A 144,179-nucleotide genomic window follows, 5' to 3' on the forward strand; every position below is an offset into this window, starting at 1 on the left:
TGTAAATGACACTGAATTAACACTTCTGTTAGGAAGACACTAAAAAAATCAAATAATTCATTTGGTGCCATTCTCACTTCCAGCTCATATACTCATTTTGCTTATACTTCTAATAGAATTTCTGCAGTATTTTATTGGCACCTGAGTGCTCATTTTAGCTCAACAAAGGAAAATGTCTGGTGTAAGGACCCGTTCCACAAGGTTTCATGCCTATACCATATGCATAGTAAAAGGAATCTCCATCCCCAGTTTCATATGAGGAAGTGAAGTACTTGTGAAAGCCTTTTGGCTGAAGAAAACTGCACACCATGGCTTGCCAAAGGATGCTTATTGTCCATGAAACTTCAATTGGTTGCAGCTTTTTCTGTAGAATAAGGAATTTCTGTGAATGCATAGTATATTTTGGTTGTTGCTATTCTTGGCTTTCTTCATAAAAGAAGCAGCATAAGCTATTACTGCTATTTATAAAAGTACTTTGTGACCCCATGCCATAGTGTTGAATGGATTTCATGACAGTTTTTTAATCCAAAAATTTATCGTTGGAGCTTGATAAAAGCTGGTAATGGCAATTCTGTCTCTATTTTAAAAATACCTATTAAAGTTCATTGGTGTAGAACAAGTCTAAGAAAACAATTAGATTCCTCTCATAACTTCCAAAATGTTTGTGTTTTTTCTTAAATGGGCTTTTTTTAAAACCAACCAAACAAAAAAAAACCCCAAACCCAAAAAACACGTGTTCTGGAGATTGTATTTCTTTTGTTATAATTTAGAGTTTATTCAGAGCCTGCTAAGGCATTGGGAGTCCTGACTGAGACACTGCCAAACTAACTCATTTTCTTCCTTTAAATAGAATATGTGGTGGGAATTTTCTGGCTTCCTACAGAGATGAGTAAGATCCTTCAACTGTGCTCAACTGATGGGTTTATACTGGATCTTAAAATATTTCAGTCTTCAGAAGGAAATCCCCCATGAAATCTAAGATGATGTTCTTTACCCTTTGAGATGAACACTATTCAATAAGGGGCCTGTGTCAGCCACATCTAACTCCATGAACTGAAGAATTTATAATGGTTTCTATTTCATGGCATATCAGTTTGTTGCATATCTTAAATATTGCACCAACACCTTGAATTAAAAGGTGTGTGAATGATGGAAATAAACATGATGTTTTAATTTTACTACTTAGATGCTGTTAGCAAATGGAAGGAAACATTGAAGGCCAACTGTTTGCTTTCTTACTCAGACCCAAAAAAACACTTGTAACCCAAAATGTCTAACCTTGATTCCAGGAAACCTAAATTTATTCAGTGCCATGGAAGACTCATTCAGTCTCCTCACTTCTGCCACTTCCACACAGAGCAGCTGCTAAGGAAAATGGAAGAAATGTACTTCTGAAGACTGGCTTAGTCTGAGCAACACCATCCATTTGTTTGGAGTTCTTTGTTTCTTTTCTGTTCTGTCATCAGGGCCAAACATTCTACTGAACCCAAATGCAGGGTCTATGGCAGAATGTTTAATAAAATTAATAATTTCTGAGGATTTTTCCCCTGCAAAATATCAACTGCAGTCATGTGTATATGAAAAGGGCAAGCAATGGTTTGGCTTACTTTACTGTGATCTTATCCTGACAGAGAGAGCTGTTATCTACAATGAGAGACTTTACCAAAACCTACTTTGGTATTTTCTTTCTATCTTTCCTGTTATGCTAAAGCAAGTGCATTAAGATTTTCTTTTTAATGAGTTTATTAAATATATTATTTTTAATTTTGGTTCAAGATTAAAGATTCAAGTATCTGTTCTGTATTCCACAAGTATGCTTTCAGTTGGCATTAATAAGACATATGTGCACATTTATGGGCATAGTGCTTCAAATAATCTTTTATGAGTTAAGAGACACCACATGAAAGGCTATTATCTCTGACTCATCTGTGAGAATATTTTTAAAGCAGCATTTACCAAACTTTGATCCACAGATGTATATCTGTGTTTTGAAGACTTCTTGGTTTTGTCTGCTAAGTTACAAGATAAGAGTTTAAAATCTTTGGCTTGGCATAATTTCTTCGCTATTGTTGGGATAGGAAGCTGTACTATTACAAATGGGCATGTAGCTGGTTCCCAGTACTAACTATACAAAAAGATTTGCAACTCCCTGCTGTACAAAGTTCAATATGAAATGTCTTCCCTTGGTGACCAAAAGCCTGTGTTCAACGATATGAAGCTTGCTGTGGATGTAACTGGGATCAAAACTAGGTATGTCCTATAGGTCCTGCTAAATGATCTCATTGGGAAAGTACTCCCTTGCCAGAATTGCTGTCTAGAGACAGAGGGAACACAGGGAATCTATGAAGCTGTGATAAAAAGTCCTGGAATATTCAAGTGTGCTAAAAGAGATTGACAAAACAGAATTGTCTATGTGAGGTAGAATGTGGTAGATGAGAAGGAAAACGCAATGGAGAGGTCTGAATGGGAAAACAAAATTAGTATAGCAGTAGGCAAATAGCTGGTATTCATGCACACATCTTGAAAAGACTGAAGAAAATGAGGTGAGAACTGAAGTGAGGCACCAGTGTCCCAGTTTCCTCAGAAGACTGTGGGGAATATCTGTGTGAGTGTTAGATGAGAACAGCAGATGGTCATCTGGATGTGCAGGGTAAAATAAACACTGAAGGTGAGCCACCTCTCTGAGAGGAATCAATGGAAGGCATCAGAAATGAATCTTGACATCTATCCTCTAATTTCTTTGGAAGAGAAGGGAAGCTGGGTTTGCATCTTCCCTCCCCTTCCACGCAACAACAAACACTATAGCCTCTGGCTCTGAAATAATCTTAAAAGCCTGTAGATACATTCTCGTGCCATGTCATAATTCTAGTTCTGTTTGAAATCGTATGTGACTGGCCACAGCATCCCTGAAGTGAAAGCTGTGTAACTTCTGTGTGTCTTTCTGGCAAATCCAATTAGTCTGCCTCTTTCTCAAAGAAGAGCTCATAGCTTTGCCTTCTGCACAGCCCGCAGGGAGCAGTCCCTGTGTGTGCAATGTCATGAGAGGAAGGTCATTCAGACCCATTTCTCAAAGAAAAAGCTGTAACTGAGTCTGTTCATACTGCTTCTCCCATGATGATCCCATTTCCAAATCGCTGGGAAATGCAGCTGTGCTGCCCTGTAGGTGTGAGTGCCCCGTGGTTATGAGGGGAACAGACAGAGATGGAGTTGAATAACTTGTATGGAACACACACACAGCACATGCAGATTAATTGTGCTGTGTCAGTGGCCTTGAAATGCTGCTGGAGACGCTGTGGTGCCTGCAGGTTTTCCCAGCAGCTTCAGTCTCTGTCATGGAAAGATTAATGCTGTGAGACACGGGACATGAGGGTATAAACTGACCTCATATGCCCCATGATGACTTTTGGAATTGGTAGATAAGGTTGCTCTCCAGCTTTCTTGCTTTTAATGAGCTATTATCTTCTTGCAGGATCCTGCAAATAGTGCAATGACTTCTCAGTAATGCACAGGGGCTAAAATGGTGTCCTTTTATGGTAATCTCTTAGATGTGACACAGTTTTCAGTAAGGAGTTAATGCTGAAAGATTATTGCTACTGCTAGAGTGGATCACACAGGCAAATTTCCTTTTTTGTCTTTGGTTATAAAATCTAGAAGGAGCGGAAAAAAACCCCTTGAAGCAAAGTTTCTGATGACATTAACACCTACACGACCTACTGATGACAGGGAAAAGGGGGAGTCAGCCTATTCCCCCAGCCAGAAAGACATAAATACAGCAGCTGTAATGGATCCTTCTTACTTGTATTTTCAAAAAGCCTGATCTAGACCAAACCCTCTAGAGCCAAAGCTGTGCTTACAGTGACTCCTAAAAGTGAGGAAAGTTTAGTATGAGGGGACTGAATGTTGAAAAAGAGTTTTCATTTCTGAGCACACTTTTGTCTTGTTTAAATACATATCTTCTTGTGTTATTTGTTCTTTTGACTTCAGTTTGAAAAAAATTAGCCTGATATAGCAGGGCTTTTGCTTAGTTTTATGTGCGTTTTTATAGCCATCATATTCCTTTGGTGCAAAAATGCTTATCTCCCTATTAAAATTAGGATTTAAGAACAAATAAGGCTTTCTAAAATAAAAAAAACCCACACAAAATATTTTAAGGATATCCATTTAAAATGTCATGTGTTAGGATACCACTTGATTAGATTTTGCCTGCCTTTACGGATATAGTGTTGAAAGTTAAAACTAAATATTGTATTTGTGTGACTGGTGCTGTAAGTTCTTTTCCTGCTAACAAAAACTTATGAGAATTTGTCTGATATATAAAATATGTGTTTTAGTTGTGGAGACTTCAAAATGTTGAGGTTGGGGGAAAAATACGTGTAGCAGTGTCTCTGAAATCTGTAAAGATTTCCTTGCTTGCTGATGTCCTCTCCCAACTATCTTCTGCAAAGTGTGCAGACAGGTGTCTGCAGATAGGTTGTCTTAACACTGTTTGCCCTGGTAGTGAATAGATGTATAGAGAAGAATAGGAAAGATAGAATTCTTAGCAATCCAGCCTTTGATTTCCAGGTTTTCCAGGCTCAGCTGGTGTGGATCTTTCTAACATTGGAGGAAAAAAGTTAGAGGAGGTGGATAATGGCTGCTAGTTTAGTTCCCTATCCCATTTAATCTGTTGTGTCTATTGTTTCCTCACCTGTATGTAAGTCCTGTGTCCTTCCCTCGTTTTATAAAAGGATCTTACTAGTTGAGTGAACAAGCAGTGAAGCTGTGACTTGTCTGGTAGTAAGTAGAGCTTTACTTTGAAGTCACATGTTTTTTGAGTAATCATTTTATCCAGAGCCCTGCAGGAATATCTACTGTTTCTGCTTTGGCTCAAATGTACATTTTGCTCTAATACTTTTAAAATAGACTAGACTGGAAGCTTTCCTGTTTGACTGATGTCTTGACTTGGATGTCAGTGCATCCCCTCCTTAAATAAGAGGACCTTAACTGGTTTGAATCAAACCACATTAAACTTTTGAGGTGATGGTAAAATGGCTTCCTGGTGCTTTAAGCTTTTGCATCTTGCTTGCATTATTAGAGGGGTCAGGTTTAGCTTTGAATAGAATGATCTTGGTATAGTCTTATCTTTCTGAAGATGCTCTGTTTCTAGCTTATTCAGGATGTCAAAAATTCTGGGCAGAGGAGAGTTTTTGAATAATCCACCAGGAGAAAGCACTGATAAGATATGAGAATAACCATATGTGTAAACTGTTGGGTAGGTGACCATCAGAGCTGGCAGAGAAGGCATAGTGAAGAATTGGAAGATGGGAGTTAAAACTTCTAAAAGGCTTTCTGTGTGTGTGTGTATGTGTATATATACAAAATTATCTGCTGAATTGCAAGGGATATTTAAAATGTCAGGACACTTTTTTTTTTAGAAGCACTGACAATGAAGTTTTTGGGGACATATTCTGAGGCCCTATTTAGGCCAGGAGAGTTCTTACCACAGTTTCAGTTAGGAAATATTGACCCAGTCCTCCTGTTCAGCTCCACACTGGTAGATAAGCTTTGTCAGGGATTGAGAACCTCAATAAAACTGAGAGGCAAACCCACCCATGAGGTGACTTCATTGAAGTCAGTGAGCTACAACAGCCCACAGGAACATTCAGCACAAAATTAATTTCTATGTAACTAACTAGTTTTATTAAAGAGGTAGATTAATGTGACTTAGTTTTTAAATCTCATGGTCTATTATCTTCTTGTCTTCTCAGCTCTGTTTGCTTGAACAGGAGCTGCCATTCTGGTCAACAGTAAGTAGTATGTCTCTATGGCAACTTTCAACAAAAGAATTATTTATTTGTATACACACACACATTTTGTACCTCTTGTATACCTTCAGAGACATGATTGAATCACTGCAAAGAACAATTTATAGTTCTGTCTTTTAAATAAATCACACTCTACCCTGTTTCAGGCCCACCAAGGGACAATACTAAACAACTGAGACTTGTGCACAGAAGAAGAAACTATGTTGTGATGCAGGAATGTTAGATGTGGATGGGGTGATATACACTGATTCTTTACTGAACACATCTAAGTTCAAAGACATCAAGCTGTGTACATTCTTGTCCCTTTTATTCTTTGAAATTTGAATGAGCTTAACAAACTTATTATAGGCTAATACATTTGCAAATGTATGGAAAATATTAGAGTTTATCACCTTCAACTGTATGTGAGAGAAATGCAGTATTATCCAAGTAGAAGGCTGCAACTGAAATGAATCAAGAATAGCAGCTGTGTATAGTGTGTTAATCAGAAAAGCTAAGAAACTGTATTAAATTCACTGTTTTTTCGTTGGAGGTTTCATAGACTTTCTATGAACAAGCTGATTTCTGTGAAGGAACGAAATACCACAATATTTGCTTTATAGGGGAAGAATAAGACATGGCAGGATTACTTAAACCTATACCACGAGTCTAAATGTACTTTCAGGTAATATTTTTGACAGGGTGATGTTGATTAAACTGTGCATAATACTTGTTCCATGTAAAGAAAAGAAAAATCTTCATACTGTTAGGAATTTCAGAGTCTTATCTAACCCCAGATTTTGGTATGGGTGGGATATGCTAGAAAGAAGTGCTTCCTGAGGCTCAAAGTGCTTATTTTTTTTATTGCTCAACAGCTCTCCTCTGTCTCTAGATATTGTTGTCTAAATAGTTTTGTAATAAAGAGCCCCAGTAGGTCATGTCAGGCTTGTTTATTATCATTACTCCTAAAATTTTTTTGGTGTTATTTTTATGAAAGCCAGGCAGTGTCACTAAAAGCCCTATGGTGCTTAGAATCCCTGAAAATGAGTCAGCCTTAAATAATTTGTAACAGACAACCACTGCTCTATTTTCCAAATATGTGAAAACTATTAGCAGTTGCTGCACAAGTTAATTTGACTTTTAATTGCATGGTGTTTGTCTGTGAGCCAGAAAATATATAGAGCAGGCTTTGTTTATTGTCACATTATGCACCAAAAGCATGTGCCTGTCAGCTTACCTTGAGGATAAACACCAACTTCTCCAGCAATGATTCTTCTTTTGGGAATCCTACTCTGTGGTGGAGCTGCAACTTTTTTTAGAATTTTACTGCATCAGAAATGACATGTGGCCTGGCTTACATACAGGTAGCAAAACATGGAGAAAAGGATGTTTGAGTTGCAGTAAAATTGCCTCTTGTGTAATTTTTGCCATTTTGTGAATGTTTCCCAGGCACCTGTGGTGCTGTGTCTTAGGAGGCAAAGTCATGATGTTTGTGCACGTTGCACATCAACATAAAGCAATATATATGTGTTCTGAGACTGGTTTTAGTAGCAGTCCTGAAATTATTACTTCTCTTCCTTCTAGCCAGTTAGTCATGCCCCACAGGAGCTTGTGAGATGTCTGATTTCAAAGACAGGATTACTGCCAGGGCTCCTTTTTGGGGCAGTAAAATCATTCTGCAGCTCAATGTAGCCCTTGGTAGTTCACTTGTCTTCATGTCTGTGTACAAGTTTTATTTATACAGAAGACAGTGGTCATTTTGTTTTACAGGTTATTGTTGTTCTTGTGCTTCAGATTTTCTTGCCAGGTCAGAGGCTTGAAATTCTTTGCCCATGTATAGCAGGAGTGCATTTTCTTTCTGTGTTTCTAAACCCTTTAAACATTTTAATCTGTTGACTTGAGAACAATTAATAATGTCTTGGTAATAAATTTTGAGAGATATTTGACAAGTAAAGTGCTATTTATAGAAAATATATTGCATACTCCATAATAAACCTTATTTATAAATGGTTGGGGCTTTTTTCCTACAGAATGCAGTTTAATATTGCTAAGATGGGGGAAGGAAAGTTTCCTTTTAGAATTCTAATAATGCTGCCCCAAAAAAAAAAAAAAAAAAAGAAAAAAAAAAGAAAAGAACTCCACATAAAAATCACTCTAGCAACAACTAATGAAAAACTTTAATCTGCTCATTACCACAATTATATGTCAATAATCTGATGCTTGTATAGACCTGAAGACGTTTTTCTGGGGGTCTATATGTGCTTTTTCTTTGGTTCAAGTGAGATCATGAGAGGAGTCCCTTTGTTTTCTTGCAGTGTCATACTTCTTTCAGGAAAAGTAAGGTAGGTTAGGGGATTCCTTAAAAAATTTTGGAAAACATTTTCACATATTTTTGGTCAAGATCTGTACTGTAGTTGACAGAAGCATAAACTGGAGATGCTGTTCTACTGCCTCAACTCTCAGGCTAACAGTACAAGTTTGTTTACTATTTTAAGATAACACAGAATGCAAAATATAGCCAAATTCACTGTGAAATTACACCAGTAACTATGGTTTCAGATTAAAAGTTCAGAAAGTCATTTGCTGTGTTCTTGAATTGATGCCTTTTTCAAGTATTTGTGTAAAATAGAAATTTTATAATTCATAAGATTTAAACAAAACAACTAATCAGAACATTGTCTAAAGTTCTTCAGAGTTAATAGAAAAATCATCATAAATTGTTGGAAGCTCTACTCATGAGCTTCATTTATTAGGCTGTAAAACACAGCTGTCAAGCTATTAGTGGCTCACAAAACAACCTCTCCACCCCTCCTTTTGTTCCTGGTATGAAATTTCGGCCAAACAGATAAAACCCTTGAATCCAAATATTGTTTGAAGTCCTTCCTCATTAAGTTTTCCTGCAGATTTTTTTTTTTATTCTTTGAAATGCTTAATGTAAATGTATGTTTATTTATCTGTGTCACTCAGGAGTACTTGTGTTTCCAGAGTGTCCACATCAGAAGATAGGTCTGCAATTAGTGCTTGTCACCACATCCTGCTTTTTCAAGAGAGTTGATGTTGAAGAAAGTAAGATTTGGTTGGTCAGTTGGGGTGTTATTCCATATAAAATGTGAACTTATCATACTGTAACTGAGACTCATAATTAAAGGATCTAGTTGATGAAGAGCAAAGGCAAAGATTCCAGAAAGCAATTAAACCTATTCAAGTTCTGAATCTTTAGTGCTGTCTGGTGATGCCTTTTTCTACTGACTGCAGATAAAGTCCAAATGTGTTCACATTCATATTTAAATGCTGAGCAGGATCGTGCTTTCAGCACATCTCCTATTTGTGTCTCCTCATATGTTTGGGCAAGCATGGAGTGATCTTGGAGCAGTGTTCCATGCTCCTCTCCTGCAGAAGGTTGTGGTCACACTGTTTTCAGTAGTATATTAGATATTTGCTTTTTCTGTGACTTAAAATAATAATGTGACACAAACCCCACTGCAGGGAATGTTGTCTGTGCTTGTGAGTTCACTTTTACAAGGCTGTGCAATTGCACAGCTTCATGGTCCTAAATTATTCTGTAGTAGTTTAACACATGCTATTGATAGAGTAGAACTTTGCCCCTCAAGAGCTTCTTCCAGTCTTTGAGCCAAAAAAAAAAGAAAAACAGCTTTCATGTTTGCAGAGGCTTGTAAATTCAAAATTTCGTGTTGAATTCCAATGGATATTCATGCAAAATGTTTCCCTGCACTTCCTCTACCCTCATTTTATTTGGCTTTGGGACAACTTCAGAATGGCCAAGCCTGAGAATTTTCTGCAAATCTTCTGAATGCCTTTACTAGACAGATCTGGGTGTGCTCCCACAGCTGAACTGGGGTATATTTCTGGGTTGAGAGTATATGGAAGTATTATTTTTGTAGAAATTTTGGAAATAATGAAAGAGCCCTCCCTAGGGATTGTACTAACTAGGGTCAGTGGATTTGAGTTTATATTAATTATAGTCAGGTTTAATATAAGAATTTTGTCTTGGCATAAACATGTATCAGTCTAATTGCCACTGATTGGGCACAGAAAGTGCATAAACAAGAATTAATGAGGAATTTATAACTCCATATACTTGAATCACAATAGGGATGGGATTGGAATAAAGTGTTTCCTGAGAGCTGGAGATAGCTGGAACAACAGTTCAGATTTATTTACAAAGTCCCTTTTTTATGGAAGTCCTCTCACAAAGAAGCTTTCTATAAATCAGCACATTGCATTGCTTGACATCAGGCTACTCTTGTTTTTTTATGTTGTATGCATGTATATAGAAAAAACACTGCAGCAACTTCAGCATCAGAAATTACTTTTCTTTCTTGAATATTTATTAAATACCTTAACTTTGGTATGGTATTTAAGGTTTAATATTAAATCATGGGAAGGACTTGTACAAGGGTCAAAATACTGCAATTGCACATACTTTTTTCCTGCTGGAAGATGTTTGACATGTTTTTATACATCTTGAAAACATTCAAATAAGATCAGATACAAGTTTTTGAAAATGGTAGCTTTTAGATCAGGAACCAGACAGATTAATGTTTTGTGAATTCGATTAGAGTCCAAATTGTCTGAATGAGTTTGATACCAGACAGCTAACCAAAGTTCTTTTTTTCCTCTTGAATTGGATTAAACTGTTGTAGTCACAGCAATTATGCTGTGGTTTCTGGGCAGTTTACTGACTTTTATTATATAAATAAATTTTAAGGAATTTTGTGAGTTTGACCTTTTGTCACATCAGATAGCATCAGGTGTTTGGAATGAAATCAGCTGGCTAAAGAACTGTTGAAAAGCCAGATTTGCTCAAGCATATGATCATTATTGAAGATGGATTATACTAACACTGCAGAAGATCTTTGAAACCTCTTGAATAATTCTAAGGGATATTTTTCTAATTTTTAGTGTTTAGTTCACATCAGGGTTTTTTTTTCTGTGTTGGAAATGAAGCCTTGAAAATTAGGAAATATTGGGCGGTAATTACATTTCAAATACTTTGATGCCATCCTGATGCATTTGTTCTATTAGGTAATAACTACTTATTCTGCTTGCATACAAAAATTATTAAGTACCAGAAATATTTAGCTCATAAGCCATTTTTGTTATATTGAGGTCTTCAAATCTAATCTTATGGAGACTGAGGCTGTTAACTAAACAGTCAAAAAAGTCTGTTCTGGTGTAGCTATAGTACATGTAGCTGGGCTGAAATTATTCCTGGAAATTGAGCTGGAATTGCTGATAGGGGTAATGATAGCTAATGAAAAATCACAGTGATAACTCATTTGTCACAGACTGAAACAAAACTTTGGGGAACATGAAATATTTCTCTTTAAAATAGGAAACTGAAATATCTCAGAAGTCTTTGGGCCCGGTTCTATATAATACCTAAAAAGAACTTTCAAAGGGTATTACTTGGCCAAAACATCCAGAAGAGGTGGTAAGGTGTCTTTGAAGTTTGATCATACAAGGGACTCCTCTGTCTGGGAAAAAAAAAACACAAACCCAAACCAAAAATCCAATCCACAATATAAAGCCTGAACTGAACTCTTTCTGACCTGATCTTGCCTGTCACCTTCATTTGTATTGTGAGGGATGTCAGAGCTGATGTGTCTCCAACCGGGTTCTGCATGAAAAAGGTGAATGGAAGCAGAAACGGTTGATCATTATTCTCTTTTTTCTTTTTAGTTGCTTAATTGTATCTTAGCTTTGTATACAGTGACTTTTCTGTGTTACCTCTTTCTTGATGTCAACAGCCTCATGTACTTAAAGGGTAATGTCATTTGGGCTTCAGAAAGCATTGAAAAGTCAATGGAAAATGTGAACTACTGAACTGGCATATTGCAAGGACAAAAACATCAAATCAGATGAGTAGAAAACAGTTCATTTTGTTCTTGAATAACAAAGGATAGTCTATATGCCTAGGAGGGGGATTAATATTTCAGGTTTAATTTTTAACTAAAATAGATTTAAAAACAAAGAATAAAATAGTTTAAGGGAGTCAGGGTCAGTTCAGTAGGTGCATGTAACATGCTTAACAAAAGAGCAAAAATAGTGATTTAAGGATAGTTTGAAATTCCTGGGCTGCTTAAGTGTTCCAAATTAGAGCAAGGTTGATGTGGGCTTCTGTCCCTTCATAGAATCATAGAATATACTGAGTTGGAAGGGAGCCACAAGGATCACTGAGTCCAATTCCTAAGTGAATGGCCCATATAGGGATCAGAGCCATGACCTTGGTGTTATTAGGACCATCCTCTCACCAACTGAGCTGATCTCAGGGGCATCTAGGTGGTTACACTGACACTCAATCAGCACTTAGGCTTTGCTTGCCATTGTTTTGGATGAGACAACCAGAAATCAAAAAACAGTTTGTTCTTTTCCAAAAATGGGAAACCAGAGTTCTCACACAGTCAATTCTCAGTCTTATTTATTATCCCAGTAGGAATGGGGCAACTGAAGCCCAGAGAAACAGGAAGACAAATGTAGTATTTACATAAACAAATTAAATAAAATGATCTCTATCTAACATTCAAATGTCATAGTCTTCAAAAGCAGACCTTTATCTATGTTTTCTTAGATTATGGAATGTTCTATGAAAAACTCAATGCTTCCTTCTCTTTCAAAGGTATTGCAGGTTCCCTTTCTCTCATACTCTCTCTCTATTACTTGATCTAGACCAAACGAGCTACAGCTGGTTTAAATGCCAGAGCTGACTTGAATTGTTTTGAGTAAAGAGGATTAAGAAGCCCCTACCCGGGTTGCATAGCTGGCAAACCTGAGGTGTCTGAGGAGATGAAGCAATGACCTGGTGCAGTGCACCAGGGGACAGTGTTAGAGTCACCTGGCAGAGCTGAAGACAGCCAAGGTACGTCATGGCCTTACTTCATTAATACTGTGTGTTCATTTAGAGGGCTCTCATTTTGCTTTCTGAAACTCCTGGTGATCTGTGTGTCCCACCATGCAGCCCTACAATGCCTTTGTCTCCTTCAGATTTGTCATTACTGATGGTGCAAGCTTAGTGATGGCAGAACTAAAAATGAACTGCGAAGTTCAATCAGTTTACTCTTTGCAATCAGGTTTAATTAACTTCAAGGATTAAAAGTAGAAGCTTCAGGGAAGCTGTGAGTGACCTCTTAGCAGAACATGGAAGACGGAATGTTGTTGAACTCTCAGGACCAGAGTTCTAATGAAGACAGTAGGTGGCAGAAAAATCACTCAGTTCTAGGAACTAAACCAGGGACAAGATCCATTATCCTGCAGTCAGTGTCTGCTTCACCTCAGGCTCAGAATTCTGCGCTTTGGCTTCTTTAATGTGTGTTCTGGAAAGAAGTCAGAATATAGTTTAGACACACGTCTATTTGATTACAAGCAAATCACCCCCATTTACCTGAAGCCTTGGTTTAGGATAAGCTTGGTTTAGGAATTAGCCTTAGTTAAGTGTACTTTGTGGGGTGACTGAGAGGGGACCTCAGCAGTGTCTGTCACTCTGAAGGGAGGTGTCAGAGGATGGACCAGGCTCCTCTGGGGGATGCCAAGCAACAGGACGAGAGGCAACAAGCAGAAAGTGAGGCACAGGAATAAGACTGGATCCACCTGGATAAGACTGCATGACCCACTGTGGTCCCTTCCAGCCTGAACCATTCTGAGCCAGTACTATCAGAGAACTCTTATGCAGGGATAGAGAGACTAGAAACACCCTGTTTGTTTTGATAAGCTTTTCCTATCTGTGAATTTTTTTCCACTTTTCCCAGTTAAAGGAATGTGTGCGAATATGCAGTATTGATGGTGATACTTTCAATTTTGCAATTGAATAGCTGTAGCTGTGATAATTTCTGGTCATATTCAATGTGAAAATATCAAATTTATTGAAAGATTTGCTTTTGTGGACACCACAGAATGAAGCATCAAACATTTCTTTTTTGAGAGGTGATAGTATTTTTTTCTCTGACAGAAATTACAACTTTTTTGCCATTTCTAAGTTCTTTATTTCTGCTGTTTAGCTGTCTGGGAAGGTTTATGTAAAAAGTAATGAGTGAATAATCACATAGACCAAAATGGCAGTTTTGTACTCTGTTTGTAAACTCTCATGTTCACATTGGTTAATATTGTTGCAAATAGTTGCTTGCAGATATACATGTAGAAGCAATAACTACCATGTTGATATTTGTGGAAAGCAAGTGCTTTTTTTGGTGAAACTGAAAACCCAATTTCAAGATTAATCTCACAAATTTATCAGAAATGATAGAGTGCATCAATTAGTTAAGACTTGAACTTCAAATGTTTCCCGGGCCTGTCTATGGAAGATTTTTGATCAGATATTTAGGAAAACAGTATTGAACACCAATATTCCCTGCTTGATTGTTTTCTGGCTTCGGCAGAAAGAAAGGAAATTAAAAAATGGATTTTCATTTCAAAATGTTTCAGTGTTATGTAAGTATCTTAAATTATGTTGGGTTTTTTTCCTGAGTCTCAGTGACTAGAAGTAATAAAACTCCAACATTGGTGCCTTCTGCAAATGTGTGCAGTGTCATATATTGTGGCTAAAGTCAATTTCTGTCTGGGTAACTTGAGAACTAAATCTTTCCTGAAATTGGAATCAATGGCTTGACCAGACATTTTTGGCCTGAAATGACAGTAAACTTAACAATTTGGTTTTAACAGGACACTGAAGAAAGATAATTAATGGGTGGCTGAACTTTTAGTCTGCTTCTATGGATAAAAAATTCACAGACAGGGAAAATTAGGACCAGTAGATGCTGGTGTTTAGCTTTGCAGTTCAGTTTACATAATGTGAAACAACTGTCCCTTAAAATGTGTAAATGTTTCCACAGACACTGTGTAGACTAGGAAGGAAATTATTGCCTTATTTTGATTCTCTATTGCAAACCATGAGCAGTGAAGCTGTATGTATGGTTAGAGTTTGATTTAATTCTCTGTACTAGGAAAAAAGAGTTGTGAAGAGTAGATTCCACTCGTTCCACTAGAAAATCTGGCTCTTAGAGGATTGAAGTTGAACATTGAAGCATTGAGCTTTTCTGTACTCCAGTGGGTAATGCAGCTGTGTATCTGTAAAGTTCATCTAGCTCCAAAGATATTTAAAAAAATACTGTTTTATTAAGAATTCCAACTAGAACTTTGAATATTTTTCTTCCATAACAATAAAAAAGGGCAATGAAATAGTATAGTTTATTTTCAAAGAATTTCAAATATCACTGATATTTGTCAAAAAAAAAAGAAGAAAAAGCAGGAATTCGTGAAGGCTTAAGAGGTTTATAATTTGCCTTTTAATTTTCCTTTGGCCAATAATTTTCCTGCTACTGGCTAGCTCATTTTTGAATGTCAAGTGGTCTTTGGATGTATTTGGCTGAATTTCTGCCCAAGTCAGTGTGAGTTGACACTGTGTGAGATGTAACGATCTGAAAAAGATCAGCCAGTATTATGAAAATCTAAACATGTACAGTAAGGATAATACCTTGAAATAAAATCATCCACTGATTTTTAAAAACTTTACAAGAGACCAACTCCCTTAATGTGATTAGCCATTGTGTTGAAACATGAATTGATAGAGCATATGGCAACAAAAAAAATATTTTGCTACTTGTGACTCCTTGTGTTATTCTTTGTTCTTTGAATGTTTGAAAACACACTCAATGTTTCTTTAATTTGCCAGATACATCAAGCTTCTGAATTGCTGAAATACTTGATAAGGAGCTGTCCTTCCTTAGCCACAAATGTTTTTGCTTCTGAAAAATTCAGGGTTTCAGGATAGTTTAGGAGCTGTTAGGTATAAAGTCCTGCTGTTTGAAAATTGTAGCAACTTGTAGTTATTTCAGTTCTGCAAGAAACTTTAGGATGTCTCTATATGTTCTGAAATATCTCAGTTGTTACCTGTTGTTCTGATTTCATAAGGAGCTGTGCCTTTCGAGTGTTTCACTCCCCAAAGTTAGGTGAGGGCAGAGCAGGATTTGTCTTCAGCCTTGTAAGAGCTGAAAGAGGGGTTTCCAAAGGGGTCAACACCTGCAGATTGATCTAAAATTGTTTGGTGGTTAAACTTGAAACCTGGTTTATTTTTGCCTTTGATTTGTTTTTAATCTGATTGAATAAAAGGAAAAACCTTTTAATTCTTAAAGGGTGAATATTTTGGGTTTTTTACCTCTGCTTGTGGTGCAAGGTAACTAAGCTGGAAATTCTATTTGTTTATTTTATTGTGTATTTATTTTTTGTTTTGAAAGAAAAAAAGGTGTTAAATTTTGCTACGGAAATGTCTGGGTTTACCTTCCATTTTTTACTTTGTCTTCAGCTGTATGAATACACAAATCTGTCCCCCCAGGATGGAACACTTTCATATATTAAACCTCAGCTTTTCTTTCCTTCTGTGTTTCAAGTCTTTGGAATGGCAATGCCATGAGAATATGAGAATACGAGAATTTCTCTGTATTTTAAAGACATGTAAAACTTAGTGTTTAAGTCAGAAGAAAATGAATTCTCTAACAAGATTGCCCTGCAAAAATAATTCTGAATATAATTTAGCACAGTAATTTATTTGTTATGACACCTGCTTTGTACATTTCTGTAACATTTCATCACATTCTGTTTGTACATCTGCCCACAGCTGATGCTTTTCAGTCTGAAGGAAAAGGAGCTGTGCAGATTATGCTTGGATTAGGCATAAGGTTTCTTTGGTAAATATCAACTTTATGCAGCTCTAGACTGTGTCAATTTATTTTAAATGTGTACGTGGAAGATACAATGCCTGTTCCCTTCAGCAATTTACTGGTGTTTGTTCATGTAAATGATATTACTCCTTTACCTGGATCCATGCTGGCTCCAGGTTTCTGTTTTTGGCTGAGGTGGATGGTTAAATCTTATGAGCTTCTTAGAAGATCAGAAGATTGGTTCTTTGACCTCTAACTTTGAAATCTGAGAACTGTGCTAAACATACTCTGCTATTGAGGATAATGTGGTGGAAAATTCTGAGTATTTGGATGTATGTGTTGGCTGGGCCTATAAACGTATGATATGCTGATATTCCTGTATATTCTGAAGGAGCATAGTGGGCACTGACTGTTCTGCCATGCCAAGGAATTATTAATCTTGTAGCAAGGGTATGAAGATGATTTTATGGGAAATGGTTAGACTTGTGATAGCATAGGGAAAGATTATATTGATGTAAGGAGAAAATTGAAATGGTCAGTGTCTTTTTTAAATTCAGCTTCATCTTTTATAGTCATTGCACTTTACAAAGGTGGATACCTGATCCAATTTTTCATGTCTCAGCTTGCATCTAGAAGCATAGTGAGAAATAACAGAATATAACTTGACAGCTGCAGTGGTGCATTGGCTGAAGGGCTGTGACTGCCCTTTCTCTTCTCAGTCTGTATTACACAGTGGTTTTCCAGGTGTGTCACCAAAACCACTTCGGCCAAATTTGAGGGCAGGACCTGTGAGGGGGCTTGGCTTGGCTTTCCAAGGCAAGGTTCTTCAGTTCTTGACTCTCAGACTGGAATCCACAGTATTGAGTTAGGCAGCAACCTTCCTGAAAATGTTTGTGTGTGTGTAGAACCTTCTTGGAGAGGAAAACATCTGAGAGGACTTGTGGGATTTTGGGCCAAGGCATCTCCAAAATATATCTTATGGATCTGGACCTTTGTCTGCCTGGCACTTCTGTAAATGCCACTAATAACACACCTCTAGGAGGATGTTGGGAAGATAAAGGCACTTGGTTGCTTTCAGGAGGGTACTAAAACCCCCACAAAATTCATAGGTGGCCTTGAAAATAGTACTGAAGAAAATAGGAGTGAGAGAAGTGAGGAGGGCTGCAGTGGGAGATGTGGAAGCAGGCAGCAGCAGAGAGTTTTGGCAGAAAAGATTGCTCAGGTTACTCTCAGAACCATGTAAAATACAAACCCTTTCAAAGACCAAGTGCTTCTGCCACTTGAATGACTTGAAGTCCTTAACTGAAAATAAGTCTTCAGTGCAGAAGTCAAACAAAATTAAGGCAAATTTCTTTCCAAAATATAGGAGAGGGTACAGCATTCTGGGGGGTTTTTTGTTTGTTTTTTTTTCTTGTGGGGGTTGGTTTTTTGCTTTAAAAAGTTTTAACAACTCTAGGAGTATTCTAATACTTGGCTTGTGTAATGCCATTGCTCTGGTCTGTCCAAGGTCTTTCAAAACTTTATGGAGATAAAGTTTTATTTTCACTGTTTTTACAGCTGAGGAAGCAGAGGGCCTTTCTGTTCTCTAGGAATTGCTTTTGATTTATTGCTGGAATTACACATTGGTGGATTATGCAAGTAGGCATTTCTGGATCTCTTTCAATTATAACAGTGCACTGTTTTAAAAAGGCTAAACTGGTTTCTCTGAACTTCTTAAAAAAGTGTTTGTTACTTTAGTTGGTACTTTCAAACACATCATTTAATTTCTCTCTTTGTTCTCTTTGCATTTAGAAGAGCATTATATTTAAACTTTTTGGCAGTATTGTTGATTTCTTTTATAATAAAAAACAATCAGATATGTTTTGACTTTTCCTAGCCTTCAATTTTCTTTTCAAAGATAATTTTTTGTTGTGCTTCTGCATTTTAAACTAACGTAGGTTATAAATATTAGCTTAGGTAAGACAGTACACTGAAATTTCCTGTTTACTTGTATGAATCTGAGATGCTGAAGAATCAGGGATGCTGACACTTGCTGGTACCACTAACAGCACCCAGTGCCTAATCTACCTCTTCTGTTTTGGGTGTTGAAATAGGTTGTTACTTACATTCCTGCTTTTAGGGTAAATTAGGGGAATATAAGACGAGATGATGTAGGTATCCAAAAACAGACAGGAAACTTGGTTTCTCCTCGTTCCAGGAGGACAAAACTTTTCCATTATTTTAAGTAATCCCTGCCTAGTTTTACTTCTATAATAATGTCCTAATGCTGAGTCTCAAAGACTTGCCAGTTGACTGAAGCTTGGTGAAAATGGTTGATAGGAGAATGTCGTGGTAAAATTTTGTAAACAGATTTTTGCTGAACAGCAAATTGATTAAATGTTTCACAGAAGTTTCTTTTAAAGCATTTTGAAATGAATTAACTTTTAATTTTTTTAATACTAATTTGTGGGTTCAGGTTTTTGACATTATTAAAAACTGACATCCGAAAATTTTGTTATTCAATTTTAGATGTATTAAAATAATTTAAACAGTGTTTTTCCTTGCTTGAGGAATATAAACAATAGATGGCTGTGCCTTAATAATATTGAGATCTGCTTTAAAAAAAAGCACTGAGGAAAGTTCAATTAGCTTCTGTACATGCCAAGGATCAAATGTCTATGTAGATAAGAGAGATTGCCTAACAAAATGCACCTCTGGAAATAGGGCTTCTCATAATTTTGTGATGTTCCATGTGGAAATATAAGAAGATGGTATAAGTTATAGTGTAAAAATATAAAATAATCATTGTTACCTCTTCTTCATTCATGTTGGATGAGAGCCTTTTCCTGGCTGGTCCATCAATTAAGAATGATGTGCTGATGACTACTACTACTTAGAGCAAAATTAATGAGGCAAAAGGCATTGCTTGTGAAAAGGAAAACAATGTAGCCTTGGGCTATACATTTTGATTTGTGCTCCTTGCAGGTCTTGATTATTTCCTTTCAATCTGTGGTTCCCGTTGCATTACTGCATTTACACTCCTGAGGGTAGTTCAGATGTAGAAATTCATCTGCCCACTGCGTCCACTGACACCAAGAGATGTCAACGGGCTCCTGAGGGTTGAGCTACATGGGTTTCCTCCCTTTTGGGATTTTGCTTTTAGCTCTCTGCCCGGGTTTAGAGTCAGCTCAAGACTGGCTCCTAGAGGCCCCTCTCCCTGCTGCTCTCAGATCCTGCTCCAGAGGTGCCTGTCCCTGGGAGTCAAGCATTCCAACTCTGGGGAGAGATCAATGCTGAGCCAAGGATCAGCAGCCCCTGTGAAGCTTTAGCTGAGAATAGGATTGACAACAAGCAAAACTTTCATTTCGCCTTTTAATTGACTGTCATGAGTAAATTTTTGGTACATAAGACTTTTCTTGATACTCTTTCTATGTGCATATTTGTCAGATTTTATTTAAATAATTTTATACACAATATTGGGATAATCTGTTACATTAATGCACAGCTTAAAACAGTTCTTATTTACACTGATCACAGAAAGACAGAGGTATGAGGACAAATACTTTACATTCACCATCTTTATCAGCATTTTAAGTATAGTTAACCAACACACATCACACACATCCATATCCATATTTATAAGAAATGTACTTGTTTCTAATTACACACGTGGGCATGTAGGTGTCCCACTTTGGGGGGGAAAAAAAAAGAGAGGAAAAAAAATTGTGGAATGCCATTTCCCCAGATAACCAAAGACTTAAAAAAAATAAAAAAAGGCAAAAAAAAAAAAAGTAAAGGTAAATGGACCGGCAGATTCAGATTGCACAATTCATGGAATCAGGCATGGACACATCATGTCTGTTTGGACACCTTTGGTCACTGGGGCACTTTGGAGAGTATTTATACTACTGGTAAATTTTGAGCTCCTATGGAAACTTATTCCTGAAAACTGCGATGTGTTCTCTTGCTTTGGAAGTAGATCTACTGGACACTAACACATTTGGTTTGATGTTAAGTCATCTAACAACACAAAACTGCAGCCAAAGGATGCTCTGGATTTTTTGGTGGTTTTTTTTTTTTTTGGAATAGAAATTAAAAACACATGACTTCATTTTATGAGATTAAGGCAGCAATGGAGAATATTGTGCTACAATGTGCATTAGCTGTAGGTAATATTCTATTCTCCTTTATCACATTTTTACATTTATGATCAAAGGCCAACATATTATTGAACTAGACTGGCTGACTACAAAATCTTATAATGGAGAGATAGGTCTTGTGTGATACCCTTGTTACATCAAAGCTGAATTTCTCGCCTTACAATATACACATATTCTATGAAAATTAAAAAAACCTGGTAAAAATATTAAAATAGTTCCTATACAGAGGAACCCTTATCTAAGGTAAATTCTAGTCACTGCTATAAAAAGGCATTAAAAATTAAGTAAAACACTGGTGTAAACCAAGTAAATGCTCACTATAAAGCTTTTATTTGTAAGGCAAATCTTTATCACACCTATTAGAATTTATTTTCAAAATGTACTATTCGGAGGTTCTCCCTTTTTAACTGATATTGCCCATCACAAATGAGAGTTAAGTCTTGCAGACAGGTTCACAGAATGCAAGGTAAATTACAGATGCAGCTCACCTGCAAGTTTGAGGCCTCTTGGCAGTGACCAAGAAACAACATGACACCTTTAAAAGAGAGCCAGCTTAAGGCTTAGTAATTCTCTTAGTTCACTGCATTTGTTCTATTTCCTTGTTAAAGAAATTAAGCAACTTATGTTTAGTATGGCAGCTAAAGAAACACCGAAAGAAAGGAGGAAAGCAAAGCACTGGTGGCTCAATCTTGCTGTCAGTGCTTGGGCAGAAAAGGCCCACAGTTCTTCTGGAAACTAATTCAGTGTTAATGGATATGAATGCTGAGCTGCTGGACTGAGACTTAAACTTCTCAGTTTCTCCCCTTCTCTGCCAAACCACTCGGATCTGGACACTCACATGTCCTTCTGAGCAGGACATTTTCACTGACCACAGCCGTGATATCTGTCACTTGTATTCTTCTGGTGGTCTTCTGTTTCTCTGCTTGCTTCTGCTCCATCAGTCATACAGTGATTGCAGTTTGTCTAAGCAAATTTTCTTTTAAGTGCTGAAGGAAAACCCATCAGATGCTGTACTTAAAAGCAACTCTAATTACCCTGTTATGTTTTCCTAATGGTTGAAATGTTTTATTGGCCTCCTAGTTCTCTATAGTACTCTGATGCATGTAGATGCATCTGAATTCAGTCTTGGGTAGTGAAGAGTACCACTGTGCAAATTAATCACCAGCTGAGGATCCTGGTCCTACATTGAATTAATTTTTATTAGAAACAATGTGCAAAAAATCTGGAATTTTTTGGTCTAGGAAAAGTTTCTCTGTGCATGGCATGGCTTACAAGTCCTGTCATTCCCCAGTTAAACTTAATCAGGCAGAACAAATAAGGAACACGTGTTCCTGCTTGGTCAGTCTGAGTGCTCTAGGATGGTTGTCAGCAAAAACTGTTCTTTGAGAATATGGATTAGAGAGGGGCAAGTGCTTGGTGAAATGTTCCAACTGAGGTCTGAGTTAAAACAGACTGAAATGGCTGAACAAAAAACTATTTTCCACGGCACAGAAACACTCAGACATGGATGTTTGACATAGAACAATTCCCTGCATATGATCACTTCTGAAACTCAGTGATGCAAGGTCACTGGTGTAACAGATCTTAACTGTGTGTTTAATTTCTGTAAATTAAGTTCTAAAATTTTTTTTCAGACTGTTTTGCGGTGTCAGGTACTTGTGTACCTTTCTTCAAAAGGAAGCCAGAACATGACTGGCCTTCTCATGTACAAGAGTATTATTAGTGTAGTAAATGAAGATGTGTAATAACTCAGGTGTCCAAGCAGCTCACAGATTCAGTCCTTTATGGTGATTTCTGGCCAGCTTTGCTTAAAATAGTCCATATGCTCCTTTCTGCTTGTATATAGATATGAACCTGGTATGGTCACTCCAAGGTCTTGTTTCTCACTTCAGTAAACAGTTTAGCATCATCCTTTAACAGCTTGACTTGCCTCTGGTTAGTGGGGTGAGCCCACAGGTGAGTGGGGTGAGCAGGAACATTGTGTGAGTCAGAGGAAGGTAGACTGGAAAAGTCTCCCAGGTGATTCAAGGGTCTAATTTCAAACATCATCTTTGCCTTTACATTAAGAAAATTGAGTTCTTACACATGAGATGATATGTGGACCATAAATGTTTTTGGTACTGAGAAAATAAAGTGTGTTAGAACAAAATTATCCTATTTTACTGCTCTGAGAGGCTCAGAGTTCACACATAACTTTTGCAGGTAGGCTGTACACTGCCATGTGTTGAACTGTGATAACTTGCTAATATCTGAGTCCTTCAGATTCATTTTAAAATGTTTTACAGGACACTGCAAATAAAACATCTTTAGGTCTCATCTCTTTTGAAATTGCTGATCTATGGTTTTAATTTGGTTCTTCGGAAAGAAATTCTTAAGCATTTGCCAATGCCTCATGGAACTTAATGAAGCAGCCTAGGATATGAATGAAAGCTATCTACTCCCCTAAAAACAAGTATCTGCTATTTAATGCTGTATGAATTGGAAGAACTGCAAAAGAGACATTAACAGCAAAAGAACTTTTGATGTGGCCTTCTACAACCTAATGGCACAAAATAAACTTAATTCATGTCAAAACAATAGCATAAAAAGTTGGATGTATATACAAAATGTTTGGGTTTGACCTTTTTAAATAATAACACTCAAATGGTCTTTTGCTGAGAAGAAATGACCAAGTATAGGAAATTTCCTCTGGGAAAATGACATACGACACACATTGCACGTGCAGTCAGGGAACACACACAATAGTAACACCCAAGTACTTCTACATTCTATATTTAAAATATCGCGTTTGATCCTGGATATCCTGCATTATCCCTCACCATGGTAAGATGTCTTTCAAGTGTTGCCAGGGTGTGTCTCTCAGGACGTGATGGAACAACGAGAAGGACTGACAAAAAAGATGTGTCCAGCAGAGGCCAGACACTAAATAGCACTAGTGCTTTTTGAACTATTGTACATGAAAGACTCGCTGTTTCTTCCAGAAATCTAAAACTGTGGAGCTTTAGTAATGTAGCTTTGGAACAGTACCAAGGATGAGAAGAATTGTCTTGCTGAATGAGAGCAGGGAGGGGTACAAAGAAACAATGGAGGATCTCTTTCCTTGGTCCTAACTAAGTTTCTGTGGGTTGGTGGAACACTGTGGATCACAGGCAGGTCTTTTTCACTGGTCGAAAGAAAGGTCAGAAGAGAGATGCTAATGTATGACAGCTGCTTCCTTTATCAGATTAAGAAAAGGCTTTTAAGGAAATATTTTCTAGAACTGCCAAATGAGCTATTTAATTGCTTCACTGAATTTTTCCCACTGGCTTGTTACCAAAACAACAAACACAATTAACAAGCAGATGATGTTGTGTCTTGAATAAGTTTGTACCAAACATTTTCTTCTTCTGGAAGCAGGCTGCATACTCAACCAGCACTCACTTGCCATCCCACAGGGATATCTGGGAGAGCACCATTCCCCAGAGTGGGTCTGTCCCTGTCATAAGTACAGCTGAGGGAGAAAGAGTGAGCTGCTGGGCCGAAAATTCAAGACACAGTTACAGGAAGACTTGTAGTTAAACCACATGGATGATAAGAACCTGACTGGGTGGTGTGTTTTTTGGTTTTGTTTTTTTTTTTTTTTAAACTACAGACATGTGAACTGAAGGGAGATGAATAACTTTAGTGGCATTTGATATTTTCCTATTGACAATGTATTTGGGAGCTCAAAGCAGGTCCCTAAGAGGAGGTGGGGGCCAGTGCTATGGCTTCTTTTTGGACTGTCTGTACCATATCATTGAGTGGAGTAAAGGAAATACTTCACAAAAGTATTTGTCATTTGAATGGATGATAGTCTGTGTCTATTGGCATCATTTATCATCCAAGAGGCATGAGGTAGTTCATCATCTTATTCAGTGGAGAGCTGAAGACATTGTTCTTTTTTCTCTGGGATAAAAGTTGCATTATTTTGGGGGAGACTTTCCTTGGGCAACATCCTGAACTTAAAGTCTAAGTATGCAGTCATGCCCTGTGTATTGTCTTTTTCATTCAGGCTAATTGTGGCAGTAAGATTCCTGCTTTGTCTGATATGACTTCTGTGTTCTGTATAGATTGCAAGTTCTTTATCAACAAAACTTCAGAACAAGGTGGCAATAGTGCAATGGAGTCCTGAGCTATAAATACTACACTAAACCTAAGAAGTTACACAGTAACAGAAATAAAAATAATGTAGTAGCTAATTGCCTTGGGAGTTGGTATTAAAAATACAATCAAACCCGAACATGCTGGGTAAGGCTGACTTCCCTCCCATGCTAGGAGAGCTTTGCTCCTATTTCAGAGCAGAGTGGTGATGAAATGTACCTTTTCCTACGTGGGTTTTGCTGGATGGATGGGGGTGATTGGGTGTGTCACAAGTGAACGTTAATGCAGGTTTTCAGCATTTCCAATCACGAACGAAGCAAGCAATGTGTGATGTGACAGACTATTAAAGCTCCAGGTTAAGCAGCCCTCAAGAGTTCCAAAACTTAGAAATCACATCTCTGCTAAGAAGCTTTTGAGCCATGCCAAGCCAGTGACTGAAGCAGCTGTATTGTTGAAAAGTAAATTTATAACAATGAAAAGATTCTCATGTAGTTCAGCAAACAATAAAAATGGGATTAACTGTGAAATTGGTGGGATGACTTTTTTTGAAGCCCTCAACATATTTTCACTGTTTAGCCTGCTGTGTACTTACAGCCCTAGAACCGTAACATTTGGAATTCCTTAATTATTGAAATATATTTAATAACAGGGTTTAAGTAGCCTTTGGCCAGCAGCTGGGCCAGCAAATATGACTTTCTTTATAATTAGAAGAAAATATTCTTTGAATTTAAAACCCTGTTTAAATAAAATTACTATTTGTCATGGAGACTCTTTAAGAAAAGGACAGCATTTGATATGTTCTGAGTATTGAACATGTTGGAGGAAAAGGATGAATAAGGAGAGAAATTTCCCTTTCATTATTTGAACAGAAATCAATATTAGACAGAAAAAGCCAAAATCACTTGGGACTTTTAAACTGATCTATTTTAAAAAAGAAAAAACTCAATAAAAATGTTTTATAAATAAAAAAAGGCCCATCCTTTTAAAATATCTCTTTAAAAAGAGGAAGCACTACATACATTTCAAAGACAAGCTGAATTGAATGTACAGAGACAAAAAAATTCAGAGGTAATGTCCAGAGGTAAATGCTGGGTTGGATCCAGCTGAGAAGCTACGGCCTCTGAAAATTACTGTAGATCTAGTGGTAAATAATTACAAGAAATAACTCAGAGCTACCGAATGCAGTGATCACTGGAAAGGTACAACAGTGACAAGTGACCACAGAATAAGAACAGCACCCAAATGCAGAGTTTGTTCTGTATCTTCTACTTTGCATAATACTACTAGAAAGAAGAGCTGGAATAGGATTAGAGAGCTGAGTGTGCCTAAAATATCCTTTTAAATTATTCAACGCCATCTTACTATTATTTGGTAGGTGAATTCAGGTTAAATTATAATAATAGCATGTTCACAGCAGGAGAATAAAGCCAGAGTCTGGTATTTTTGTGCCACTGGGTAATTATATAGTTCTAAAAATTATTATCTCTATATATTTTACATTCTTTATTTGGATCAAAATATATAAAAAGATGAAAGTCTGTCTATTTAGATGTAACTTTCATACTTAGCTGGAAAAGTCTGCGGAGTATGGATCATATGGTAAAGCCATTTCATATGATAGAAAGGAATATATTTTTCATGAAGTACAGTGTGGTATTAAGCTGTGTTCTGTACTAGTAGCTGTAACAGCAATTCTGTTCCTGCTACTCTTCAGCTTGTGGAATTAAACTGGGCAGAAAATGGCATGGACATACACAGCAAGGACGAGGTTCTTCACCGAGAGTAGAAACTAATAACAAACCACTGAAAATGAAGCACTGAGTCTTCACTTCAGTAGGATGCAAACTCCTATCCCAAAGGATAGTATGGCAAGAAAGCTAATGATAGGAGTACATAAAGTTCCTTTTCCTCATAATTGAGATGTACTCTTTCCTTAGGCCTAAGAATGTTCAGGTGGTGTTTGTTTACAATAGGTTGTGGCATGAGTATCTGAAGTAATTATTACTGTCAGAAAAGTTTAATTCACTTCTTCACAATAAAAAAAGCATTTAACTTATGCTGATTGCTTTTTTTTTTTTTTTCCTCTGCTCCCCCCCCTCCACTTCTGCCAATAGCAAAACTCACAAGTTTTGGTCATGTAGGGATTTCATGGCACCAAAGGATGCAAGAAAAATTAAATGGAGTCTTTAAAGATCATTTGAAGCCAAGTAATAGAAGGGAGGCATTGACAACAGAGAGCAGATGTCTTCCCTCAAAGAGTCAGTAGATAAGCTCTGAGCCAGCCTGGGCCAAGCATAATCGAGGGAGCTTTGAACTTGACTTTTCTGTATTTTCAGTTTAGCTTAACACGTGGGCTTTTTCCTTGACCTGTTGGTTGTCATATTGTTAGCCAGTGTTGGAGCTGTAAAGAAACAGAAATAGTGGTTAAATAACTTTCTTGACTCAGATGATGATAGTGAGAGATGCATTGGTTGACAAATCTAGAGTTACAAAGAGGTTTCAAAATAAAGGATAGGGTATCCATTATGTAACTACATTTCTGTGCATTCCGCTTTGCAGTGAAAAATATGCTGAATATAAAAGCTGCTTAGTCAGCTCTCAGCTCAGTTTTAGAATTTGGAACTGCTGAACATGTATGGGAATAAAATGTTTGTTTCAGTTATGGTAGGCAATGTTTTGTTTACAAACTTAAACATTGTGAACAAAACATTAGCTATGCTTTAGCACTAGCAAACCCATTCTTAGCCGTTAATTGAAGATGGCACCAAATTAAAATGCCCTTGTGTTTGGCATGGTTTGAGGTATAATTAGGAGTTTACTTCTGAGGGCAACCTTTTCAAATTTATGTGAAATTGATTTGCTTCCTCTTTGCCATTATAGATTTGGGTTCAGATGACCAGTGCTGTGTAGGAAAGGCTGTTTATAGCCCTTTGACACAGGAACATCTACCTCTGGAAAAAATGAGTTACGTACAGCTGGAACTGTAAATCATCTGGCAGAAACAGGAGAAGGAGAAGGCAGGAAGAGGTGCTGTGCTATTACATATTCTTGGCCACATCAAATAAATTGTGGTCATGGAACAGGAAGCCTTTTCTTCCTGCTTTCATTCTGCATCCCATAAATCCACACTTGGATTATTTCCTTTAAAATTATACTTCAAACAGTATTTTTCAGAATAAGCAAAAGGCAGATTTATTTTTTCAATATCAACATACAAACCACCACTATAAAATCTGGGTCACGTTTTGCAGAGGTGTGCATAATTCTAGTTGCTTTCAACTTTGAAGACAGAAAGTGGTCCAGCATGAATGCTGATAAGTGTAACAAGCTTCATATTTGCATCCTTTTCATCTTCTACAAAAAAGAGTTTATTTCAATAAGCTCATTTTATTTGCTAAAAGGAAAGCAGTATTTGGAAACCTATAGCGTATTTTTCACGGTTTAAGAAGTCCCCAGCAGTGTTTTCAGTCAGCTGTGGGCCTGTGGGGAAAGCCTGTTCCACATAACCTAGCACATTTTTTCATCATGGTCATTACATGTAAGCTCTGACACTGGATACTTGTTTCTGTGTTTACCACGTGCTGTGGGATGTAACTGCAGTTTTGGAAACATGACTTCAGATTGCTGTGCAGTAACTGAGTGAGAGGCCATGACCTGTTCAAATGCATATGATAGTCTGGAAATATGTTTGTCTCTTTGAGAGATCTCTGTGTATTCAAATACAACCCAAAATGATGCGTGTGATACTGAGCATCAGTACTACAGACTAGTAGACTGTAAGAATACAGACCTGCAAAGGCAGTCACTATGAGGACATTGGTGCAAACCTGCAGTTGTTGCTAAAGACAGGAAAGGGTTGGTATGGGGAGAGGAGGCATGTGAAAGGAGTACAAACCTTAAATTGCCTGACATTTCCTTGGGCCACGAGTTGGTGCTCATTTTCAGGTGTGATGCAGTAAGCTAGTCTCTAAAGGAAGAAAAGGAAAAAGTCAGCCATATGAAGTGGGATTATGTATGTAATCCTCAATCTATAGTGGTGAAGTAGCATGAACTTTATTTAAAATGGTAACTTAAATCTTTAATATCACTGCATCCTGTGCCTTTACCTTAGTCACTGAGAGAGTGAGCTTATTATAAGCCCTTGGGTGTTAGCCTTTAATATAAGAAACAACAGTAGAAAGTTTATGCAAATACTAAGTCCAAATATTTAGCAAGTGCATATGGAAAAGAACATCAGGAACAAGTTGGTATCACAGGTCTTACATCTCCTAAATTCACGCTTTCCTGTTGGTGCTGTAACAGGGTTGACCAGTCCCAGAGTGGGAGAGGAAGGAGGTACTGGCTTTTTCCCAGCTCACTCCCTTGTCTACCCCATGCTGTGCCCTTTGAGATCATATGTAGTACTTGGTTTATCAGGAACTTTCAAACAACTCAGGGAGTTCCCACTAGAATAAGAGCATACCTTTCCCCATACTTTTAAGTGCCACAATTTAGGGCATCATATCTTTTGATAGTTACTTGGCTATGATATACTAGACTTTTGCTGCAATTCTTATGGGAAAACTGGAGATTGCTGTTTACAGTAATAGACAAACCCAAACAACACAAAATGAATGACAGAATGGTTTTGGCCAAAGCCTTCTGCATCCCCATACCAGTAAACTTGAGCAATCAGGGAAAAACCTGATGGGTCAGTACAAATCTTTCTTTGAGACTTAGATGCTTCTAGAAAATGAGTTAGTAAACCCCCCAGAATGGAACAAAACAAAGGGCTTATAGAATTGCTGGAAATGAGATCCAGAAATTGTGTGCAGCATTGAGATGGTAGAGGTGATGAAAACAGGGCAGCTGAAAAAGGGTTCCCACTTTGGGCTGCCTTTCTGAGGGTGAACATTCAATAAGGTGACTGTAATGTTTCAGAAATAAGACCTTTGATCCTTTGGGTCTGCCAGGTCAATGTGAGGGGGTTGTGACCTATCTATGTAAAGGCTGAGATCCTATTTTATGCTTAATTATCTGTATGGTGATGGTTCAGTGATTTGCCTGAGTGTCAGTATCTTGCTACACCGCTGTGTAACTCCAGCTGTTGGAAAGGAAAGCAATGCAATTAGGTGTAAATCAGGGAGTCTAGATTAGGTTATAAAATTATGACGTGATGGGGAAAAAAATTGAGTGAGGAGTCTTCTGAGCACCATTTAAGACTGTAGGTAATTTACTATCACAGTGATGTAAAATAATTATGATGGTAAAAATGTGCCTTTTGAACAGATGAAGAAAAGTACAGGGGAGTGAACTGTAAGGAAATATGGATGCATTTTTCCTATAGAAAGAGGTTCTTTTCAATAGAATTAATACATTAATATTACACATAAGCATATAAATGAAATTAAAAGGACACTATTTAGGTTTTCTATGTTAATCCTCTTGCTGCTAGGCAAATCAATAGAATAAGATGGTCACAAATTTTTTCCCCTCTATTTCTGCTTTATTCAGTACACAGAGTAGGCACATTATGCTTGAAGTGGGTTTATGTAGTGCAAGATGCTTGTGTCTGGTACCCTGGCTCTTCTACTGAAGTAGTTAAGAAGTAACAGGCTGGATGAGAACATAAGTGGTGCTATATCAGAATTTTCTTGATTTCCAGATCTATTTCAGCACCTTGGTCTATACTGAATATTAAGTTTCTTCAAGTTTTCTGATATCCACAATGTTGAAATAATTCCAGTAAAACAGATGATAAGGATAAATATTTGCCAAAGAGAGTAAAACACAACGTGGTTGCTGTTAAAGAGAGAATACTGGGCTAAATGGATCTGTTGCTGCAACCCAGTAAGGCATTTCTTCTGGTTGTGCTGGATGCTCATTAACTGAAAAATGGCCAACCTGAACACAGAGCTACCTCCCGGGCACATCCCACCCTCCCAGCCTGTGGATATATGCTTAGAGATTCTTACAGTGCTAAAATAGGAGAAGTCTAAATTAACTTTGTACATATAACAGTTTACATTCCAGTACAGAGTGATAAAGCACACCTTGGACTGAACTCTGTTCAGGTAGAACTGTGTGAGGACCATACCTCAGAGCTGAATATGATGATAGCATAATTTGTACATTTTTTGCTAATAAGCAAAATTTAATCTCATCAACTGGATTAATTACAGGCATCAAAAATAGTTTTTCAAACTTATAACGGTGCTGTCTGGAAAGCCAATTTCTATCTAGAAGCTCAGCCAGCACGCAGTAATCCTACCCCAAAACTCTGATCTGTCTGATGGACAGATTCAAAAGGTCACTCATAAGTAATAAGTTTCGGGAGTAAGAGAAATAAACTGCCAACTCAGATCCAGCCATTTCATTTCACAGCAACGTTTCATGACATTTGATTAGTGCTCCACTTACTTCTTTAAAGGTCCCACGCACATTCATAAATTTATAGATGATATAGGCAGGCACAAGTACCATGGAAGATAATGCTATTCCCCAGCCAATGCGGTTGGCCCAGAGAGGGAAGGTGTAGTCGTCGTAGGTCAGAGGTTTGAAATTTATTATGCTGACTATCACGACAAACTGGGGGAGAAACAATAACACAGGCCATAGTTTTAAGATGAAGAAAGTTACTGGAAAACTGATTCCATGTGTTCTATTAGGCAGTCACACTAAGGTATGTTTCAAACCAGCCCTACTATTTACCTTCAGCCTATTTACTTCGTGCCTCTTACTGCTTAAGTTCTTGATGCATTTACTAGTGTTAAAAGCTCACTTCAGTTACTCTAGACACAGATTATTTGAAGTTTTGATGGGGAGATCAGCTGATTGTCTGCTACTGCCTCATTTAAACTAGTGTTACAGACATAAAACGGGGATTCTGTGGTCAAGAAAATTCTCTGCAGGATGTACTGTTTTCCCCTTCTTTGTTTCCCAGGGACATTGGGCTTCATTTAGAAGCTTTGTACCTATTTTTCAATGAGAGGCATAATGTAAATTCCAGGGTGATACATTTACTGAGGAAAGGCCAAGCAGCCTCAAGGCCTGGAAAACAAAGTTGTTTTTTAATTCCTGTGCTATCCTGTCCAGTGCTAGGTGCAAGAAGGAAAGAGTGGGGTGCCATCCTACTTCCCTCCTGCTAAATCCATATGTAACATGCAGAGTACCTTGATTTGGTTCTCTGGGTCTATACATTCTGCTCCATATATGCAATTTCAAATTAGAGTACTTTGAGCCTAGGGTTTCAAAGACTGCACAAGGAGACCAATGGTGTGGGTTAAAGGGAGCTGATAGTGTGAAATCTGGTTAGAAAAATACTAATTCCTTTTAGAAATTTTTCTTGGGCTTATGTACATAGCTGCAGACAGTATGGGGAAAGAGCTTTGAGCACTTACAGGTGGAGAAAAACAAGTGTACCTTGTGATGGCTGAAAGATGCATTATCTACTGCAGATAATGCAGTACCTTTATAGGCTTGGCTAGGAAGGTATTTAGGCCATTTCACCAAGAAGTCTTAAGCTACCTGAAGGTTAGGCTGACAGACATTCCAGCATTCTCTAGATAAATTGCTTCACCTCTCTCTTTATAAAATTCAAATTTTTAAGTGTATCCTTGTGTGCAAAACCCAAGGATGCTTGCTGCAGCATTTTTCCTTTCTGCTTGAGTCAGCCTTCTTGAAGTGCTGCAGGATATAGTTCCATACAAGTTTCTTTGTACAGCTGTCTTTAAAAGGATAATTAATACATGCTGGGTAGGTGCTTACGGATGAATTGGGGTCATAAGCTTTAATATTTTAAAAAAGGTGGACCTGGCATAAAAACCTACCCAGTGTATGTTTTCAGTACCAGTACTGCTTTAAGAATACACAGCTTTAATGCAATTAATAGTTTCCCAAAATCATATTGAGGTCAAATTTCCATGTTATTATCCTGACCGTTTATTTAAAAATATACATAGGAAAAGATTCCAATATAAAACTGTAGTTTAGTGTTGAATCTAACCTTTACACAAAGCAAACAAATTGACACTTTAGGATTTTTTTTTTTTCCCAAATGAAATGAAGAATTTGTGATTCACAACAGATAGCTCACAAGGTATATTTAATATGTCTCTTCAGTGTTTCACAGAGCTAATTACTGGGTGCAGTCACATATTAGTTTTTCTAAGGAGTCATTCCACAATTTGGGGATCTTAGGATTCTCCAATGAAAAATACATTCTTACTAACACAATCTCTTATCCCTGGCTAGTTTATTTACCCAGTAGAATGGTTTGTGTTTAATATGTGTAGGTACTGGGGGGGACAGGGTGGTGTCTGCATAAGTGTTCTGTGTTACCTAAGAAAAGCTACTTCCTTAAAATCACATTAAAATGAAGGCGCAGAAGAAGACCATAGCCACAATTAGCTTCTCTTTCATAACTGAAATGTATTATACAAAATATAACCAATGCAACTGAAGAGAGAAAAGAATTAAATTGGAGTGTCTTCTGTTTCTCCCGACAACATCTGGCACAGCAATGGGTATCCTGCTCTTGGTATCTGTTGTATATTCTGGGAAGCAAAACACTAGTATTCTTTCCATGATGAAATATTTCTCAACACTTACCAATAAAAAAGCAGGGCTAACAAATTTCCAGCACAATCTCCAGTAGAGGCCTGGTTTGAAGCCCATCATTTGTTGGATATCTTCACTGAATCTGTCCACACCTAGAATGGATGTGAACATGGGACTGACGTAAATCTAAACTGATGAGATGCTGGCGTACCCAAAACATATTCTTTTTCAGTAAGCAGACACGAATGACTTCCAAATTAGAAGATATATGAAATTGATCTCCTTTCAGTGACTAGATGAGTCTCTGACATCACTGTGTCCAAGACTTAAATGCCTTTAAAGGCACTTCAGGCCTGTTGCAGACAGCATTACCATTGAAAAGAGGCATTTGACAAATATCTAGAATTTAAGTTGCAAATGGGACAAATTTTTTTAAATAGTTGTGGGCTATTGTAATCTAATTACTCCATGCTATTATGAGTACACTGAAGGAAAATCTAGACCCTCACTCACACAAACTGCTTACTGATAATGAAGTAAATCCATATGATTCTTAATTTATCAAAGGAGATGTTCCACTTAATGGCATACTGACCTTTTGGTGTTTCACTGAATATCACAGAATTTTCATTATATCTATTACAAATAGAGTTTCATATTTTATCACTTTTCCAAGGAACTAGGGCAACATTTCTTCTGTTCAGTGTAATTATATACAAAATGATATCATTTTAGAACGGGATGATTATCACTGATATAAAATGGGGAATAAAGTATCCTTCTCTGTTTTCTTTAAGAACAAAACAATCTCTGACTTTACACCTCAGAGATGCTGGCTCACAGAGACCTCTCTAGTGCATTCTGTCATGTCAGACTACTTGTTTATAATTTATTATACTTTATGTGTTCAAGAAGTTTACTTTCACTCCTGAACCCCATTAGGTAAACAGTAGAAATGCAGCTTTTTGCCATGAGTATTTGTTTATTAGAGAGATGTATAATTTTCCATAATGATTGTTTCTCTTCATATGGATTAGTTCAGTACAATTTATTTAATGTAAATAACTGGGACAGCTTGAGTTAATCCTTTACATGCAACAAGGATGCAAAATATTTACAGGGTCTGGACATCTGAGGGTAAATGTCTCTTTGATTTTCCAGCCCAAATATTACGTACAGGTGAAGAGAAGTAGCCAAGAAGATCTGCAAATGCTCTTTAAATTTAATCTGATTCTATTTGCAGTGCCTTTTTGTGAACTTTAAAGTGACTGAATTTCAACTGCTATGAATACTGACTGAAATTTATCATTGTGTAGAAGGTCAAAGACAAGGACTAGATATCTCAAAAAAATTTATTCATGTGTTTCCAGATAGATGCAGGTAGAGCTCAAACAGTGCTTGGTGTTTGATTTCTGCTGAAAATGGGGGACAGGGAGGTCATGCTCTCAGACTGCACTGTCCAACACCAGGGTTTTTCAGTACTACAGGTCTTCAAATAACTGTTCTAAGAATCAGTAAAGCAGAGCATAGTTATAGCTATAGATGATGGTACCTGTAGGGCTTGGTTTTTTACACTTCTTGGAAGCATTTACTCAGGTTATTTTGTGATAAACAAAAACTGTGGGTGATGTTTAGTTACAGGAAGAAACTGGCATGACCACAAATAAAAGTCCAGATTACTTGCTGGAGACATGGTGGGGAATATGGAAATAATCTCCTTGCTTTTCCAGGGAAAACTAAGTAAAAGATACTTGAAATTTATTGGGAGGTCCTGGTTAAACACACTGAACCCAAAGAGACTTTCAGTGTAATTTCTGAACTAATAAACACTGCAGCTGCCTGAGAATTGTCACCATTCTGTTATGTCATGGTCTATTAAATGGCACAGAAAATTTGTACATAATATTGTGTTATCAAGGGAATTAAATCAACATACAAAAACCCAACAGATTAGGAAGAGAATGAAAAGTGGACTTCTATGGCTATAAAAGCAAGTTACCCTCCTCACACTGGAACAATCTTTTACCTGATGCAGAGATCAGAGTTCAGATAGAATGAAAGCCTACATGTTACCATTAAGTCCTGCACCTGCTGCCAGCTAGAACTGGGTAAGTTATTCTGCTGTACAGGCTCAGCCAGTGGCTTCAGAACCACTCACTTGCACAGAAGCCTTTGAGTAGGTCCTGGCCATGAGGTGAAACTGCTTCGTGGCTGTAGCTGAAATAATTTGTGGGCATGTTTCCAAGAATTAGGGTGTAGCTCCAACAATTGTTTGGATCTCTGCAAGCAATCTTTGTAGGGGTTGTTTTCCCCTCCTGTCTTGTTTAGCTATGTCATATATAGTATTCTCTTATGTGTTTGGAATGATTTTTATTTTTTTTTTTTAATTTGGAAAGTAAAAATTAGTAATACTGCCTTTAATGCTATACATATGATTTACCTGGTCTGGTGGCAGGAAGGAAGTGAGCCATAGCAGTGCCATTCCCAAAGAATGTGCTAGCGTAAAAGCAAACCTTGCTGATGCAAAAGCAAGCAGAACTGTAGCGAACAATATCCCCCCATGGCAGCACAGTAAGCTTTCTAAGTTGGTTTACCCCATCTGTATTTTCATTCTGTGGAAATGAGCACATTGATACTCTCTCATGCCAGCCACACATCCACACCAATAAATCTGTGAGCAAAGGTGAGTATCAGCAGCCAGTGCTTGGTTAAGTTCTTTCCTTTCTGCAAAATCAAACAGCTGACCTTTGGCTGGGGTGGTTGGTTTGTTTGTTGGTTGGGTTTTTTCTGGGTTTTGGTGTTATGATTTTTTTTAAAAAAATAAATTCACCTTTTGGTTTGAAAATTCAGTCTGAGGAGTTTTTTTTCTTTTAAATCATTTAAGTAATTGAAAACAATGAGATTGCAGATAAGGATGAATATCATTGAGAGCTCATACTGAGCTTGTTCTTGTTGTTCAGGGTGGTGTGGGTGTTCACAGTAATGTCTGATTGAGTAGAGATTTTCCTGCAACTGAAACCAAAGAGCATTTTTGTGCCAGTGGGAGAGGTGTCTGGCTCTTTTTTTTTTTTTCTTTTTTGTTAGGATATTCATCAGAGAAATAGTATCAGGGTTGCACATGAGGAAAATTAGTTATGTCTGCGAGCTTGTTACCAAAGTACATTTGCATAGTAGAACAAGTTAGTTCTTCCTTCTCTTACATTTTCAGTTGGCCTTTGCAAGGAGAAACTTGATAGTAAGTGGTCAGAGGTAAAATTTTAACTAAATTTCCATGTTTTTAGTCTGTGCCAAAATGTCAATGCTTGCCTTCAGGCTGGCTTAATATTCAGCTGGGTCATTAAGGCAACTGGGGTCTATCAGAAAGAAGAGGTGGACAAGATCATGCCAGATTTAATCAGTTTAAATAGCACTTGGGGCTGTAATAAGTTCTTTATAAAGCAACAGGTCATGCTGTGTCAGTAAAAACATCTGTCAGTGCCTAAGAAAAATGAATAGATATTTTCCTCATCACAGGGAGGCAAGAGGAAGAAAGGAAAGAATGATAAAGGACAGAGGGTGTAAAATAAAATTTGACTAACCTTGGCTTAGTTTGTGAACCACATACAAAGCTTAGCTATTGCAAAGTGCAGTAAATCCTGTTTTAACAGTAGCAGAAAATAATTTGCCCTTCCTAACAGAAGAAGCCTCTGCTTCCAAGCTAAGCTATGAACACCCCTCTGCATTCAGCTCTTTTATGGGGATTAAAGACAGTTGTCTGTGAAATACAGTGCCTCTACTATTCTGAGAGACAACAGCACATGTGCTGCTAGCTCCATGCTGATGTTGGATGACACAATTAGTACATTAAAGCTAGAAACTCTTTCTTTAGTAGATAGAACAGTTTTATACATTAATGCCATTCTTTCACCTAATTCACTCTTCAACAATTTTTAGCTGCAAGATAAAGCTTGTTTGATTAGAAGAACATGGTGAGGCAAAATGGATGGATAAATAAGTGACTGAGGGAGGCAAGTGGCAGTGAGAATCATGATGTCTAAGAACCTTCTGAATCATACATTAATTATAAACACTATGTCTGAATAGAAATGAAGATGACTTTCAGGGGAAGAACAATCTTGCTGGGAATGAGGGCAGCAAGTTCCATACAGACTTCAAGGTAAGAAGAAAAGGGGGAACAGCTGATTCTGTCTTTGGGTTAATCTACTTGCTTGGAAAGTACCAGGAATAAACCTGCTACTGCAAGTCATCAGCAATATCAAGAGTTGTTAAATACTGTCAGAAGTAGTAACTTCTCCATCCCATCACAATCTTTTTCACAGGACAATTTTCTTTGGCTCTGTGCAGAGTTTCAAAGCTTGTCCCACTCATTGTCTGCATTCTTCTCACTATTCATGAATCAGGTGACAATCACTCCATGAAACCTGACTTGTCTTGGTTTCAAGTGTACAAGGCTATGCTGTTTTCCCTTAAAACAATGTGTAAGTCTGTCATGAGCACTTGGGATTTTAGAAAAGGTTTATTTAGCACATGCAAAATGAAGTGCTTACCATAAAACCAGGAAACTCCGATTGCCTCCATAAGAACAGCGAACAATATTGAAGTCCCAGCTGCAAATGTGTCCAGAAGTGTGAGAACATAAATTCCACCCTGGCATTGGGGAGTTCAGAGATGCAACAAAATCAAGTTACAGATAGAATAATCCTGGTAGTTTAGTATCAACTTAACAGAAATCTGCTTTACTCGAAACATTATCTTAACCCAAGTATTTTAATATGGATCTCTTGCTGCAGACACGAGTTCATATTTGCATGCAAAATAGTGGAATCAGACTTGCAACTCTCCTAAAGAGGCTTCTTTTCATCCATGTCCTCACTTAACTGGGAAACAGAAGCCTCAGCTTAGCCTGATTCATGAGTTCTCTTGGTACCGCTGTTCAGTGGGAGCTGAAGGCACTGGCTGTTTGGGGAAATATTCAGTAGCTTGTTGGGCAGGGCTCATCTAGAGCAGTTAATGTAGAACTTCCTAAATTTATGGCAGGAATGGACCTCCACAAGTTTCCACAAGCCATTATCAGTCAGTTTGTTCCTGGCCATTTGTTCTGTAGTCCAGCGAATCTGCAGTCTTAGACCACTTTTTGCCTTGTTTTACAATGTGCTGTGTATTTGTGTCATTTGATGTATTTTGCTCATTTTACTGAGTTTGGGCTAACAAGGAATGGAAGACCATGCTATGTTTACTTGTTTCGAAATGAACCTGGGTAAAGTGCTTCAGGACGTTCTTTGTCACTTGGAAACAACTGAAGTGTTTGTAGTTGCAGTAAATTTTTGTTAAAATCTTCTTTTATAACCAAACTTAATCTGACTATGTCTGTTTAGAAGGGGAGGAACAAAGGAATCATTTTACGTGTTTTTACCCTAATGGTATAATTAACACTTGCACTATTTAGATCTGTAGGTGATTTTAATCTTTGTAATCACTTTCCTTTTTTTTTTTCTTATAAAAAGATGTTTTTCTGAAACAGCTGTGCATATTTACAAAAATAGAGAGCCCAGTATTTAGGCCTTGTCTAGGTTTTTAATTCTGTGGGGACTTGTCCGGAAACTGAATGAACTTTGGTTGTTGCGTTAGAAAGAAAATGTTGCTTGTTGAATGACATTTGAGTTTGACCTCTTGTTTTTGCTCTACACCTGCTCCAAACGAATGTCTTTGCTATCAAACTTGGTAAAGTGAATGACAAATATGATTTTGTAAGAAGCATATTTGTTTCAGAAACAGCTGCTTTTGAATATACAGCCTTAACGTTTCAGAGGGCAAAATGAAACATGAATTTCGTGTGATGGTCTCATACGGGTTATTCTTGTTATTTTGTACACATTAGAAATGTTGTTCCTCAGTTACGTGTACTAATACATTTGGACAAGTCTGGACAGTTTTGTGAATTCCAGCTAGAGGGGTGAACTTAAATCTTAACAGCTTAAAAGCTGGAGCTAGGTTGTTACCTTGAACTACTTTAGTTCACTTGAAGGCAGAGGAATTGCACCCACTGGGACCTGGTCAGGCTCTTAACACTGAATTTCTTCTCATCTCGTACTTCAGGAAATTTTAATTCAATTGAAACTTAGATAAAGAAGGAGCATGATCAGTTTTTAGGTATTAATAGAGGTAGCTTGGTATTAAAAGGATAGGTATTTTGCATATCTACTTTTAGTGTCTTAAATGTTTTTCAGTCTGAGGAAACTAGAGTAAAAATATTGGAGTATTCTTTTAGTGTGAGAAGAACTTTGTTATTTATGAACTTATGCCATTTGAGTAGTCTTAGTAATAGATTTGGAAACCATTTCTAGGGATGGAGAGAGGTTCAGCACATCTGCTTTCACAGAGGGTACCTCAAGTTTTAGTTGTTTTCTAACACTTTTGGCATCTTTGCTTACAGGTCTCTTTTGCCTTTTTTTTGCTCAAATAAAGGAAAGTTCTCCCCAACCTAGAACACTGTGATTCTCATTCCTTAATTAGTTGTCAAAAGCCAGATGAGGCAAATCATTCAGGGTGATGGTAGTGATAAATGCAGTTACTAGATGTTCAGGATAAGTTATCTGTGTGCTTTTTTTATGGTGTTAAGAGTAGGAGATAAGATCTAGGTACATGAAGGAACATTAAGAAACATGTGGGTGAGAGGAGATCATTATTCTACACTCCTTTAACACGAAGTGAGTGCTTCTTACTTGCTTCAAGACAACAGCAGCCAGATGATGAAGGGTCTGGTCACTTGAAATTCTTAGTTCAAAGCAACACCAAACCAAACAAAAAACCCCCAAACAAACACAAAACAAAACACCCAGAATCAAACAAAACCAATCGTAGCACAGTCAGCTCTTTGGAATAAGGACTTGGTTTGGTTGATAGCTAGTGACCTTGTGCCAAAAACCAGAGAAGCTTCATATATATATATATATATATATATATATATATATATACGAGATTAAAAGTGCTGTTCTGACCATAAGTTAAAGAACTAACATTTATAACAAAAATAGTCACCTGAACCTATCCATAATTCTATCTCATAGGGTTAATTGCATTTTTAAGGTAGGATGTTGATGGAAACTTTTGTTGTACTTACATTGGTGATGCAAAAAAGAGCAAGTAGGAAAGTGCCAAAAGAAACACCAAAGGTGAAGAGCTTCCTGTGCTGCTTCAGAATGTGGAAATCATCTGCCAAGCCAGTGATGACAGCTTCCATTCCCCCCATCTGAGGGAGGGAAGGCAAGAGCTCTGGTTAAACCCTACTGACTGTTGTAAACACAGACAAAGAATGTAAAGCAGCTTGTATCGTTAATACCCAACCGCTCTATGCTTTCTGACAGTTCAGCTGCAAATCACTGGTGTTATGAGGCCTAATTTTCTAACTCTCCTCTTCACTCAGGAGAGTGTCAGGGGACTCAAGTGTGATGGTTGTTGCCTCCACAGCCATATCCTGTGCAGACTCTGCTGACTCAGGACAATAAGTACTTTGGGAAAAATAATACACATTTCAATATACATTGGAGAAAGAGCTGGTAGATTCAGTAACTAAACTCCTTAAGATATTTCTTATAAAGACAGGCACGAGAAACATCTAGAGGAAATGTGCTGAAGAAAGATTCACTTTAGCCACTTAACCAATTCCAGTTTGATGAAAATCTTTACACACTTGGTGGAATTACTACACAGGAAACTTGATGTAATGTCTTTCTGTTGACAACATGAAAGAATTTCACTTTGTTTTCTAGAAGTCAATGGTGAACATTAGCACTTGTTTTGCAATATAAGAAAGGTACTTTCCAAATTTTCACTGAAATTGCTGGGTTATGTATGTGGTTATGAATTTTAATTTCTTTCCATTAATGAAAACATTCTGCCCCCACTCACCAAGAAGCTATGAAAATTAATTTCAGTCTTTTGTCATAATAAATAAATTCATTTAATAATTTGGAGAGGCTGGATTCCATTACTTTTGTGATACTGGAAGACCATGGCAAGACCTGGAGTGCTTGGTGCAATACAATGGCTGGTTAGTAGGTGCTGACATAGCCTGTCCTTTTCCTGATGAAACCAGCAGCTCTGGTTGAAATCAGCAGCAGAGAATTGTCTGTTTAGAATTGGAATAATTCCGACCTAGAGCCATGGAGCTGGGGGCAGTGGACCCAATTTTTCTTTAAAGGTAACTAACGTTTACAAGTAAAATGTCCCAAAACACTGTGTAAGTTTGTATTTCCTGGTGTCTCAGGGGGCATCAGTGGGTGCCCTGGAGTTAAGATGGGTTAATATTTGATCTCTTCAGAAGTTGCTGCTGTGTTGGCACTTAACTGGTCTTGGAGAAGTTGAAAATGGAAAGAGACAGCTTGGACTATTTTGGCAAAGGACCATTTCTTAATGTATCATGATTTACTCTCCTTGTTAATTCCCTATAACAAGCTAGATGCCTACTTCAAAAAATGTTTGCAAATATTTGTTCTGCTTTCTGCCCTTTTCACTGTTGCTTGCTTAAATTCGCATGGTCAGATTTCTTTCTTTTACATTGTGACAGTTCCATTTTTGTACAGATCATTCAATTTTTTGTATTTCTGTGCCAGTGGAGGCTTATGTGCATGAATACAAGTAGTCATGTATAATTATTCTTCTCTAGCTTTGGGGTTATTTGATTTTTAGCTTTAAAAATTTTAATTTTCCCTTCAGGGACTTGATCAGTCAGATGCGGGGGGAGAGTTGAGAAGATCACCATAAATAGTACTGCATGACCTGAGTTTTCCTTGGGAAATGATGACAAATCCTTCCTCTTTCAGAAAGAAAGAGATAAACTTGGCCACAGTTCATTAGTTCACAGTATTTAATTAGCTCCACAAGAAAGACCTTTCTCCACTTGTAGGAAAAGTGTGTTCTGCAATTTCAAGCTGTGTCTTTGCCATTCAAATGTTTTTTTACATTGTCTTAAATTTACTGCTGTTGCAATGTTAACAGTTTTGGATCTAAACACTTTTGAGCGTTTATTTTCTCCTTAATTCTGTCCTTTTCCTACTGGTCATTTTTGCTCTTTCACCGTGCTAAACTCTTCATTTCCATTCTCCATCTTTGCTTATAGTGGAAAAATGGCCAAGCTACGAACCCAGATATGATCTTCCATCTAACTTTTGTATAAGGATTCAGATCTTAGTTATAAAGTTCAAACTTCATTGAACCTGAGCTGAAATCCAAAAATCCAAACATTTCAGAAACATTTAGACTTGAATCTGACCTTTAGAGCTCAGCCCTCACTCCACAAGATCTCATTCAGCTATTTGGTAATGAATATCAAAACTTCCTGTTCCAACCTCATTTTTCTTAGTTTTGATCTTCTCCTTGTCAACTGATTCTTTCGTTTTCTTGTCCTTGAAAATGAATTAATTTTCCTGATGTTGCAAGCAATGGAAACACTCTGTTTTGCCATTTCTAGCAAGAAATTCCTAGATCAACTCTGTACATTCAGAACTACAAAAGAGACTTCTATGCTTTGGAATAGTAAGAAACCCCTACCCTGCTAAAGAGGATGAATGTTTATTCATGGTTCATTATTCCTTAAAGACCCTATTCAGTATTCCCAGAAATTATTCAACCTTTAAGCTAAATATATCAGGATATCTTGATGCCTCTTTAGCAAGAACAAAGCAGCACAAAAGTTGTTGAGGGACTTGGAATGTTTTGTGGGATGAAGTCTTTATGATCCTGAATATCATGGTGTAGTAAAATTTACCACATTATAGAAAGAGCAAATACACTTGTTTGACTGGACATTTTACAGCAAGACTGTAGTAAAATGAAACCACTATGAAATATTCTGGTGTGATTTTTAAACTGTGACTAAATTTACAGGAAATTCCGTATCATTGCTTGTAGAAAAAAATGGGACTCCCTTCAGACATTGTGTGTCTTGAGCAGATGGATGGACTTTAGCACATATAAAAATCCCTTCTAGAAACTACTTTACTCAATGTCTTACTGTGTTTTGCAAGCAGGGTTCCAAAACCTTATTGCAGGTTCACAGCAGTAATAGTTCATAGTAGTGTTGTTGGGTTATACCTTTAAACAGTAATAATTGTTGATGAACAGCCCCACTGTAAAAAAAGTAGCAGTGAGTAAATATTTTCTGGCTTGTAAAAGATTTGATATTTTCCTAAATCTCTTAATGATTGTGAGTCTTTAAATATAATACTGGTAGTAATACTATTGCTATGTTGGCTGTGACTGTGAAAACAGATTCAGGGAATGTACAGAATGTTTATTTGAAATGTAATGCCCTGCTTAAGGTTGATACCTCTCCACTTAAGGAATATAACAGTTAAAGGAAAATGTTAAGGCTAGAAGGAAAAATTACTCACAGAACTGTCGATGCCAAGAGTAAGGAGCATGATGAAGAACACCACAGCCCAAAACGTAGATCCTGAAAGAGTTGAAATTGCCTCTGGGTAGAGGATGAAAACTAAACCAGCTCCTGGAATAGAAAACAGAAAAAAAAAAAGTATTATTAAATGATGTTTCTTATTGTCACAAAAGTGCTCATTTTAATAAGGTAAATTACGAGTAAGTTGACTTTTACTTCACTTCCCATTATACTCTGAGTAACTGTTAAAACAAAATTTGCATTTTACCAAAAATATATCCAAAATACTTTAATTATTTACTCATGACAGTTTGGTAATAATAAAAAAAAATATATGCCATTCTTTCCACTTTGAATAACCTTGTATGGGATTGGCAAGGCTATTTTTCAGCAATGCGGGGGAGAAGGAACCACGTGGTGTGGACTCCACTGTTTGGCAGGAGAACTGTTGGGTGTGATGAGTTACCAGTGAAAGGACAAGAGAGCTGAGCTCACCAGAACCATCAAAAACAGTCAAAGGCCTGTTTGTTGCACAGGCAACACTCGTGGAGGGGGCAAGATGTTGGGGAACCTCAGTTCAGTAGAGGGGAGATGAATCAAATCATTTAGAGTTCACATTTCAACAAGGCATTTAAAGGCAGAGTTCTAGTTCCAAGCAAGTTAATTTGAACTAATATTAATATATACACATTTGCAAAAAAAGGGGTAAAATTAGTATTAACTTCCTACCTTCAGTAGCTACATCCTCAATTTTAACTTTGTGCTCATGAGCCATGTATCCCAGTATGGAGAAAATTGCGAATCCCGAGATGAAGCTTGTGACACAGTTAATGGTACTAGTCAGCAAAGCATCCCTAATTGTGGAAAGAGGAACAGCCCAGTGAGGAAAAAAAAATCAAAACCACTTTAAGGACTAGATAGGGATTGTCTTTAACTTTTCTTTTTCCTTTCCATCCTTCAGTTCACAATGTATTTATAATATGTGTACTTCTTGAATTTATATTTCACGGGAAAATTTTAAGTGATGCTTGTTTTCATTCCAAAATGGAATGTTAGCAAAATGTCTAAATGTTGGAATTTCTCAGAAGGTGCAGAGCAGTTCTGTTTGAATTTCCATGGCGGTGATTCAGCAAGGCACTTAGCAACTGTCTTGATTTAAAGTGCATTCCTAAATTGGAACTCAACATGAAATATCAGAAATATAATCCCGAAGCACAAAAACACTTCTGGAAACTGGAATCTTTCTGCTATTAGTTCCTGGACCAATGAGATTTCACCCTGTGCTCACTGTTGCGCTTAATGGTACTTTTGAAAGGCAAACACCAGCACAGTTTACACAGCTGTCTAAAGTCCAGACCTAATCCCATTCTGTTTTTGCAGTGCAGCAGATATCTTGGCAGGTCCCTGTTACTAAAATTTCAGTAAGGAAGACAGTGTTACAAGATTTGGGTTGGTTGCTATGTCTATGCAAAACTCACTGTCATTAACAAACGACTGAAGATAAAGATAGCTCAGTACTTATTCCAGCTGCAGTCAGAATAAAACAGTATAATTTTGCAATAGTAATGAAAGAATAGGCTCTTACCTGTAACAGTTGTTGTCAAACTTATTGTAACTGGCAAATGCAATTAAAACACCAAACCCAGCTCCTAAGGAGTAAAATATCTGAGTAGCTGCATCAATCCACACCTGCATAATGACACCAACATGGTCAGTGTCAGTTCAGTCCACAGGGATACATCAGGAGAAAAGCAAGAGAGTACAAAGAAACTGGCTTTTCGAAAACAATTGGCATTCATGCTTGTGGGAGTGTAAGAGCCTCCAGCCCCAGTGAGGTGTCACATGGAGCATGGTCATGGTCTGGAATGGGGTAACTTCTGGCACATTCTTGCTCTGTGCACCCTGTTACCTGTGGGGTGGGCAGTTGTACCTCTGAGATTTCACCAACTACTGAAATGATTACAGGATTTTTCTCCTGAGTGACAGAAATATACTTCTAATAGTCCTTGTTCCAAGTTAGTTTGGAATGTACAATCAGAAAACTAAAAATAGTTAATGGGTCAAGAGTTACAGGACATCTTCTTTCCCATAATGGAGCTTTCTTTGTGTGACTGTTAGTAAACTTCATATGATGCTTTCTTGAATCAGACACTGAAGCACAGTTGATGTGCTGTGAACAGAACCAGGCAGGTTATCTGTCAGCTTTCTCACTTAACTGGAGGAGTTCCAGAAGAAATTGCAGTTCATACAGGATTTCTAGGTATCATGGATTTCTTTCAATAATAGCAAGACAATCCTGTAACACCAATTCCTTGCTCATTCTTTTTATATACCAGTTACATCTTAATATTCTATTTTCACATGAAGGTTGATATCTAATAGGGTTGTGGTCTCTTAAAAGCGTTTCTGTGGATAAGAATGCAGAAGGAGGGGTGCAAAACCTTTTATATTTTTTTCTTGTTTTTTTAAAAACTTCAGATAACCCCTGTTAACAAAATTCCTGAACATGTGTAGCATCAGTTTTGTTTAAACCATAACTAGGTCTGCATGGTGCCACCATAAAGCACTTGTTTCTGTGGTTCTCTAGCTCTTCTGTGTCTTGCCAGTGCAATTGCATTCACTGTGCTTCCCCTTTCTTATTATTCAAGCACCCTTAAGCAGGTGCTTAAGTCCTATTCATTGAAGTAAGACATTAGCACTTGCTGCCTCCCAAAGAACTTATGCACCGTGTCTATTAAGTAAGAGTCTTGGCTCTTAGTAGCTGATTAGGAAACAAATTGAGAAGATCAAGGTGAAGGTTACAAAGAGCAGAAACCAGAAATTCCTTTACAACTAAGATTAAATGCAAGACATTCCTTTTGTTCTACCGAAGCAGGATGTGAAGCAGACAGTGGGACTGGTTCTGCTGTTGATGCTCATGTTCTCTTTCACTTCAGCTGACTGACTGATGAATAGTCTAATATATTTTATGGTAGGATATTGGTTTTATATGCATGAAAAATGAAAAAAATAGAAGCATTTTACAGGAGGCAGCCATCAGTCTTTCCAGCTTTCTTCACTGTTTGGCATTTAACTTTTGTGCCTATTCTTTCTTGTGTATGTGGATTTAACAAGTTATTGTACTGTGAGGAGAGGAAACATTGTGTGCAGCACCAGGTGTTATATAATCTTCAGGATATTTGCTAAAGTGAATGAAAGAGTGAGTGTCGCCTCCACGTCTGATTTAAGTCCCTAATTAACACTGATCCCTTTAGCAGAACACAGGTTCTGTTTTACACAGATGTTTAACATATCCATTTGTGCAGTGGAGATGAGCATTGTGACTTTGTAGCTCTTAGGCTTTCAGCAAGGAATTGGTCATTGGTCTAGTTAAAAGATCCTCAGCTGAATATCTTTTTCTCCTTTTTATAGAGACAGGATTGTGGACTCAATATCCCTGAGAACTGAGGTGTCTTGGGGCTTGGTCAGTGCTGTGCAGGATGTGGCTCCCTAAAATGAGGCATATCTGGACATTGATCTGGGTGCTCTGAGGTCTTCTAGAAGAGCATTGGCAGAGGCCTCCGTGTCATTACTCTTTGTGACTTACAATGTTTCTTTGTTTTCATTTGGAAGAAAAAAAAAATCATAAATCATATCCAGGGATGCACTGACATAGAGCTGAAGTGGGATTCTATTCTTTGGAGCCTGAGAACTAAGATTAAACAAACAGGACTATTGCAGCAGCAGGTATCCCAGTCTCCAAGAGGGGAAAGGCTGACATGGCAAAGCAATTAGTGAAACTTGTCTGTATAACTGCTCTTTAGTCTTTTATTATTCTAGAGCAACTTTTTGTTGTTGTTGTTGTCTGAAAAATTTCGTCTTTGCAACAAGTAACTTTAGGGTCACTTAAATAGCAGCTGCAGAAATAATAAGCTATGAAAGAGCAGTGCACAGAATATCCTTCCAGAAGCAGAGGGTAGCTATGGTCATGGGGGCCTAGATCCTGAGCTGGTGCAAGCAGGTACAGCCCCATAGACATCTACTTGAATTTATGATGCTTTTCTCCAAACAGTACTTAAAATACATAAGAAAAGTTTAATCACCTTCTTTGTTCATCCTTGCATCTTTGTATTTAAATGTATGGACTACTGGGGTGGCTACTGCCTTGTGATGAAAGTACCATATTTGAAGTTTGGTTTTACTATTCCAAAACAGAGTGAGATGTGGTCTGGGTTCTGGTGAAAACTTCTGTTATTGAAGAAATGCAAGTTTTCAAATTTAGTATTAAAAAGCCAGGGAAGTATTGTTCTGCTAAAAGTATATAAAATAGCTCTGTATTCTTAACCCTCAAGGTCTTTTTTAATTATTCTGGAAAAATCAAGATAGGATTTACAGGAAAGGTACAGTGCAACTATGGACAGACTGCAGACCCTTCTGCAGATTTTCAAGAAGATGCATTTACTTTTAGGAGAATGATGTCATTGCTTTTCAGTTTTATACCATTTGAGTGGTCTTGTGACCCATCCATCGAGATATCACTGTCTTATAAAAGATTTATGATCTTTTTAGAATAGTACGGGTAAAATATCTCTGTAATCATCAGATCTTCATTTTTTGTAGGTCTGAAATGCCAGTAAATTCATGAGTTAGTGACGATACTTGTAGATCTTGCTTTAAAATGTACGAAATAAGTCTTAGTTCCAAGTCACTCCACAAAGTAAATTGGTATGGATATATATTTAATGTTGTTAAGTGACAGAGTGAAATGTAGATTACTTTCAATAGCAAGATAAGAACACCATGCTATTGCAGATCTCCTTTGTATGAAGGACCATGGTTTGAACAGGTGAGTTAGTCATGACTTTATATGTTTAGCAAGATTTGCATGGGCCAGAATTTTTGTTTATCAGGTTAATATTAAGCTAGTGATTAAAATAGCAAGATTTTCTTCTTGAGGGAATTCTTAGCCTTTTGAGAACTAAATTTTTGCATGACTTCATTTTCTTGTATAAAGAATACTGTAATTCGCTGGGTGCACAGTCAAAACATGGACTCTTTAAAGGGTTTGCCAGACCTGTAACTGCCTTCAGACAAGTGTTTTGTGACCTGAACTGTTTGGGTTTGGTGTGAAATAGTGCTGTTATGGAGAGTGGTAAAGTTAGACTGTCAGAGACAGTGGACTAGTGCTTATGCAGAAGCAGAAGTGTGGCTATACAAGTTCAGAAGTTAGCTGTAATATTTTCAGTTTTAATAACAAGGCAGCAGGTTTAATAATAAGGGAATGAGAGCAGAAAAGTACACTTACTGTGGCTTCTTTTAATCTTCTGAAATCTATGTGCAGGTATGCATTTATTCCATTGTATGCACCAGGGAGGGTTATTCCGTGTATTAGTAAGACAAATAATACAACATAAGGCAAAGTGGCTGTTATCCAAACAACCTGCAGACAACAGAAATCCCAAAGACTGATGAGCTCTTACAGAAGATTTAAGAATGTGTGATAAGCACAGCTGGCATTTTCTTGGTTTGGCCATTCAGTTTGATGGAGAAGCTCTTTACAGGAAATGTAAAGGGGGAAAATGCTGTTATGTATTATGAGTCTTTTCAGATATAAGTTTACAGATACCAGTAGGAGGCAGTTTTGACAAACAGAAGACATTACCAACATGTGTTAGACTGCCAATGAGCTGCTCAGCTCTGTATCATTTACTAAAATAGTGCAGTCATCATATTAGATGATACTGGCATGAAAATGTACAAATAGCTCTCAGATGTATCCAACCCTAGAATTTTTCTTGAGGTGGTTTTTGAGGGATGTCAGAGTAACTTCAAATGACTTTGATCAGGTCTTTCTCTTGATGTGGTATTGTATAAAATAAAACCTAAGTATTCAATGCCATTGAAGCATTAGTACATTTGGCTAAGAATAGGATGCACATTTAAGACAATTTTCAGTATTTAAAAATATTTTCTGGATGTGACCACTTTTTTGCAATTCAGAGATTTTTGTTGAATTGAAAATAATATGCTAATAAAGTTTCCAGTTGTAACATCACACAAGCAAGGCTTGCAAATACAATAAAGGCTGAATTGGGATCGTGTATTTTCATTGTACATATGTGAAGGTCTCTCACATGGTTTGGTCCCCAAGGATCCCTCAGAATCAGTGATTTACTTTCTCGCTTTCTAAAATTAGGAGACTTTTTAAAGGAGACAAAGAATGTAGTTGAGATAGAAGGACAATATTAGCTCTACCTTTCCCGAAGTCTTCACGCCTTTCCACAGACTAAAGAAAAGAATGATTACCACCACCAAGAGGCAGAGGGAAAGCTGCCAGCGAGGCAAGCCAAGGTCATGGATCCCACGGCTTTCGTGCAGGTGCAGAACTCCTCGCCTACACACCAGATACACAGAAACAAAGCCAAGTCACTGCAGGAAAAAGGATTTTACATATCTCATGCTGTGGGCAGCAGGAATGGATGCTGCACTGCAGCAGGACTTGCCCTGTTGGCGTCACTAGCAGTGAAAGATGTTTTGTGAAGCCATGTACTGGCTTCCCCCCACAATGCCTTTATGGTCTCATGGGCCCATCACTGTCTGTTTAGCCCCACAGTGCCATAATGATACCATGCTCTCCTTCACTGGAAGTGTATGGGGCACTTGGAAGTATCATTGGTTTGTTCTTACTTGAACACTGAACAATGTCCAGAGAGGGTGCAGAATCTCTGTCCTTGGAGATTTTAGAACTTGGCCAATGAAGGCCTTCAGCAGACTGATTTACTTTTTAAGTTAGCCTTGTTTTTAGGTAGGGAGTTATATCAGATGACCTTCAGAGATGTCTTTCAACCTAAATTGTTTTGTGATTCTAGATAAGCAAACAGCTGGTTTCCTGCAACTTTGGCAGTTCCAACCTTATTTTCAATTTCTTTTTGAAGAGGTTATCTTGAGGGTGCAAAAAAAGTGGTTGGATAGGAAAAGCAACAGTTGGTCAATTTAAATTGGATGTAGTGGTCTGTGTTATTCACTGAGACAGTGGAGTCATAGCAGAGGAAATTCTGTTTCTTACCAGGGCAGGCTAACTCTTTTGAGATCTACACAGAGAAATGGAGTGTTGAAAAGAGCCTTTGTCCTGGGGACTGGTGATATCTAGTTAAGTTGTCAAACACAGTGTGCAACAGGCACTGGGATATGGAAGAGATGTTACAGTTCTTCCTTTAACTTAGCTCTGTGCTATAAAGTGTCTCTTGCTGCTTTTAGAGATCTAAGAAATGTAGGAATATTTTGCTTCACAGACAGCTGTATTTGCCAGGAGGAATGGCATTGTGGCTGGAGCCCTGCTCCAGAGATGAATTGCAGAGTAAACTCCTGGCTCTGATATGAACCTACAGGATGTGTCTCAGGGATTCAATTTGTTAGTGTTTCATTGCCCATCCAGATAAAATGGTCATGACCTTCCTTGTCTCCTCGCTTTCTCTGTCACCCTTTGTTTGCTATGGACTGCTTGGGCAAAATAGAAAGTTGATCTCTGTTGTCTTCTCTTAGGTCCGTAACAGTACAAACAAATCAAATCACAGAAGTCCTTTTCACTGGAGGACCTTGACATGTTTAATGAAAATGAGTGCATTTTAGAGAAACTGCAGGACTGTGTGATTTGCCCTGCATGACTGCAGGGTCTAAAGCCTGAGGAGTCTAATTCCAGGCCCATTGTTGGTCCCTGTACAATCTCTTACTAGATATTAGTCCTTCAGAATTAACTTAAGCACTTGTCTTGCCAAGTCAGAGATGGGTGAGATAGTTGCATAAGTTCTAAGACAGGACAAACCTGTGCAAACTTTAGTGAGGAAAACTGAAAAATGTTTCTGTACTACTGAAATTGTAGAAACATACTTGGGAGCATTAGGCCCATCAGAACAACCCTTCTAGTAATATGAAAAAGTTGCATACAATTCCCTTTGGATCCCTGAAGCATTATGATCAGCTAAGTAGTGGTTTGGCTTCTGTAGTTTCTCCTGTTTAATAAGAAATGCTATATTTCTGACTGTTTCTGTGATTAATTCCCAATTGGATACAAGATGGTGCTAGAAAGCATCCTCCTAAATTAAGCAGCTGATCTCTTTCTATTGCTTTGTGAGGCTAATAACAAGTGAGGCATTAAAAGGGTAGTGAGCATGTGTTTCTGGCATATATTCAAGAATGTTTTTATTTAGAAAGTATGAGGCAAGTTTAACTCTTATTATGTATAGATCAATACAGTTAAATAACAATATAGCTGTTACCTGTGGAAGCAGTGAAACAGAGAGGCAGACTTTTTGATATCTAGAACCGTAATATCTTTAATTAAATGTAAATAAATAGATAGGTTTCACTCCACTTTTGCTTAGAGTATGAATAAAAGCAACTTGTATTTCTGCTAATGAAGTATAACTTGATAGAGAATCCCCAGTGTAAGTGAATCCTGGGCAGGGGTGCTGGGGTCCTGGCACCAGCTTGGGCAGTGATAAGTACAGCCAGGAAAAGAGTCACAGGTTTCTGATCAAAACATCTGTCCAGGATCTTGGGAGGGTTTTGGCAATCTGTGCTGTCCAGTTACACTGCTAATGCCACCAGAGCTGGGTGTTATAAACAAAGTTCTTTGGAGTACAATATGTAGAGTCTACTCAGAAAAACTGATTCTGGACTTGCATTCTTTGTGCCCATTTTACCTGAGCCCAAGTATTTTTTTCTGCTCCCCTGTGGGCTTGCTTTCGAAGAAGTACCTAGCAATGTGTCTTACTGCTTGGAACACTTGCCAGAACTGCCATTTCAAATGTGGGATTCCCGGGATTTTCAGGAGAATCTCCATTCCAAGAGTTCCCCCTTAATCAGGGCAAGAGATGATAAAGTAGGAAGCGAAAAATACTATTGTAACCAGTCAAACCAGCTGTGTAACTGGGCAGCTAAGCAAGGAAATCTTTAGAGACAGCTGCTGTTTCTGAGATCTAATTCTGGCAGGTCTTGCTTCCTTTTCCTTTTATTCTGGGGTGGGAGTTTTTTTGTTTGTGTGTTGTTTAAATTTTCTTTTTCTTTGTGACCTCTAAAGATAAGTCATAAAAGCTTTCCAAAAGATGCCCTTTTTGAGGATTGCTGGTAAGTAGTTAATGAATGTTTACCTACTAGAACCTACACACCCATTTCAGTAGCACCATAAAGTATAACAGACCTAGTGATTTAGGTTAGGGTGTGCTGACATCCGAAGGAAAGAAGCATTGGCCAAAGTATTAGATGGACTAAGAATTTTTTTATTTAAAGATTAAAACTCTGTAACCTTCTTTTAAAAACAGTGATTTTTTTTTTTTTTTTGAGGAGGGCAAATATGAAAGGAACTTTGCATTTTTCATCTTCATCCAAGTTAGCATACATCAACAATGCTACAGAAAATCCAGTTAGATCAATTATGCCACAGTTATTTCACATCAAGGAGTGCTTATTTCAGGAACAGCTGAGGCTGTTTTAAACCTGTCTATGTTAAAGCAAGTTGAGTGATAAATCCCTGACTGGGTCTTTCAGATTATACTCAGTCACCTCCCTTACACTGGCTACAGTGAGGAAAATATGAAGTAAGACGTACTGCAAGATTCCCCATTTGGGAAGCTCTGAGGTCAAAACACCTGAGTTTTCAGCCTTTTGATATTATAGCAGAATAATGCAAGGTGGCCAACATCCACTCCTGAATTGAGGTTGTCTGCACTCATTGCAGGATTGTCCCATTTCCCAGTGCTATGAAGATATGTACAAGTCATAGACAAAATTGCATCAAGTGTTCTCTTAAATCCCCAAGCCAGGGACCCAGAGGAGGTACAGTACCAGTATCAGCCTCTGTTCTCTGTCACTTCTGTTCTCTGTCAGCTTCTTCAGATTATGTCCAACTACTGGCAATGTCTTAAATTTCTGAAAGCAATCCTTACTTCATAAGTAAGGAGATGTTTGTCCAAATCTGCTAACAAAATACACTCATAATTCAGACCTCTGAGTCAAAGAGAATGGAAAAATCATGGGTAGTAAGACAATTAGAATTAGTATTTTGTTGTGATTGAGAAAATAATGAAAGTAGATGAGAAATACATGCAAAAATGAGAAGAGAATGTTATGGGGGAAGAGTCTGAGAAAAAACACTAACAGATGGAGCTGATGGAAAGTAGAACAAGGATCTATTATTTTATGCTGAGCAAAATACAAGAGAAACTAATAAATTAAGCTTTCTGATATTCTAGTCAGAGCTCTAGAAATATTTATTTAGTGCTGCACAAAGAATCAAACAACATGCACTAGAGAGCAGGGATTTGTGCAGAGGAGCTTGATTTATGCTAAGACTGCATTCCACTTAAAGGAGTGTAAATTACCTTTGCAATGACTTTGAGACTGTACATGTGGGTACCAAGTCTTTCCACCTGCCTGCAAGAGGAGCAGGAATGTGAAGGGGTCTCAGATTGAAGCTGCACTCTGAGGTTCTGTTTTCTCTCTTGGGAAACTTCATCCTGTTCTCTGCTTCCCTGTGCTCCCTGCTGGGAAGATTCTCCCAGTTACCCAATAACTCCAGTTCCTGCCTTACTTCCACACTGCATTCAGCTAAAGGGAGATAGTTCACCTCCACTGAAATCTGCCAACAGCAATTTGTTTGTTAGAACCACCAATTCCTGTTTAGTCTTTGTGCAGCACTTGGGTCCTCTTTAATTTGGTGTCAGATTCTGAACAGCCAACAGGAAGCCCAGCTGTTTGGTGTTTACACATAAACCCTAAAACCAAATTATTGAGGAGGCAGTGGGGCAGCTGCTCAGTGGGACTCAGTAAATGAGGGACCCAGTCATAGTTCTAATAAGAGGTAACATTGGAACCAATGAATTTTTCTCTCTGTTTTGGTGTTCCCACCTGTAAGAAAAGGATTATTATAAATGTTTGCTTTGTATTTTCTCTGAGCAATTCAGAACATACTTGTTATGGAAATAGTGAGTGTTTGAGCGTAAGCTGGGAAGAAATAGGGAGGGTTGTGATCCGAAAATTTCTCTGTATCTTGTTCACTCTAAAACATTTAATCTATAATCAGAAGACAGGAGGTAAGAATTTTAGGTGTAGAATACTCTGAGGCATTTTTGTCAGACCAGTACTTTCTAAGGATCTTTTTGTATTATCCATCCCTAGACAGATTTATATGATTGCCTTTTAGAAATTTAGAAGGGTTTGTACTAGTAGATCGAGTTTAAGATCTTGGAGTAGCCTAGTTTTTCCAATCCCAAATTAACTATAATTTTAGTTTTCAGCCCAAATATGATTACACAGCTCTATAGGCTTGTTTTGTTTAGTAAAGGCAAAAGTTACTGGCATAAATTTGACGTGATCAGTAGAAGGGTGTCATTTATCTAAATTTTTAGATGTGTTGTATCAGATCGGTTCCAATTCTGAAAAATGCCATCACTTGTCAGCAAATTAGTATGTTAACTAACAAATGTATTTGTTAACATATTGAGTACTTATAAGAATCTCTAAGTCCTTAGGAAGTTAGCAGTTGTATTTATGAGATCAAACCCAAATGGCTTGCATAAACTAAGAATCAGCAAATTGGATAAGGTATAAATAGATGTAGTCCTGGCCTCCAAAGCTATATTCCCCATTCTGATAGTTAGACCAGGTTTCAAACTTAATGCAAATCATAGATTGAAGATGCTAAAAGGACTCTCAATGTATACAGTGTGCAATCTATAGGGATTACATTACATACTCAATTTAGAAGGCAATTTAAAGCATAATAATTGTGCTCAATTAAAAGGCTCTCCTACATGCATCTTCTATGTTATTCATTTGGGCAACTATAGTTCAGTCATCAATGCTGCCAGTTTTCTTCAGAGAATGAAATGCAGTTGGTTTTGCCTGTGAAAGGTCATGCTGTCTGCACCAAGCACGTGCGGATAGAACTCTTCTTGCAGAGTTTGCCAGGCTCTGGGTACTTTTACTTCAGGTATAGCCCTGCCTAGATTGAGCTGTGCTGTGCCCATGGCAGTTTGTGTCCATACAAGTGTGTGGGACAGAGCTTGTGGTACAAAGCCTGTGGAGCCGAGGTTGGACAGCAGTGTCTCCTGCCTGTAATTCTGGGGTTGGGGTGCGGTGCAGAGAGAGCAGAGTGGCTCCACATGAAGTGCAACAGGGTTGGTCTGGCTCAGACTGGTTCTGCCATACATGCAGCTGCCATCTGAGCTGCTTGGGTGCCCCTGGGTGCTTTGCAAAGAGCTCTGAGTAAGGCACGGCTGCAGTGCCAAAGGATACACCCAGCACAGGAGAGAGGGCTGAGCCACTGGACGTGCAGTGCCTGTGCCCCGTGTTCCTTGCTCCCACCCTGGAGCACTGGGCACGCTCCAGGGGTGTCCAGGGGCTCTGCAGGAGCCAGCTTGGTTTCAGCTGGACATGCTCTCCCCAGCTGTAGACATCAGCTATACCTGCTCTCTCCAGCTCTGGATACCACACTGTCTTTTGCCAACACCATTGTCTGGGTTTTTCTGTTTCTCAAGATATTTCAGCTCCCTCTTGTGTTGGAGAATGGAGGTGTGTAATGGACGGCAAACTACATTTTGAGAATCACTTACATAAAGATAATTTGCCAGTGGTGCCCTGGCTGGTATGTAATAAATTATTATTTGTACTGAGTGAAATGATATTTCCCAACTCACTGAAATCTTTAACCATCTTAATTCTCCCGTTAACTTAGCAATTCTGACCTCCCCTGCTATGGTGCCCCACTTGCATGCATTCAGAGCTCTCCAAAGTTTACTGATTTCAGAAGAGCTGCATGGAAGGACACGAAGTTGCCAGAAGGTCAGTCACAGGAATAGGCCCATGCACCACAACCTGAGGACTGCTGACACATTTAAACAAACGAATGCTCACGTTATGGTTTGCCATTTGTTGTAATGCTGCCTCCTTTACAGAGTGAGGTTGCTTTATTTTTTCATGGAATTAATGCTTAGATGTGATAGTTATGGATGAGCACTTTCCCTATAGGGAGCAACACATAAAACAACAGTGGTGATGTTATGTCACTACTGTCTTGTAGAGATGATTTGATGAGAAACAGGTGAATACAAATAAATGGATGTTTAGTTGTGTGTGACAATTTTATTGGCTTTGCCTGGAGGGATATATGCCAGGTGGAGACGCTCCACAGAGAAATGCTCTGCTTCTGCTTGCCTGAATTTCAAATGCAAGACAATAAAGGGGAGGTGCTGCAGCACTGACCTCAGCTACTGTAGTGACTGTAAATACTGGTACTGCTGCCAAACTATATAGGATTCTGTATGTAAGTTAAGCATTTAGAATTCCTCCTGCAAGTTAGCACAAAGCAGGCCAACTGCATAATGTGCAACTCCTGACATTTGCAATATCTCATAAAAACCCACTGCAAACTTGTTGTCAAAGTGGTCATTCCTCAAGTCTTCTGGACTTGCTACATAAGGGCACGTTGTGGTTTAGCAATCATTTCCATGAAGCTGCCCAAAGCCTAAGAATGGGTGTACACATTTACAAGGATTGACTTCCACTGTATTCTCATTTAATTTGTTTTCTCTTTACATAAGTAAATGGTCAACAAATGTGAAGATGTGAACAAATATTGAAAAATATATTTCAAAGCTGTGTATTTATTTTGTGAACATAAATAATTGTAGCAGAAATTTCTGAGAAAGATTGAGTTACTTTGAGTCCAAAATGTCAGCAGGGTCAAAATTAAATAGACAATCTGCAATGATGGAAATAAATTAGTCTCCATCTAAAGCTGTGTAACCAATGCAGCCAGACACTTCTTAAATATGCCTGCGCAGTTAATATCGAATTGATATCTAAACCAGCTGGTTTATTGCTATTTCACCCATGTGCCCATGAATCTCTCACACCAAGTATTTAATAATGTACAAGATTTTAAACCCACTGAAATCATAGGATGTTTTTTCTGTTACATTCAGGGTATTTTCTGGGGTGCAGGTACAGAACTTGGCTAGAATTCTTAGTCTTGGGTTGTGTGATCTCTATGAAGGTAAACAGATGACTGCTACCCAACTTCAAACCTCTCAGAAACATCTGACAAATTTCCTTTCACTTAAGATGCAAAACATGAGTAAGCCTTAGATGTCTGGAGAGGTTCTTAATTTCTCCTTGCTCTCTAATTAGTTTATATGGTATGGATGTTGAATAAAGAAAACCCTTTAAGCTTCAGATGTCTGCAGTGGAGGTTTGTTGTCCAGAAAAGTGGACGTTGGGAGCGCTGACCATGTTTAGCATGAACTTAGAGTCCTTTCTTACCACGTGTGATTGGCACAATATAGGGCTATCCACTGTCATTAGTTGTTGTTGTCTGATTCAGTTTTCAGAAGCATTTATAGGCAGAATTGCTTATGCTGACTTTTGAAGTGATGTTATCTCTTTTGGGAAAAGTTGTTCCACAGTTGTTTTAAGAGGACAGGTTCCTATATCTTCCTTTGGAGCACATAGTGTTGGTCACTCCATCTGACATGATGCTGAGGTATGTGGACCCTTTGCCTGGGGTGGCATTTCTGGTGAAGAATTGCACCCAAAAGCACAAACCTATTGGTCTATAAAAGTGCCCTTTACTGTATTTGTTGAGGTTTTTCTCAGGACATTCCTGGTTCCTAATTTATGTTAATAAATATGATAGATGTAGACTGCTGTGACTGAGTCTTGTCTTAATTCCTTCTTCTTAGGTAGGTTTTTACAATTACTCACAGCTGGGCAGACTTGTGAATTCTGTGAGTTTCCTTTACTGAATCTGGCATGAAAATTTCCCCGTAAAAGTGTTTTTTATTTTTCATGCAGAAAGAATGTATTACAGCCCTGAGGAAAAAGTACTATCAGAGGGAAGTAGCTGTAGTTTAATATATTTGTTGATAATTTCACTGTTTTTTCTTAAAAATTGCCAAGATTTGTTCCTACAACAGACTGTGATTTTTTACAGGCACAGTACCTCATGAAAAGAATAGTGGTTTTGTTCTTCCAAACTGATATTTCTTAATTGTCAGCATAAATGAAAGCAAGATGGTAGCAAACTTTTCCTGGACACAAGGCTGAAGAGAACAAATGTAAAATATGCCTGTGTTCAGGCAAAGTATTTAAGTAGGAGTGATGTGGAGTAGGTAGGGGGATTTTTTTTTCAGTCATGTACTTCTGCTTTTCAGAAAAAAAAAAAGGTTTATAATGAATTATTTTAACATATGTGAAAGGATAGAAGGTTCTTTGCATTTTGTGTTTAATTCGAAACCACTGAAGAGGGAAGTAATTAAAGTGATGTGTGCCTCCAAAGAAATGTGGAATTGACATTTTATTCCTAACTGGTTTCTCTTATGTCTGGCTATCACTAGCAGAAAGGCACCAGCTGTTATTAGGCTTGGCTTGCTTTGTTAAGTTTCCAGTGTACAAATACTTTATAATTGATTTTATAATTCATCTCTAATGAATTATTGTAGAGGTTCCATTCCTTCCTGTTGTAGGAAACTGTCCCTGTGACATCAGTGTCACCTTGGCCTCAATTAAGCCTGAAAAAATGAAACCAGATTTAGTAAAGTGAAACTCTCTTGAAGGTCTCAGTGTAGAACCAGTTCAACCTCAATTACTATCCAACTCTTGAGGTTTGAAAACAAAAGCCAAATATGTTTTTGGAAGTTCTCCTGTCAGTGCCTTGGCATGGAATTTGCAACTTTAAGTGATTTCTTCCAAGTCTGAGGCTTAGATGATTTCTCCTGGTTTCCCTCTCTGTCAAATACTGGAGAGCTGATAGATTTGGATTGCAAGTTTTGCCTTCTCTCACTCAATGTAAGTGGTGACAACCAGCATATTTCTGCTGAATTTGAGGTACCTTTCTTTTGAAGTATTTGATGAACTGTGATGTCACATCACAGTACTCCCACCTCCTCCTACAGTTTATTCCTGTGCTGATGGAGATAGAGGCAGTCAGCTCTGGCAGCTACAGGGTTTTAGGAATTAATCGACTCTACATTCATGGTCAGGCCAACTTAGTGTGAAGGAATCATGTCCCAAAGAGAAGAAGTGCCTGTTTGGTTTAGAGGTAATCACACCATCCTTCTGCTTGCAGCCAGTTTTGGTACTACCTCTTTTCAATCACTCTCCAGCTGCAAAATAAATGTTTGGTGTTTCTGGTCTCCCTGCTCCCCATTCAGCCTGCCCACCAGAGGGCAAAACTCTGTGTGTGTGTTCTGACCTAAGTACACAAACTAGAGAACCATGTTTAAGCTGTACCACTTCCCATTCCCTCATCCTGTGGCACAAAATAGGAAACTTTACAATCAGAAGATTCAGCTCTTCCTGTTGTAAGAAGACCACGGGCATGAATCAGGTTATTTGATGTAAGAGAAGCAGCACTGCTTTCTGATGTGGTTTATCAGGTTGGATCTGAAAACACTGAGACTTTGCACAAGTTTGGGTCTACACCTGAGCTGTACAGCTGGACTTGATGAGCTAATCCAAATACTGGGCAGGTAAACATAATACCCCTTGTGATTCCCTGTTTTTACAGCTGAGGAAACATGTTATAGATTGTTTTACTTAAGTGATTATTCTTCTCATTTTTGCAATTTAATCTACCTACTAATAAGTACAGGACCTAGGGACTTAAGTACAGCCCCAAAATTCAGCAATCAAAGCATAATGAGATGTCAAATTCCCTTTTTATTCTTACCTTCTGAAAACTGCACCTTGAATCTATTTCACAGTGAAGAAAGAACCAAAATATTTCAGGTTTCAGACAGTCATAGACAGTCACAAATAGAGCTGTTCCCCAGATCAGTGAAACTAAATAAAAACATCATGAACCCACTCTACCTCAAGCTCACCCACTGCACAATCATGCCCCAAGTGTGATGTGATAACAGAAGATGCACAGAACCACTTTTAATCATAAAAAGGCAAAGCAAGAATATAGGGATTGCATTTTGCTTTACAAAGGCTCAAACCCAAGAAAATTAAAGAAACTCTTTTTAAACATGTTTAAATGAAAGTTCTGTAATAATGCAGTTCTTTGTTTTAAGACTCAGAATTTATAGTTTCTTATAGTTCACTTCAAAGTCAGGTTCTCTGACTGCATGTATATATAGGCTTTTGCTATAAATGATCTACTTTTACATTTGATTTGTGAACACATCATATATTGTAGGGGCAGCAGATTTCATGGCTGTCTTTATTTGCCATTGTAGTGAGTTCCTTTGAACTCAACACCCCATATTGTTTTCAGAGCACTGAATTTAGTTTACCCAAACCCCTGCCAACAGTTTGTGTATCACCATTGATCTTTTGCTGTGCTGTCTTCAGAGAAGAAACAGAAGCCACAAATGTTTCAGAGCTATAAACAGAGACCTCAAGATTCTTACTATAGCCAGCCATGGTGTAACACACACTAGGTTATTTATGGTAACAGTAATGTCCCTTTATTTCTGCAGGGTTGGACTCACTGCTTAGCAGGTGCATTCCCTGATACCCTTTTACTCCCAACACAGAAATATTAACTGATTATTCAGATTAATTCAACAGCTGATTCAATTAGTCTGATGCTCATCCCCCTTTCGTTCTCCTAATCAAATCCCATTTTCCCCTAGAGGTCCATAATGTAAATAGTTATACACAGATTGATATATTTATTTTCTAGTTCAGTTGTTAATTTATATACCTTTTTGGGGTTGATTCAAACTGCTTGATTTGAGTGTGCCTTTGTCTGTTTTGACTCATGTTGCCTAATGCTCCCTTGCTTAGGAATCAGTAAAAGCCTGTCTTTCTATAACCTGGCTCCCTCCTCCTGCTCAGTGCATCTTGCTTCATTGAACTATTGAAGCAGTTGAGCAAACAGAGATCTGCTATCTGCTCTGAAATATTTTTTAAGTAGAGAAACAGTCCTTGTGTTTCCTTGCCCTGGCAATGCTAGTGCAAGCAAAAGTGGTACATAGAGAAGATTTGTGTCTTGTCCAACTCCATTGTGCCCAGTAGCAAGTACTGCATTAGTACAGGAGCAACCAAAGCTCACAGAGGCAAGAGAGTCACCCTGGAACACAGATCAACATTACAACTCCATTTTAACCTTACTCTTCGGATGCTCATTCTAGAGGCTAGGTGCTAACTAACCTTCAAGAGGAAACACTCTTAGACATAGAATTTTGAATAAAAAGCAAAGTCAAGTCAACACTTACTCATAAAATTCAGCTGCAGGAGTGAGCTTGTACTTCGAGTATTTAGTACCATTGCCAAGCACTGATGCATTGAAGAGTTTGGGATCTGTACAGTTTGGACTGTTCCAACTGTTGTCACAGTTTGTCCAGGGGAGCTCAAATGTGAATGACGAAAACAGATAATACAGAGACCAAGCTATGATAACGTTGTAGTAGAAACCCACGTAAAGAGCTATGAGTATCACTGCATAGCCTACACCTAAAGACAAAGGAAAACTAGATTATACATCGTGTTTGACATGCAACAGTATATGCAAACACTGTAGTTGTAATCAGTCATATATACACGATTGCAAATTGATTTTAGATCTTCACAACAACAGAAGGCATTTTTGCCATTTACATACACACACGCAGACACAATGTCCCTGACCTTAAAACAAAAAATTACAGCAATGAATTTGGAAAATGACTGGGTTTTATCAAATCCACTTGTTTGCCAGAAAAAGAAATTAAGCAATGTCAAAATTTGCCCTTGTACAACTCCATTGCTGATTTGCTTCCAATGCAGAAGATTGCAAGCCCATGTTAGGAGTGAAACTCACTTTATCTTCATGATGTCAGAGACCTTGGCAACTTCTCTTGGAAAAGTAAAGCTTGATACTTAAATGAAGTTTCCCTATGCCTCATGTTCCCACCCTGAACTAGTTTGGAACAGACACCAATCCCTCTCTTGTTTCTTTCCCATCATTACTCTCCAGTTTGGCTTCTATCAGCATGTAACTGGTCCAAAACACGCATGAAACAGCCTGTGCTATTCCACTGCGGGTCTCCAGGTGGTTTTTGGGCATGCCAATAATCTTGGTGAATATCAAGTTGGGGTTAAACTGTGTATGGACATTCAAACCTTTTTATTATCTCCCTGGGATTACAGAATTCCCAGTGTAAACATTCTCTTTTGATTTTGAACATTTGCTTTGTATTTTTGCGTATTGTGAAGTGTGTTTGGAGGGACCCTTTAGCAAGAAAGGTCCAGAGTGTGCCTGTTCTCCTCCACTGTCCATTGGAAAATTGGACATTTTCCAGTGGTTTGGGAGGAGGCTTTGGTATTAATGTTGGAGCAGAACAGAAGCTGGTTGCAGGGATTGTTCAGGAAGCTTTCTTTACTTTGACTTCAATCATTCTTCCTTTAGTATGTGTGCAGCATTGTTCCTTGAATTTCCCCCCTCCCCCAAGTTGTATGTATTGCATTTAACAGACAGAGACTACAGTTATTTTATACATCACTGTATTGTCATAGCACCCAAGTATAAACCTGTACTTCTAATTTTTTCAGTTTTTTTTTTTGGGAATACTGCATAGGAGGCCTAGCAGTTGGAGATTATTAGGCTTTCATATTTCTTTATAAAATAAGGAAGTAGCACACACTGTGAGTATTAATCCTTGGTTTAAAATTTGCATAAGGAACAGATGCTGACCCTGAAGGAGCTGGCAGTTCAAAGACTGCTGCGTGTACAAAAGTTACTCTTTGCTCTTCAGGAGGCTTTTAATCTGTAGAACAGTTTGCTCTTCCCTAAAACGGGAAAAACTGTGAAAGTAAAGATGAAGCTGTATTTTCAAATCCTTGATGCTTAAATGAATCTAGTATAGGAACACTCTAGTGATATATTATGATCCATATAATGGAGAGGAGGGGGGAATCACCCAAGGGGATAATTCTTAAGTATTAAGGTGAATGTTAAAATACAAATAATACAAAAAATATGACTATTATGAATAACATATCTTGAGCTGAAATTGGATGATTGCTGTTTAAAAAAAGTGTTCCTGACATTCCTCCAGTTCAGAAGGGCAATGAGAGATGTTTAATATCAAGATTAAAAATTACTGGATCAAATGTGTTCTAAATGGCACTTCCCTGAAATCTTGAGAGTGTTCAGGAATGAATGTGCTGTCCTGTTTCTAGGTTTTCTTAAAAGTAATGCTGCTCCACCCACAGTCTAAAATAAACCCTGGAAAAATGCAGAGATGAAAACAGACTGTGTTACAAAGGTTACAGGATATATTTTTAATTATATGTGTTATGATAGCATCTCATTAGAAGTCTTTAGAGTTCATAGCAATAATATTCATAGCTAAAATTAGTACTATAGTGCTGTTCATTTAGAAAAGCTGTTATAAATTTGTGTAGACTGTGTACTTTTCCTTTGAGTGAGAGATTTGAGTTATCACAGAAACAACTCTAAAACATTAGCAGTAAAATGTGCTTGTGTGCTATCAGAAGTTTTAGTTAAAACTTTAAATGTACTGACTTTATACTGAGGTGCAGATACAACTCAATGCTTACTATTTTTGAGAATCAAATAACTTATGCTATTCTATATCCTTGTAATAAGAACCCTTAAAAATGAACAGCAATGTATGTTTAGTCCACCCTGAAAATGTCAGCTTAAAAACACGGATGGAATGTCAACAAGACTATACATGAAATAAGTTCTATTTTCTTTTCTCATAATCTTTTCAGTCCTGAAGTCAACACATAGAATACCTCTGAGCACAGTGGTATTTGGCTCAAACACTTTGAGATCCTGAAGGTCTCATTTTTGCAGTTCAGTCTTCAAAATCCTCATTGTCATACAAAGGTATTAACTGACACCAACAGGAATTTTGATTGTTCAAGGCTCTTCAGGTTCCTGGATGCTGGGATGAGTTTTTTTCTCCCATGATGGTATTATATAAGGGCTAGGTAAATCTACATGAATTAATTTAAAAATTTTGGGGCACCTATTTTATTAGCTCGCTAATTTATTTTTTGTTTTATCTCTGATTTTGCTGTGTGTTTTGAGTTTGTCTGGTAAGAAAGAAAACCTTCACTTTTCCTATTCTGTGACACTAGATTGCTTGAAGAGGAAAGCTGTATTTTGAGAAAGAAGACTAACATTTACTCAGTGTAACCTATATCCAAGCAGCGGATCCATCAAGTTTGGATTGCTATTGTTAAGCTTCTCAGCTTTTGTCAGTCACAGGAGGGACATGATCAGAATTTTAAGGTTCTAAGATCAGCTGAGCTTAACTGGTTTCATTTCAGGTAGCTCTGTGTTGAAAAGGCTTTTGTATAAAATTTTAGATATAATCTGGTATAGATATAAGGAAACTTACTTTTTTTTTTTTGCTGGTAAGCAATGGTTAAGAAAATTCTTGAGGCTCCTTAACAAGCACTTGTTTTGTGTACAGAACACCTATGGCTTCTTTCACACAGGGAGATCCCTTTATCCCTGATCAATGCCAAACACCCTGATCAGCATCCAAACACCTAACTTGACTATTTTTAACTTGCAGAATGATTTTAACTCAGTGCACAAACAACTCGCCACAACCTTTTATTCAGCAACGCTGGAGAGTTAATCCTAGTGGAAAACACTCAATAGTAATGTTCAGATTTTACTAAGTGCTTTTCATTGCTAGATTTGAAAACCACTTAGCAATGACTCTGACAGACTTCGTTCCCATTTCATAGGCAGGAAAACTGAGACACAGAGATACCACAGAGAACTCGTGTGATGTTACAAATCTAGTGGCTGAACTACAGGCTGCATATTTTAGTGTTGTAGCCTCTGTGGTGTGCTGACTTCTGCAGAGAATTCTCCATGATCCCTGATTGGAGTGGTGGTTATCTTAGTCAATGGGGAAGACAGGGCTGAACTGACTCCAATGGGATTCGGTATTTCCAATGTCTGCATTGCCAAACCCCTCCCTCCACCTAGAGATCTTCAGTTCCTCCCACTCCCCAGTGTGCAGGGGAAAGGGAGGACAGGGCTGAACTGCTCCTGCTCATGGCTCTCTGTTGCACTCGGCCAGGTATCACCCTGAACATGATTTCTGTGGCTTTTCCCATTTTGTGCTTCATCTGTAATAGCAAAAAGACTTCTAACTTCATGGACTGGGGAAGGGTCACCAAGTACCATGTTGTCTGTGAAAGCTGAGAGACCTTTACTTTGTTTGTGAACTCAGGTGTGTGGCACCCTCACAGTGCTGAGGGACACTTACCTTTGAAGACTGGACAGATTTTCCAGACAGTGGCAGCCCCTTCTCGGTTATATTGTCCCAGTGCTAATTCCATATAGAACAGGGGCATTCCCGCAATGATTAAGAAGAGGATATAGGGAATAAGAAAAGCACCTGGAAAGACATTAAGTAGACACTGTAGTCTTTGTATTGATTACATTTTGCTTTCTCTGCTGCTTACATTTACTGGCTAAAGACAAAGCCATTGCCTTCGGGAAGTAGAAAGCAAATATCAGGAAGGAAGAACTCACATTTTCTTGTCCCTTTCCTGTATTTTTTTTAAGGTCTCAGAGACAGAACCCCTAAAAGAAGCTGCAAGCCAAAGCTCCTATTTCCCCCTAATGTTTCCCCTCTGCTTTTTGTTTTCAAAGGGAAAAAAAGTGTCCCTGAGAACTAGTTCCTAACAGAAGAAAAAATGATGCTGAACACACTTGCACAGCTTAAAGGGAAAGGGATCATGAAAAATTTTGTTAAGTTTTTTTAGTGCAGTAAAAAAAGTTCAAAAGGGGGTATGGAGCCAGCAACAGAGGAGAAAAATGTGAGTTCTTGCAAGTGCAGCTTAAAGCATACTGTGTGAGGTGTCTGCAGGAATCTCCAGCTTTAAAATTAATCATATGGAATTTGGGCTTCCATGGCACATTTTGGTTTTTGCTGTAATAAATTCCCTTATTCTTATGAAATGGGTTAGACAACCCTCCCGTTCCAAATGGCTCATGGTCATTAATGTGGAGGATGTACTGGGTTCCCCTGGTAGGCCCAAGCACAGCATCCTTATATTGCAGCAGGACAGCGCCAGGGCTGCTTGCACCTTCCTGGAACACATCACTTCGCTGGGCTGAGGGTTCTCCTGTGAGTTTGGACTGTCACCAAAAAACTGTCATCTCTGGAAAAATCAATGCTACTGTAGCATAAAACATATTGTCACCTGAAATGCAAAAGCATCATCTAATATAGAAACCATCTGAAAACTTCTTGACTATTTTATATGATCCAGGTCACAGAAAGATTTCCCCAGCACATGGCTACATGTGATATTTTAAAACAATTATAGCTGGTGTCACGTTTAATAACTGGGTGCTCTGTCAGTTCTCTGTTTTGTGGGACCTGCAAAGTGTAGCTTTTATTTTATTGCATAGCTTACTTGGTCAAGAACAGTTTAATTAATGTAAAATTTTCCTCTATTAGAACATTAAAAAACATTAAAACCATTATTTGCTGACAGAATAATTACTTGTCCTGAATAACTGACTGCTGTCCTTAGGAGTTATGTATGAGAAGGAAAACACATAGTGAAAATCATGGTTCAATTTTTCAGCAAAAGAAAAAATAACCCAGCAGCTTGTCTGCTTTTCCCCATAGCAAGTGGTAGAAACTCTTGCAAACCTTTAAAAACTGTTGTGCTGGTCTAGTAATTTGAAAACTTCCTTTGCAAAAGGAAGTAAGCTTTCATTGCTCCTAAATTTATAAACTTAGAGAAGGTAAAAAAGCTGAAAGCATCACTGCAGCTTTCTGAAACACATGAGTAAGCATAATGAATTGCATATTTTAAAAGTATTTCTGAAACTATTGCTGTGCTTTTAAAAGTCTGAATAGTTGTTCCTTTACCTTTCGTGTTTGCTTCTCACAGATATTACTGGTGTAAGCTGCCTAACATGAATGTTCAGAAAGGGAATTTTGAGTATATCCTGGAGAATAAGAGTGGAAAAACAAACTGCTCTCTTAGTCATACCACCAATCTACTTCTAAAAGTAATGTGCTGTAACATAATGGTAAGGACAATGTATTCAGCATTCAGTCATAAGTTTAGTCATTTGAAAGTTAAAATCTTGCAATGGAACAGAGACAAGGTATATCAATAGAAAGAAAGAATAGCTTAAAGCTTTGAGAATGTGTGCTAAAATTGAAATATATTGGTTGTACCCCTTTGGGGGCAAGATTCTTCCTATTCATGATGTTTGTACAGAGTATAATACAAATGCAGCCTGCATTTGCATAAGCTACTACAGTAGCAGCAATACACGTTTTAATAATATTTTAGTGTTGTTTGTAAGCTGCTTTCTATGATTGTCATGTTGAACTGTTGTATGTTTGAATATTGTACAGAAAAAACATTTGTATTCAATGGACACCTGATACCCTGCAGTTCTGAGCTCTGTATGTTTCAGTGTTGAAACACACTCAGCAAAATGAGTCTGGGATGCTACATATTGCTTTCCCTATATCTAGAATCTGGAAAAAACTATTTTAGGTGCTTTTACTGTCAGATTTCCTGTAAGTGAGCCTTTGAAGTGCCATCCTTGTCTTCCTTCGACAGTGCCACAGTGTGAGGAGCTGACTCACAAACTCAGATTGTATTTGGGAGGTATGGAGTTTGCACTGAGTGTTGTTTGATTAATGTCATGAGACTGTGGAAAACACGATGCCTATTCAGGGACATCTGTAATTGAGAAGATTAATCCAGGAGATGCGTAGTGGACATACCTATTAAATGCTAGTTTAAAATACGTGGTTTTTAAGTATGACTAATAGCAAGATGAACTGTGAAGTGTACTGTACTTAGGCATACTTGCTCAAGCGTCATCTATTTGGCTGCGAGTCATTCCAGGCTTTAGTTAAAGGAGTATTCTTTCTTTTTTTTTAACTTCCCCCGCCCTGCCCCCGCAAGGGATTAATAAGGTGTGGTGTAATTTTCATCAAAGAGCACTTATACAGTATGGCAGGGTTTCATAGCTGGGTTACTTTTCAGGTACTAAATGATTGAAGTATTTTGAAATTGAGGTAAATACCAAAGTAAGGGTGCTTAGTCACATTAGTTTGACTTAATGTTTTGGAGCCTTCTGGAAACTTCTTGTTTAGCAGCTTCTGATTAGGTAAAAAATACAAAAAACCCCAGGTATTTTTGTAAGTATCTTTATATTTGCTCTTGTCTTCCTTGCCAATATCCAGAATCAAATTTCATGGTGTTCACTCGACCCTTTCCGAGATTATGGCCCCTTCAAAGAAAAATAAATGATGGTCAAAGTATCATTCAAATTTCCACAAAATAGAATGGTCTGCCAGTGCTTGTAAGCAGCATCTGTGTGAGAGCTGTCACTCTGTGACTGCACAGGGGCTCCATCCTAGGGCTGCTTTGGTACAGTGTCTTGTGAACAAAAGGTGTTTTTTGGAAGGAGACTTCCCCTCCTGGAGGTGTGAACATCTTGTGGACCAGGGAGGAGCCAAACCAGCACCCTGGGAGGGGGGGGGCTCTTGCTTTAGGTCCACTCATGTGAATTTGAGCATCATACCAGACTTCTCTGCAGGAGCAACCCTGCTGTTAATGCCTACCCTGTCTATGAAGGCAAAACGTTAGGAAGGGAGACGTGATGTCAGCTGTGTCACTCCTGCCTGTGCCACCAGCCACAGAGACTGCTGTGCTTTAACTGCATGAACCCAAAGTCAGATTTGTATAGGCCAGACAGCTGAACTCTTGGGAAGCACAGTTTGGCTAAGACATCAGACTAGCTTGCCAAGATCTACCTACCTCAGAGAGCTGAGGGAACGCAATCTGTGGGATTGCTGCTTTGGCAGTAACACGCTGATAGCACTCCAGGGGATTCCACTCCCCCACGGTGTGATGGGTTGGGGCTGAGCACACAGCTGCATCTCACCAGGCAACACTAGTTTCAGCAATCCCTAATGGTCCCTAATTTCCTTTTACGACTAAAAATCTGAAGTAATTAACATCTGTATTACAGCCCTGGCACAAGGGCCATACTTGACTTGCTGCTAAGTCACAAGCATCTCAAAAGACTGTGGTGATCTGCTAAGTTTCTCTGTTAACAGATTTCACAAGATCCATATATGTCCCTTTAAAGTACCAGTGTAAACATGGAGCTAAGACAGCCTTGTGTCTTATGCAAAACTAGGTTAGGTCAAGCCCTCAGCTTCTACAAGAACCATCTGTGTGAAACTTCAAGTGGAAACTTAGACAGAATTTTTTTAAAAAACTATTGCATTTAATTAATGTAGGACAAAATACAAGACAGGCTTTGCATTCCTGTGTTCAGTGCCAAAACAACTTCTTAATTGTGGTATACCAGAATCCACATGGAGTGTTTCCTCTCTTTGTACCTCAGCATTCCCAGCATTCTAAGGGGTGAGAAAGAAAAGCTCAAAATGTTCCTCTCAGTCCTACTAGGAGGTCTCATCTCACTTTTAAATACCAAAAAGAAAGAAGCATTAATTTACTAATGGTTTAAAAAAAGATCATTTAAACAGCTGTGGTTATCCTAAAAGGATTTTTGATGCACAGACAAGAAGTAGGCCAGGACAAGGGTAGTTGAAACAACTTTGAACTTTTTGTGCTCATTAGCCTTCTGCATTTGTTACCATGGTTATTTTTGGTCAAAATGTTATACTGGCAGGGTTGTCTGCTAAAACAACAAACTTGGAGCAAATATTGCAGTATATTTTCCAAAAGGAGAGTTTCCAGCATTTGTGCAGGAAAAATCTAAAAACGGAGCTCTCCCAATTGGTGAATTGAAATACAAGCTAATATCTCTATCTGATCAATAGTGATCAACAGTGCTCCTTGGTTTGGTTTTTTTATTCATACAGAATAAATAGTACTTCAAACAATATCAACAAACAGTTGATAGAATACGTAGTAGTACATCGATAGCAGTTTGTTTGCTTGGACAACAAGGAAAATGGGTGGAAACTGTAATCTGTGCAGAGTCTTGTGAATGAAAAACCAAGTCCCTGAAGCAGAGATCTTGAAATTGAGATTGTACAAGACCCCCATGGGTAGAAAACTAGGTAATTAGAAAGGAAGGCCTTTCTTAGCACATGAACGTTATTGTGGCTCTTCAGCAGACAGGCCACCAAGCTTGCACAGCCCCCAAGGGCACCTCTGAGCCTGCTGCTGATGCCTGGGAAGAAGGGGTGAAACGTCTTTAAGACCTTACTGAGCTGAGGTTAAAAGCAGTAAGAGTTTGTGTGGCACAGCAAAGAGAAGACAGAGATACATGATGTGTAACCCCAGGTCAAAGACAAGATGATGATGTTAACAGCAGCTCTATGATGCTGTTGAGCCCAGCCAGCAATAGATTATAGTTGTCAAAAATAACATTTTTCTGCAAAACAGATTGCATGACATACTATAAAAATTTCAGCAGCACTTTACACACATAAAATTCTCCAAGTATACAATAAAATCTTCCAAGTATGCAACCTTTTTTCATGGAAAGTATTTCTGAATCATAAAACCAGTGGAGCTATACCATAGTGAGTGGCATGTTTCTTTTGAAGCCTTTATATTTAGCTACTCCCTCCAACAAATTGCTGCTAGATTTGAACCTATTTATATTACTACTCTCAACTTGGGCTCAGAGCCTTCAGTTTTTTTCAGAATTGCAATTTTAACAGCGTTCCTTTCACTCAAAAGAAAGTGAAAACAAATAGTTTCCAGAAATGGTTCAGTGCTGTTGGCTGAGGCCAAGTGAAGCCTGCATTTTTTGTCTTGAGCCATTAACCTGCTACTGCCTCAAAATCACTTGAAGTGACTTGAAGCTCAGTGTATTTACAAGCTGGTCACTGGGTAGTAACAGAAAGGGTTACACAAGCCCTCCCCATGGAAAACCAGTCATCTCTTTGGCTTTTGTTACAAAAGTCATGAGCTCAAGAAACCCATTAGTAGCTATTCTGAACAAATTAATGAGAGTTAAATATACCCAGCCACTCAGAGCAGCATGATTCATTCATAAATAACACCCAAGTCATTGGCCAAGGTCCTATTTATGTAAATTAATGAAATGATCACATTTACAACAGTGTGTAGCTTAAAGATAACTGCAGGCACCTACAAGAACAGAACCCTGGCCTGTGTTGTTTGATAGGAAACTAAAGAATAAATAAAGAGACATGGTAGGTTTGAGAGAATCTAAGTCGGGTTGATCCCAGGTGGACAGTGTGGCAGTGAGAGCCCTGGAGCTTTGGAGGGGGTTCCTGCTGCTGACCTTCACAACAACATTCTTGCTGCAGCTAGCTTAGGAAAAGAATAATTCCCATCACCTACCATGACTGTGACCATAGGAAGTCCAAAAATTTGCTTTCCAGGTTGCAGTGACAGCTTTTGTTTTAAAATCCTGCCTTTATAGCAGAGATACTATTGGAGCAGGCCCCTTTGTTTGTAAGTAAATGAGCTTTACCTGTAGCTTGGTAAGTAAATAACTTGGAGTTTGTAACAATGTGACTGCCTAGCTACTAATATTCCTGCCCAAATCCATCTTCTTGATTTTGTGCCCTTTTCTTTTTAAACTGGTTTAAACCTGGCTGGTTTAAACAAGAAATGGGAAAGTAAGTGAGCTGGACTGTGGAGTCAGCTTGTAGGCTACTTTGTTATTTATGACATCCCTATTGCTAATATTCAATAGGACAGGGGTTATAGGAGTGGTGGCATTCTTTCCTGGAACAGATAACACTGTTGGGAACTAAACAGCAAACTTTCTAGTTAACAAGCTTTTCAGAAGGTCCCAGCCAGAGGAGATGAGTAGCACTGGACTGCTGGGTCAGTGTGCAGGTGCCTTGCTGGAGAATGTTGCTGCTTCACAATACACATGACTGACTGGAAGCTTAAGAGACGTTAAATTAAGAGGAAATAATACTATTCTATCATTTCATTAATAGGAATGCTCTATTTGTGGCCTCTTTTTTTTTTTCCAATCTTGCAATTTTTAGGGGTGACACAAGGATATATTCACCTGCAATTGCATATCAACAAAACCACCCATGTAAGGTGTAGGCTGTACTTCAAATGTACAAAAAGCAAGTGTCTGTCAAAATGTACCCTGATTTATTGGTGGTAGAACATCCATGGCTAAAAATATTTTTCAATGAAGACATCAGAAGGTATTTTCTGTGAGTTTGTGGATCAAGATAAGCAGGTTCTTCTGCATTCCAGCACCAGATACATAACACAACCTCATGTGATAAATTTTCCTTAAATTGTATGTACTGAAAAGATAGTTTTCTGTGATATATAGAATATAGTCATGTGCATGAAACAAAATATTACTTTATCTGCTTTAGCTGCCTCTTAAATGTAGGGAAGTCCTTGCCAGGTGCCAGGGAGATTTGGCAACTACAGTTTTACTTTGGTTCAGATACAGATTGTTAGTCATAGTTTTCTATCTCTTAGAGAACTTGTATGTTCATTTGTGCATTTGGTTTTTTTTCCCTCAGTCAGCTGTAAACTAAAATGAATGCTTTCAAAATTCATGGATCAATCTGATTTTGATGCCAGAATGGCTTGTTAGATACTTTGATGTAATTTCCTAATTTTCTAATATACACCAGGGTTTCAGACAGAAAAAAATACAAACCTGACTTGAAGATACAAGACAAATCCTTTAGTTTTATTTTTTTAAATTTTGTTTCATAGGTTAACGACTTTGCTGCTATAAAACATAATTTAAAAATTTCATTATTTCTAATTTGAAGATATATGACATTTGATTTGTGGCAGTGATTTCCCTGATGAATTAGAATACCCTGAAATACTTTCTATTTCCCTCCTGAGAAGATGCTTAAGTGCTGTAATCACGTGTTTCAGCCTTTTTTTTAGAATCTGTAAAGACTAAGTGAACTAAACTAATTAATTACATTGTAATAGTGATACCCGCTTTTCTGTCTGAAATTGCCACCTTGCAGGCAGTTCTTGGTGCAGCAGGTTCATGTGTTAGCAGGTCAAAGAGCTATGTAGGCACTTTTGGTACTTATGTTAAGTTATGGTATCCACTTTCTGAGCTGCCCACTTGATGCTTTAGGAATGCTAAGTTTATATCCCTGAGATGTTCCTCCATCTTATTAGAAAAGAGCCTGGGATGAATCCTCTGGATTTCAGCTGCTCATTTAGGCCAGTATTAGTCCTTGCTTTGGTCTTTCTACTCTAACATTCTCAGGATTGCCCTTGTGGGAGCTGCTCGCTGTCCTGTGTGCGTTGTACAGGTTGTACAGGGGGGATTCACCTCCCAGTTATGTCCCTTGTGTTGGGTGCCTAATTCGAGGGGATGTGACAGCCCTGGCAGAGCTAATCAGAGCCACAGGAGTAGCTCATGGACACAGCAAGGCAAGGGGTGTGAAATGTGCTTTGTTCCGTACACGTAACAGGGCAATTCCTGGTTCACAACACAACCTCAGATGGAGGGTGTTTCTCTTAAATGCTGCTTTTAATTTGCAGGTTGTCAAAGTAAAAAACAGCCCCCAAGCTAAGCACCCTCTGGGGAGGATACAGTACCCATTTTAGGCAGTATGAGATTCATAACCATGCCAGGGTAAAACAAAGTGCCCAAGACATCTTAAATCAGCTCTAGACAAGTGCCAAGCAGCTTTCAAGAGGATTAATGTGCAAACCAATAGGAGGTAAATGCCTTGAAATTCTGCTAGAGAAGAATCAAGCATAATAATCTGTGGTACACTTAAAACTTCTCTTACCATTTAGTGATTAATCCAATTCTAAATTGTAACTTCAATTTTTGGACTCAATGGCTAAAGCAAAACATTCCTTTTCCTTCCAGGCTTTATTAGAGATTTATTTGTAATGGTGTAATACTTTCTGTACTATCACAAAAAGGCAAAATCTTGTATTCTTATTAGAGATTATAGTTGCTGTTGGGTTGTGCTAATATTTTGGAAGGGCTGGGCAAGGGTAGCTTCCAGATGGCTGTGGTTTCTTTACTTTGTACCTTTCTATTAGCACTGAACACAAGAATTTCACGAAAATTGTCACAGGAGTCCAGGATTCTTCATAGAAAACGTTTCCATTTGGAAAAAGTCTGTATTTGGCATAGGGTAGTGCTGATAATACTCTGTGTGCCCTGTAGAGCCATCAGGTGGGGTCTCTGAGAATTTGGGCATTGTGAGCACAAAGTAAAACTTCTCAGTTGCATCCCTGTAGCAGGAGGATTATAAGAACTATTTCTCTTGATATTCTTTTGCTAGAAAGGGTAAAATGAGTCTGTTCTGGACCAGTATGAAACCACAACAGTGCTGCATCAACCTACCTGTACTGGCTAGCAACACCCTTCCTTCATTTTCTGTCCTCCAACTGCTCTTCCTCTTCTGTGAGAATTAATCAGACAAGAGTTTTTATTTAAGTCTGAAACTTGAGCTCTGTGTTTGCTCTTAGAGGGTTATTTTCTTAATAGGCTTCAAGCAACGAAATAAATTTTCCCCTCAGTCCAAGCTGTCCAGTACATGCTTTATCACTGCCATTCTGCACAGGGCCTCCTAGCTTGAAATGCCATGGAAGAATGTGAAAATGACCTCAGGGCCCATCACAACTCACTGCCAAGATGAAGCAGAGCTATTAACAATTTGAAGCAAAATCCTTCTTGTTTCATCCCCGTGCAAGCTTTTGCTAGGGCAGATTCCTGGGCAACTTTGTTCACTGATTACTCAGACCTTATGATAAATCAGTGTGGCTGAGCTTGGTGTTTGCAACTTGTCACACCGTAATATTTTTTTGTATTTCTAAACAGCTTTAAACACATAATACATCATGTCTGTAAAACAGTATTTAGAAAGAAAAATGTAGGTGATCTTGAAGATCTCCAAATCTCTTACTTCAAAGTTAGAGACAGTGACTTTGTCATCAGCCTCCGTACGAGACCATGAAGGATTAACTGGCTGTTTAGGAATAGCCTGGTAACTGTTTTCTGTCTTTCTTTTAAGGTAGAGTCAAGAAAGAGTAACTGATGCCAGCTGTACTCCTACAACCACCAATTTCAAAAGTTCAAAACCTGTGAAGCAGGCCCCAGAATACTTTAAAATGTATGATCTTCTAGTCCAATCCTTTTATTTACCTGCTGGCTTTTAGTCTTGAATTTACTTTGTGTTTTCCCAGGTTTTCTCTTTACTCTTGAAAGCTAGAAAGAGTCTTGCCTAATCATTTGTCCCTATGAAACGATGAGAGTAGAAGGCACTTCTTAAAATAGTACTTTCTTTTATTGCTTGAGCCCGACATAGGAGAATGCTGAGGTCACAGTCTAACTCTCACAGAGTAAATCCATTTTGTGTAATAATGACCATCATCTATGTAATCCTGACAGTTTGCTTATTAGGGAAAGTACGGAGCTATTGTACTGAGTTATTCCTCAGTGGAAGTCTTCTATATCAGTTTAGTCTGAACAGTTTTTTTTTTACTTTACTCTGTTTTTCTTCTCACATAATTCTTAGTCTGGAAATTCTGTCTACTTAGGAGTCCTTAAAAGAGAGACGTCTGTTATTTGGGTTTAAATCCTGGCTCTGGTGACGTCAATGGAAAAAAATCACCCATTGACTTCAGCTGGGTCAGGATTTCTCCCATGTGGTTTACAAATCTATTGATTTTAACTAAGGCTGTAGAGCCATGCATAAATGAGAAACAAACTGCAGACAAGGAGCAAATGATCAAACTCTTCCCCAAAATAAAGTCCTGGACTGTCTTTGATCTCACCAACACCAGCCTCATAATCTCATTGACACATCTGCATTTCTCTTTAGAAAGGAGACAAAGCACAGTACAAGCTATTCTTTAGTTTTGTAGAAAGAAGATGCCTGTGTACAGCTGTAATCACCCCTCAGCTGAGGACATGAGCTCTTGAGCCTTCTTCTAGCATCAGTCTTACTGGCCACCAGTAGACAGACACAGTCCTGCATGCTGATGAACAGTCCCATAGCAAAGATATTTTTGAGTAGCTTCTAAGCTGTGAACTTGATGTTTTGGTAACATTTGGCATTGAACTTTCTAATATCATAGTAAGCACAATATACTTAATTGTGAAATTATTGTATTGTGAAATAATGATGCCTCTGCCAAGAAGAGAAGATGCTGAGACCTGCTGGAAATGATACCACCTGTATCATTCCTTGGGGGTAATAGAATATATTGCCATTTTAATGTTGCACTCATTTTAAAAAAGGTGTGCTCAGGGGGTAACACCTTGTTATCAACGGATTGTCTCCTTGCTGTCATTGTGGCCATGCTGATAAGTGAGGTCCTTCGTGTGAATTAGGCACCACTAAAAGCTGCCACTCCTGTAATATCCTATTAGATGAAATGAATCAGGAAATGCAAGAAGGGTCTCTTTGGGAATTATCATTGCTATTAAGGCACAGCTCTGTATTTAAGAGTCATGAGCCACCCTGTCAGGTCCTCCAGAAATTCTTTTTTTTTTTTTTTTCTATAAATGCAGTAGGTTGCTGTGACATTAATTATCAGGTTAGGATCTCCCAAGATCTCTAAGGATCTACTGCTCCACCTTGTGGTCTGAAAAACGTTTTCCGTTATTCTACTCGGTAGAGTGGTGTGCCAGAAAAAGTCCAACCTCTTCCCCTTTTTTTTATTTAACTGGAATTTGACTAGAATTAGCATTCTTCTTTTTCCCTGAGATACGGATCTTAAGGGCAAGTAACTAGCTGTCACCTTTGGCATGCTTCAGGATAGACATTGCAGGAGGTCTTTCATTACAGAAGAGAAAGGGAGAAAGAGAAATAAAAGTTAAATCACCAAAGAGTGCTCTACACACTCACATAGTTCAGGAGGTGCAGAATAAATTAAAAATAGCCAGCAAAAAATAAGATGCACAATTCTCAGCTGCTTTTTTCAGTATGTGCATGGGGCCCAAGGAAACGACTTGTTTGGATGGTCAGGGAGGCAGGCAGAGAGGGTGCATTCTTCCATGCTGCCTATGGGCCAGAAAATCAGCTCATTCCCACAGTTCTGCCATCTTCAGTAAAGATGAATTCTGTGCAATTGCCCAGTCACAATCCCTCCTCCATGTCATTGACACAAATGCTGTTCCTCAAACTAGCAAGACATGGCACCCAGTGCTTGGAAATCATGCAATAATTTTCTCCAGCTCTGAAATAAAGGCAATACTCTTCTGCTGTTGAAATCACAACTCCTGTGTCCTTCAAAGGGGTGAGATCAAACCAGTACTGCTTTTCTGATGCTGGGTTTGTTCTAGGGAAGCAGCACTATAACAAAGCACTCCAAGAAAGGCTTTATGCTTGTGTAGTCTAACACCACTGGTCTGGGAATGTTGAATCCTATTTTGGACACTTAAATTAACATATTCTTAGACAATTATAAAAGCCAAACGATAGAAACCAGTTAACACCTACATTAAGAGCACAGCTTCTGCAATCACTTGAGCTTTTGGAAGTGAGTGGTTGTGTTCCTAAAGCCTTAAGGAGTAGGAGAACTAGAAAAATTACCATCTTCTATAAAAAGACTTATTGTATAATAAGGGCAACTTGTCTTACTACATACCAGCAATCAGAACACTCGTCGTAAAAAAACATTTATGGACTGGCAACAGATAACTGCCTGCCCAATCCTGCCTGAGTTTTGTTTAGTAATATGTTATCACGGAACTCCATGCACTGGAAAGTTGGTAGTGTGCTTTGGATGAATGTGAGTGTGAAGAACTATGTGGCTTAGGTAGCCAGACCTCCCTGCTGATACTTTCTGCTTCTGAATGGAAGACCCTGGTTCCCACACTGCTGTATTGTGCTGTCACCTTTGTCATGCTTCAGGAGAGATTGCAAAACTTGTTTAGATATAGAATAGGGGAAAGGAGAAGGAATAAAACAAAGGATAGCTTTGACAAGTAGTTAAGAGGTTCTTTCCTATGGTTTTCTTGAAGAATATGTTGCAAGGCAAGGAACTTAACTGTTTCCCTTCTGTTCCTCCCACCTCCTTTCCCCTTTTTATCGATTAAAGGTTTCAAAACCTTTACAATTAAGTATGTTGAATCTATATAGAAGTTAAGATGCTGAATTATGCTACAGTTATGTCTCCAGAATTTCCATGAGAATGGGGATTTTTCAGCAGTACTGAGGATCCAGGCACTTCTGGTGCTGATTTACTAAAGGACTCAGATATCCATCTTTAGAAAGTCAAATTTTGAGTGTCATGAAGTCTTCCTTTGAAACTATTCAGACTTGGCACCAGTATATCAGATCTGCACAATCAGGATGAAATCTTGCCATCAAAGGTTCAAGACTTAACTTGAAGGCAGAGAGAAGGAAAGGGAAGATAAAGGGATTATAGTTGGAGAAAGGAATTACAGGTTGTCAAGTCATGGGTAATAGCCTACTAACACGAATCCTTTGTCTTCAAATGCCCTGAGGAAGGAAAACTGAAAGTTTATAATCAGTGTGATATTCCTGGATTCTTTACATACTCTTCACTGAAACTGGATTTGGACAGTGGACTTGTCCTGAAAACAACTTGTTTCTTTTACAACTTTAACGATGATGATGATAATAATAATAACAACAACAATAATATTTTTTCTTGTCACATCCCGGAAGAAGCTGAGATTCAGTTGTGAGATTCCAGGGACCTAGATTCTTGGACCTGGATAATCTTCAAGGTCCCTTCCAAGCCAAATCATTCTATGATTCTGTATGTACAGAGAGAATGGAAAGTACTAAGAGCAAGGTAGCAGTGAAAGATCTAGAAATATTTTACAAAAAGACACACCATTCAAATTTGTCTCCCACCTTCTGAATTACAATATTTTAATATAAGTATATCTCCAAGTACAGAATTTATTTTGTTATGGTTTATTATTTTGTAGTACTGCTCAGAGCAGTTAGGTACAACATCATCTAATAACTACATCTAATAATGACAATGCTATGGAGTTTATAGGGCAAATTGATATCAGACAACCATACTACAGTTGTTAACTATTTAATCAATTGGTTAACCTGGGACAAAGGCTTTACAACTGGGAGTTGCTGATTTGCTTGCCATTAGACATAGCAAAACTGAAGGCATGAGCTATTTGATGTTGCTCCTCAGAATTGCTCAAAATTCTTTAAGTCATTCATTTCCATTTTAATTCACAGCAAGAAGTTCAGTAATTTATGGAGTGGTTTTAATCATCATTTCCCTCACAGCATATCTAAACACTCACTAAAGCTGTATGTTCCCTCTGATCTTACGTGTAAATAGTTGTATTAACATTCTGTTTCATATTTCATATTTCTGTTCCAAGTATGAGAAGGAAGTATTGGCCTTGAAATAACATCTTTAGACTGCTGGAGCTGTATTCACATATTCACTAAACTGACAGAGAGATTTGTGGTATTTTGCCAAAAGATGAAAGAGAAATTCTGCCCCAAAACCCTATAGACCATGTCTCAGTCTCTTTAGAGATATTTTGGTTTGTTTAGTAAAGAAGAGCTGTTGGCTGCTACACTCCTAATGCAGCCTTTCTATTTTCCATGCTCCCAGCAAATTTAATAAAGCTTAAGAAGATGTGAGTGAGAAAGCAGACTAGAAGCACATGAAACTTAAGTGCCTGCTATTTTAACTTGAATGAGTATCCAGAACCAGGACCCCTAGCCAAACCGTAAGAAATTCCTGTATTTGTTTTAATAGGAGTTAATGTGAGCATTGAAGGCTTCCTAATGGGACTTTCAAAATTTATTTGTGCAGGAATGGCTTTCTTTCACTACTTCAGTTCCTCTAAAGAATTGAGAAGGGCATAAAGGAGCAAAGAGGGGTGAGGGAGGGAGGAGGAAGATGGGAAGACCATTAGCAGAGATTTTAAATTTCCAAACAACAGACTTAGGTTCACTGTTTGTCTTTTCTGCCTTTTAGTTTAGAATAAAGTGCTTCAAGTGGTAATTAAAACGTGCATCCACTGTACTTAGAAAGAGGTATCTCTGCTTTTGTCAGAACAGCTCATTTGGATCACATCAGCTCTTTCATTGACAGGAAAGCTGGAAAACAAGTTTTAGTGATTGACTGGAGCATCCTTTAGATCAGTTCTGAATACTTGCCCTGCCTCAATCACAGGATGGTCATCTCAAGGTGTAACATCTTGTCTAGAACCTTTCTATGCTGGTGTATCTCTAGAACCTTTGTAAAATTGTCAATATAAGGCTGCTAGAATTGTTCAGGGACACATAACTTCTGCTCAACCAGGTATTTAGCTGATAGTCTATATGGTGTGACACTTATCCACTATTTCATGGTATCATACCTCAGAGTCAGAAAGAAGAATTTCAGAATTGATGAAAGATTTGGGTGAGAAAGATACAGTTCTTCCTTCTCAGCTATCCTTTATGTTTCATATGTAGTTGGTGTGTGACACAGTATCTTATAAACTTGCAGACATTACTGTTTTGAAGATTAATTTGGTGGAACCAATAAGACATGTAGAGCAGAACAGGGAATTTCAGAGAAGCAGCTGGCAACTGGCATGTGAACTCCAGTGCTGATGAGCCTTGGTGAATCTGTGCTTTGTGTGCACCAGGTGATTAGTGGCTGATCAAGGAAAGGAAAGAGAATAGATGAAGTGGGAAAGGGAAGAGGGCAAGTGTGAACTAGCCACTGAATCCAGCCCTGGGGAAGGAGGTACTGCCACCCTACACAACTGAGCATTGTCCACAATGTCACGGGATGCCTGGGAACCCAGAGCTCATGGCCACCCTGAGGAGATCAGCATAACAGTTTAACCTCTCTGAGGTCACTGGTTTGATGTGCTAATGGGAATTGAAACCCCCTTATTAGGAAATCAAGATCTTTAGATTTTCATCTAAGCTTTGATTGACTGATGAGTCAAACTCTTGGCGTAGGCTTTGCAGTGAGATTACTTCAAAGTTGATTTATTATTATTATCATCATCAATGCTATTTTGGAATATAAACTCTGATATTACAAGGAAAAGGTCATCCACCTTTTAACTGTAAAGTGCCAGGTTATTTTCTTTCCCAAAATAATGGTTAAATTTGGTGGCAGACACTTGGCACAACTGAGGAGGCAGAATGTAATAGAAAGACAAGGTGCTCTGGTCAGCACCACAGCTTTTGGTGTAGCAGTGTAGTAACCAGGGTCCCATCTCTGTGGGAGGTGATGGCTTCACTGATATTGTTCTCAATGCATAACAGCTCTTGGCTCCTGACTTTGTGCTGGCCCTGTTTGGGAATATTCAGATTTGTTTTTATGCTGCTTTGGTACCTGTGCTGTGGATTGCTCAGTCCTGCACTACAGTTTATGAACATGTGAATAGGAAAGGGATCATCAGAATAAATTGTAAGATACTTCTGAAGTGTATTGATTGCTGGTAAACAATAGCAAACATTTTCTTCTGGAAATACCGTTGCCTAAAAACACTTTAAAATAATGCTGCAGAGGAGATTTAAAGTGTGCATTATGATAGCTAGAATACTGTTAAAATATTTATCTGTAACTATTCTTAAATTCATTAAAAACTTAATCTGATTCTTATGATACAGTAAGTCTCCAGTGACTAATCCAACAATTACATGCTTCCTACATGAGTAGTCTGAACATCACTGACCTTGCAAATCCTTTAGCTCACAAAAAAGTACTTTATGTTGGTAAATTCTTTTTCCTCAAATTTAAGTGGGAAATATCAATTTTGCCTATGCAGGAAAAGGAAACAAAAATGAACATTAATACTGAAAGTATCTTGTACAAAAACTACAATAGCTTTGTTAACTAAGACTGAGCATCGTCCTCCCCCACTGTGAGCACATCAGTTAATAATAGTAGGCATTACTCAACCACATTTGGCATCAGTAAAATTTAAGATGTAATCCAAATATCAGGTTAAATCTTTCCCTAATTTGATGAGACTATAGCTTTAATAGTAGTCCTATTCTTTAATTCACCATAGCCTCTTACATAGTCAGGGAGCAATTAAAGGTTGGATATGTTATAAAGTATTCTTTTTAATATATTGATGTTGACCACTTACAGAGAGAGTTATACAGCTAAGGAGTCTTTTTTTTTTTTTTTTTTTTTTTTTTCCAGAAAAAAAGAAAAAAGTGCTTTTGCCAGAAATGAGTTATAATGAGGGTACAGCAGCTGTGAGCCCAGCCAGTAGAAATAACCATAGTTGATGATTTCTCCAGTGATGTGCCCTGCTCCTTGAAACTCTCACAAATGCACTGTACAAAAAGTATTCGATTTGCTGCCAGCAGTGCTTTTCCTTGGTGCTGTGAGAAGCAGTCAAATACATGTAAGTCATGGTGTTCGTTGATCAGCCAGACTGACAAGGTGATGCTTGAGAATTCCCTCTTTTGGAGTGTTGTCTGATCTGCTTAATGGGAGCTTGCAGATTTTTCCCATCTCTACAGAGCCTCCCTGTCACCTGATAAATACTTTAGAGCACATAGTGGACTTATCCTTCTTCCAAGAAGTTGGTGAGTGCGAGATCTCATCCAGTCTGTTCATATTAAACTGTCCTGTAAGGTTTCTGTGCCTGTTTCATATTACAATATAGCCACTGGATCTGTCTCTGCCCTTGTAAGGCAGGCAAGTCCCATGAAAGTAGGTAAGAGAGATAAAAAATTAAATGCTTTTTAGATCTTACTAGAGATTGGAGATTTTTTTTTTTTAATAACAGAAGAATGATTCCAAAAATTCCAGTTGTTCACAGAAGGGTTACATTCTGCCATCTATCCTTGTGCAGAAGTCCCATTGGGGTCTCTCAGCAGGCTACTCCCAAAACACAGATGTTTCTGGCTATTCAGTGTTTTAATTCTGCTGGATGTTTCTTACTCTCCAGCTTTTTGTTACTGGAAGCTTCATAAAATATAAATGTTCCTTTTTGTTGACAGTGCTGTCTCCAAAGTTATCTAACATAAAAGGTCTCTATAGCAGCCACTGGGGGGTGTGAAACTCACTGAAGTAAACTTTTTTGTATAAGTGGAACTTCCAGATCTAACCCAAAAGCCTCTGTGTCTGTTTTTTTTCTAGGAACTTTCCCTAGAGTTTGCTAAAGAAAGAAACTCAAGGACTTGCCTATTAAAAAAAATAGGGTGTAAATGTATCCATGTCCTTGTAAAATTCAACTTTGAATGAGGGAATACAGTGTGTATTTATACTTCTGAGTTCTTGTAAGTTCTCATGCCTTATTGAGAGTCACCTATTTTTATAAGCATGGAAAGGCCCTTAATGTGTCTGCAGGCATCTTAAATTAATCACAACCAACCTTAGGAACATAGCAGTCCATATGTCACCCACCTCACTTTTTTCATCTGTAAAGGAAGATGCCATTTTCCACCACTTCCATGTGTTTGACATTGTTTTTTGACTTCTAGGAACGTCTGTAGAACCTCTGTGAGTGTAGCTTTTGGTAGAGTTACAGAATTTCCTTTTGTTAGATAGCACGAGCTATGCTGACCTGGGATTTAGGGCATTGCAACACGCTTCCATTTCACTGCCTATTTTGTATCAATCTGTTGAAGATATACAAGTTCATAACCCGCAATTGACTGTCTAAAGTCAGCTCTAGTTAAATCCCCGAGGCTGAGTAATTGCTGAGGCTTTCAGAATAAAAAGAAACTGAGGGAGGAAGAGGAAAGGAAACCCTTTACCTTCCACTGATTTACTTTATACATACCATCCAATTCAAATTTAATCTGTTGTGTTGGTTTTTCCTGTATCTAGTAGTGTCTTATAAATATCAAAAGACAAACCGTAATCCTATTACAAGCATCTTGTAATTTTTTTTTTTTAAGGGTAAGTCTGGAACATGCTATACAAGTACAGAAACACCTTTTGAATTTATCCTTTTAGTTTACTCAACAGTCCAGAAAAACTACAAAGACAATGAAATTAAATTTTCTCCGTGTCTATATCCATGTACCTTTTTTACATCTTCAGTATGGGGATACATAGCAATTACACGGAACCTATTGTATTATCCTTTTGAGGCAGCAAAAGTTAGGCTAGTGCTAGAAAGGTTCCCTGCTGCAATAGCATTGTGGGGGAAAATAAATAAATGTGTGTTTATGTTTATTTATATATATAAAAGAATATCAATCATTTATGACTGGAAAGATATCAAAATAATCCAGTGATATCCCATAGCTCTGCCCATTGCCTGATGTTCTATGGTCTTGAAGGAAAATTTACTCATAAAGCAAACAAGTTCCCAAACCCAGTTTGAAAGAAAGAAGGGGACTGAGTTGGCTTGAAATTCAGTAAAGTACTTTTAGAGCCTGAATCTCCTACAAGAGTTCTATTAACCAAAACTGATATGTATGTCCAACGTAAGAGGCAACGGATGGAAAATTTTTAAGACACCAGAGTGTTTGATCTCTGTAGCAGTAAATAGTTCTCAGTCATTCTAAAGACTTGGATAGCACAGGGCCTCTCTACCTTTGCTTGTAAGGGTCCGATTTTACTTTGATATTGAAGAATTGGTGCAAACTTTTCACTGAAAGGTACCTCTTGTAGCTGTATCAGCTTTCTCTCCACTGCCCTTTGGAAGTATTTGAATCAGAAGATGCTAAGGAAAACTCAGGTTTCTCTAGCTGAGATGACACAGAATAATACACAGCGACCAAACAAAATGCAAGAGACTTGCAGACTGTTACTTCCTGAGCCTGAGCTGGCAATAAATTATAAAGGAAGTAGGTTAAGAAACTTAGTGACCCAAGAGACAACAGAAAAGAGGTCAGGCACTCTGGGTGTCACCTTGGGCAATGTGAGATAGGGGAATATATCTGTTTTCCTAAAAATTGCCAGATGACCTGGAGATCTGGAAATGGTGCATATATACTGAGTGGTATGAATGATGCTGCTGCCACACCTGCACCTGACACCGTGGAAGCCTGCTGGGTTCATGATGCATTGTGCTGCTACAGTGTGAGTGGCTAGAACTATTTTTGGACATAACGAAATAAGGATGGAGGTTATTTTTCTCTACTAACTACTTTCTTCAGCCTGTCTGGATGATGAGCAGAGAGATTTTCTGACTCCTCTCAGAAGTTTTGGAGGTTCCAAACTTGACTGAGTGTTTCAGTAGCACTAGTAACCTGTTAAGTATAATTCCGTGTTATTTGATAGGGATTTTCCCATCCATCCTGCATTCCTATTTTCACAGGAAGTGAGTATTTTATGCCACAAGTGACCCATTAGCCTTTATCACCAGGCAACCACGTTATCACTATATACATACATAACTATCTCACAGAACGTGCTTTCTATCTATCAGTTCTTCTATCTGCATCATTCACCGTTCACACAAACAGTCCTCCATCTGCCAGGCAGGGTCTGTTCTTCCTATGTGTGATTTGAAAGCACCCCAGGCACCTGCCCGGCTTGCAGATGGTGTTACTCCATCACAGTCTGGAGTCATCACTGACAAACACAGCGTATTTCAGGGAGATGAAAGGGGATGATGAGTTAAGGTCTTACCGAAGACAATCTGAGCCAACCGTAGTTGTTGCGTGTAATTTTTTTGTTGTTGCCATTGCCAAACTGTGGAGGAGGTGAGGTTTTGTTTGTAACAAGTCTCCTATCTACTTTGGAGGGGGGGGAGAACACCCACGCTGCAGAACGGAGGGCAGAAATCCCGATTCCACGTTAAAACTACCCCCACGAAACCTTTCAGTGGTCCGGCGCTAGCTCTTCTAGATGCTGTTTTTCTGCTTGAGTGTTTTTGGTTTGGTTTTTTTTTTTTTTTTTTTAGTTTTTTCTTTCCCCTTTTGGTGCTATTTTTTGCGAACGAAAAAAAAAACAAAAGTGTTAACAGGCTGAAGAGGCACCAGAAGGGAAACACGCCCGTGCTCGAAACTAAGTTAAACTTCGAGGGGTGTGCGAGCAATCCTTCCCGCGAGTGGGGGGGTCGAGCGGCGCGGCGGGAGCGGCGCCCCGAGCGCTCCCGGGGCCGCGGCGGGTCCCCGCCGGCCGGGAGGCGAAGGGAGGAGCGGGGGAGCGCCGGGGCAGTGCCGCCGCTCCTCCCTTCGCCCTCCGGCACCGCGCCCGGGCACCGCGGGGTGTGAGCCTCGGCTTTCTCCCAGAAACTCCGGGAAGAAGAGAGGGGGATGCTGCCCTTGCGGCGGTGCGGCGCGGCGGGGTGCGGGGGACGGGGGAAAAGAAGACCTCGCAAGCGGCGCTCTTACCCCCTCCATTTTTGTAGCAGAGGTATGGAAATCGCCAGACGTTGGCCAGGTCCACGGCGAAGCCGATGACGGAGAGGAGGAAGTCGATCTTCTTGCCCCAGGTCTCCCTGTCCTGGGGGCCGTAGCGCGGCGCGGGGGCGGCGGGCAGGAGGCTGCTGCTGGTGTACTGCACCCCGTTGTGCTCCTTCACCAGGATCAGCTCCACGTCCTTCTTCGGGGGCGGCGGCCCCGCGCGGTCCGGCAAGGGGGCCACCACCGACACTTTGCGCTCGGGCTGGACCTGTTTGTTCATCCTCGCCTTAAACATCCAGGGAGAGAGAGAGCGGGGCTGAGGAGGGGGGCGCGGATGACGGAAGCGCCTTCCCGCTGGAGGCGACTCCGCGCTCAGCCCGGCGGTGTCAGCGCGGCGGGAGCGAGGCACGGCCGTAATAAGAGCCATGCAAATGAGGCGGGAGAGGGGGGACCGGGGCGCCCCCGGGGAGCGGGGCTGCCCGCGCCCTTCCTCCGCCGGGGAGCGGCGGAGCCGCGCCCGCACCTGGGGCGGCACCGGCAGCTCTCGATCCCGCACCGGCTGGCGCTTCCCCCCGAGCTGGACACTCCGGGTTCGTCCTGCCGCTGACTGCGGAGTGGCTCCTTCCCGCCAGCCAAAACACGCATCCCCGGGCAGGCAAGCTGGAAGTGCCGCTAGCAGGCAACAGGTAGAGCCTGTTTGGATCGCCCGCTTCCCTCCTTTGGCGGCTGAGCTGCGCTCCAGCGGCTCTGCCCTGTCCGCTAGAGTGGCTTTAGTTAAACGGTAGGATTTGGCTTTTGGTATCAGAACGCGGTAGGGTGCAGGCTGAATAGCACAGCCGGACACTGCTAATGCTCCTACGCCAGGACTGATGGATGGCCAGCTTTTTCTGTCATGGCAAGAGTGAGGCTGGTAGAATTCAGTTGTCAGGTTGAGGTATTTGTAGGGCATTAACTATTTGCCGCTATTTCAAATGGAATGTGAGTCTTTTACATGTAAACAATTATCTGGCAGAGCAGTGATTGGTGCCAAAAGTTGGCAATGCAGCAAATACAACTGCAGAAAGGGGTTTTCAGGAACTCTTCTTATTACAGTTGTGAATGGTAACTCTACCTTCAGTGTCAGTTTGGGGAATAAAATTTGAACACAAAAGGCAGAAACTGGCTTCCTCTCCCCAACACTAAGCAGCTTCCCTTCTGCTTGGCATCAGTGAGAACAGGTCAAACCACAGAGTATTCTCAGAGGTGTTGCAGCCTACCATTCTATTCACTCTGCTAGGATTGATAATGCAGTGTTGTAATATATAAAGAGGCACTAGTCAGAGTTCACAAGGAATATGAGATTTCTCTGCAAACTCGTAAAGTTAGAAAGGATCCCAACTCAGAATTAAAGTTCACTTATTGGCATCCTCCCCTCCTTTCTTTAGGCCACAGATTACAAAGATGCTAATAAAACAGCAGTTGAAAATTTGGGGGTGTTCTGCCTTCACAAAAAACACTTGGTTCAAGCTCTCGGATCTCGGTGAAATATTTGAGCAGTGGCTATACTGCTTCAGAGCAACTGGGTGCTTAGAACATACAGCTTATGTGATTGCTCTGTGATTTCCTGTGCTCATCTTCTTCAAATACACCACATAAGGTTTTTTCTCTATTCTTTTTGACACTTCATGCCATATGTGCTGTAAGTTCTTCCCCTGTCCATAGTCATGGACATGCTCTGCCCTATGAACACTTGCTGTTTGCCTGTGCAACACAGCCCATGGGACCATGCTTACGTGCAGGTACACTGCTGCCCAGTCCTCACACCATCCCTCACTCCTTCCACCACATCCATCCAACACATACCCATGTTAGATGCAGTGCCCCCAAATATGCCCCTGCTCCCCTGCATTTTAGTGACCCTGCACACCCATTCTCCCACAGCAAATAAAGGGCACGTTCTGTTTTGGACAAAAAGGGAGCCCCTGCTCTGCAGAGCCCTAAAACCATCTTGACGACAGACTCACCAGGTAGCACTGAGGATGTCTCTGTCCCATTCCCTGGTACCTATGGGGAGGGGGAAGATGGCTGAAGGGGATTCCTCCTTCTTGGTTCCACCACTCAGGGACTGCAGTCTCTCTGGGAGCTGAAGCTGTAGCCTAGCCAGTAAGGAGCTTTTTAAACCTGGTTCCCCTCTCTCCACGTGACTATTGCTGCCTTAATGATCTGCACGGACTTTCTGCACTAGACAACAGCACTCCCATATGGCTTCTGGAAAAATAAGGCCTTGCTAAGGAACACCATTTTCCCCACAAGGTCTCAATTAGCTGAGCCTGATCATGATGTGTATGTTGAGAGGAATCTAGAAAGCCCCCGCTTATTTCCTAAGAGAATTAAGTCATTCTGCATATAAATATACATATACATACATGTATATATATATATATGTGCCTTTAGTTCTTGCATGGAAAGTGTGCACAATCTGGTTAATGCAATATCTGCTGCACCCTCAAGGTAAGAAAGTCCTCAATTGGATTTTATAGAAAAGTTGCTTAATCTTGAATCTGTCTGGATCTTATTATGCCTAATGGAGGCTGACAGTGGGTGAAGTTGAAGTCAGAGAAGGGAATATTGTATTTAGAAACCTCAATGTAGCCAGGCAAGATGGCAGGGTGTTAGTGATATTCCACTGTCAGCTGGGAAAAAGGCTGTAATTTACTTCAGAAAATAGTCTGTCATTCTCTCAATGTATTGGAGAATATACTATATGCTCTAACAGTAAGCAGAGGTTGTCACTCTCGCACATTAGCGTCTCTGAAGAAAAAACCTCCAATGAACAACAATTTAGTTTGCACTTCCAGATCTCCATTTGCTGATGGTGTGAAGGCTTACTGTGCTTGTTGGCAGCAGGGTTTGAATTCTCCAGCTTGGCAGCACAGCCCTCTGCCACTGATATTACAGAAATACAGAGGCTGGCTATTGTCCTTCCTGTGAACCATCTTTTGAGAAGGGCAGTATCAAACTGTTTAAATATGCTGAAACTTGCACTTTACAGTTGGTGAATCTGAAAGAGTCTTGCTTCATGTGATGTCTGATACACTTGGTGCAAGAGCTTGGCAGCTGAGCCAAACAAAACAGTGACTGAGCAGGGATATGATTGCTTTATAAATAAATTGAGGTAAATGTCACGAGAAAAAAATACACTACCACCATTTAAACTAAAAGACCACGGAATCATGAAAATTTAGTTAGAAAGTGAGAAGAATTCTAACTGTCAAAGCAGTGAATGCAGTGGGAACTAGAGACCTGGAGTTTAGGATGTTGTTTTATGAGCAGGTTTGTATGATGAAGTTGCTTGTGAGAACTGGGATTTGGACTTGCAGACTCAGGACATCAGTTTCTTATTCTAACCTAAGATATAATGAAAAGAGGAAAAGGGGCAAGGGTTATATACACTAAGTATTTAATTTCACATCCTGGTACATCCACAGAAACTCTGAGCTCATTTGGGCCTTGGGGCTCACCAGCACTAAAAGACTAAATATTTCTCAAACAAAGTGCATAAGTTGAATAAAGTTAAGTTTGGTCGTTCTGTGATAGAAGAAACTTGGGGAATAGCCAGTTGCTGTGGGAACTGGGAACAAAACCTTCTGACTAAATCAATGTTAAAACAATTTCACAGTGATAGGAACATGGCATTGGCAGGGGTGCCCATCTTTCTAGGTTAGCAGGTAAAGGATACCATGCTGTAGACCATATTGGACATCTTTTGATGACAGTCAATATATCAGCTCCAGCTACTCGGAATTTTACGAGTGGGTTGGGCAGGTCTGCTTCATAGTGTCTCTAAAATCATAATGCCATTCCAAATCTAGTGTTTACTCAGTATTTAAAAGCTCTGTATTGTATTGTTAGTAGGCTGTATTGTATTGTTAGTAGGCTGTTGTCATAGTATCTCTTCCTTAGAGCTAAAGAGACCTTTCTTTCACTGAGAAGGGCCTGTTTGGGTCGGTCCAACCCTGCATTTTGACAGCGCCTGTCATGCTACAAGCTGTCTTCAGACTGAAAATAAATATTACAAAATCACTCCACAGTGTTTTAGTGTTGTTTATGCAAACATGCCAAGTTGTAGGGGAAGATAAGGCCTCTCCCTGTTTCTTATGATAGTAACATTTGTATCTTCCTTATCAAGTTGCTTGAGATTGTCACAAATACACACCTCCAGAGCTAATTTTACCCATTACCTCTGGCATCAGATGACTTTCTTCATGAGGGCCATCAGTGTCATGCCAGAAAGCTATCCCATGACATCTTTATAATTTTATAACATATATCATTTTATAACAGTCATAACATGACTGTGCATGAGATGCTCTCCATCCTCCTCCCTTCCTCTTGACTTGTGCAGGGTCCAAAAGGGAGCCAGGGCACACACTGACCTAGTCTCTGCTTTGATCTCTGCTTTGAACAGTAAGAGAACCAGTACATTTGGGTTCTCTGTAGTGCTTCCTCCAAGTTCACCATGTCACGTCTGTGTAATCTTTCTTTTTTTCTGGTTGAAATAAACCTTTCCTGAGGAAACATGGCCTAGGTTTCAGATGGAGTCTTACAAACCTTGAGTGAAATAGTAATGATTCCCGGGACTATCAGCCAAGACTTTAATGAGAAGGGGATCTCACTTGCCTTTTTCAAACCTGTATTAAATGTTTGTCTACAGACAAGTTGTATACACTGAAGTCATTCTGCTCCATCACTTTCATTCTTAAAGGCCAGGTTTAACATTTTACTCTGTTTGCTTCCATTAATTTCTGTTATGCTATGTTTCCTTTTTTTTCCCCGTGTGAGTCCCATTCTTCACTAATTCAATATTGCCTGCCAACTTCATCATCTCCAAATTTCATTATCAAACACAAACTTTTGGGTGCATATTATTAATGCAAATATTTAATAAGATCATTCCCATTAACAGATCTTTCAGGATGGGTAATCTCACTCCAAGCCTGTAATTATCCTTATAGCACAACATGGTATTATATCCTCTTTAGTCAGTTCTTTTCCTGTCTTAACAATTCTATTTATCTCCACGTCTTCTGCTCAGACTAACAATTACAAGTGTCATTGCAGCAGTTACTTTTGTAAAGTCGTGATAGATTAATATCTACCACGTTTTCCTTGCTTTTATAAAAGGCAGTTATCAGAACAAGGTGCCAGATTAATCTGTCTTCCTTTGGGAAGCTCATTTCACATGTAGGAATTTTCTGTGCTTATGCACCTATGGATAGAATTTGTGAAAAGTGTTTTAACTTGGGAGATCTGTGTGGTCATAAGATTATTTGCATCTCCCTAAATCAAGGCTTTTGCAAGACACTTTGTAATTTCTGTCATCTGCAGACCCAGAACAAGACACCTTGCTCGATGTCCAAAGCTGGATTGAGAGAGGACCCAAAAGATCTCATGATATGAAAATTCCTTGAATTCAGAAGGTCTCGAGATTAGATTTTTTTACTGCAGCACTGATGGCAAGGTGCTGGGTATTATTTTCCTCCTGTTGAAAAGACTAAACAAAAACCCAGAAGCAATCTGTCCTTGCTTGCTGGGAGGACCTGTCCTTTCTCTTGGTGTCAGTCTTGCTGATATCTCTGCTTGTACAGCAAGTAAAATATGTCCAATTGCACAGGCTGCAAAAAAAGACTGAGGATGAGTCTGATATCCTGCTTAATTTGAAACAGGTACCTTAATACAGGCTTCTGATCTTAAGTTTATTGTTTACTATACTGATTGCTGAACATTCAAAGCCAATCTTTGTGTAGCCTCATTCAGTTTAAGAGGCATCATGCACATATACTTGATGACACAATGGGACTGATTCTTTTGCCAAATGGAAAACAGCTGATTTCAGTGATCACACTAAAGTCCAAACAGTGAAAACATTTAAATTATTGATGGTTGGTGTTTTCTACTAGGCCTAATATCAATATTTGGTACCGAGTTACTTCCTATGGTACAGAAACAAAACTCTCTTTGCGGCCAGTGAGAACGGTGTGCACAGATCTGGAGAGGAGATGTGTAAATGAAAGCCTCATTATCTAAATTCTGTTTCTCATTTTTTATTTTTATAAGAGTACTCAGAAACAATTGAATTATGGTAAATAAACTTACCTTTTCAATAAGGGAGGGTGTGCTTTCCATTGCTTTAGCTTGAGCTTTCCATTGCTCTAACTCAGAGAAAGGATCATTGCAGCTGTCAGTGGTCCTAAGGTAACTTGCTTCCTTAAGCTTTTGAGACTGTGATTCCACCTCTTTGAGACAGAAGGAGACAAAAAATCCAGTAGCTAATTGAAAATAGTCTTTTCCAAAACACTGAACAAGACCAATTCTTTATTTCTTTTAAAGATATAGTGAATCTTTAAAAACACAAACATTCCAAAGGCTCCAAGTCTCATAGTGGGTATTAGTCAAAGAGCCAAAAATAATTTCTACTCAAAGTTTAAGAACTTTTTTTGTATCTTTTGCCTTATTAACGTTTACGTGTTCATCTCACAGGTGTATTCATGTGGTCACCTCATGTGTAGGTTTGAATGGGTTTTACCTGTTTTTACTGTCCAAAACCTTTGCAGTTCTATAGCAACAGGCACATCAAGTTGTGCACTGATTTAGTACTTGGAAACCTCCACTTGCCCTCAGTTGTAGCATTTATCCAAGTGCAGCACCAAGTAGCAAATTAGCTTCCCAGCTAACATTGAGTAGTTTGGACAGTTCTAAGTAAATTGTTTTTGTTGAGCTGATTGTTTTAAAATTAAGCCTCCAAGCACCAAAAGAATCAGCAATGCCAAAGGAGACTCAAAGCCTCTCTTCAAAGTTATGACAAGTCAGGCAGTTGGCAGTTTTCACAATGACCTATATTTTAATATGGGCTATTGGATTATTTCTAAAGAGGCTTCTTAGCCATAAAAGAATTATGCTCATTGGCTGGGCTGTGGCAAAAATACAATTGAATTAAGGATTGAAATAATTTAGGATCCAGCTGGACAAGTTGTCCCTGCGGCTGAGCAGTAACAGATGTATTAAGCATTGGAAATTGCACAGAAAAAAAGGTATAATTGATCTAAGGTAACCTCACTACTTTATATTAAATAAATCAATGCTGATAAGCTGAAAGGTTAGAAGCAAGAGGCTGAATTGAAGGAAGGTGGACCTGGGAAAAAGCAAATCTTGGTAAAACAAGTTTACTTTTAGGTCCTAAATGTGGTAGGGACTATGGACTTTTGGTTTCTCTCAGTACAGTGGCTGCGAGTTTCCAAATAAGCAAAACCCTGGGGAGTGTTGGGGGAGGGGGAAGGAAGGGATGCATTTTCTAAGTGAGAAACTGATAATTATAATTAACCACCTCTGTATTAATTTGTGCATCTGCAGCCATTCATCACTGGAAGCCATAGGTGGCCCACAGCACTTGCTCTCTCACCCGTATGTAGTTGTACCTATCACTGATTTTCAGCTTAGGGATTCCAAGAGAGGGCTGCACTATAACAACCACATTACACAGAGCAGTTGATGTTTTTGGAGTGCAGTGTGGGTGTACATGTGTGTTAAAAGAAGCAGGTAAGCCCAAAATGTTGGTAAGTAATGTAGGAGACAGTAAATTCCTTCAGGAGATACCCAGTGCCTAAACACTAGCAAATGGAGAGATACTAGAGGGGGAGGCTATAAAATGAGGAAAAAAAATACTTTTCTATTTATATGTGTTCCTTGTAAAGTCAGGGTCAAACTTTACAAGGTGAGAGCAACTTCAAATAAACTTGTGTATGTATTTAATGTAGCTGGAAATACTGCAGGATAGTAGAAGACAGGATTTCCCTGTTGTTACTCACTTCTAATTCCTTCTCTGCATTTCCAGACAAAGCACAAACAGTTTCATAGGAATTAACCTTGTTTTGCAAAGGATGAAACAGTACATAAAAAAAAAAATATTTGCGTTATTGCTCTTGAGTGTACCTTTAGTGAGCTTAAACCTGCCTGACTGTCACAGCTCTGGGCGTGCCTGAGTGGGAGTGAACACAGTGGGCGCTTCCGAGGCTGAGGACGGGGGGCACACGAGCTGGCAGAGGCAGCGGTGCCCCGGGCCGGCTGCTGAGCCCGGGTGTGTTCCGTGTGTCCCGCCGGGCAGATGCAGCAGGTGCCCGGGTGGAGCTGTGTTTGTCCAGACCGGGCTCGGCGAGTTGTCCAGAAGGATGGCAGCGCCCGTGCTTCGGCTCTGAGCGGCTCCGCTCCTTTGGTGTGCCCGGCTGTGGGGATGCGGTTAGGAGCAACTTTCTCGTCAATGCTGTGTCTTTTTGGATAACCCTAAAGCTCCACCTGCTGGTTGTTCTGTCCTCCAGCCTCGGGAATGAACGGGAGCGTTCCGGCCTGCGGGCAGCAGGGTGCGCAGCAGCTGGGATTTGTCCTGCTGCTGAACGTGGGAGTGCAGAGAAGTCCTTTAAGGGATGCTGGGTCTTGGCTTATGGTCCTCTTCTCTCATTCCTGTCTGCTGTAGACCTCTGAACAGACTCGAGCTCGGTAGTTTTCTACAGAAACTAAAGACATCTGCTTGAAAATAAGGAAGGTCCAAACTTCCTTAATGATGCAGCAAATATGCTGATTTAAAGCATATATTTGAGACATTGTGAAGGACAATGTTAAAAGCCAGTCCTGGATGCAAAGTCAAGCAATCAAAACTTAGGAAATGTTTTTAAGATAATGTTTAATTAAGACTTCACTGTGACATAAACAAAAAGAAGAGCTGATATTAGAGCATGGCTATGCCTTTGATGTTCCTCTGACCACCGCTCTCACATGCCAGACATCTTCTGCCATTTTGAGGAATTGAAACTTTTATGAAATTCTAACTGCATATAGGTCTCCTGAAGCTAACATCAAATTTTGCTTGATTGTGCCTTGTCCTCAGCAGACAAGAGTCTTTAACGTAAAAGCAAGGAGAGTGAAAATTCTGATTTTGAAGTTAGACATAGATTTGAAGAATCAGTTGTTTCTTACTTAATTTCAAATAAACGAGCTGAAATGTAACCAGCAGGTAAATGTGCAGTCATCCCTCCTTGCTGTGATTATTTAGTTTTCGAAGTGCTCTTAATCAAAGTATGTTTCTTGCATCTCAGCAAAACATAAGCATAAAATGGCTAAACATAAAATTATGTAATTAAAAATATAATGGTTCTTTGCCAAGCTAAATCTTCAGTTTTTATTCATGTACTGAAAGTGTAGTGATACCAGAAGGTTAATCAGCATGAGAGATTTTTGGTGAGACATTACACTCTGAAGGGAAGATGAACACTCAGGTGTGCCCTCAATATTGAACAATATCTCTTTGCTTTCTGAAGATTTGCATATTACAATCTCTCAGTGTCCAAGTTATGACAAGAGAGTGTATAATTCCTTGTGGTCAAGGTCAAAAATTATCATTCACTGGGAAAGTATGATTGAGAGGTTGAATATACTGAGGTCTATACTGTCATTAACAAATTTTGTGCTCTTTCTGAGAGAATATTGTGACTTGTTTGAAATTAGCATCTAGAACCCTGTTGTAATAGCAAATCTGCAATGGACTTTATCCTGTGCTCCCTGTTAGAGACAGGGACAGAAAACTGTGGTGGCAACAGATTAGAGGAAGAGGAGAAGATATATATATATATATATACAGTGCCTCAGACTGTACTATAGAAAAGACCATCTGCCAGTCCATGGACAGAATCAGATCCTCTCACTGTGAATTCTTATCTTTTCTGTAGACTGAAGATATATCTGCAGGCTACACAGTCTCTATACAGCTGTTATGCCTGAAATGCACCTCCTGGGCAGTTTGATATTGGGATAACTTCTTTTCTGATACAGATTAGAATACACAGATTCTAGCATTCCCAGGAGGGATCATGGTGTAAGCATGGTAAAAGTGGGTGATTGGAGTCCCATTGCACTTCATGAGAACTCAGCCTGATAAAAATAGCTGACAGTTATGCTCCTTTGCTTTCTTAATGAATACCTGCATTTGCAGGCTCCCTGTTCTCTGTCCCACTTGTGTTTGCTTATATCCCTTCACAGATCATGGTGATTAGCTGATTAGTCCATGTAGTATCAGCAAAAGAATATTCTTCCTGCCTTCCCTATGTCTGCAATACGGATTTTTCAAATTTAGGCATAGACAATGTGTCTGTGCACTGGGAAGGCAAACACAGCTTCTCTCCAAGCACGGCAGAACACTTTGCCATGTACCCACCTACCCTTCATCTGTGCTTTTGTCTCTGGTGAACAGTGGCCACTGCTCATTTAGGATTTGGGTACAGAATGGGAACCCAAATAACACCATTTTACTCCTGTTTTAAGTGATACCGTTCTTACACTAAGGGCAGTGCAGCAGGAAAGGGATGGGACCCGGGCTTGCCTTCACTGTGCAAGGGGAGAAACTGGATGGTACAACAACAGTCACGCTTCTGAGCACAGAGATGAACCCAGACAAATGAGCACAGGGTGGAACAGCAGAGCATGCTCTGAAAGGATCTACAGCAGGAGGAAATCAGCAAATCTCTTTTAAAAGAGAATCTGAGAGTGCCAGCCTCAGGGAGTGCCTGGCAGCGAGACTGAGTTGGAACAGAGCTGGGGAGGGCTGGGGTATGGTGTGACCTGGTGCAGATGGACAGCTATACCACAGCTCCCCAGGGATCCTCTGTCTTTGTGGGTGGCCCCAGGGCTGCCAAGTTGCCCAAACCTTACAATATTTAGGGGATTTTCATAAAGTCCCATCTTATGTTTTCACGTGATTCTATCTAGCTTCCACTTGAGGATGAAAAGTTACATTTCTAGCTCACATTTTCAAATGTGAACCATAAGGGCTCAAAAGTGAAAGGATAATAAAATTAAATCCCTCACTTTTTTGTTGAAGAAAAAAAAAGATTGATTTGTGAGGGTTTTTTACTGTGATTTTTAATGGCACTTACCAGAGGGAGACCACTTGAGCCTCTTTCTGTGCATTCAGGGAGACATCTCAGAACCTTTTTAAGATGCTTCACATTCTGCAGGTCTGTCATGGTAGGGAGGTAGAGATGGGAAAACAAATGGGATCAGGCCCTAAGTACATAATGCTCCACTCAGTTGTGCTGTCCTGCATATGTACAGTGCTGAAACTCTCTGCACAAAGGAGCACAAAGAAATTTTAAAAAGGGAGGGGGAAGTGTGAGCTGAACATGTGTGAAAGGATGTCAACCCAAAAGCAGACTACAGAAAATCAGGATACACTAGAATAAATGGTATGAGCTAGCTACTGAGCAGCATAAAACAATGAGTTATACACCATCACTCCTAATTCTTCAGAGAAGCTTTTAGGTTAATGGCAGGCTGCTGTTAAAATATTAGTTTGGGCAATGATCAGCGTGAGCTTCCATGTGTACTGCAGAAGGAAATCAAAGGGCCTGTCTCATTCCCAGCTTCTGCATCTCATTAGTTTGCGGATTTTCTGGAGAAGGGAATGTTGTATTCAGTACCCCTTTATGAGAGGCTCAGAGTCCTGCTGGGCCACACAACAGAGTGGTTTGCCTTGAGTTCAGCTCCAACCAGGAGCTGAGAGTCCTTCCAGCGAGAGCTCTAAGCTAAAGCAGTCTGATGCAGATCAGTTGAGTTAGACTCAAAACTTTCAGAGGAAGTTGAGAAATGTGGTTTTTCCTTTTTTTTTTTTTTTTTTTTTTTTCCCCATTATGAAAGAATAAAAAAAAGAAAAAATAAGATAGAGGTAGGTACTGCTTGGTTAGGACTTGTATATGCTGGCAGCTAAGAGCTGGCTTGTTTGTTTAGGCTGCAGGAAGGAATAGGCCAGTGTATTTGCTGGATTCTGATCCTCTGATCAGCACAGAAGCCCTTTCAATAAATTAACAAGTAGGGAGGAAATTATGGGGGAGTTTGAGGACGGGAGGTTGAGTTGATTGAAAGAGGGAAGCTTCTTCCTACATCTTTTTCTTTTCATCAGTGCTGTGCCCTAGGAGAGCCTAGGTCAAAATTAAAGGCAAACTCTACATCGAAGGAATATTGTGTACACAGTTATGCCTGTGTATGCTGACTTAGCAAGACTAGAGGAGAAAAAATAAAAAGATAGAACCAAACAAAGTTGTTATAGTCAATAACTTCATCAAGGACAAGAGTACTGAAGGCAAAACTACCCATATTTTACTACATCTAGATCAGTTACTGGTTTCTCTGCTTTTTTTTTTTTTGATACAAAATTGCTGCAGTTGTCTTCAACATCTCCCTTTCCTATGGGCTTCAGTCCCTGAAATTCTTGATCTGTGTGTCTATAAGGAGGTATAAGCAGGGTTTAATGCAGCAACAGCATTTCATTATTCTCTTTCTCAATCAATTAGTAATTAACAGTGGCCACTGATGACTCCCATATTATTTAATTTACACTTTTCTCTATTTTCTCTTACCCTCATTCTTTTTTCCCTCTCCTGAGTTGATCTCAGTGAAACTTTGTTCCAGACCCTACAGGGAGAAGAAGAAAATGGGTCAGAGCTATAGAGGCAGCAGCAGGGCACAGTCTTCTTACTGGAATGAGTCTGAGGCCAGGAACAAAGAAGTGCTGGAAGCTTCGTACTGTGTTTCTGTGGTATAATAACACAGCTCTGATGGCAAACTAATTCAGTTTTTTTACTTTTAGGAACCACTAAGGCATTATTGATGCTTCCTTAACTGTGCTGGTTCATTATCATACAATGTAATTATCTGATTCTGGTATACAGGTTGTAGGACCTATTTTCTGGGTTCTGTTTCTTGGCAGATCTACCTGATAACACAGCTTCCAAAAATGTTCATGAAAAGGTCAGATTTCTGGGCTGAATAAATTATTATTTGTATTTTTGTGGCATTTTGGGCCCTATTGTTATAGACTCTGTAAAAATCTTAACATAAAGGCCAATCCAAACCCTAAAAAATTCAAGTTAAAAGAATAATAGATAAGAATATGTAATAAGCTCACTTCAAAATCCCAAGATTTTGGGAGGAATTTGGATGTAAATTGGATCTTGGAAGCTCTGGATGATTTATAATTAATAATGCCAAATGAAGCTCTGGTAGAAGTCTTACCATGTCATCATTAATGCTGGGCTGCCTTACTGGGACTGATAGACTCTTTCTTCTTTCTTGTTTATTAATATATTTCCTCTCGGAGGAAGACTGTGGTAGTAAAACTCAGCAAAGCCAACAATGTGTCTCATAAACAAATTAATTTCCTTCTTCAAACATTGTTTCATTCAAGAGCAATACGTTCAAAATTCCTTTTAGTGCTGGGTCTTTAATTGGTTCCTTTTGTAGGAGTGAAGCAGTCATTCTTTGAATCTCCCTTGAAGTTTGTGGAATTTGTTAAAATCTGCTGTTATCTCGTATTGGGAATGCTGCCTTTACTGAATAGGAGTAAGGCAATGATCTTGATAACATACTTTATGTATGACTTAGGGAAAAGCCCACTTATCTCACATGGTGAGCATTTGCCTGTTGTACGTAAAGAAAAAAAAATCACCTTTAACTTTTCCTTAGAGGGAAGCAGTTGAGTTTCAGGTTTGCTTAATGATATCTGAAACGAACAAATGAGGGATACCTGTTCCTGGAGCAACGAGATCTTGTTCCATCTATCTCTGAGAAAGCCTCAGCTGCTCTGTTTCTCCCAGAAACTTTATTTAGTAAGGCCTAAGGAAGGGGTAATAGGGCACTCTCATGTGTTTAGTGTTAGGCATAGCTTTTGCTGCATTTCTTTATTCGTTCAGTGTTTGGTTTTCACACACTGCTGTGATGTACAGGTGTTATTTGAATACACGGGTTTTTGTTGAGACTATAGAGTCTGTTTGCCTCCAGTTAGTAAGTGTACTTATTTGAAATGCAAATGTATCTGTGTTACGTCCAGTGTTTAATGTTCTGTACAGAAGACACAGAAAAGGAGAGAGGGAAGGTGAAGGAGAAGCGATATGATCTAAGTTATTTTGTGGCTTAAAACTGAGTGCTGATTATATCTGGGAGGAATAAGCATCCATTTGGGAAAGTGTTTCACCCATTAAAAGAAGTAAGTTCAGTTTATTTTATTTGGTAGGGACAAATTAAATTCAGATTACTAGTTGCCAGACATTGGTTGAAATAGTTATGCAAGTAAGGTTAGGTTGATTTTAGCATTAATATTGCTGAAAGAGCATTAGTATTTCCTGGAAGGTTGTGGTTTGGATTAGTGGCTTGTAGTTCCTCTGTTTTGGGAGAGGATGGTCTGGGATCTCTTAAAATATTTTTATCCACCAAGGAGCAGGGGAAACAGCATGTGATTGCAACTATGTAGCAAGGCTGGTAAGTAAGGCTTAAGCTGGGGAAGACTGTCTGTGGTGTTACCCAAGGCTGAATGTGTTCAATTAAAGCTATTCATTAGATGTTTTCTCATGATGAGTGGATTCAGGGATCAGCAGCACTGATAAATGGCTTTTGAACCATTTATCAATTAATGAGACTTTGTTGTAATGAGTACAGTGATGAACATGGACTAATTACAGTAGAAGCCTATAAGCAAGAAGAGGTCAAAGCAAAATATGGCACAGTGGCACTGTTCCCTCACCCAGCCTTGAATAATGAAAGAATTGAACAGAAGTTGCTATTGTCAGAAAAAAAGCCAACACACAGGGACCTGCCTCGTGAGCCAACACGGGCTTTCGGTAGCAATAACTAACTCAGTGTGCTGCTGTGCCATATGAACCAGAGGAGCTTCCTCCTGCATGAATGAGGCTTTCAGCAAAGAAAATACACTGGGTGTGTTGCACTGGGTGCCAGACACCTTCCATTATCCCCACAGCAGTGCTGACTGGAAATTACTGTAAGCCAAGAAGTCTGCGTTGTGCTGCTGCTGTGCCTCTGGTTTCAGCTGCCTAATTACCAGGATGAGAGTTGTTCTTCCACCAGTACTGTGAGTGCTGCCCTGGCTTCTCATCAGTCTTTGTTTGCTCTAAGAAAGCAATGGAGGAAGAGTGGTTTGGACTTTTTTACCAGTCCTGTGCTTAGGTCCTCCAGAAAGCTTATTTTCACAATTGAAATAGAGTTATTATGGAATTTCTTCTCTTCTATCCACACCATCTTTGTGCCCTGTGCTTAGCTGGGCTGTGTTTTCTGAAGAAAGACTGAAAATGTATGTTAATAATACTTAGTCCTCTAACTTTTGGAACATGGTACCTTAGGCACAGAGGCACCTTTGACCTTTAAACAATACGACCTTCTGTCTCTGGATACTTCCACACAGCATTTGTCTGGAGATGGAGGTAAACTTTTACCTATCTGAGATGCTTCCTCTGAAGTAACTGCTTCTGAAAAAACAAAAATAAAAGCTCTTGAGTTTTTTTTAATCATTCCTTACTGTTTGAAAGTGGGTGTCACCAGTGGGTTACTGGCATCTGTCTAGTGGCAAACTTCTAACCCAAAGTGAGTATTCTCTTTTGATGGTTCATTTCACCACTAAGAACCTGAGCTTTGGAGTTCTAGTAACTGAATACTCCACAACTGTAGGTGTTTCATCCCTTAGAGTTTGGGTGACCTGATTGCAAAGCACCCATTTTAGGAGAGAAGAGTTGCTAACCTTATCATCCTGGCTTTAGTTAAGGTTGCATCTGAAACAATGGCCAAGACAGTTTCTTTACTGTTGTTTTTAGTTAGGAGGCATCAAAATAAATTGGGTTCAGTTTTGCTGTATCAGTATCATTTATTATGGAGAGCATGGTGAGTTGAAATATTTATAGATCATTAACAATGTCATTAAGTTATTTTATATTTTCTCAGTTGGAAGATGGTGGGTAGGCCTGATGTAGGATCAGACTAGGATTAGCATATATTTTTCATCTAAGAATAGTGTGGTAGTTTTCAATATTTTAAATAAAGGGGTGAAATACTTAATATTTATTGCACTTATGGAACAAATTACTTTCAGAGAAACATCCAGTGTTTAGGAATGATTCAGTCTTGATGAATTACCCTGCCATATGAAGTGATATAGCTAAAGGACACTTCCAGCTGGCTTTGTTCTTTATGACCAGTGTGATATATTCCCAAGAGACCAAAGCACTTTCTAAGGAGGGAATACATTGTCCTGATTGCATCAACAGTCCTTTCTTGGGTACATTGTGACATCCTTTTTGTGGGATGTGTTTTGTCACTGTGCTGTATGAGAGGTGTGTGCGTAATGAATCCAGTGGAAATAAACAGTGTTTTCCCCCCTATGAATATTTGATCTATGATTTATTTATCCACCCAGCCTTAGACTAATAACATGTCAAATGCTGCCTGTTTGTTTTCCTGTTGACATATTTCTATCAGCAGTGTCTTCTGTATTATGGATAGGAAGAATATTAGGAGACTTATAAAACAATGGTATAACGAGACCAGTTCTTTGATGTAAGCTAGATGGACTCCACTTGGGGACAATAATAAGAGATTAAGTGGTGGGGAGGGGTTTTTTTGTCTACTGTGAAATTGTTCACATCAGGCTGGAAGAAGAGTAATTGAGACTGACTGACTCCAGCAGAAGGTCAGACACTGCCCAGTGCTGGCAGGCTGGTGTCTGCTAGGGCAGAGCTTGCTGGTGTCCCCCTGTGTAACTGAATAGAGACCTGACATCTCTTTCTTTTTCACCTTGGCATGCACTGAGCCATGGTGGAAAGAATCAGACTTAGTACCGTGAAAATGCCTAGTGACAGCAAGCAAGACAGAGATAGCTGCAGGTAAGAGGTACAAGTATTTTGATAGGGAAAAAAGATGCTAGAAGAGTCTAAATACACCATCTTGCCATAAATTACCAAATCTGTTCAATCTGTGCTTTTCATGGTATAATGCTGAGTTCTTCTTCTTTTATCTGAAAAAAATTAATTAGTGGGAGTGTTAAAGCAAAGAATGTCAAATTTGGCTATGGGATTTGAGACACCACGAGCACTCATGGGTAATTCATGTAATCAGGAGCCAGAACTCTTGTGTTTCTATGTCTGCTATGCTGGTACCCTCCTGGGTAATTTTTTGCATGGTAGGTGCTTTCCTTTTGCCTTTCTCTTTATAAACTGTTAAATATCCAGGAACGGTAGAAACTCCTATTATGCACTTTATAAAATAATTTGTTCAATGTTGTTTCTTCTCCTAGAGCCACAAAGTCCACTGTAATAAAATGGATAATATTGAAGAGTTTTGTCAAAGGTACTTGTCGTTGTCCAAGGGGCTGGTTCTCTTTGGTCCACAAAGTATATTTCTACTAAAAGAGAAGTTTCCACTATATAAAGCATAGACTTTTCCCTTTAAAATTGGCAATAGCAAAGATAGAAGGAATGGCTCCTGCTTGTGTTTATTTCAAAGGTTGTTTTAGGTTTAGTGCAGCTTTGAGTTAAACCTGCACTCAAATTGTAAAGGTGAAAATGCCACTGGTTTCTCTCTCCCCGGTGTATAGTAGCAGTAAAATTTTCTGCTTACAAGAGATGGGCTGTCAAAGACATGTAATTAAATAATGTTATGGAGGTTGGCATGCTTTCATTTGAAAGGCCAATGTACAAAATGTAAACATTTTAAATGATTTCTGCTTTGAATGGCTGCTGCAGTTCATGGCTGGTTATCTCCCGTTTCAAAGACTTCCGGCACTGAGGAAAACAGCTTTTCTAAAAGCTGCTGACAGTTCTGGTATGACTCCTTCTAGTCTCCTACACTTTTTCCTGTTCATTTCTTTTTTACGTTTTAAGAAAGCACTTTGAATTTTCCTGCAATCTTTGATATCAGGAGATATGAGCAGAAACACAGACTTGTGTATCTAATTGTGCACTTGGCCTTATCTTTGTCTGCAAGGCTGATGTTTACCTTTGAAAAGGAAATTATTCTTTTTGAACAATTATAGCCTCTAAGCTTTCATCATGTCTCTCTAATCTGTAGTGCTTTGCTTCTAGTGCACTCTCTGATGCTTAGTGAAGTTTTAGGAAGATAATATCCTTAACAAAAGGGATATAAAGGCTTTTTTTAAGTAAGAAAGCTCTTTTTAACAATAATTTGAGCTGATCAAAATGTTCTTGATAAATTGGTCTTTTAAATTCAGTAAGGATAAAGTGAAGATACTGTAGTAGGTAGGAATGAGCAGTTGTAGGAAGAGAGAAAGGGGGAAGCTGGTTACAGAGCAGTTCTTTAGACTGGAGATGGCTCTGTGGTGGGCAACGCTGGGTGTGTATGAGCAGGAATATTGACTGCAAAAAAGTCTGCTGAGATTTGGAGCTGAAGTTCTCTCTCCAGAGAACCTAAGTGAAAACAATGAGTAGTGTAGAAAGTACAACCTATGAGTAAAAAAAGAAACAGGTTTTGGTTTTTGACTTAAGAAAGGTAGGCTGCGAGATGAAGGAGTGAAACAGGTGTGATGATAAACTCTGGACAGAAGCATGTGCAGATATAAATAGTTACTCTGCAGAGAAATAGAAACAGATCAATTCTCCTTGAGTAAGGTGAACACAAGACTTCAGCTGCAAAAGTATTCAGGCTAGACCAGAAGAAAAACTTTCTAACAGTAGAAATTGTTAAGCAATGGTCTGATTGTCTGGAAAGGCTGTGCAGTCTCTCTCTGCAGAGGCCTTTAATGGCAGGTTTAATCTAGTGAATTCTTACTTCTACAAACAAATACTCTTCTTACCTATGCCCAGTATGAAACAAAGCAATGCATGTGCAGGTGTAGCTTTAGAGATGAGCCTCACCGGAACCTCATTTTAACACACAAAAGAAGATTTTAAATAGATGATTTTCTAGAACAAAAAAGTTAACTGATGAAAAAAGTTAGTGTTGATTTAGTATAAGCACAGTAAAACATGTAACAACATGAAAACCTAGAATAATCATGACGTGAGAATGGGGGGAGAGGGGGGCATATATTTACCTTTGACCTGTTGCAGCAGAAAGAAGCTTAAAAAGTAGTGCCTATCTAAGGTAATGAAGTATTTGCTATTATAACATTGTCATGTGTCTCTGAAGTCTTACCAGTCCAGTTGTTACAAAATATCCTAAACTAAGAAGATGGCACAATAAATAAAATTTAATCAGTTGTGATATTTTGTTTCTTGGTGAGGGTGATGCAATTCTTACCACCGTTCCAATAACTAGCCATGGAAATTTTTTCTGTTTTCTGATTATTAGTATTGTTGTCTGCTTTTAATAAGTACAAAGTATCTGGTTGATACCTACAGGATTAAGCATACACTTAAGTGCTTAGCAGAAGTTAGGTCCTTAAATGACCCTTTTGTATTTCCTTTGTCATGGCACTAAACCTGCTGTGCTTCTTGAACTTTATCTGAGTAAGTGCTGCATACTGTATTTATATCAGACACATTTTATTGTTTGCATTTTGGCTTTATGAAATGTCAGAATCAATCTTATACTAATGAAATGTTCAAATTTCATCTCAGCTATGAACATAGCTGCTAATCCTATAAGATGTTTACTTTCTGCCACTCTGGCTATGTATAGTAACAGAGAGTCTGCCAGCTTAAGCACTGCTGACAAACGTTTCCCTACTGCTTCTCAGTATAATAAATGTTATTTCATTGAGCAAAGATTTAAAATTAATTAATTCAATGTCATTAAAATCCCTTGCAACCTTTGACAAGTTTGCTCTTACTGCAGGCCAGTACAAGTAGTTACCTGAATAAGCATGTGCCCCTGAAACCCACCCAATTCAGTAATTTTTATATTTTAATCTTACAATTTAACTTTAATCACTGTGGAATACAACTTCTAATGGCGGTAGCTATGTTTTAGGTGGAAATGTGGAAGGAGAAAGTAGAGAGAAAGGTAGGCTGTATCAAGTGATGAAAAACTGATAGGGAACAGGTAAGCCAAAGGACACTCACCAGAGTCTAACCTTCCTAGGAAATGATGGAGTGTAGGAAGGGAAGGAAAAACCTCCCAAGCCTTTCTTTAAAATTAATTTTAAAATTTCTCCTATGGCATTCTCAAAGTGAGAGCTGTGTAATTCCCACCATGAAATCTTGGGCTGCATTCCTTGTTGAAGGCTGTTGTCAAACAGTTCACAGTAGACTGTCCAGAGCGTTGGTCTGTTTGTGTGAATAGGGACATTTTTTACTTTTAGTTTCTAAGCTTCAGGCCCTGATTTTCCACATCCATGGCTTCTGAGTAGCTCTTGGCACCTATGCAAACACCACCAAAAGCGTGCTCAGGCAGAATGGTGTATTTATTTGCACTGGCATAGTGCCTGAGGAATTACCCAAGAATAGGGCCCTGGTGTGCTGACCACCATAGAAAAAAGATCTCAACAAATGTTTCTCAGACTTCTGATGCCCAGGGAATACTTCGTTTTAGATGGGAATTGTTAGGGAGATGACAGATGTGGCCAAGCATCTTGTGCAGCCGTCCTATGAATGGTCATTAGACCTGTCACAAAACATGATCCTTCATTGGACTCCCAGGGTTCTTAGTCCTGCCAGGATCTTGAGTGGGGTTGAACAGGTTGAACAGCACACAACTGCCTTGCAAAATTTCCCTTGCAAACCATTTAGGAATCACTGAACTTTCCCCCCTCCCCATTCCCATGCTAGGGAGCAAGTTGATGAGGAAGAGGATGTAACACTCACGGGAACGTTGTGGGAATATGATTTGGCACCTATCTTGTTCTGATGCAGATGAGAACAAAAGCTCAGAAGCAGCAGCCACTGCATGATTTAGTGCCTCTGACTGGTGCTGCACAGCTATTGACTGTGAAAAGAGGAGACCCATTTTCAGATGCTTTCCATAGAAGAGTTACTATTCCTCATAGTTCTACTGATGGACAGCTACCAGCCAGGAATTATGTGATTTTTGCAGTTTAGGACCAGATTATGATCTGATATGAAACCTGGATGTGTTATATCTATTTCTGCACTTACTTAGACAGTGACACTGATGCAGCAAAAGTACAAATATATTTTTAATTTTCTTGGATTTGAAGATCTTTTGTCTCAGAAAACCAGCCTCTGGTGTGGCCAGTGGAGACCCTGTTAATTCACCTCCCTTAAACTGATCAGGATTTACAATATTTGTGTCTTCCTTGTTCCAGAGTGAACAAGGAAGGTTCACTTTTCTAGGTGACCCTACACTGCCTTTCAAGTTTTCAGAAAGAGGAGCCTAGATTTAAAAAATGTGGGATTTATTCATAGTGTATGTGCATAGTTATCAAACTCCATGAATAACAGCAGCCCATGGGTCTGTGTTCCTATGAATTAGTTGTGTTTTCCTCTTGTGATAGACTTGTCCTCATCTGATTCTCATCCCTGTTGAGACTGGTGGAGTTTCTATAAAGTGTCTTATTTTGGTATCCCTGAAGGATTTATCATCAAATCCATGTCAAAGCACGACAGAGAAGTGCTGATCAAGTAAATGATGTTTCCTGTGATGATATGGGACCAAATATACCTTTCTGCTGTGCAGAACTCAAAATGATCCTTAAGCAGCCTGTAGACTTATGAACTCACACCTCAGGGTCTCAGGCAGAAAGGTGTCATCCCTCAATGCCCAATTGAGATCCATTTTCTGTTTAGTATTTTTAACCTTCTCCTTCTGTTTAGTTCCTGCTCTGCCACTTAATGTAATGTCTGTTTATTGCAGACTGCTTTTAGTTTGGTCCTTTTAAAAGCTCCCTGAGGCACGATGATGCCTAGAAATTAATGTATTCCCTTCCTGCACATCAAGCAGATGTGTGTATATTGAGTTAGTGTCTCTAGTGTTTGGCTAATTTCTTTTCAGAGCATAGCTGAATCACTGCTACATACCAAACCCATTTGTGGCCTTTCCTCAAACTATTGGGCTAGGTAGATTTATGTACACAATATTTTTAGCTTTAACCGCAAAGCACTTGTGTGACTTGCAGATTTTTATAAAATCACTAGTCCTAAATATGCTACAGTACTGGGCAGCAGTGCTCCAGGTGCTGAATGTGGCTGGATTCAACAGGAGTGTGCATAAGGCAGCCTTTGCATTCCGAGACCTTGAAGGGGTTTTCTCTGTCATCTTTGCCCACCCATCTTTTTCTCACTGGTTGGAATCGGAGTCATCTTTGAAAAGATTATTGCTGGCTGAAAAGCTGAGGACTTTGGTTAAGCATCCTTGCCAAGGAACTAACATGTATTCCAGCTAACTGTACAGCCAGGTTAGGGTAACTCCTGTTTCTCCTTCTCTAAGTGAAAGAAAATACTCCCCTAACGTTTACACTACACAAAGCCATGACTGTTACTTCTAAACAGTGGTTGAGGTCACTCATTTTACCTGTAAAAGGCAATGCCTTATTTTCCATCAGAAAATGGAAGTCTCTGTCCACATATCTGCAGATCTTTGTATCAGATCCCCTTTTGCTGAGGCAGTCACCAGAAGTAACTCTTGGAAGAGCATTAGTCATGTCCTGCTCCTCCAGCCTCACCATAAAGAAAAGTGCCATCATATGCAGAACTGAAAATGCCAACTTCAGGTTTCATTGTGTTTATCAAGGTAAGACATCACAACCACGATTTCCTGGAAATCCCCCCAGCCCCCTGTGGTAGACAAAGTACCCTTTCCCACTGTACCAAAAAGACTCAGCTGTTCAAGTAAAGTCTTTTAAAAAATATAGATTTATTTTAAGCACATGAAACATAAGGATAGGCACAATTATATACAGAGAAAGATTAAACATGGCAATGAGCTTATGGCCAGATAATGCAAGCAATACTTAGAGACAGAGGTTATCAGTTCACATATGAAAACCTCCTGAAAACTGGTTATTACTGGTACTAGACACTCTAGGCTTTGCTCATCTCTGTTTTAATTTGAAAATATCTTGCCATTTCATACCTTCCAAATTTTTATTTAGAAGTATTTGCATAACTATCTATATATTTTAAATACTGTATAAAGTGCATTCAGATGAAGGATGGAAAAAGGTAAAGGTCCAATTTCCAGTGCACTAGAGAGGACTGAGGCAAAACGTAGTCAAATCATTGACTGGAAAGAGCTTGGTTTTGAACCAAACCCTAAAAACACACTGAGTAATGGCACAGTAATGCAAACATGGTTTCTAGGAGACAACTTTAGAGTAGATACTAAGTAATAGAACTATGGCTTGACAGCATATTTACCTTTTAAATTTTGCAGAGCAAGGTCACATTCCTCTCTTGATAATTGCTAGAATAAAAAATATGCTGGAGTTTGAAATGTTCCTCCTACTGTGATCCTGAACAGTTGTTACTGTAAACAACATTCTATTTATTTTGAAATAGTCCATTAAATCTTAGGTTTTACTGTCTGCATTTTCCTGTAGACTGAGCTGCTATCTTGTGATTCCAATTAGTTTTCTGTTGTTAGAAGTGCAGCCATTTCCACCTTTACCTAGCCTTTAAGCCTAAAGTTGTTTCTGCTAACATCAGTGAATCAGCATGTCTTGTTCAGAAGCTTAAGTCTGCTGGTTCACAAGTAGCTAAGGGAAATCTAAGGACAGCCCAAACCCATCAGCTTCAGCTCTCAGCTTCCTGTAACTCATTTCTGTATCTCAGAAACCTGAGAAAGGCTAATGGATATTGCAAATTAAAACACTCTGGCATAATTTTTTTCCCTTAAGTCATACTGGGTACATAGAGGAATTGAGCAGCACCAAAAATTCCACTTGTTTTTAGACAAGTAGACTCCTCAGTCTCCATTCTGAGAGGCCACTGCAGTACTGGAGCTTCTTACCCCCCTTAGCACAGCTGTTACTTTTGTGGAAGCATGAACTTGGAAGACACTGAACAACATTGCCAGTGTTGTGATATGGACATTAAGGATAGAACAGTGGTTTTTCCCTTACACTCAAACAGGAATAACTTCTCCTGATACGAAAGTAAAAAAAGAAACTTTTTTTTTTTTTTAAACTGTAACTTCCATCTCTATTTTACATCAATTGTGCTTGTGAACAGCTAGGGAAAAAATCTTGTAGAATTCAAAAGCTGAATTCAGTCATCCTTTTTGTCAGAGGTACTTGAGCTATCCTCTTCATTGCTTTCAGGACAGACTTTATTTCTTGCAGTTGGTGTTATTTCTGAGACCAGGGTTGTGCTCCTGACTGGGCTGTGTTTGCCTTCGAGTGACTCACTGTCGTGCTCATCTGACAGATCTACCTGGTGTCTCTGTAGATCCAGGTATGTAGTAAACAATGAGGCATATTCTGGATGCTTGAGTGCAAAATTCTTGAACTCCTCTGAAAAACATTTAAAAAAAAGATCCTATAGTGTAGAATCAAATAAAATTTCAGTGCCTGCTTCTTTTACTGAAGCTGATCTCCAGTTTGTTTCCTCTGAAGAATCTCATGAGTATCACACAACGTATCTAGGTCTGTGCTTCAACAGTTCTCCCCAGGAACAAGGTACAAGAACCATCAGAGAATTTCAGGGAGGAAGAAAAGGAAACTCACTGTCAATATGACTATCCAAGTATTCTCCATTACAAAAGGGCTTAACTTACCATAGGACAACTTCCCAGTTTCATCTGCATCTATTTCTTTAAAGAGCATAGAAACATCAAGCTCAGGCAGCCCCAGTGCTGACTGAATGATAGAAGCAAACTCCTTTTCTGTTATAGTGCCATCCTCATCCATGTCAAAGAGCTGAAAAAGACACAACATGTACAAATACTTCAGCATCAGTTTCTCTGTAGACCTTCTGTGAACATGAGCCACCCACACTGGCTTTCTAGTATTCAAGAGGTTATCTGTAAACAATGCCTGGGATTTCAGGAGACCTGCTGCATCCCTGCTACTTTCTCTTCCAAAAGATTTTACGTATTTTCTCTGGAACAAGATTAAGCAGACACTTAGCAGAGCAATATACATGCTACAGCTGGGATCTGAACATTCTGCAAAAACAAACAAACCTCACAGCATTAGTTCAGTGATAAAACTAATACAAAACTGGTAAAAAATAAGCAAAGGTTTATGTTTATGGTCACCATGAGCTATGCTAAGGCTCCACTGGATTCAGCCTCTCTATACTGGAATATCTGGGGTTTTAGTCCCCATTTACATCAGATCCCTTATCAGATTAAATTTACCATAGTTTATGTTCTGATGTAAAATATCTAAATTTTAGTATATGTGATTGGTCACTCACTAAGGAATTATTGTAATTAACAAGGACTTTTGGTTCCTGGAATGCAGGCAGTGGATGCACCACTGATCATCCCATCCTTCCCAGCACAGTGACAGTAAACATCTGCTATGAATCACCCCTTGAGAAACACCAGGGATGGATGGCTGTAATTCTCAAGTACTTGCTACAGGCAAACTTCCCCATTGTGAAGGAAAGAACATTTAATGGCAAAGAAAAAAAAGTAGCAAAAGGAAACCCATAGTTCCATTTCAGACTGAAACAGGCTTTTACCAGCTGAACCAGTTGCTTCCTGCTGAAACTGGATATTAAAACAAATTACTAATTTTATAATCAGTGCACCTGTTAAGATACTGGAGAGTATAGTCTGAAGTCTGGAAAAAAACCCAATGAATCAGCAATAATAGCTGCTATTCCTGCAATAATTCCTTCTTCATAGGAATCTGTACTGATAAAACATCCCTAAAAAAGCATAAATCACTTTTAACAGTTGTAGTGCTTATCTAAAAAGAAGCCAGTGGATAGAATGGATTGCCATAAAAATTCTAGTACTCCCAAGTACACATCAGTGCTAAAAAGTGCCCAGTTTAAGATGAACATGATCCATATCTCAATATATTGCTCAATATGGTTCATAAGACCAGATTAATGGGTAAAGTAACTGAATCTGTGTCAAAGAGCTACTAAAAAAAAAGTCAAGGATGCACAGCCTGGCCATCTCTGGTCAGGTATTGCCTCCCTGTACACCTGAGATGTGAAAGGAGCTATTGCACCATGTCAGGACACCATAGTACAAGCCAGCAGTTCTGAGATGCAGCTCAATTTTGGATGTGCCAGTCCTGAATTTTTTTTTTCCTTGATTTTTTTTCCCTCCTCTTTGTTAAAAACAACGACTCTAGTGAGGTTTGACCCACAAGAGGATATTACTCCATCTATTGTGACATTGAAGAATCACAGCAGAAAAAAACCGCAGGCAAAAAAACCACAAGTGCTGCTGAATCATTTTTGGAGTTAGGCTGCCAAGTTACATATTCATTAGTGCCTTCACATGGCTTTTGAAATCCTTTTCTATGATGCCTACAATTCTTCCCCTCTCCTTTACACTCTAAATGTCAATTGGTTTAAGAGTATTACTCACATTTGCATAACAGATTGAAGCTATAAACTTATGATTTGAAAGGTAACAGACTTACAGTCAGTCTTGATTTGTCAGGTTTGTAGATTTACACTAAATTGAACTCACCTTAAATGCCATCTGAATAGTCTCCTCTGTGTTGGCTGGCTTACAAAGAATAGACAAACCAATTACATATTCTCTGAAGTCAATGGTGCCATCTCCATTCTGTAACCAAAACATGCATGGCAGTAGTTATAGTTAATACTGCAAATCCCTTTAAAAGCTGTTGTGTAAATCAAATACACAACATGCACTAATACAGTTTACAACACCCACCAGAGGTATTTGTTCTTCCTGGAAAAAATACTAACAGCTCACTGAATATGTAATACTAAGGCTGGAGGGGCAATATACGTATTTTCAATAGCTAGAAATTGGATATCCATTTCTATCTTATAAACATACAAACAACAAAAAAAAATGAAATTAACTCAAAAGTTTTTCTTCACCATATGACCTTCAGGAAGGCTCTAAGATGAACTGGAATACGTGTGTTTAAGGTAACAGTGCATGCAGCACTTGCACTTGCTGAAGTTCAGAGACCAATGCAACGTCTCAGAATAAACAGACCAACAGTGAGGCTGTTGTTTTGAGTTCAAACCTTCAGCAATAACATATATGCCAGTGACAGGACAAACAAATCTACTTGGTCTGTCTTAAAACTTTTCTTTGAAGCAAATGCACTGCCCTACATGCTATTGTGAAGCCAAAAAACTGTCCTACCTTTTAAGCCAGAAAGGCAAGGAATTCATTGGAACAGCTTCTCTGATAATTCCAGTTTTGATGTGGATGAACATTTCAATGTGATAACTACAAAGCTGCATCAACAGAACATTTGCTTTGATGGGATTTGTGAATAATTTTATGTAAGCTGCATTATATTTGCAAATAGGGAAAATGGCAGATGCCTGTTGAAATCTATGCATATGTCAGTGGTGTTCCTGTCACCACACTGAAAGTTTCTTGAGTGTTTTGGGAAACGTCTGTCTGAGGAAAAGCCATCTATAAGTGTTACATGGTGGGACACAGCAGTTAATCACAGCATAGTAGAGATGACTTGTAGCTCATCATTTGGAACCTTCACAATAAGGGCATTCATTAAAAACGTTTTAAAAGCAAACTGAAGTAGAAAGCAGAGTTCCCTTTGTGAATAATGTGCTGTGCACTTCAAGAGGAAAAACGTTTTTTTAAAAAGTGGAGTCCCTACGTCTGAGAACAGCACAGAACTTTTTTAGCCAACTGAGAGAGGGGTGGTCTCCTGGGTAAATCTGTAGCAAACAGCCAGATCTGGATTCTATTTCTGGCTCTCCTACCAACTTCTAATGCCCACTTGAGCATACCAACCTTAACCTTTCTGTTCTTGGTTTCCTGCTGCTGGCAGTGCAATGTGCCAGGGGAGAATACTAAGGCTGCTCTGTAGAGTGCTTTGAAAATCCTGGGTGCTATGAAATAGGGATTTTAGTAATTGAATTTAGCTTTTACGATAGTTCTTGATTAACAAAATATGCGTAATAATGTGTTCAGTACTAACTTTTCATCATCAAGCTGTACATTTAACAGGATTTAAAACAGCTAAGGTACACTTTTATTTAGTCTTCAAAAACCAATGCAAGACTCTTTTGCACAGACAACTGTTATTTTCTTTATACTGATGGTCTAACCAATCTTTGAACATCTTGTACTTTAAAAACCTCTGAATTGCAAGGAAACTTTTTAGCAAAGATATGAATAAGATATGAACTTTTAAGTTACTTGCATGTGTGTCTAAGGGATATAACTTTTGATAGTTTTTAATCATTAGAAAAGGACAATGTTCTCTCATAAATGCCGTTTTATTTACAAATCTGCTGTCAGATACAAATCTGTGCTGCAGAGCTGGACTTTAAGTATTTTGGCTACATTGTAGTTCTCAGAGATAAGAGATCTAACTTTAAACTGTAACATTACAAACATAAACTTTTAAAACAACTGAAGAAAGAGTGTAAATAATAATTGTTCAAAGTTCCATAGAATATTATTTTTGGACAGTTTTGTAGAATGTATTCTTAGCAAAGGAGTGTTTGATGTGACTAGAATATTTTTTTAAAATTTATTTTTAAACTTTAGAATATGTATCACAGGAAAAGAATGGGGAAGTAAACTTTAACTAAAATAATCTAATTAAAAACAACTTCCGAAAGAAATTAGCACAGCTGTGGCTGTACATGGAAAAATAAAAAGAAAAATGACAAAATAAGGGTCATATTACTTCCATTAAAGTGCTAAAACCCAATAATCAAAACTGAGTGCAGCTTGATACATAGTACTCAGCCATTTTAGTAGGAAATAAAGTTACTACGCTTGCAAGATCATGTTGTGACTCGCTTTACTAAACCCTAGGATGCTGGCTAACTCCCAAATGCTCTGGCATTTTGGTTAAGGAGAAATGATGGTGTTGTCACTCGTAAAAGGGGATGGAAGTTAAACTGAAAATGCAGGAAAACCTTCAGGGCTTGTGTAACACCACAGCAAAAAAGCACTTGCAACTGTCTTTCTACACACATCTAGTAGCTGTGTTTGCAGCCTATGTACCCAAGAATATGTTAAGCTGAGCTCCAATTCTCTAAAGGCAAAGTGGAACATCAGAATTTAGGTTATCTGTATTTATGTTACATAAAATAATCAAAACATAGAGTAACCTTAACAACTCCTGGGGTTTTTTAAGCAAACTAGATTCCTGCTACTCTTTTCACTATAGCATGCTATGGTAACTAGGATTTCGTTGTTGTGCTTTTATATAATACAGTAAATCTAAGAAAAACAAGAAAGTTGCATTGTCAAAAGCATACTCCACTTAGTTCTGCAACAAGGACTGCAAGACAGATACAGTATAAAGTACTACTGCATCAATACTTTCTTCTCTACTATGTAAGGCAACAGGAAAAATCAAGTGTGTATTGTGTGTGTGCCTGCCATTCATGGCAGGTAAATAAATTACTAGGTAAATAAACCCTCAGTCACTTACAGGGTTACCACAGAGAAGCTAAAACTAACTGGACCATTTGGGAAGGAACTGCAGATGCAGCTCTCGTGTTCATATCCAGGCTCATCATGTAAGAGGCTATTGCTGTAACTCTCAAATTCCCATCACCTATTGCTACTTGCAAGTTCTAACTAGTCAGAAAGGGAAATTTTGCAACCAACCTGGTAGGATGGTGCTCACCTGGAGGTATCACACTTTACCTTGTGCTCACTTTTCTATTATTCAGAGCCCAAATGGCACTATGCGTTTTGCCACTGGATAACTGGGAGCGGGGTGAATGCCATTAGGAAGGAATTGACCTCTTTCATAACAGCTTGGGCCAATATCAATCTTTTTCTTTTACCCAGGTTGCTATTAAACAAAGTGCAGGAGGAAAAGAAGTCTGGGCAAAAATTGTAAGTTATTTTCTCCTAAGTTTCAAGTAAAAGGCTTCTCTGAGTAGACCAGGGAAGACTTATCATCAATCTGGAAAATACTATTTGCTAAGTGTAACTGCAAGATTTAGAAATCAAAGCTAAGGAAGTTTCCAAACAAAACCAAACCACATGCTCCATTAACATGCAGATGCCCTGCAGGTATTGTGTGGTGTTTCTCAGTGAGTCACCCCAGACAATTTTCACTTAAAGCAGCAGTGCCTGCTGAGAAATTTGCCTTGTGCAAGAGCTGTTTTGATCAACTGTGTAATCCTTAATTCAAAGAAATGTACCTTTGAGAGTTCATGTTATTCCATCTTTTTTTTCTCAAAAGTTGACATCTTAGCCAGAACTACATAACAAGCCAGAATGGTATGCTGTACCCTGATGAAATTTAACTTGGATAGCCAGAGGTTGATTTGGGCTAGCTGTCTGCTATGTCACTGCATCATTACAGCAAATTTCTCTAAATATAAATGTAGTACTTTAAGTTGTTTGCATTATAACTGTACTAAAGCTTGAAGGAAAGAGAGAAAAGATTAGTTCCTAGAATTGTAGGAAGGAGGAAATTGGTGTAAAAGTAGCCTCAGACAAGCTTTCAATTTTGCTCTGGCCAGCAGGTAGAACTGACAATACAACTCAGGTTTTGCTTCAGCAGCCAAGCATGAAAAGCAGCAGTAGGAAGGAAATTAAATGATTATGTAAATTCCCTGGTCATTACAGTTATTTCAGCTCTAATGTTTTCCCCCGTTAGAAATAACTACATGACTCTACCACTGATTGCTTTCAGGCAAACAGACTTTTATTCAAGCTTAGTGACTGCTGACAAATCAGAACAGCAACATCAACACCAAATTTAGGAGCTTTTTATATAATAGTTATACTCATATACAAGTCACTTTACGTAAAGAAATAGCAAAGCTTTGATCCTTTCAATATATTCCCTCACTTTAAAAGTCCAGAGTTAGTTTTCTGAGACTGTGCAGATGACAACTTACAAAAACCCTTCAGAAAAGCAGACTAATGTATGCACAAGAGGAATCACAACACTTGAAGCTGAGCCATCTAGCACTAGCTCCATCTGCCTTAGAACAAGGAAAAGACTACAGTTCTACAGCACAGGATTGTAGCCTTCCCTGCGTATCCTCCAGATGAAGCTTGTTCTTCTCTGCTATGCCTTCAGGAATACATGGTCAGCTGCAGCCAGTCCTCAATGGTCACCTGGATCTGTCCACTTCCATCTCGGTCCAGGGACTTGAAGGTGCGGAACATCCCGTCCAGCCGCACCAGGCAGCTGATGAAGCTGTTGAAGTCCATGCTGCCGTCCTCGTCAGCGTATCTGCGCACGATCACCTGGCGGAGTTCTTCTTTCAGGTGGAACCCTGCAGCCTTCAAGGTGTTTGGCAGCTGAGCTCTCCCAAGAGTGCCTGACTGATCAGTACTGTACTGCTTGTACACACACTGCCATTTCTTGATGTTGTTCCACAGGTACTTAAACTCTTCAAAGCCCAGTTTGCCGTTCGTGTCACAGTCCATGACGGCTACCATGCTACGGCACGTGTCTAAGCTGAAGCCATCTGTCTTCAAGTCTTGATGTCTGGAAAGAACTTTGTTCAGGATGTTCCTCAGCTCTGTGGCACACACTTCCATATCATCTCCAGCCAGGTGGGCAAAAAGGCGACGAAACTGTCTGATCTCCTCGCTCTCATAAGCTTCCACATTTGTAAAGTGATTGCGAGGAGGTGGAGGCGGCTCTGGATTATACTGAGCTGCTGCTTCACTTATAAGATTGACAATACCTCCGACGAGTCCTCCAATATTCCCTCCATGTCCACCACCTCCTGTTAGGAGACCTCCAAGGCCACGTGCAAGGCTCCCTCCACGACCACTGCCACTTCCTCCGCTCAGCAAAGCTTTAGCAAGGAACATCGTCAAGATTTATTGAAGGGAGTCAGAGATCCAGGGCTTCCGTAACTCTCCGAAGCTGTATCGTGTCTGACTTGGGTGTGGGCAAAACACAGCTTATCTGCATGCTTAGACTTCACCAGGTCTGTGCATGTCTCTGGCTGCCAGTTAGGTTTCGTTGGTTTCTGTCAGGTGATGATACACCTGTTTTTCTTCTTTTCTTCTTTGCATGGTTAGCTTTATATGATTTAAGGAATCATTTTAGAGAAAAAAATGATGAGGTTGAAAGCCACAGAGCAGAAGTTTCAAAATGCCTGTGCTCATACCTGAAGTAATTCGAAAAGAGCCCTGCAACATGAGCGTGAATGATCCTCAGGTACACTGATCTCCTTAAAGATGAATGCAGCCTTGCACTTGTCTGTTCTTGCAATCTTTCATCCCTTCAACTTTTTAGTGAATTGAGCATTACTTTGCTAGTTCTAGTCACTGGTGCTGTTGTGCCAGATAAGGAAAATGGAGGGAGTCTTCTTTGCTCTTACTTATTCTAGTTGCCACACCACATTTCTGATGTATGTACTGTCCTTCAGGACTCCAACTACAGGCTCAAAGGAGCCAATGGTCCAAGATGAGGAAGCAAGAATGATGAAAAGACAAGGACTCAGCTCTGCTAGAGCTTCAATGCACTCAGCAATTCAGGAAATACATTTGACTGTATTGTTTTGACCCTATTTTAAAGCTTGTAAAAACTTTCTATCTGGAAAAACCCTGAAACGGTTTTAATGGGCATTTACAACACAATGACCTGCTAAGGACAGGTGTGCTGCTAAAATTAACTTGATCAGCAAGAGTGATGCTGAATTGGGAAAGCTCCTGTGATAAGAGAACACCCCCAGTTCATAAGCGCTTGCAGGACAACATGCTGCTTGCACTGCAGCACATGCTGGGTGCCTAGAAGGTGAATTCTGTGCCTGCTCTAGCCACTGATGCTTCTGGTATAGTCAGAAGGGCATCCACAGAGCAATTTTTGTCATCCCCAGAGAGAAGCAGAAAATGGGAGAGATTGGCACTGACCACGGGAGAAAGCCTAAATGACCACATTAATGCACGGCCCCCTTTATGGCTGCAGGAGGCCACAGGAGTTAGACTCTTTAGGCAAGAGGAGTCCCTCTGAACTCTAACAGCACCCTTCACAAACACAGCAGGAACACTGGTGCTCTAGTTAACACTGTAGTTAGATTCACTCTGCCTTAAATTATCTACCTACAACCATATCAGTTAATTAAGCTGTCATAAGTACATAACTATACACGTGAATATATAAGCTCAAAATCTGGGCTAGGCAAAAAGAAATATTCAGCCACTACCAGCATGGAGATTATTGTCTGATACTGGTGCAGCAACTTGGTCCAAGAGATGGCTGCCATGTCCCAAGATACAAACTGATCACTGTTTTTACATCAAAACTTACGAAGGAAACTCTAAGAGTCACCTATCTTGCCTACAGGAACTGTTAACTAAAAAGCATTTACTGGACACAATGAATTAAATATCCTTTTGGGATGTGATTTCTAACAAAATATTGTCAACAAGTCAGTTAACCAACTACTCACCCTGTCAAAGAGTAGAAACAGCTCTTTGAGGACATCTGTAACAGGCAGCTTCAAGTAGTCTGCAAACTCCTCAATTCCAATTCTTCCCCCTTTAGAAGCACTTGCAATAGCAGCAAAAGCATCCAACTGCTCTCTGACATGTTTCCATTTTAGGCTATGCAAACATGAGAGAGAGGAGATATTTCTATACAGCAGTTCTTGGACAGATGGAATTTCAGTAGGAGTGATCACAGTATTCAAAGACAAAAAACTGCCAAACAGAGCATGTGTGCACAGCATTTCTAATGCTGTACTTCAGACTGGATATTTTATATTAAATCAGCAATTAAGGACTGATCCCCCTGGTTATTAATATTAAAGCAGGCTTGGGTATGTCAGACTTCCATAGAGTAACTTCCCAAACCTAGAATCATCCATTCAGTTACTGGGCTACTCTAGCAGAGAGCTTTTTATTACCATAAATTCAGGTGTAGCATTACTTCACTGCCTCATGCTCTAGGGTGAGTATTTCCTTAAGAGGAAGCAGATCTCATCTCTATTAGCACACTCTCTACTCTTCCCTAACACCAGGCAGAAATACACCACTGCACCTCAGTAAGAACGATTAGTATTGTCAAGTAACTCTCCCAAAGAGTTTGACATTATTTATGATTTAGCACATAAATAATAAGTCAAGATTCACTGCACACATAAGTCAGATTTGCCCACAACCATGCCAGGTTATTTGATGGAGTTACTGTATGGTTATGTGGTTCAGCCCTCAAATTCCACTGTATTCAGTCAGAAAAAGTTGACATCACTAGTGACACGTGGCTGCACAATACAACCAAGAGCAGTAAACCACTGGCTGAAACTTCAGGCTGGAGGGGTTTTTTACTTCCTGCCACATGCAGCCAGTGCCTCTCCACTAAAGCAATTTAAATTTGCATCAGGTGCTTAAAATAGGTACTGCTCTATCTTCCTCACCCTCTGGTGAGATAATTCCACAAAAGATTAGAAAAATGTATTTTTCCTCTTGCAACATTGCCCACAAAAATTACTTGGGACTAATTCTTACTGGGATTTTTCTCATCTCTGATTTCCACGAAATTTATATATGTAAATGTCTATATGTATGCATAAATACACAATATTACACAAGGCCAAGTCAGTTGTCAGGTAATTTATCCTTTTGTAGATGGCTGTTGACACCTGCAGCACTGTAGTAATTATCTGCAGTAATTAGCTGCTACCAACAGCTAAACTACCCTTACTTGAGTTTCTTGCTAATTTTGGTGAACTCCACCAGCCCAGCTTCCATGGGTAAAGTCAGCTGTCCTGCTGAAATCATCAGTCTGCAATCTTCAAAAGTGTGATCAGTGACTGGCACATTCAAAGCACTGAAACAAAATTAAGGAAAAAGAAAAATCAATTTCTTACACAAAGATAACCTTTTGTCGACTGTTTCCCTTCTCTAACATGCAAAACAAATGATAATTCATTCTTGCACTGCTGCAAGTAGGACAAAGCAATACATCCTATTTTGTGTAACTGTGAAACCACGTTATGGCAGTGTCATGATGTTTTACAATTTACATCCTTGTAAATGCAAGGTTGAAGAACAAACTACCTACTTAGTCTTCCCAAGCAAAAAGAGAGAAATTTATTCCAGTTTTCTATGAACTGAACATACTCTGTTTCAATGTAAGACAACCTCCCTTATGCTCCATGTAAAAACGATCAGGTTGTTCTAGTATAGGAATTTGACACCTTTTAGTGAAAATCTAGAGCAATTCCTACATATAGTACCTGGGACTTGAATAAATTTCACTTTATGGCTAGGATATATATGGAATTTCTGGATATAAAGGAACAATTCTCAAAGATTTAACCGATGACTGCTTACGTTGCCATGGTTTGTCGGACTCTGTAGGCAAAAAGAATGGGATCGTTCTTTTCTTCCTCAGTAGGAACGTGAACAGGCAGAAACTGAAAGGGATGAGTTATCCAATCAATTCAATAGTCCCCACTTTATTAGCAACATGAACAATTTCTTATTATTGTTTGATGGGGGAAAAACAGGAGGAAAAAAAATTAGCCATGCAATGAAGGAACTGGGCACTAGAGGTCTCAGCTGCCTTAGGAACAGCTCTGGCTCTTCCACCCTCACCACACAAATGAGATTTAGTCCAAAACTACCTCTTAAGGATTGGTAAGAGTTTCTTAAATATGAAAAATCAACCCCCCAAGGAAGTAAAGTATAATAAATGCATACTTTGTTAGAAGACTAATTGAAGCATTGGTAAGAATGTGAGTTTGAAACACTACCACTCCTTTTCAAAGATCCTTTGTAAGTGATATTATATTGCAGAGTTACATACACTGCAATAGTGTATGTAAGAGTTTTAATGTTTTTAAATACACACTGCAGTCCCACCTTGTACCTGTTAATTGTATCTGTCAGCGTGTGACTGATAAGTTTCCTGTACATTTTTCCTCCATGACAAAAACGTTAAGGAATCATAGTTCTGAGTTGTAAGGAGCACATTAAATGGATATAATACTGTAAAATTTCAGAACTCCAAGCAGAAAGTAAAAAATTCAAACCACCTTCTCCCCTCTCTCTTCTCTCTTCTTCTAATACGTAAGAAGTTCAAGTACCTTTTCACTAAATTATCCTATAGAGGAATTACTCTTTGTTGCAGTGTGAACCAGCATCTGTTTGCAAAGCAGTGTGTGTGTAGGAGTATTTTGCTCTTTCTACTTCAGTCTGAAGTGTTTGCTCACAGCTCTGTTTACTGTGCCTCTTCTCAGCTATGGTTATCATTTATCTGAGTTCTGCTGCTTCCCACCCTGCAGTCTTGCCCTGAATTCCTAGAATACAGCAATTCCAAAATTAGATGTTGCTCATGATTCACTGGAAGACACAACTGCCAATTATATGTCAATATGTTTCTTCAGTTATATTGCGGCTGCTTGTGAAGCACTAATATAGTGGTAACTGTCCCATATAAATGCAGGCCATCCTGAACAGCCTTTTAATGTTTGTTTTTAAGGAATGCTTCCTCTTCCTGATTAAAACCAGTAAGTTTATGGAATTGGTTATCTGTCAAATAGCCATAACAATTTTCTGTTTATACTTAAAAGTTGTCTCCCCTGTAAGGAAAGCAGGGCTCCTGCTGTTCACATGAATGCTTGAGATTTCATTCCTTCTGCAAGCAGTTAGCCAGCTCTGTTCAAGCTCTGACACAGGCCCCTGCTTATCACAATTCCCCTTCAGAAGTCACATAACTCTTGAGAAGGCACAGGCACAATGTACAGACACAAAAACTCTGTCGTCACTGGGTGAGATGAAATCATAACTCTAAGAAGTTTATGCAACTGTGGCTCAGGGTCTTGAAAGTGGTCATTTCGTCACTTGAGGCTGAGGTCTTGCTCAGAGAGCAATGTAACTTTCTGGTAGGTTAAACACCACCTCCATCCCCTTCAGAAAACCCACCTACAATTATTCACAAAACCTGTTTGCCAGAAACCACAGCTGGGGAGGAAGAATTTTCCTTCTTGACATCCTGTGGTGGCATGATCTCACACACACACACCCCCAGCTGCTTATCTGCTGAGGAGTAGTAAGTAAACCTTCCCTGTCAAATTGCAGTCCTGTAAGAAAAATTCTTCACAGCTCTTTCAGGAGCACAAATACTTCTCTGATCTGCTTTTGAACTAGTCTCTCTTGTTATAGAATTTGCTAAATGCTGTATCTTCTGCAGACCTAAAACTCACTGCCAGGTTCACTGCTTAATTTTCAATATCTACAGTTTGTTAGTTTGACTAAACATGCAAACACATACACCCCTGGACTGCAGGAGTCCATCACTGCTCATGCACGGCAGGTAGAGGCAGTGCAGACTGCTGGGAGTGGAGAAACTACTTCCTCACAGCATGGGACAGCAACAGAAATGTCCACTCCTAAAAGGAGTAGTTGGATTCCCTCCTTCCCCAGGAAAATCTGCCCCTTCTCCTTTTAGAAGCTGAAAGACTTTCGCACCGATGTCAAGAAATCAGTTCCACTTTGGGGACACATGTTCTGTGAAAGCTGCAATTCTTTAAATGTTTCATTTTTTGGAACACGAAATTTATTGTCTAACAGACAAGTTTGAGTTCTGAAGTAGGGGAAAATGTAGCACTTCCTTCTACTGGAAGGGCTACACTAACTATTTCTTGCTCCCACGTATATTAATTACATTCTTCTGTACAAAATTATCAGGAGAATGATCTCCTTACTACAACTTCTAAAAATATGTGTCTACTGCACATATTATACAGTAACAAGATGCTCCCTTACAACGAATTTCATTTTTTCACAACACAGACTACATGGCTAATTGTTAGTAGCAACAACACTGCTTGTATTCACAAGGCTTTGAACAACTTTGCTAAATTCTGTGCTTTGCAAATAAACAGCAAAACCCATCAATTTCTCCCCTTCCTCAGGTCCCTAAACCAACTTAGTCCACAGTGACAGTCCTTTTGGTCTGGTAAGGAATGTGAAATACAACACTTAACTGAGGTTTGAACAATTTACCTGGCTCCTCACTACTGTGTTTTGAATGTTGTCTCTCTGACAGGAGCAGACTGAGTGTGTGTGCCCATGTTATGAAGTGTGTGTGTTGTTTCAGTGGTCATTCATCTGTCATCTTGTGCTGTGCAGCAGATTTTAATAATTAAGGGAACTGGTTCATTATACAAGGCTCATACAAGTACTTGAGTCCTTAAGTAAGCTCTTACTTGTAGAAAACTGTAAGAGTTCAGTCTGGGAAGATGGTGAGGAAGACAAGGATACTTGGAAGGGATCAGAGAAATAAGAAGGTGGGAAAAAGAAGCTGTTACCTTTAACAGAATGTGTTCTAATTCTTAGTTTTAACATCTGTAAGATGCATGTGGTGATAATTAACAGTGATTTTACAATGCTATAAAGACATTTCTGACAATTTTCTTTTAGAAGCTCATCAGAGTTTCTAACAGAAAACAGAGTTTCTAACTCAACAGTTTCCAACATACACGTGGACAACAAATTAAATTTATTACCCTCTGTGATTCTTTTTCTTGTTTCTAAGACATTTGTTTATTGTCCACTAATGGTGACTAATAATGTGAATAATGCATTTATATTTAAGCAGAAATTCCCTGCTTGCTGCATCTTAGTACAAAAATATTTCCAATTCTTACCTCAACTTCTACTCTTGTGAAGAGCTGACACATTGTCAGTAAGCACAGCACTTTACTGCAGGCAAAGAAGAAGAAAAACACATTTTACTTATTTAAAACCAAAGCATTTTCATGTCAGCAGATGAAACTTCTTAAAGCACAGAAAAGGCAAAGCCAATATTGGGCAAGATTTTTAAGTACCTTGCAGCGAAGTCCCCTGAAAAGTTTTTTTGACATTTTTTCTACAGGACTTCTGAATATACCTGCTGCTTGCTCACTGAGGAGACAACTTGTTGTGGGCTGTCATGCATATTAACCATTCTGTACAGCTCCTTGGCCATGTCCTCTTTCTTTAAAGAGGTGAACACATACTAGATTTTAAGCTTTAAGAGCTTTGATTCTGAGAGTAGCTTTAATTTATCTCTTATTCTCTCAGCTGCAAAATGGGACCAGTAACTTCCTTAAGCAGAACTGAAGCAAGGATTTATTAGTATTTGCTAGTAATGTTGCAAATAACAGTAGTGTTTACACAGATGGGTTAATCAAGTGTCAGTATGTTTGGAGCCTTCAGTGCTTTTAGAAAAAGTCACAAATTTTGGCATCAACAGGTAGAGTAGGGGAGGAAGAAACTCCTAAAGAGGATAAGCACAATCATTTCTACTTCTGACTTGTTCTTTTCACTATGATTTTTAAGCAGAAATTAATATTTGCTCCTTACTTTCCATCAGGTACATTATAATAGAAAAACTTGAAGCAGTCTTCTGTTCTTGTTTTGGACAAAATAAAAAAGGATAAGGTAGGAGGACAACTAGAGAATCCTTTCTACCTTCTGCATGAATCCACTCTTAATGCTTGATTTTTTAACACATAAGATTAGGTATTTCTCCCAGCAAGGCACAAAAGTAAGAAAGAAGTAGTAAGTGAAAGCAGAACTGGGTCAGCAGGTTTTTGAGAAGGAGACTGGTACTGTCCCATCCTGGCTGCAACATTCAGGAAGTTTTACAAAGAGTGTGACAGTTCTGCATTTTGTGATCTGCAGGTTTGTAGGGGGGGTGTTCTTCTCCTTGCTCCAGTTATTTTTGTTAAGAATCTCTAGATTCTTCTCCATCCACCCATTCCCCTCCCATGGGTTTGCCAAGCAGTTCCTTTCATCTTCTCACAGGTTTCAATTTGAGCCTTCACCATCCAGCCACCAGGCTTAGAGCATTCCTCAGTTCTGAGAGAATGGGCAGCCTCCTCCCTCCCACAGGAATACCTCTGACTACATTTCTTCCTTCACCCATTCCTACACCATCTCTCATAGCTGAAGACACAGCTCCATTTAAACTTCCAGTGTAAATCCTTCCTAAAGGAAATCTGTAGTATGTCCTGTATTTGCAGTGTTCATTACTCTCAGTATGCTGATAAATGTAACAGCAGCAATAATAACAGGAAAAGATTCTTGGGAAACTGAAATGAACATTTTCATTGTGTCCATTCTGTAAGTGTGCAGCTGTTAGGATTAACTAATGACAGCTTAAAAGGTGCTTGTGGTCTACTCCACTAGTTCAGACATGTTTCAGAATTAGTTGCCTTAAAAATGTTGCTCACTTAGTAAATCAGTACTACTGCACTTAGATATAATACATATTCCACATGAAAATTTGGTATATGGATACTGCAAATGCACATTTGAATGAATGTTGATAAGGTGAAAAGTAATTCCCAGATATATTTTCAGTGCAGTTGTGAAGGTTTTTTAATACTTTAATAGTTTTTTAGCATATTAGAAGGCCACCTGTGCTGAGAAATAAACACAGATCCACTGCCTGATTTATAAAAGTATTTTTCATTATTTGAATGTCAAATAATATATATATAGTCTTTTTACTGAGATCTCAAAACAGTTGCTTTTCTTGAGTCTGTCAAAAATAAAAATCTGAAGAGGAATCCTTGATGTTTGAATGGGGAATTATGGGGAAAATGAATACTTATTTTGCCCATATTCATCTACTCTCATATGACTACAAACGATACGGAGGAATGAATAAACTGAAATAACATTTATTTTTTCTTGTTTGTATACCATATAGGAATCTGTAAACACCTACGGGTTTTGATGACTATGAGTGTTCTCCAAAGAAAAAAAAGAATTTAAATCTTTCTTTTGCTCCAGTGTAACATGCAAAACAGGAGAAAATTAAAAAAAAAAAGGTGGCAGAGCAGGAAATAATGCTTTCCTTTGCAAACCCTTTCCCTAGCCATTCAGATATGAAATCTACTGCATGAGAGCATTATCCCCAAGTATTTCCCCCTCATAAAAACAGATCTAGAAGAACATGTGTCTCAGCTCAGTGGAATCTGTTTGGCAGAATGTTTAGCAACGGGAGCAAAAATTCTGTATGTAATTTTCAGTAGGATTAAGAAACTTACAATGAATAGCCCTGCCATGTCCAGGTCACAGTATCCTAAGGAAAAAATAAAACACAGAACTGTATGACAGAACCAGATGCAAGTTAGAGAGCAGATAAGTTACAATTTAAAACAGGCACAAGTTCAGTAAAAGTGGATGATGGTTTCATAGTCCTGCAGTGAAAATAAACACAGGTGTTATGGCAAATAGGATTCCTTGCTTTAAAAATCTGGAAATAAGCATGGCAGACTTTTATCAACAATTGGGAATAAAGTTTACACAATTACTTAGATACTGTAAATCATTCACTTTGATCCAAACAGCAGAAAGAGGGAAACAAAAACACTGGTAAGACTTTTTAAGCGAGCTTCACCAGTCCCTTTAGAAAGGCACCCTCATTAATATGTCTGATTTAGTTTTTAAGGACATTTCTGCATAATCTATCATGCTTTTTCTTTGCTTTTTTTGCTTTCCTTTTTTTTTTCCTCACTCTATTACTTCTTATACACAATTTTTACAATGTATACTGTCAGAACCTTAAATCCTATCAGTGAATGTGATACCAATCCCCTCGAGTGGTTCACTTTTGAAATTTGTAAAAGGATTATACAAAGTAATCTTCATAACTAACAATAACAGCAATTATGTTTTTAATCTTAAAAAACAATATGAATTAAAAGTTTGGTCTTTTCTGGATTGGTTGGGTGACCAGATAATTAAAAAAAAGTTAAAAAGGTCCCAGACTTACACATGTCAGTGAAGCAGAGCCACACAAGGAATGCTGCATGAAAAGAATATCTGCAAAGGTGCCTGAAGGAGGGGTGTTGGATGTTCAGGGATCAACTTTGCTCCTGTTCAGAAACTTTGAAAGTCCCTTTGCAGTAAGACTATCTTGAGCTTAAACAAAAAATGATGACTAGTAGGGAAGTTGTGTTCATTTTAGACCGTGAAGTACAGACTCTGTGGCACTGCAGGAAGTTTCTAACTTCTGCTGCAATACTTTCCTGCCTTTCCTCTCCCTTCAGCTGACAAGCCCAGCACTAAGTTTTTCACAGTCAGAACAGCAACTACACCATGGTGACACTTGGGAAGCCTGGATTGCTTTCAGGAGCTCTTCAATGCTAAAGCTCAGGACAATATATTCTTAGTGACAATGCAAAATATTTATCATGTAAAGTACCATCTAAGTCAGGATTTTGACTTCTGTATTACTGGTTAATGACAGAAAAATGTTCTGCTTACCAGCTTGTTGGGGTACCGGAGTAACACAGGTTGTACAGGGACTCGTGAAACAAAGGCACCTGCAGCCACAAATTAGAACTGATTGTTATGACTGAGCTTAAAACAGCAATTGGGAGTCTTAAGTGGTTCATTTTAGACATGGTATCTAGAAGAAGACATTTTTAAAAAGGCAAGGAGAATGAGAAGTATTATTATTCTTGTTTAGTTGTTTGGTTTGATTTTCTGCTTGTTTATTTGTTTTTAGATCAGCAGCACAACTAGCAAGATGTCAGGACAGAAAAGGGTTAGGCTCCATTTCAAGAAGAAAGCTGTCTAAGATTCCTGGATTGTTCAAAGTCATTTTCTGTGTATTATCTCCCCATTGATTGGCATTCATTTCAAAGGATTAGATGCTCACAAGGCTGTTGAGCATTTCCTGAATCCTTCTCTGTTCTGTTATGTTCATAAGTGACAGGGATCTGAGCATACAGCAGTGGTTTGTAACTTTGCTACCTAAACAGTTAAGAAAGGAAAGCAACATGGCTCTGACTGTGCAGCACAACAATCTAATGATCACTGATGCCATTTTTAACACCTTCCTATGTTAAAAATCTACTGTCCTGGCTCACCAAGCACTAGGCAAAGACACTTCATAACCTGATTGCCTGGCAAAATTTACAGGAATCTAAGATTGCACAACTGTAAACTGAGTTCATACGTTCATCTCATAATAATCACAGTTACCTTTGTGGGTAAATAAATTAGATGAAAACTGTACTCAGAAAAAACCCCAACCAACTAATTATATATGTCATAAATATTTTGCATCCTATACAATAGCAAAAATCAGAAAAGTAAGCTGTCTAGTATAAAAGAGGGGGTTTAGTGCTACTGAAACTTTAATAATGTAAGGAATTACTATAATGCTGTTGTGGATGATGTACCTGCAGAAGTACATCCTTACTACAACTACAAATTAATAATCACAGATTATTTTCCAACAACAATGTGACAAAATATCTCACCTTGTTTAAATGTGATCAGGCAAGATCGGTTTGTGCAGGTGCCTTCTGGGAAAATCAGTATCTTGGATTTAAAGAGAGAGAAATATATATATGTACACATCCACATATTTCATAAAAAGATTACACTTTAGCTTCTGTTATGCACAGGCTGACTTTATGCAAGCTCTGTGACCTGTTGTACTGTATCACAAGAATATCATCACTGTTTCAAAAGGAAATGAACAAATAAATGAAGGATGCTCACAGGATTATTAACCTGGCCCATCTTAATTTGAAAAGAAACGCTTTATAGGAGAGGGGAATGGCCTTTGTCAGTACAAAAGACTTTAAGTGTTTCTCTCGAAATTTTAGTGTTGGTCATGGTAGGAGAATTGTTCTTCTCCTGTTGCCAGCAGCTCCTTATATAACTGGGCTGACAGGAAGTACATGAGGTACTTGAGCATTTACAGGCACAGATGCCATCAACACGAGTGAGATTCCAGCTGTGATGAGATGTCAGCTTGAGCAGCAGCAGCAAAAGGCACAGAGAGCATGTGTGTCTGTGAGGCAGAGCTCTGGAGGCATCACACCCCACAGCAGCCTCTGAACCTGAATGACTCACACACCCCAATACCCAGAAGGTTTCTGAACTAGTGTCTGAGATACTGCATGAGGTGCACTGTGAGCTGCAGTGGGACACACTGAACGCAGTCCCCTGTGGAACACGGGAAAGCTTTGTATTTCTGATATCACTATAGGATCATGAGCAGCATTCCAAAAACACCTCAGGACAAAAACTGGTCTGGATTGAGTGTTCAAAGTGTGCTCCCAATTCAGTCCAAATGAACAGGTCAAGGCTAGATGAGAAAGGGCCTCAGTAGGTCACACCCAAGAGACACAGACTGTTCTAAGATATGACAGAGGCAGCTGCACACACTGATATACAATTAGTCCTCTAGAGATTCTGTCATCAGAAATCGTTCAGTGGGGCTATGGACACAAACTTGATTCTGCTTAGCCTATGTCCTAATCCCCAGCAAACAGGTTAGTGACTGATCAAAGAGTAAGTAATTGTTCCCTCCTTCCTCTTTGTTGTGGTACAGGGTTGGAGAAGCCCTAATCAGAACCTCATGCTATTAATAAGTGTGCCTAGCCTTTTGTGTTTGGGTTTTAAGAGGAGGGAAGAGGGAATCCAGCTGTTCTTTCTTTTCTATCATGCTAAGAGAATGCAGCCCAGGCACTCTGAAGATGGTATGACAGACATCATCTTGTGGTCAAGTTTCTCAAGAAAAAGAGAAAAAAAAAGAATAGGAGGAAGGTGTGGCCAGGGCACAGGACTAGGAATCACCCAGTGACACCCTCAGTTGTATTGCTGACTCTGTCTTGGAGATTCCCAGATTACTTGACTCATGGACTATTTATGCCATAATATATATGTAGGTTTTATCCCAAGTGCAGCACTCGTGTAGGGCCCGTTTCCTTTTCCTCCCCATTCTGCTTTCAGCAAAGATTAGGTCTACCAGGGCATTCATCCATAACAGTTTAGCAAATCTTAAGCATCACTGTGGTTTGTAAGCACAGTATGAAAAAAAATAAATCTTCCTAGCTTTGACATGTGAATATTTAAAATTCTCTGTATAACTGACAAGTTGAAAAAGATAATGGATGCTCTAACAGTGTTTACAGCAGCTTAGAAAAATTTATGAGTTAAATTAATGTAGCCAAAATGCTAAAAAGCTTTTTCTAAGGTGTTTATGAAGTGTTTAAACAATGCCATTACAAAAAAACCCTGGCAAGTGTTGGTCTTCCCTACTTGAATGGTCTCTGTTTTTCTGGAGACTGTTCAGAAAGTAGAGCAGTAGACAGCAGGTCTACCTGTTACAGAGATACCTGCTATTGACATCTATTATTTTTCACTTGCATCTTTTACTTTTCTTCAAAAGCCATTCAGTGGAACAACAGTGAAGGAAAAGTTAACTTTTCTCACTTAGTCATTTAGGAGGTATCCAGCTATGACTAAAGACAGCTTGTGACTTTAGCTACTGAAGCAGTCACTTTCAGTTTTTATTTTAAGGGAGTTAACCCTCAAGAAATCAAGAGCTAATTCAAAACACAGAGCATGACTTTATACACAAATATGCAGAGGATATCTTTGGAGAAAGGCCTTGTATCAATGACTATATTTTTTCAGCAGCTTGGTATGACAGTATATTTGTGGGTTTACAGCATTATTAACCTAAAGAGCAAACTGAGCTCCACCTCAGCTATTCTCTATGTGAAGAACTGCTGTTTTGAGCTGTCTGTGCTGGAGCTTGGACAGTCTGGGTTACGCATCTCACCAACTGCTCATCCCCTGACTGTTGTGAGCACAGCTTTCCAACCTGGCTTCTCACCCGTGAGCTGCCTTCAGAATACTGACTCACATACACCAAGGCAAGTCACCTGCTGTTTAATTATTACCTGTGGCCACTGGCCTCTGGATAATGCCCGTTTAGTTATCTCAGCCACCGTGTTCTTCCGGGAATCAGGGTCTTGACGAGAAACTGCTACAGGCTGAAGGGAACTCAAAATTGCTGTGAAAGAGATAAAAAATATGTCTCATACTAGTGTTGAGAAAACACATGGGTTCAAGGCTTCCTTGTAGCAAAAACTTGGTCTTGTACTAGGAGACAGACTCCACATAAACAACTTCTAGACTAAATTGATAAGAGTGTTGTTATTCTCCTCCTTCTGCAAAGTGGGAAGTAAGACACAGAAGACACAGCTACACTGCCGGTTGAGGAGCTTTACAGTAATTATAAACATCTGAAATTCAGCCAAACACATTCTAATAATATTGCTGTCATTTTTCACTGAGCATTTCCACACAATTCTAAGAGAGGGACCTGACAGGGTCTCTACTCATGGGCCACACTCAGGCCTAACTCATGCAGACTGCACTCAACAAGTAGTTTGAGCCTTCCCTTTTCAGTTACATAGCATGCACAACTTCTGTGTTAATTACAGAAAAAAACCCCCTCATTTAATCAGGAATCTGCATCATAATGTGTGGACTTACTAAAACGTGATGAGACCTGGTGAAGAATTATTTTCTATGTCCCAGTCATGTTCTTTTAAGCTAAAATCCATATATTATCTGTTAGCTTATTTTTTACAAAGACACTTTGCTATGTTGCCTGCTGAGTTTAGTTCTGGGTTACTGTATAGCCAGCAGGAAGTCTACAGCTGATTCCAGTAATAATGCAAACAGAGATTCTTTTTGTGCCAAAAGGAGGAGAAAATAATAGAAGCATGAGTCATCTGATCTTTTCCATTCTCTGCATTTCCTTTTTGAGTAACTCCTCTTTTCTTCCTTCCTGGTCTTGCTCCCATTAAAAAAATCCATAACAGTGCCTGCAAGTTTAAACTTATACATGTGGTATTTTCCAGACTGCTGTAGTTTGGGTCTATTTTGAAATAACCTTCATCAGTTTGTGTTCTACATTTATGGGCCACACTGTTAAAAGACAGCAGTCAAATTTCTTGAGCTACCTACTGGGAGAACTAAAGAGAAAGCTTCTAGCCTGAGCAGTTGCAAAACATGCTTTCAGTATAAAGTCAAGTTTAAAGTGATATTATATTCCATACCTGAAAAGAAACAGCATACTTCTAGACACATTTACCAATTCAGAAAGATAACGTCACAGGAATTTCACTGGAAATAATTTGTCAGTATCTTTGGAACCTAAGGACTTTAAAGTCTACCTCTAAATTACTTTAGGAGATAAAATTTTTGGCCCAGTATCAAGTTGCTGACTTGTATCCTTTTTGTTTTGTTTTTTTTCATAAATACTTACTGCCAAACACCGGGGTGGACAGGTTCTCTGCTCTAGACACTATTGATGGCATTCCAGTTAGGGCACAAACAATGGCATCAAAAAAACTTGAATGAGGAGCTGCAACAAAGATTGGGGCTTCTGGGAGACTTGCTACTTTCCCTTTTACTTTAACCTGGAAACCCATTATGAAGAACGCGGTACGAGTTAGGCCTGAGAGGGTTGTCCGGATCATCCTCCTTGTAAACAGAAACACAAAAATATCATCCATCTTACAGTCAATATTTCTTCTGTACTTTAAAAGAAAAGCCCGTAACAGATCTCCTAGTTCTAACCAGCACTGGGGCCTGACACAGGGCATCAGGAAATGTAGGGCTAAAGGGGAAGCAGGGAAGGGAACATCACCTTTTCCTGATGAAACATAAGGCAATGTGCAGCACCTTGTGAAATCCTCCTCCCAGCTACACTATTTCTCTTGCCATACATATCATTGCAGCACATTATTGTGAGGGGAGTAATTAGCAGATTCAGTGGGGGTTTTTTTAAGAACTTAGGTAACTGATACTGTTCTTTCACCAACCATTTTAAACATGTGAGATTAAATGACAGTGTTCCCTTACTGGAACATGTTCCCACCATAAGGGACATGTTCCTTTCATGGGACTCTCCGTAATCTCTTGGACATGTAAGAATTCATTTCCTGTGTCTCCTCCTCCTGCAGTTACAATGCACTGTAGCTAAAAGAGAACTTCATTACTCTGAGGTCATAAGCTGAGTGACTGAAACCCAGAACCCACAGAAGCAGCTGTAAAATACCACTTCAAGGGCAATGCAGCCAGCAGAGGAGCTGTCAAAGCTAATTTTGTCATAGCAGAAATTACAAAAGCTACACAGAAACTCAACCTACATAATGTTACCAAATACTTTTCTTAATGAGTTTCTTTTCTCAAATATTTCTATTAGTATTATTGGTAAAATAAGCTCTGGCTTACAAACAGCCTATAAAGATTTTTATACAAATTTCTTTTTAGCCTCAAGACAACTGAAAATCTACCTATTTAAAAAGCTCCGCTATTGTTGTAAAATACACTCATTAAAAAGCTGCTTCATCTAAACAGGTAAAACTGAGATGTCATTGAGGAATCCTCTTTAATCAAAAGAAGGAGCGAGAGGGAAGAATGCTTTAGACCTTTTACCTTCTCCATCCTTTCAGTGGCACAGATCCTCTTCCACGCTGACAGAATATTGCAATTGATGCAAACAGCCAGGCTAGCAGTAAAATGAATGTGATGCATGTGGCACGGAGGGGTAGCAAAATAATCCCCTGAAGAACACTCTGGAAAAAGAGAGGGGAAAAATCTTAAGAAATGGTATCAGCAGGAATGACACTATTATCTGTGTAGTTACTTTATAAGGACTTTAAATACTGACATTATTGCTACGTGATTTAGTAAGGAAAGCATTAAAGATTAAAGGTTCTTATGAGAAGTCATTCTTGGTATTTCATTTTCACTTCTGAGTTCCCATTTCAGGTACAACTGGAATATTTGAGTATTTAGGTTTTTGGCTTGGATGTTGTTAGACACAAAGGGTAAACAAAGTTTGCTGGCTCTAGTTTATATTTGGTCTCAGTCTGCAGCACACAACCAGCTTGGATGAGCCTGCCCAGCTGACACATATCTCCACTCCAGAGTCTTCTGCCACTAGCTGCCTGTCTAGAAGCCAAGTGGGATTGTTAAGATGACTAAATTGTACTCTTGCCCTTTCAAATGACAAATCTCATGTTGAGTCACAGTATTGCTGAAAGTGATCCTCACTACTGCTTCTGGGAGCTGTGCACACACAACACAACATCATTTCCCCTAGCTGGGACTTAAGCAAAATGGAGTTTCAGCTGCCCTGGTTGCAAATAATTCTCAAATATCATCCTTAGCACCCCTCAAAGGAATTTTTAGCTTGTAATTTTTCTTGCACAGCCTCAGAAAACAAATGTACTGGCACAATGCTGCACCACAGGCAGCTTTGGTGCAGGGAGAAATTCTTAATTGTTTTATCCCAGCACATTAGGTTAGAAACTATGTCCTGAAGGTTGGCTTTTATGGTGCAACACATCACTGTGCAGATTGAGCAAGCCCAGGTCTCTGGGAGGCAGGTGAGCTGTGTTAGCAGGTGCAAGTCATAGCTGAACATTCCTGGTAAACCAGTAAAGGGTTCAACTCCCTTTGCCACCTAATCCAGCTCAGCTCCCACTCACTGATGAGGACCAGCTCCTGTGCAAACATATGCACAAAACAATACGTACCCAAGCAGAACTGTAATAGTGATTTTTTTTTTTTTAATTTATTTGGGCTATGTTTCTAAAAGTCCCCCAAAACTTTCATGAGAGTGTATCATTGGTCACAGACTGACAGCTCTACCATTTCAGATATACGGGAGAAGTTATTGAAGGAGAGTTATGTGAGTTTAACTTCTGCTTGTGAGCTTACTATTTTTTATGCTTTACTATTTTTTAAGAAAATCAACTACTGAACAACAGTGTTACTTTCACAAAATCAGACTTTCTAGTCAGCTCTTTAACAATGGCCTCTTACTCTAGAGAAAAAGCAAGGTTTTTAAAAAGTCAGTTTTACAAAACAGTTTGCAACTTCCTAGAGTTGTGATTAATAAGTAACACACTGGATTTTAATTTACATATTTTCTTTAAAAAGGAACAAGTGTTTGTAGTATATCTGGAAAATAATCATCTTAGTGTATTATTTATCCAATTCTTTGATTTAGTCAGTTGCTTCCAATTTTCCTTTCACCAGCATGATCCTTTCCCTCCCCACCAAATCCCTTCCACCTTCATGTAACATCCTCTTATTGTCCTCTTGTCAATATTCAGGAGAGGCTTTGCCATCTGGCTCTAAACCCTCTGACATGGATGAGGATTAAAATGAATTTAGGCCTTTGGGACTCAGTTCTGTGACAACAGACCAAACAAGACAGGGGGTACATGTGGATAAGCATGTGAAGCAGGTACACTTTATGTTCTGCAAGCACTGCCATATCATGTGTTTCCAGGAGAGATCTGAACACTCAGGTGTGGTTATTTCCTTCCTTTATATAACAGTTGTATATAGCTAGCTATGGAATTTTAACCATAACTTCATGGACAAGAGGAAAAGGACTGCTCTGGATCACAAAATGGGTTTGATATCTGGGCACAACAGACGTGACCCTGGAGATCTGTTGCTCCCACTTGCTCTGGTGCCAGTTGTGGTGAATCTGAAAAAGTCAGGTAGGAAATTAAACCAACTAAGACTCCCTGCTTCCCTCCCAAAATTAGATGTGTCTTTTTTTCTCTACATGCATCTTCCTGTACTATGATCTATAGTCCCAGTTCAACATTTCAGCTGCATTCAGTTATCCAAAATGGGCAGCATAAGCATAAATCTGTGTGTTTTGAATTAAAGTAACTTTTTTCTTTATGGAAAAAAGAATATATATGCATTGAACTACAATGAAAAATAAAGGATGCAATAGCAAAAGCAAAACAATTCCTTCCTCAAAACTTCAATAAATTCATTAATCTATTTCAGGCAGATGCACAGGTGGTACTGATTTGCTGATGCAAGCTATTGGCTTTCTAGGTCAGCAAAATGAGGCAGAGTTGGTTTCTGCTTCATCAGCTACAGACTAGGGTAAGAAAAGGACAGAAAAGAGAAAGGTCAAGGTAGGCTAGAAAAGAGAAAGCATAGGAGAAAAACATACAAAAGAAAATACAGAGTTTAGTAACTACTAAGTAGGATCAGAGCCACTCCAGTTTCTGTGTACAGTAATCACAAAGAGAATAATTCTGAGTCATTCAAAGAACCTTTTCCTGCATACTGAATCACCTGTGTAGTTTCTGTTTACTGTGTCTGCAGTAACTGCATATCCTGTCACTGCAATTCTTGCAGACAGTCCTGGCAGTCCAGGTCCCACTCCCATAGCTGACTAACCCTTGATCAATACATGGGATTATGCTGTCACTGATAGCAGAAGCCTGGGAAGGGGAAAAGCAGGTCTACCAGAAAGCCACAGAATTCGGTTTGAAATTCAGCTGCTGTCAAGTTGTCTAGGAAGCAGTAGCAGAGCAGGCTGGGGACCAGAACAAAGCCCAACTCCAACTGAACTCCTCTGACATCTGTGGTCATATGGACAGTCCCCCAGAGCAGCACATGCAGAGCTAGACAGGGTCTTCTGTGAGTGCCCAGAGGATGTCACAGTTTCCAGGCAGTCTAGCTGCTTGCTTCCAAGCATGAGGTTAAAAATACTGCTTTTAGCATGCTGGTTGTGCCATTACATAGTTGCAGAAATCCACTGAGCATCTCTTCAGAATAAAGCAGAATCCAGTAATGACTTAACTAGAATTTGTGCTTTGCAGTTGCAGTTCAGAAGTTAGGACAGCACGGGAACAATCAGGATGAACAGAACTAAAACTAAAAACCAGAAAAAAATCTCGATGATGAATTGCAGCCAACTTCAGTCAGAGGATGGAGACCAGAAGTCTTTGAACAACTGTTTTAAGATCTTGTTTGGCACATGTAGATGTTTAGCACAGCAAAACTGATCCTTGCTTTGCACATTCTAAAGAATGGCAGAAGTCTCATTGGTTGGTAAACTATCAGCAATACAAGGACTGGCAAGAAATTGTAAAATATTCTCACTCCAATTTCAGTCTGGCTACAACCTGTTCGTACATTTGAAGCTGAATGAAATGCAAACAGCTAGCCTGTCTCACTTTCAAACACTGTTCCTCAGCCACACAACAGCCTTCACACTGAAGGAGTTCACCAGCATATGGAACTCCTGTTTTGGGGTCCCATAGAGGGTTTTGAAACGGTATGTTTTCATTGGTATATGTTAAAGGAATAGTATAGAATAGGGAGGATATAACAAAACTATCCTTTAACATGCAAGAATGGAGAAACACTACACTTGACATAAATGGAAAGAGAAGGGACACTTCCCTCTTCTGGAATTTATAGTAACACTCTCTGGTAAAGCACTGATTCCCAGCTGGTCTGACACTGCTGGGCAATAGAGGAGCAGACAGTACAAAGCAGTCATTAGGAAGTATCCCAGTCTTTATGACTATCGGGGGGAAAGAACAGAGGGGAGCAACCCACAACATGAGAAGGTTCTCTGTCTTGTGATTTTTTGCTTTGCAATTCTGTGACTACTACAGCTTTGCTCCTAAGCTGACTAGCACCAGGCCCTGACCCAGCCAGGTTCTTTTTCTTCCAGGTGCATTATGGAGCTCTGTATGGAATGTATCCTGCTTGAAGACATAATCATATTTTTCAACCCTACCTCCTGAAGGAAAAAAGCAGAATATATTTATTATAGCTAAAATGGTAATTGTAGCTTAAAAATGCAAGCTTTAGAAAGTAGTCTGTGCATCCTCTAGAAAGAACAGCCAGCATGGAAAGCTGTCCATGTCTGGAACCTCATTAAGAAACTGGTTTCCTTACCTCAGGGTTCATGCCTAAAGCTACTGATTCAGATGCACTTGAAGTTTGTTCCAGGCTGCTAGTAAAACATAGGGGATAAAAGCATTTGAAATTGTTTTCCAGGTTTCTCACATTTCCTTCACCCAGTTACCTTCAGGGCAAACATTGTTTATAACTTGAAGAGCTATATGAAACATAAAATATTTAGTTGTACATCAGCCTCAGATATTTACAAGGATCAGCAGAAAATGCTGCAATTCCACTTACATGTTGATGTCCTCATTGTCCTCACTGATATGTCAGTTCATGTTTGGTTCATCAGCTAATTTTTAGAGTCTGTTTTTAAAAATTAAAGCCCAGAAATACTTTCTGCTTTCTTAATTGCATGAGTATCCTGTAAGTTTTGTGTGTGCTTGTACACAAGCCATACTGGGACAGCATTCAGGTCAGATCGCCCAATGATGCCAGTCAGTAACCCAGTGCAATTTGTGGACCCTTTTTTGTTCTACAATATATGTATGGAACCAACCTCCCCAACCCCAAATCAGCCTAAAGAAAGCTAAGCATCTGAAACAGGATGACTGAAAAAAAGTTACTTTCTATTCCAGCTTTTCATATCAGAGAGAAGTTATCATCTTTATTCTAGAGCTGAAGCACCTGATGTGATGGACTGATGGACAGTATTTCATTCTTGAAACAGGACTCCTGTTTTCTCTAGGAATGATGTGTTATTGGCAAGGACTGCGCAAATATTTTCAAAAGCCTGTTGTAAATCTCGTGCCAAAAGTTTTAAGTCAATTAGCCTCTGCGTGTGTGTGTCCAGCAAGCCTGCAGTTTGTGGACTCTGGAGAGTGCTGGCTTGAAGAACCTAATTTCAAAAAACAGTGACTTTTTTTACAAAAGTGCATCTTCGACCATTTACAAAACTTCTTCATGTATGTGCTCTCTATCTCTAGACTAGATCAGGAAGCAAACCAGAGGGGAAGGAAGTATTCTTAGTCGCTGCCTGCTCGCGGCCAAGCCAGGAGCAGTAGATGTGTGACAGTGTCAGGGTTGCCGCCCTTCCCTGCGGGCTCGGGGGTCGCGGCGGCGCCGGGCCCCGGCAGGCGGGAGTTTCAAACCGCGACCGCTCACACGGCCGGGTCCTCCCCTCGGAAGGAGGGCTTTGTACAGCGGCCAGTGACCCCCACCCCGCACCGGGACAGCCCCGCGTTGGGTCGGAGCGCGGAACGCGCCGCTGGTTTAGAGCCGCGCCCGGGCAGCACTGTCGGGGGTGCGGGCACGGCCGGGGGTGACAGCAGTGCCGAGGGTGAACAGCAGTGCCCGGGGTGACAGCACGGCCGAGCGTGACAGCACTGTCGGGGGTGACAGCAGTGCCGGGGGTGACAGCAGTGCCGGGGGTGACAGGACTGCCGGGGGTGACAGCAGTGCCGGGGGTGCCGTGCCCGCCCCGCCCGCCGCGCTCCGTCCGCTCAGATGCGCATCCCAGCCCCGGGCAGTCCCGTCCCGGAGGCCCCTCCCGCCCGCGCCGCCAGCCTTACCCGCAGCTTGTCGCCGGCGCCGAGGCGGCCCGGGTGCACGAAGGGGTTGGGGACGGTGGGCGGGCCGAAGCTCTGCTGCCTGGGCAGCGGCAGCACCCGCGGCGCCATCTCCGCCGCCATCCCGGGCGGCTGCGCATGAGCCGCCGGCGGCGCCCGGGGCCGGCCCTGCCCACGGGCCGCGGGAGCCCCGCCTCGGGCAGGTGAGCCCGGGCGGGCCGGGACCGGCCGCTCTGCGGGGCACCCTCGGGTCAGGCGGGGCTGCCCCGCGGTCCCTGCCCGCCCCCTGCCCCTGGCCCAGCCCAGTGCGCGGTGCGGTATCGCTCGGGGATGTTCATAAACACTGCGATCTACGCGAGAGAGGAGAGGGGTGAGCGCGGTCACGGCGGGGGACAGAGGTCGTTTCTAGGAGAATGGTGCATTTCCAGCCCTGCATAAGGCTGGTACAGAGATTGTGGTCCGGAGTAGCCGAGGGCTATAGATCCGCTGCAGCCTTGCCCTTGGCATCGCTTGCCGCACGCCTGCCCTTAGGGCTGCCACACGAGCAGCCTCTGCAGGGCTCGCAGTGCTATAAAACACCGCTCCCGGCGCCTTCTGACAGCCGGCCTGGCAGGGTGAATGCCGCTGCTGCTGTTTTCAACCTAAAAGGAAGTTCCAGCCTGGCTATATTTAGGAAACAGGCTTTTGGGTTCTCACGGACATCCGCTTCAGTGGTGGGGCTGAGCCACCGGTCTGTGCGTGCAGAGAGCGCCGGTCTAAGAGCTCCGGCCGCCTGCGTGACATTGGTTCAAACACTTTTTGAAGCAGGAGGAAGCCGAAGGAGAAAGATGCTTTTCTCTTTCACACAGAAGTATTAGTACTTCCTGACACGAGATTATTCTGCATGTTGCTGGACTATTCATACTGCTGTAACAAAAATAATTATAAATGTCTCATAGTTCAGTTCCCACTTTGACGTGTCTGCTTCCACAAAGACATCATCAGCATTAATAAAACTTAATTATGATAAAATTATTATTTGTGTTTTGCAACTGCAGGTGCTTAAGGAGTAATCATGGTGATATATTTGGGCTAACTGAACCCTTGCCTATAATGGAAGCTTAATGAGTGTAGGATTTCCCTTGGCTGGTTTCCAGGGTCTCCCTCTGTCCTTGCAACCAGCACTGTCCATTCTAAAACCCGAGAGCTGTGTAAGAACCAGATCAGCACAATTGTCACAGAGAGTAAGGCTAGGGAGAGCTCCAAAGGAGAAAGATCAATTCTACCTCCATCACTCTTGATAGATGATTGTACAAGCTCTTTTTAAAACCCCATGACTTCCCTAGCTGATCCATTCCAGCACTTCTCTAGTAATGCCTTAAAATGACTTTTTCTGTGTCTGAGAAGAATCTCATTGCAGATGATACTTATCCTCAGTGGACACGAGATCTGTTCCCTTTCCTCTTTGCTGCTAGTTTTTGCACACTTGGTTAGTGTTATGATTCTCTTAAGCTTTCACTAGACTAATGTTTTCAGGTTTTCTCTCACAGTTTCTAGATATCTGAGTATTCTCAAAGCTTTTCTCTGGCTTTTTTCCAGTGAGTTCACGTCTTTCTTGAAGTACTCAAACTGGAAATACTACTGGTAGGAGGACTGACCAGAGCAACTGAGTGGGCAGGAAGAATTAATTTGTTTCTAACAAATTATATTATTATATCCCTATATAATAGTATCTGCTTTTATGTCACTAGCCTGATCCTCTGACTCACACTGTGATACATGATAACATTTAAATCCATTTCTGAACAATTACTTGTCATTTACAATGCAGAGTTCTAAAAACCACTGCACTTGTCCTTACCAAGCAGCAGTAGTAATCTGAGCCCTAGAACTGGGAAATAATAAAACATCTGGCTTTGCAGACATGATGCTTTTCTTATGCAGATTAATGCTTCTGGTGACTTGTACACTTGTTTAAAATCAATAATATTGATAATAAACTTTAGACTCTTCTAAGGCTGATTAGCCATAGCACCATTAAAAAGGCTTAACACCACAGGTACCAAAATACAAGCACAGTGCAAAAAAACCCCTTAATGCTCAGAACAGGTGACAAGGTGCGATTGTATGTGATGCTTTGGCTAAATTGGTATCAGCATCTCTTTTGAATAGTAATTCCTTTTCACTCTGTGAATCTATGGTAAAATGAACCATGATCAATGGACCACTACCACAAAACACCACCAAGCTTTTGCAAAGCTGATATCTGTAATCTTTCTTTCACAAGAAGGTGCATGTGGTACTAAAGATGGGCATTGAGGGAGTATTAGCATACTCATCATTTTTCTAGGTTGAAGCTACAGCTTTACCTCTGCAGATCACTGGGACAATGTATGCTTTCCCTGAAGAGCTTACCCTATACCCTTGATTCTGCCTAGAAACTGTAGAAAAGCAGCTCTGGAGCAGGTGTAGCTTCTGCATGCAATCCAAGTGAATCATATTAGTAATACATGAAAATCCAGTACACATTTCCATAGTGTAAGACAGGGATTTTTCTCTATTATAAACAGACACAGCCTTTTTTAAAGTATATGCAGCTTTATAGTTTTTAACATAAATTATATATATACAATTTAAAACAGACTAAGACCTTTGCTTCATCATAGCTGCCTTTGGGACAGTTTACTCTCTTCCTGTGTCTTGTAAAAATATACTCCAAATTATCTTCTTATCATGATGATTTTAATGTTTATAGTAATTTCAAAGTAATTCCATTAGATATCAATTCTGTAAAGTGTGGGGTAGGCAAAATCATATACTGCAGAATATGAAATCTTTGCAAACTTTTTTTAACTCTTCCTCAGTAATTCCGAATCTGAACGAGAAGCTAAAAGAAGTTGCCCTTTTTAACATTTACCTGTTTAGTTTTTCTGGTTAGGGTTGGTTTTTTTACCTTTAAAAAACACACATACAAAGGCATTTTTGATATAGAAGTTGAAAAATTGGCAAACTTGTGTTTGACTTGCTCCCTGCTGGCGTCTGACAAAAATCCGCCATCTCCTGGCACAGCCGTGTAGTGCTGCTGCACACAGCAGGTAGGGCAGCACTGGAGTTTTTATTTAATGTTAAACAGAACCGAAACACCCCTAAATCTAACCTTTCTCCTGGGTATTCCTAAATATTTTCCATTATAGACATTCCTTTCTCTGTCTCTTTCCCTTCTTCCCTAAATATTAGACCTTCTGTGTTAGTGTTATATCCCTTATATTGATACACATAAGGTTTACAGTGTTTGCCAGGTAAGTTTTCAGTTTGAGAGTTGTTTCTAGCTGTTTTTAACAGAGAGAAGTTGCTGTCCCCAGGCTGTTAAGCATCCCAGCCCATAGGTGCAGGTCAAGTAGTCCTAGCATGCTGCACCAAAGAAGGAAACGTTATGCTGAGAGTTCCCTGAAGCTTATTCTACTTAATTCCTTTCCCTGGGCACTGCTT

The 144,179-nt window shown here is 39.2% G+C and overlaps 3 protein-coding genes across 3 annotated transcripts; all 3 read right to left on the bottom strand.

Annotated features, from left to right (window-relative positions):
- Window positions 1–24,166: 24,166 nt before the first annotated feature.
- Window positions 24,167–87,185, bottom strand: SLC6A2 (solute carrier family 6 member 2). The gene is made up of 14 exons (XM_027666253.1): window positions 86,815–87,185; window positions 65,872–66,003; window positions 61,846–62,083; window positions 49,877–50,015; window positions 48,927–49,061; window positions 45,228–45,331; window positions 44,372–44,496; window positions 43,641–43,753; window positions 40,370–40,498; window positions 37,797–37,896; window positions 33,301–33,401; window positions 31,111–31,278; window positions 28,607–28,678; window positions 24,167–27,112 (listed from the first exon to the last, which is right to left on the bottom strand). The coding sequence occupies exons 1-14, from the start codon at window positions 87,119–87,121 to the stop codon at window positions 27,089–27,091; spliced, it is 1,887 nt and encodes a 628-aa protein (XP_027522054.1). The 5' UTR covers window positions 87,122–87,185; the 3' UTR covers window positions 24,167–27,088.
- Window positions 87,186–109,433: 22,248 nt separating this feature from the next.
- LPCAT2 (lysophosphatidylcholine acyltransferase 2) lies at window positions 109,434–140,849 on the bottom strand. The gene is made up of 14 exons (XM_027666250.1): window positions 140,715–140,849; window positions 134,893–135,032; window positions 133,718–133,935; window positions 132,342–132,454; window positions 129,903–129,963; window positions 128,899–128,957; window positions 127,677–127,711; window positions 125,286–125,340; window positions 121,966–122,048; window positions 121,334–121,459; window positions 120,081–120,234; window positions 113,197–113,295; window positions 111,313–111,454; window positions 109,434–111,049 (listed from the first exon to the last, which is right to left on the bottom strand). The coding sequence occupies exons 1-14, from the start codon at window positions 140,832–140,834 to the stop codon at window positions 110,805–110,807; spliced, it is 1,650 nt and encodes a 549-aa protein (XP_027522051.1). The 5' UTR covers window positions 140,835–140,849; the 3' UTR covers window positions 109,434–110,804.
- CAPNS2 (calpain small subunit 2) lies at window positions 113,323–119,112 on the bottom strand. Its single transcript, XM_027666251.1, has one exon. It carries the CDS (start codon window positions 118,492–118,494, stop codon window positions 117,745–117,747), a length of 750 nt encoding a protein of 249 aa, XP_027522052.1. The 5' UTR covers window positions 118,495–119,112; the 3' UTR covers window positions 113,323–117,744.
- Window positions 140,850–144,179: the final 3,330 nt, after the last annotated feature.

Source organism: Corapipo altera, unplaced genomic scaffold, assembly GCF_003945725.1.
Source record: "Corapipo altera isolate COAL_440 unplaced genomic scaffold, ASM394572v1 99, whole genome shotgun sequence".
In the NCBI taxonomy this organism is placed as follows: domain Eukaryota; kingdom Metazoa; phylum Chordata; class Aves; order Passeriformes; family Pipridae; genus Corapipo; species Corapipo altera.

Coding starts and splice junctions, on each gene's coding strand:
- SLC6A2 (XM_027666253.1), bottom strand. CDS start 87,121: ATGTTTAAGGCGAGGATGAACAAACAGGTCCAGCCCGAGCGCAAAGTG. Junction 44,497..45,227: donor TTTGACAACAACTGTTACAG/GTAAGAGCCTAT, acceptor TTCCACAATTAG/GGATGCTTTGCTGACTAGTA. Junction 27,113..28,606: donor GAAATGTCAGGCAATTTAAG/GTTTGTACTCCT, acceptor GTTTCTTTACAG/CTCCAACACTGGCTAACAAT.
- CAPNS2 (XM_027666251.1), bottom strand. CDS start 118,494: ATGTTCCTTGCTAAAGCTTTGCTGAGCGGAGGAAGTGGCAGTGGTCGT.
- LPCAT2 (XM_027666250.1), bottom strand. CDS start 140,834: ATGGCGGCGGAGATGGCGCCGCGGGTGCTGCCGCTGCCCAGGCAGCAG. Junction 135,033..140,714: donor GCGCCGGCGACAAGCTGCGG/GTAAGGCTGGCG, acceptor CTCTTTTTCCAG/AGTGTTCTTCAGGGGATTAT. Junction 111,050..111,312: donor AACTGGGAAGTTGTCCTATG/GTAAGTTAAGCC, acceptor AATGTTTTTCAG/AGGAGTTCAAGAATTTTGCA.